The sequence below is a fragment of the Emys orbicularis genome, chromosome 1, assembly GCF_028017835.1.
Source record: "Emys orbicularis isolate rEmyOrb1 chromosome 1, rEmyOrb1.hap1, whole genome shotgun sequence".
Lineage (NCBI taxonomy): Eukaryota > Metazoa > Chordata > Testudines > Emydidae > Emys > Emys orbicularis.
The window spans coordinates 333,097,021-333,218,916 of NC_088683.1; the positions used below are offsets into that span (position 1 = coordinate 333,097,021).

The 121,896-nt window shown below is 44.7% G+C and overlaps 1 protein-coding gene across 1 annotated transcript; it reads left to right on the top strand.

Annotated features, from left to right (window-relative positions):
* The first annotated feature begins 34,955 nt into the window (after positions 1 to 34,955).
* ALKBH8 (alkB homolog 8, tRNA methyltransferase) lies at positions 34,956 to 116,362 on the top strand. Its single transcript, XM_065421847.1, has 11 exons — positions 34,956 to 35,099; positions 44,275 to 44,515; positions 45,950 to 46,081; positions 47,051 to 47,146; positions 49,653 to 49,757; positions 56,883 to 56,953; positions 89,700 to 89,806; positions 98,169 to 98,320; positions 100,989 to 101,254; positions 112,968 to 113,117; positions 115,793 to 116,362. The coding sequence occupies exons 1-11, from the start codon at positions 34,971 to 34,973 to the stop codon at positions 116,360 to 116,362; spliced, it is 2,019 nt and encodes a 672-aa protein (XP_065277919.1). The 5' UTR covers positions 34,956 to 34,970.
* Positions 116,363 to 121,896: the final 5,534 nt, after the last annotated feature.

The window sequence follows — 121,896 nt, forward strand, 5'->3', positions numbered from 1 at the left end:
CTGGGGACTATCAAATCCCAAGAAATTAACAATGGGGGAAAATCTGCCCAAAGAAATAATGCTCTCAGTTATGTTCCAAAGAACCAGAACCTGTTTCATTGCACACATCCAGGTCACCAATGTTATCGATACCTGCAGGAAACAGGATAACTGAACAATGTCAGTTATCATCAGGGCTGTAGTTTTGTCAAGGTAAGTCTGGGGGAAAAGCTGACCTGTTTAGTATGATGATCGCCATGTCAGAGTCGTGGAAACTGAGAAGAACTTCCAAGAACTATAGGCACTGGTTTGTACCAAAAGTGTTTCCATTCTTAGCATGTGCCAGTCGTCCTTGTTGGCACTAATAACAGGAGTACTTGTGGCACCTTAGAGACTAACAAATTTATTAGAGCATAAGCTTTCGTGGGCTACAACCCACTTCTTCGGATCATAAAGGATAGTTGACATAGAAGTTGCCACACTACACATGGATGTACTCTCATGACCAGAAACACGGTGGAGGAGGGTGAGAAGCACAGATCCCATAATTTTTCTTTTTCCATCATATTTGCATGCTTTTGTTTATGCAGGTAATGGATACCAAGTCCACTGAAGTCAATGCAAAGACTTCCATTAATGTCTTTGTATTTTGGAAATGGCCCATAAAGCAACCTGTTCCTAGGTAACTGTAATTATTATTATCCGTCAGCTATAGCTGGTGAGACTGAGGTGCAGAGATTAAATGACTTGCCCAAGGCTGCAGAGCAAATCCTGAGTTCTAATCCTGCTTCTTGCATGGAACTCCTGGCTCATAGCCCAGACCACAATCCCTTGGATGGTGCTGGCTCTTCATTAATTCATTGTTCATTCACAATTAATGCTTTTAGGAAGGAAGACATCAACTGGGGAAAACATAGCATGCCTGTGAAATTTAAACCTAAATAAAAAGGAACTGCACTAGTGATACCATTTACCTCTTACATAATACACGTAAACAAGTCTCTAATTACAGCCAACAGTATGTGTCTGTGTCTGAAGTCATTCAGTTTAGAGAAGGAAAAGAACACGTATAGGATCCAGGTCATTCTATGTTCATGATGCTGCTCTGCTGTTCCTGGTTCATGCACCAGCAGAGCAGCCTCATGAACATAGAATGACCTGGATCCTATATGTGTTAGGTTTAAATTTCACAGGCATGCTATGTTTTCCCCAGTTGACGTCTTCCTTCCCCAATCACCTCCATAAAAGCATTAATTGTGAATGAACAATGAATTAATGAAGAGCCAGCACCATCCAAGGGATTGTGGTCTGGGCTATGAGCCAGGAGTTCCATGCAAGAAGCAGGATTAGAATTCAGGATTTGCTCTGCAGCCTTGGGCAAGTCATTTAATCTCTGCACCTCAGTCTCACCAGCTATAGCTGATGGATAATAATAATTACAATTACCTACCTTACAGGGCTGTTGTGAGGATCAGCCAATAACAGTAAAGCACTTTAAGTACTGTAGCACTTGGAGGAAGGGAGATCATAGCTATAAGACTACAAATGCAATTCATTTTGGGTGCAGAACCATGATTCCAGAACCCCTGTACCTGCTAGGCCCCCTTCAAGACAGTCCCACTCCTCCAAGCACCTCTAACAAGTCACAATTTCCCTCTCTTCATACAGCAAGTCTGCAAACCATCTTTTGAGCCTTTCAGCTCCTTCTCATCACCTCCCTACACTACAAACTTTCTTCTCAGACCCTCATCAACCTACAACTCTTAGTGTTACCCTCACCAGCATCAGTTAGCCCCACTCTCCATCCTATTTCACCTAAGTCCAATCATCCACCTTCATTTTATTCACTCCCCATTTTGGATCTCCCCAAATCACTTGGTTTCCTTCCCAGCACTCTAGCAAGCCCTTTCACCCCATCCGGATTAGGACTCTCCTTCCTTCCATAAACTCCTGAAAATGTTCTGCTCTCCCTGGGCTTGTGGTCTTATGATGATCTATACCATCAAGCAACAAAGACTATGGAGGAGCATCAGACAAACCGTTTTCTCAATGAGGCTTAGCAGACATTCATGAATGGTACAGAGACCAACTCTTCCAATGACCCAGTGGGCATTTAGAACCAGTAGGCCTTGCTCTCCAGCCAGCCCAGATTTTTCTTTTTGCAATTTTCTGCTAGTGCTGCAAGTGGCCCATGGAGCAAATAAAGCTCTCCTGGGTCTGGTTTTGTGCATCTTATACCTCCTCTATATAATAAAGCAGGATCAGTGCCAATAATGATTGCAGCGGGACCAGTGCTGATCACAGTTTAGCTTTGAGTACAAACCTATTCTGAGCAGGTTTAGAATACAAGATGCTTAATTTGCCAGCAGCCACCTGGAACCTTGTATACCTTAGTGCTCCCACTACACCTGCTAGCAACAATGGGAATCTTAAAAGAAAAGAAAAGCTATTGCAGCATAGCCTTGAAGTGCCATAGCTGAAGTATGGCTTAGCATTCTGGCTGTTAGCAGTACTAGTCTCATCAGGTTACGATTCTGTGGCAAGGACAATAGAAAAAGATCTTTTATCACTTAACAAAATTCTTTGCTACATAGAACTAAAGACGGTATCTATCTACTGAAATTTTGTAGAATACCTGTTCTGTGGGCTCTGACTCACAAAGGGTTAAGAGGCACTTTCTACATTGCTGACATGGTAACTTTATATACAGACCTATTCCCTGAAATGCAACAAAGCTAGCAGGAAAGTTAGCAGTGTTTTGGGGGAAATCTGTAGCATTCATTCATATTCAACGGTTTCCCGAAGTTTTTTCTACAAATGGGTATTTGTCTTAATGTGAAATACAACATCTCTGAAAAACAACTATCAGTTTCAGGCAAGAATCTAGATAGGCAATAAATAATCTATTCCAAAAGATGAAGTTGACAACCACACTTATCATTTCTAGCAACAGTTTTCACTGAAATATTACACCAACTCTAAAAACTAAGACATTAAATTAAAATATGTGGCATTGCATCTGGATTCTCCATGCTTGGGTTAGAAATGTGACTATCCCAAAGATTTTTTTAAAGGTAACCACAGAAAGATGCTATGGTCTACTGTTATCACTGCTCCTAAGATCTAATTTATTTATCACCATGTAACAGGATGAAAAGCATGCAATACATCCTCACAGAAGTTACTACAAGTAGGCATCAGTGCTCAATTAAGCAAGATGAGCAGCACATGTACATTGAACCATTTCAACTATTCATGGCTGGACAAGTACACAAAATAGTTCTTTCACTGTGTAACCAGACGTTTGAAACAGGAGATGACAATAAACCAGCAGCAGTGCATCTGGGAAATATATGCTGTAGAGAAAGGATATTTAACTTTATTTCCTCTATTTTATTTCTATGTTACTTCAGTTTTCTGCTCTCCAAAACAGTATCCCCAATTTAAAAGTGATCTCTGGGTTTACAACCACAAAAGCATGGAGATAAATAATTTCTCTCAAGCGTTTTCTAAAATGGCTCCTTTGTTTCAAATGCCTTTGTCACCAGAACTGTTTGTTATCTGAATGTTGAGCTGCTGGGACTCCACAGTAACAGTACTTCTCATCAATTATTGAATACACTGTGGCCTCTTTCCTCCAATACTTGTTTTAAAAAAGGCAGGAGGGGGCAAGGAAAAGGGTAGAGGTTGGTGGGGGATATAAACTTGAAGATTACAATTATCTTGATTCCAGAGCAAACTTTACAATGAATGGGGGTTTGCATGAGATAAGCACCCCAGGGGGCCGGATTCTGATCTCATAGCAGTATAATTCCATTGATTTCAGTGGAGTTATTCACAATGGTGCAATTGAGATCAAATCTGGCCTCAGGTGTTTCTCTCAGCTTTCCACCATATTGGCAACTCCACTTGTATTAGGATGGTTGTCAAACCATCTGCATGACACAAACACTGCAGAGCTGCAGAGCAAGGCACCTGGATATCTGCCCAGAATTTGCTATAGTCCCTCTCAGTGCTTTAGGATTTTTTGTTTGTGTGCTTAAGTGCAAGAAGCAACCTAATTTCTCTACCACATAAAATCCCACTGAAATCCAAAAGTCCAAAACGTAAAGGGACAAACTTTAACTCCAATGATTTTAATGACAGTTACTCAACTAAATTCCAAAAGAAAAGAAGACGTTCATGCCAGTTCTGGAGGATTACGAATGTGTGTCACTGGGCTAGACACGGTCACTATAAAAATGTAGAGCATTCTACCAAGGATAAAAATAAAAGCCTCTTTTCTCCAGCACTTACCTTCGCTGGCTACTCCCTCTCCTGACAGTGACCTAGGAAAGGCGATATGGGTAGCTGTCCTGGCACGAAGGCAGGCTGTAACTACAGTCACCAGAGTCATCGGATAATCATAAGCTCAAAGAAACTGCTCCACACACTAGTGTTTACAGCCCTGCCACAAGCCTACAGCGATCACCGCAGCATCCCCCCATTCCCGGCCCATGGAGCAGGCAGGGAAGCCGCTGCCCATCTGGCTGCGATGCGGATGGCACCGGGGTGCTGCCAGGCGAGACCCCGCACCCTCTGCGCCCCCGGAGCTCGCGACTCTCCAGGATCAGATACACCGTCGCTAGGCGACCTGCACGGAGCTTGTTGCTGAGAGCAAAGAGCGGGAGGCGGCTGCTACCAGGCTACAGGATACACAATGCACCACGCCCGGGAGGCTGCACAACCATAACCGGGACGAAATGTAAAATGCGCGGGTGGCGGAGGGGGTACACACTGTTGCTGGGTCTGTCTGGCAGGGCACCCTGCTGCCGGGCTCCGTCTAGGGCAGCGCGGCCGCGTGCAGGGGGGGGGGGGGCGATTTACAAGGCGCCCGTGCGGCTCCCTCACCTCTCTCCTGCCCGCAGCGGGTGCTACGGTCCCATAGCGCCGCAGAGCCTCCGCCGCTCGCCAGCCTCCCCCCCGGCAGCTGCCGCAATGAGCCGCTGGTTCGGCTGCACCGGGAACAGGCGGCGCTGCTAGAATGTGGGTCAGCAGTCGCCGGGGCGCGGGGAGGGGCCGCGGGCGGGGAACAGGGTGCGGCTGCCACCTACTGGCGAGGGCGGAGGCGGCGGGGCTGAGAAAGGGGGTCAAGCGGCTGCGGTCCCTGTGTGCCCTGGGCAGGCGGGACATTGGGGCATTGCCCGGGGCCCCTGTGTGTGATGGGGAATGGCTGCCCTAGCACCCCCCTGGCAAAAGAAAAGGTAAAACTGACATGCCTTGAGGGAGAGTTTTTGCCAGGCTGACATTAGCCCTTGACATGTCCCCAGCGCTCTACAGGCATTAAGGGATCAGGGTTGCAAGGTCAGACCACTCTGGCCCTCATCCAGCAAATCACTTAAGCAGCTGCTTAACCCTGAAATTAATGGGCCTACTTGCCTGCTTGAAGTTAATCAGGCGCTTTGCTAGATGGAGGGCAGGGTGCTCAGCACCTTAAAAGCTTGAGGCCTGAGCGAGGGTCTGATTTTGTGGGCACGGTTTTACACCAGGGATAAACTGCATTCGCTGTTCTGTGCCCACTGTCAGTTCATGCTTTTTTCCCTGGCAATGTGTTGCATACACAGTTTATTGTAGGCACTGAACTGCAAGCTCAGCAAAGATGAGATAAAAATGCTACATACAAAAATAATTCTTTGCATAGCAGACTACAGTCTTAATTGCATTAGTCATACTTACTGCATGCAGGCACTAGAAATGTGCTGGTGTACTTTGCACTGTATATAACCTTTTGGTTCCCTTTTCCCTGTGCTCCTACTGAATAGCACTTAGAGGGTTGCCTTGGCTAAGTATAACAGGTATCCCCAAGTGCCCTTCTCAGGAGGGGGTAGAAGGCTCTCTGCTCTTCAAGGACATAGCAAAGGGACTGAACCTTAAAAACAATCTAAAGTCACAGTTCTGCATTCTGATCTATGTAGGCATTCTGCTGCTCCCAGGCAGAGCCCCATTGATTTAAATGGGGCTTCAAGTGGGTGCAGCAGTTTGCTCGGTTAGGATCGATTTGCTCTAAATAGAAACGAGGATTGAGGAAAAATAGGATTAAAGCAAAAGAAATGGGCTGCATAGCATATTTAGTCCTACAGCTGGCAAAAAATAAACTGATGTTGGTACAATTCATGTCATTACTGTAGAGAAGCATTTATAAAGACCAAATAAATTCTAGCCAGCCTGTCCCTTTCTTCTACGTCCCCTTTCTTGGCTAACCTGCCACTGAGATGCCCCTGCCCTCTAGCTAAACTGTCATCTGCTGCTTTCCCCTGTCTCCCACCACCACACATATCAAGTGTCTTGGATCCCTCCCCCTCACCCCACCCTTATGTTGGCCTGTGATCCTTTTGATCTTCAAAGTGTAAACCTGTTCAACATAATCACAGGCATTCAAGCAAAGAAATTTACGTAGGTGTCCCCTTCAAGGGAAGATGACAATTGTTTCTTTCATGAAATGTCCACAGAATGCTTTAAAGTCTCTCTCTATTATGATAATTGCCATTGGGTAAACAGATTAGGTTCCAGCTTTTCCTCCAGTTACATAGATTTCTCTAGATGTTTCTCTGAAGCTGTATGCAGACTTTCAGCCCACATTGGCATCCATTCACTGTCCAATTGGTTGTCTGGTGTTGGAGGAAATCCCTGGGGATGCTAATTAACCTCTTTTCAAATGTTTCCCATCCCTGACCAAAGATGTTAACTTGAAAATAGCTCACTGCCTGCCTGTTAAAGAGACAAAGCTTATATTTCTTTTAATTTCTTTTTTACCAGTTATTTTTTCTCTATATCAAATATTACACATCCACAAATCTTTGCAAAAAATGTTGAGGTTGCAAAATCAGGCACTCATTAGTTAGGAAATGTCAGAATTAAGGCTGCATGTGCAACTTTAATTCAGCTCCCTTGTGCGTATGCATTATGACACAATCTTTAATTAAATGATCACATACACCTCTACCCCGATATAACGCGACCCGATATACCACAAATTCGAATATAACGCGGTAAAGCAGCGCTCCAGGGGGGCGGGGCTGCGCACTCCGGCAGATCAAAGCAAGTTCGATATAACGCGGTTTCACCTATAACACGGTAAGATTTTTTGGCTCCCGAGGACAGCGTTATATGGGGGTAGAGGTGTATTGGGTTTTTTCCACAGGAGTCCTGCTCTCAGTTCTGATACCTCATCCCCAGCAGCTGGGAGAAGCAATTGCAGGGAAAGTCCTGTTCAGCCTTGTGCAGGCCTAGGCTGGACTTTGGAGCATAATCAGTACAGATGAACACTTTAGCTGCCAAACTCTAACAAATTTTTACTGACCATATACAAACTGGGATATTTCAGAGGCCTATAACTTGGCCAAATTTGAACGAGTCTTCACAGAGAGAGAGCAAAAAGCATATCCCTGACACCAGAGCAACACTCAAGTATTGGGGTAGCCATGTTAGTCTGTATCCACAAAAACAACAAGGAGTCCGGTGGCACCTTAAAGACTAACAGATTTATTTGGGCATAAGCTTTGTGGGTAAAAAAACACTTCTTCAGATCACTCCCGACCCCTTCCTGAAATGTCAAGCCCTTGTTCCAAAGCATAGACGTGCTAGAGCTTCTCATGAAAATGATTGTAAGGTTTTTGGGTTGGTGTTTGTTTGTTTTTGTTTTTGTTTTTTGACATGGGCAAAACAGTGTAGTGTAACCCCTTTTGATCTGAGTGGCTAACCAAAAATTTGGGCGGTTGTAGGTGTTCCAGTTGGGAATAGAAATTTACAATGGAATCTGGTGTTTTCTTTGATGCAACCTTGTTTTTTGTAAGCAACATACAGTCCTTTTTCTGTGAACACACAGGGAATCAAGTAGCAGGATACAAACAGTTCCCTTGTTTGTGGTTCCAAGCCTGCCTTTCCAGTCAACAATCTATGCCCAAAAAGCATTTTCTGTTAGCTTTATCTCAGGGCTACATCACTGTGTTTCCATGCTGTATCTGCTTGGCTTTTTCTCTCTGCTGTTTTGCTTCTGTCTGACTCTGTTTGTGTAGTCTCTCTCTGTCCCACCCAGACACATTCACATATGCAAAGACTGTGGAGCTCTCTCCTCAAAGTCTAAATTATTGGATGGGCTTGCACTCCCCCTTGTTTTGGGTGGGGCTTTTTAGCTATTTCTCAGCTATCGTAAATAAGGGGTGGAGGTCAAAATAGTTTAGAAGAGGTTTAACCCAATCAATTTAACAGTATTTTCCCCTAGTGTTATTCTCAGAAACATTCCTTTGTTTTAACTGAAATTAAAATGAAAAACCTTAGCCTGAGCCAGACATCTGGCATGGAGAATTTCAGCCCAAATGGTTTAAGTTTGGCAAAGTGATAAGCAACTGAAAACAGATTCTTATCATAGAAAGTGTTGGCCACCTTAAAAATAGATGGTGCTTCCAGGCCCTTCTATAATGAATCATTCACAGATTAAAATCAATAGGCCTGACCTTCAATTACACTACTACACTCCCTTTATACACCCTTGAGAAGACCCTGCACATGGAACTGGATAAGGGTGCTATGCCAGCCTTGCTCCAAGCTCCTGCATGTAAGGGACATATCAGGAGCATGAGGAGGAGGGATGGGGAGCACACTGCACTACAGCTATTCTGTTCTTCTTGAAGCCTGTAGGAAGCTGTGGGAACCAGAATGCAAGTTAAACCAACCCAGTGCTGCTCTAATTTGCACTAGTCAACACTATGGCCCCTGAATGGTTCCATGAATCTACAGGGAGCATAAATGTGACTTAGAGCCACTTTCTCGCACAACCCAACCCCCCACCCCTTTTTCCAACTAATGGACCAAAATAACTGAGAATCAAGTCCAGTCAGTCAGATCGACCGCCTTCCAGCCCAAAGAACAGTCAAAATCTCCCAAGGCAGACTTGCCATTCTACAAAATCTGGTCCCTAACATAGCAGATGTTGATAGGTAAACAGGGCGACTAGGATGTTCATAAAACTCCCAATAAGAAACAGAACACCCCAGCCATCTGTATAAAATCTTGTGCCCAGGAAATTTGTGGCATGTCTGCCTACACCCATGCATTCAGAAATGGTAAAAACTGTAAAAATAAACAAAGACATTCAGCAGAAAAATACAAGCTCCCAGTAGTTGAGTAATGTCACACTCTCCCAGAAATGGCTCATGGAACCTGCTGGGAGTCATAAGGAAACAGCAAGGTCACCCGCAAGATTAATTTATTATTGGAAAGAAGGTGACAGGAGCAGCAACAAAAGCATATACCAGCACAACTAGCTCAGATGTTAATGTAAATCAAAAGCCAAAGCTACTTATTATTTTGGATGCGAAATTTTTGTTGTACATTTCACTGATGGAGACAAGGTTGATGCAAACTATGTGTAATATGCCCCTAAGAAGAACTTATCATGATTTTAACACCTACCAGCAATGTTCCTTCCTCATTGCCAGTGCCACTCAGCCACCGTTAAAGCACTGTTTGAAGTTGCTATTCAATTAGTTTTCATGGGAAGCCAGCGTTTATATAGCTTTTATTTCCTCTTTGTCAAGTATAAAGTAGCATTTTACATTTTGTAACAAACACAGCTTGTATTTGAAATATTTTAGTTGTATAATCTGTTTCTTCAGATATACTATGAGGAGAAAATATTTTGTCCAACTCTGAAGTACTCATAAGAACTGCAATAGGAGAAGAGGGAAAGGAAACAAGAGTGACGCTAGATGAGTGTAAATACTTTCCCTCTGGAGATACATTTTCTTTCTTTAGTTTTTTTAAACGCAGTCAATAGCCCTGATTCAAACCCCACCACCTTTGCACCTGCCCTTATTCTGGGGGCTGGGGGCGAATTGCCCATCAATTGGTATAAATTTGAGCAGCTTCAGGGCTGCTTTAATTTACGCTCAGCTGCCTATGGCTTCAAGGGGGCATTTTGTCGGCCGAGAATAGTCAGCGCACAGCTGGTCACACCCTCTTCCTCAGTCATTCCACTGACACATTCCCTGTGCCAAGAGCTGATTGCCATCCAGAAGTCCTTATTTCCTACTGACCAGATCCGCTGGCTTTATGTCATAAGTGACTTAATGGATCTTAATGCAACAGGCAATTGGGCCCAGTTTTATCATACATTTAATAGAAGTGTGCCGCCACATACAATGAAACAAACTGCTGATAGTGGAGAAGCAGCAGTGGAATAAATACAGCTGAACTGACAGCTTGTTTCTTTATTACTGCAGCAGTTCCCTAACTGTGAAAGACAGATTAAATTAAGGTGATGATCAGACTTCCCGGATTGAGGGAATATGCTGCTTTAGCAAGGCTGTCCTGGTATCCCAGCCTGTTGAAATATGTTTTGTCCCAGTTTCAATCTAAACAGACATATGACCTCGGCCCATCTGCCAATCCACAGCTCCTCTTTCCCTGCAGCCACCCAACCCAATCCCCACGTCAGGATAAACTAGGTGCAACTAGGTCCTGGCATGATGGGACCCTCTAGTCAACAGCGGAACGCTGATGTGTGATGAAATTAAGGCACCCCAAATCCAGGTGCCCACCAGATTGTAAAAGACCATGGTTTAGTGAATCTCACACCAGCGTGTGCACAATAGTTCACTTGACACTAGCACTCTGCACAGACACAACTGGGCCACAAGTTCATTGTTTGAAGAGGAAGAAAGGACACCAAGGGTCATTGCAGAGGAGAATGTATGGTCTCCAGGAGGCTGGTAGGATGAACAGGACCCCATAATAAGGACACTAACCATCCGAAGCTCTATAATGAAACATGTTCACAGCCAACTCAACTCCCAGCTGTCAAGCTTGGCCATATACCCTAGTGACTAGTACTTGTAATATAACCAGTCCCCTTACCCCACTCCACCAGTGAAAGACTTCTACATCCTCCCATAACAAGTCCTTTATATTAAGCTCTTTACTATTTGCATAGGCAGCTAGAGCTTTAGTTTATATTAGGGTAGATTGATTTAAATCAAAACAATTTAAAATCACTGATTTTAATAATGATTTAAATCAGCAATCAGGAAACCTTGATTTGATCATAAATTTTAATCTTGTTTTGCATTTATACTTTTTAGTTATTTTCCTAAAGAAAAAGATGGATTCTCATTCGTCGGTAACCATTAAAACATATTATCTGCAACAACTATAACTTTTCCACTAAATTTGGTGCTCTTTTTTGCTAACCAGGAGGACACATTATATCTGTACACATTTATTTAAGCAAATATATATCTTTACTTACATTTATTGAGATTCTTACTTTTACATGTTTTATTATGTTAGAAAATGGTGAATGCTTCATTTCTTATTTACTAGAGCATGATTTATATTTTACTTGTGATTTGTGTCAAGTCCTCTTTGGATGGAAATTCATATTCAATTAAAATGCACAAAAACAACATTTTCATTTTTTTTATTAAATAAAACTAGCTTGAAAGTGCTGATTACATAAGAGAAAGTTTATTAAAAGATGTTTTACATTAAAACTAACTGATTTGTTAAACAAAAGAAGCATTTTCTGTCATTAATGAATTGAACTGATTATTTCTGGTCACTATGTCCTTCAAGATTTTACAACTAGTAGATCTCATCCTCTCACATCTACTTTTTATTCATAGATTGGAAAAGGAAATCAAGCTTTCCTGCTTTTTCAACTCCCAGCTGGTTTCTTAACTTTGAATGAACTAGTCATTGAACTGAACTAGTAGGATAAATTGAAATGAAGAAAATGTTCTCTTTGCACCTGCAGGCTTGTTTAGCACTTCAGCAAACTCTGGTTCCAGATGCTTAGCCAGTGACTTGCAGCAGTTCAGTGGTCTGACTTTCTTTAAAACTTGGCAGCAAACATGTGCTTCTTAATCTTATTTTTTGTATTTAATTTAAATGATTTTATAGTTTATAAGAAATTTAGGCCTTGTGACAACATATGTTGTCAGTTTCCAATTTAATTTAAATGAAAAAAATCCTATTTCAATTTTTAAATCTGTTTGTTATTGTTGTTGTTATTAAATAATTGATTTTATCCACCTTGGTTTATCTATTTAAATAAATAAATAGAAACAGAGGCGCTGACTTCCTGAGTTTCCGGGGTGGGTGTGCTCCACCCCCACTCTGCCCTAGGCCCTTCTCCCACTCCACCCCTTCCCCCAAGCCTCCACCCCTGCCCTGCCTCTTCCTGCCCCTGCCCCACCCTGTTCTGCCCCTCCCCCACCTCTTCCTGCCCCTGCTCCTTCTCCTTTCCCCCTCAGCACCTCCTGCATGCTGCTGAACAGCTGATCGTGCCGGGTGGGAGGCACTGAGAGGATGGGGGAGGAGTTGATTGGAGGGGCCTGCCAGCGGGCAGGGGGAAGGGGAAGAAGCTGATCTGTAGGGCTGCCAGTGGTTGCTGGGCACCCATTTTTTTTTCCTGTGGGTGCTCCAGCACCCCACTGAGTCAGTGCCTATGAATAGAAACATCAGTAAAGGATGTGGAATCAGGCTCTTTTATGGATCTATGAAAGTCTAATTTTATTGCACCAAATTCCTGTGTGTATTATAGTTTGCACTTCTATTGAGACTTTCATCTAAGGATCTTCATTCACTTTTGTTGGGTTATTATCTCCATTTTATGTCTAACACTGCACTACATTCTGGAGATCCTGTATTCTTCACTGTATATAATAATGTGCCAGTTGTGTATGTAACTTATACTGGTATGTATGTGCTTAAAACGCAAGCAGATAAATAAAGGTACACTGGGGAACACACTAGAAAAATGTATTATAGGGAACAATTCTGCTTAGGCAGAAAGATGAACTAGATGACATAATATGGCTTTTCTATCTCTAATTTTATGATTGTGTTTGACTAAAATATCTGGTTGCTCTAATTAAAATCATATTGATACAAAAATGATCATTTTTTGACTATGGATGTGCCTTACTACCCTGCATTGGAACAGCTGTGGTTTCTTTGCACCTAGTTTACAACAAGCATCACACATAGCTATCTACAAAAGAGTGGATTCTAAGGGGCTTGAGGATACTGATATTGTGGTAACGAAAGTTATCTGAAGAAGGCCTTCACTATCAGATCTAAAGCCTCTTTCCTTATCACTTGGTTCATTTATGGCGTCACATTTTATTTCATTCATATTTGTTTGACTGAAGATGCTGTACAGTTTAATAAAGGAGTCAGTAACAACAACATGTAAGTAATGACAACGTCAGAGACAATGTGTGTCAAGCTTACTCACATAGCTTTCAGACAGATGACAGCTCAGTGAAGTGGCTAGTATGCTGATTTAGTTTACTCGACTCTTAATGTCAGTAATTCTTCTGGAAAGGATAATTTCTTCATATGAAGTAAAAAGTTTAATTTATTTAATGGAATGAATTGTTCCATTCATTCTTTCCAAGTAGAAAAAGCTCCATAGATAAGACCAGGGATGTGAATATGAATTCAAAACTCTTTCTGCTAAGAATGAATGTTTTTTTTAGCGAAGGTGATTATAAATAGAACCAACTTCAACATGCTAGTTAACATCAAAACCTACCTGTATCCTCCACCTTTGTGTATCTGTGAAGAAATATGTCCATGATATTTATTTACATATGAAAAAAAGGTATTTACAATAAAGAATGGTCCTTGAATCAGATTCTGAATGATGGGAAGAATGAAGAGGAAATTAAAATATGTATGAATCCTTGTTTTCACTATTCTTCCATAATTAATAATATGCACACTTTGCATTTATATACCATATTTAATCCAAGGATCCCAAAGCACTGCACAAGCATTGATGAATTTGGTAAATATTATTATACTCATTATACAAATTGGTAAACTGAGACATAGAGAAGCTAAGAACCACAATTTCAAAATATCCTACTAATTTTGGATGCCTCAGTTTTTGGGTATCCAAATTGAAACACCTGCATCCTGATTTTTAGAGGTGCTGAGCACCCACAACTCCAGCTGAAGTCAAAGGGGGCTGCAGGGTCACAGCACCTTAAATTAGGTATCTCAAATTGGGCACCCCAAATTAGTGTGCATTTCTGAAAATGTTGGCTTAACTGATGTGCCAAGCTTAAAAAGTGGGCCAATTGCAGAGCCAGGATAATAATACAGGGGCCTGGTTCTTCCTCCACAGAATATAAGTAAATCTCATGAGTAACAAATCAATGGAGATACTCATATAGTGCTGGTAAGTGGGGATTGAAAGGATAGGCCCCCCCAGATCCCAATCTTTATAAGACATTGCCTTAATTTCTCCTACCTCCTTATTCTACTCAGTGAGAAACTTGCCTGGTGGAGGAAGTCCAAAAGACCTCCAAAAACTAACATGTAAATCATACAGTTCTCCAGTGCATGTAAACAATATTGTCCCCTTTGTAAATTGAGATTGCAGACAGGATCTGGACTGCAAGTGCTGTATCTTTAAAAAAATGTATTATTTCAGTTGATGGACTGGACAAATTCATGGTGTTCCATGACTATTTTTATGATATGTGAATACCCTCAAGGATTACTCTGGGAAGCTATGGTTTACAAAGAGATGGAGGAAAACAGAATGCCTGCTTAGCAAATAGAGTAGTGAGGATCTTTGGGTAAGGTTGCATAGCTTTCCGACTGCCTACCAAATCCTAATTGTTTGTGACAGAACTGGGTTTTGTCAGGTTAGTGTAAGAATTTGACTGCAGGGATAGAAGAGAATAATATTATTGAAAATCAGCTATTTTGAAAATAATACTTCATGTCTCGCCTTCCATGTAGAATAATGAGCAAAAAGAGAATGTAAAGTAGCTGTGCTGTGCAAGCAGGCCTTTGAGGGCGAGAGAATCATTTTCAGTCTTTGGTCTTCCTAAGAAAACACTACTGTTTTCCAAATAAGTTGCTTGCAACTAAAATATTTGGCAATGGGTATAAGAATCTGGACAATCTATTCATGTTGAGGATAGTGATTTGGAGGGAAATCATTAGAATCATAGAATCATAGAATATCAGGGTTGGAAGGGACCTCAGGAGATGATCTAGTACAACCCCCTGCTCAAAGCAGGACCAATCTCCAACTAAATCATCCCGCCAGGGGTTTGTCAAGCCTGACCTTAAAAACTCTAAGGAAGGAGATACCACCACCTCCCTAGGTAACCCATTTCAGTGCTTCACCACACTCCTAGTGAAAAAGTTTTTCCTAATATCCAACCTAAACCTCCCCCACTGCAACTTGAGACCATTACTCCTTGTTCTGTCATCTGCTACCACTGAAAACAGTCTAGATCCATCCTCTTTGGAACCCCCTTTCAGGTAGTTGAATGCAGCTATCAAATCTCCCCTCATTCTTCTCTTCTGCAGAATAAATAATCACAGTTCCCTCAGCCTCTCCTCATAAGTCATGTGCTCCAGCCCCCTAATCATTTTTGTTGCCCTCCGCTGGACTCTTTCCAATTTTTCCACATCCTTCTTGTAGTGTGGGGCCCAAAACTGGACCCAGTACTCCAGATGACTCCTCACCAATGCCGAATAGAGGGGAACGATCACATCCCTTGATCTGCTGGCAATGCTCCTACTTATACAGCCCAAAATGCCATTAGCCTTCTTGGCAACAAGGGCACACTGTTGACTCATAACCAGCTTCTCGTCCACTGTAACCACTAGGTCCTTTTCTGCAGAACTGCTGCCTAGCCACTCGGTCCCTAGTCTGTAGCAGTGCATGGGATTCTTCTGTCCTAAGTGCAGGACTCTGCACTTGTCCTTGTTGAACCTCATCAGATTTCCTTTGTCCCAATCCTCTAATTTGTCTAGGTCCCTCTGTATCCTTACCCTACCCTCCAGCATATCTACCACTCCTCTCAGTTTAGTGTCATCTGCAAACTTACTGAGGGCGCAATCCATGCCATCCTCCAGATCATTAATGAAGATATTGAACAAAACCGGCCCCAGTACCGACCCTTGGTGCACTCCGCTTGATACTGACTGCCAACTAGACATGGAGCCATTGATCACTACCAGTTAAGCCCGATGATCTAGCCAGCTTTCTATCCACCTTATAGTCCATTCGTCCAGCCCATACTTCTTTAACTTGCTGGCAAGAATACTGTGGGAGACTGTATCAAAAGCTTTGTTAAAGTCAAGGAATAACACGTCCACTGCTTTTCCCTCACTAATCCTGTAAACATCTCCTGACCTTACTAAGAAGTGAACTAATATAAAGTAATAAACCTGCCAGCTGATTACTGGATGTCTTCCTCCAGCTCGGCTGAGTTGGAGAGAAAGGATCTTTCAGATAGTGGAAAGTCCTGTGTTTCCCAGTTCAGCTCCCAGTCAGTAGAGGACTCCATAACCCCTAGAGCAGAAGAAAAGGAAGTACTGTCCTGACACCATTGAGGACTAGGCTTAGGAGAGAGCTAGAGGTTGTGTGTGAACAGGAGCAGCTGCCTGGAGGTAGCTGCCTGGGAGTGAGGCTAGGGCAGAGGTTCTCAACTGGGGGTCAGGACCCCTCAGGGGGTCACGAGGTTCTTACATGGGGGATCGCAAGCTGTCAGGCTCTACCCCAGACCCCGCTTTGCCTCCAGCATTTATAATGGTGTTAAATATATAAACAAGTGTTTTTAATTTAAGGGGGGGTCACACTCAGAGGTTTGCTATGTGAAAGGGGTCACCAGTACAAAAGTTTGAGAACCACTGGGCTAGGGGTTGGGGGTTGAACCTCATTGTCACAATATTTTGAAGTAATTGTGCCTAGAGAATTTGCACCTTTTAGTTTCTAGCAGCCATAGGCAAGGAATCCTCTTGACTCAGAGTGTGTGTGTGTTTATGGGAACCCACCGAGGGCAAGAGCCTCGTGTTCGGAGCGCTGCCAACACTTGTGGCTAAACTTGTGGCACACAGAGCGAGCCACCAAACATCTAGAGGGGACCGCTATACCACAACACTCACAGTGCCCCCTGCAGTGGGGTGGGTGGTGTATGTTGGGCTAGATTGTGGGTTGGTTTTTGTGCATTTGTGAGGGGTGTAATGGGGAGTCAGATCCTCCTGTATGTCCCAGAGTGGGCTACCCAGACCCAAGATCTGGATGGACAGTGGTAAGTGAATGCTACACACCTATTATTCCCCCACTGCAACAGGTGGGTGGAGAGAAAAGTTGGAGGGGCTGGGAGTGGGCCCAACACCCCGTATGGCCAGCCATCAAGCAGTGCTAGGGTTTCTCTCCGCATCTAATCTTAGTTTTATGCAATAGTTAAACGTGTTTTGTTTGTTTGTTTTTGTTTTAAAATTAAGTTGTTTTTTAGATAAGCTTTCAAACTGGGAGAACCAGGGAATACATATGGTTGGCCAGCTATTCAGTAAAGAAACTTTTTTAACTTGTTTAGAGATCAAAACTAACTTCAGCTGGCCCATTCTTCCATGGCACCAGTACTTTCAAGTTAGGCATTATGTTTCTCAACTTTCTAGGAAAGTTGTTTTGTACACAAAGCTAACTTTAATAGAAGTGATAGTGTCAATTCAGAAAGAAAAAAATATATAAATAATTTATATCAATCTTTGCAAACAACTTCCCTAACAAAAAATGTCTCTATATGACATGCTGGGAAAAGGATCTGGATAGACAAATTATCTCAGAGGAATGGGATTTGATCTGGAAAAGAGGACCAGCAACCTCAGTCTGTAGCACAATAAAAGAATATTTCTTTAAGGTAGTGTTTCAATGGTACCACACACCAGTCAGCTTAAGTATATGGAATGGGGATAAGTGTTGGAGAAAATGTGGTGAGAGAGGGGATTTTATACATATATGATGGACTTTCCCAGTCATTAGAGAGTATTGGGATGCAATTCATAACCAAATATCACAAATTATTGGATATTTATTACCAAATTATTCTTTGGTAATTCTCCCAGGGCTTTCTAGCCAAAGTGGTCACGCAAAAGGAAATGAAGAATTAATCTCTCATCTGCTAATAGCTGATAGGCTACTGACGGTCTCTCATTGGAAAAAAAAATAGTTTCAACTCCAGAGGAATGATTCAAAAAATGTGGGAGATTGTTATGAAAAAATTAATGCACCAGTCACATACCCAGCAAAGTAGACCAAGGAGAAATAGATACTTAGATATTTGGTTACCATTTATTCAATACTCAGACAAAGTACATTCACCTGCACAAAAACCGACACACCTGCCACTTTTTTTTTAATATGAACATTTGATAGATATGCCTGGTTTGTGAAATCAGAGACTTCCCTCAATTTAATAAAATCATCAGAAAGAGCATGTCATGGATAGTGTAAGGATGTTCACACTGCAATATGGTAACACCCAATTAAACAGAGAGCTCTGATGACTACATTCCTGTACAATGGTTCTATAAACAAAAGTTCACTTTTGTAATGATTATTGTTTTGTGTTTATATAGCAAGGATTTGTAAACTTGTTAAAACTTCCTAAATAAATAAATTGTTAAAAAAAAAAGCCTTCAGTATGAAAGTCTAGTACTGAAGAGCACAAAAGCATAATCAACTTGACATGCAGCACAGATCTCCCTTGATATCTTCCTGAAGAATAAGAGCCTTTGGCGTTATAGCGATTTGTTATGGAGAGTTTTACTATCCTGACTGGCAGCTGTAACACATTTTGAATTTAGGTCAACAAACATTTGTCAAAGCTCCTAACTACTGTATGAACATTTTCCTGAAACAATCTGCCTCTGTTTCATCATTTATAATAATACTCTTCAACACTATTCTTCTTGGGTTGTTCTAAGCAAGTCTCAGGTCTCTTCTTGTTTCTGTTAATGGATTTCATTTCGGATGGCAAAAATGGTTGGCCTATATGCTACCTTCTTGTGTGTTTCTCTTGGACTGGGTTTGAAAATGACAGCAGGTATAGTGGGGTCACATTGGGCTGAATTATGGCTTGGCGTGCCCACCCAGGCAGGGAAGTTAGAACCCCTTTCCACCCTTGTGTGGACTACCTGTTGGGCCAAGAGCACAGATGTTAGTGGTGTTGCATGCTTCTTTACTCCCTTATGAAGTGGGCAGGGTGTGACAGGGAATGGACAAGGCCCCCTGCCAAGGCACCTGCTAATGCAGCAGAGCCAGGGTGAGAAGTGTCATAATTTTCTGCTGACACATCAACAGCAATTTACTTCCCACCCCTAGAGCAAGGAGGAAACAAGGAGGAAATTGTGCCTCAAGAAGGGAAATGTTTGCAGTTTTTCAATGAACTTCTAGAACAAAAAACAGAACATTTTTGGGTAGAATACCATTTTTGGTTAAAAAAAAATTACTGAAAAATGAACCAAAACCCAAAAATATTTACTGAAAACTGATTTTTTTTTACCAGAACATGTTCAGCTTTTGAAAAACTGGAAAATTTTGACAAAAATGAAGTTCTCTCTCTCTCTCTCTCTCTCTCTCACACACACACACACTTACACACGCAGACTGTTTTGGTTGAAAAGCCATTTTTTGTGGAAAATATCTTTAGATGAACTTTCGGCCAGCTGTAATCCCCAGTATTTTGAGAGATTTTGTGTGTTAGTCAATGATAATGTAGGTGGACATATGCAGTTGCCTGTTTGTGGGTGATCATTAGGAATCTGGTGTCTGAAGGAGGTGTCTGTTCATGGGTGTGGGTGTTATTCTACAAGAAGGGGCTATGTGGTACCTCAGGGCTTAACTCTGTATCTCCTGGGATATGTGGTTCTGAGTTGAGTACAATATGGCATTAGTAACTCTAAGTAGTTTTTTATATAGTTTTCATTCATGTGGAAAAATTTCTGTCAGTTTTTACCAATAGGTTCTTGATATGTTTGCAAAGAAGACACTGAGACACTTTATGCCAAATATGCAACATTTTCTGACCAATGCCAATCTTAAATAGACATTCCTAGGACAAACTATACAATACCTCTGTTGTCCTGTTGGCAAATTAACCACAGGAGGATGAAAAGGCATCTTCATCCAAAAGATGACAGAGAAACACCCAGAGCAACCAGCTGCTCCTCTGCAAGAATCTAGCTGTTTACATACTGCAGAAATCCCAATCATCCTGTTTCTCCCAGCAGTACCTACCAATCATGCATTTTAATGATCAGATCATGAATAAGAGTTTGCATCACACAGCAAAGCAGGAGAAATGTGCTCCTGTTAATTCTCTCTGATCCAAAATTCAGAGATGCAAAGCAGGTGGCTGGAACCATGAACCAGAAACAACCTCTGGACAGCAGGCATTTCCCACTTGCTGGCAGGGCTGGCTCTAGGCACCAGCAAAGCAAGCAGGTACTTGGGGCGGCAAATTTGCAGGGGCACAAGAATCCAGTGTGAGAGCTGAGAACCAACAGGGAGCCCTGGGAGCTGTAGTTCCTTGGTTAGCTCCCTGCCTATAGAGCCAGCCCTGGAGCAGGGAAAGAACTACATTTCCCAGCATTCCGTCGGCCACAATTAACAGGAAAGGAAGGGGGAAGGAGTGTAGAACTGAAACCTCATGCTACAGCTTGCTGTAAATGGTAGGAACAGAGCCAGCTCTAGGTTTTTTGCCACCCCCACCTCAGCCCTGGGCTCCCCCTGCACCCCTGTGTTGCCCCAGCCCTGGACTCTCCCCCGCCCACACCCCCTGCTGCCCCAGCCCTGGGTTCTCCCCCCCCCCACCCGCATCTCCTGCCACCCCAGCCCTGGGCTCTTCTGCCCCCCTCCTGCACCCGCACTCCCTGCTGCCCCAGCTCTGGCCCCCACCTGCACCTCCTGCCGCCCCAGCCTGGGCTCTTCCCCCCCCCCCCCCGCACCCCCTGCCGCCCCAGCCCTGGGCTCTCCCCCAAAGAAAGAATTGGGTGGACTAAATGGACATTGCACCTCTCTATCTGAAGCCTAGCAAGGCAGGTACATGGATCCCACTAGAATTTAAAATGAAAAGTAAGGGAGGGGAGGCTCTCCTAGACTGGGCAGCTTTAGATACAGTACCAGGCACTTAGGAGGATTTACACTTCTGAGCCATGGAAGCAGAAATTGACTTTTCTTTTCCAGATTTAGCTAATATTCAGAAAGGGAATCCAGCACCTGCCTTCCAGATTTGAACACCCTCAAAATTCAGGAGTGCTCAAGCTCAATTTGGGCAGCTGTTACTTCATTTCTCCCAAATCAAATATACTGATCCACTGTAACTTGCTGTAGGAAAAAGTAGAATAAATTGAGCAAGAAATGCTTCCCAGTGGTTATTAGGACTGGAATTGCTATTTTCAACAGCCATTGCATTTTTTTTTATTATTATTATTATTTTTAAGTTTTAGTTTTATTTGTTTAAAAGGAAGACAGTGATATTGCATTGGCAAATTCCCCATAGAAACAAAGAATGGAACAAAAGAATAATAAAGGCACCTCAACTTTTCCTCATTTATGTAGGACAGTCTTATAATATGCATCCAGATAGCCTTCAATCACACAAGCTGAAAATTGTTCCACTTTACTGCAGTTCTGTAACCATATGGGAACCAATCCTGTCTGTGTTCTGTGCACATCTAAAATTCCTGCTGAATGACCCGCCCTGGGAGCGAGTTACCAGTGACCCAGGGCTGGGGTGGCAGGAGGGTGCGGGGGGGGAGGGGAGGGGAGGGGAGGGCAGCCAAAATTTTTTTTGCTTGGGGCAGCAAAAAACCTAGAGCCAGCCCTGCTTGCTGGAGATTGGCAGTGAAATGCCAGCTGAAGTCATTAGAACCACCTTGTGAGTCCTTTTTCAGATTTCATCAATTCCATGCTGTGGCTCTCAGAGAAAATTCTATCCGAGAGAGCAGCTGTCAGCATTGCGTTTGGACGTTCTTCCCCCACTATTAACTTCAACTTACAAAAGCACCAGAAAAGGTTAACTAACCCTCACAACACCCTGTGAGGTAGGAGGTTATCATCATCCCACTTTTACATATGGGAAAACTGAAGCCGAGAGGTCAGTGCTGGAATTTACCAACGTTCACATGGGACGAGTGGCCTGCTTAGGTCCATGTGGGTGTTAAAGTTAAGGGGATTTTCAGAAAAGCTTGTTAGTCATGCACAAATCTTTGTGGTGCTCCCCAGGGTGAGTGCTCCCTGAGGTTGGATTTGGACATGGTTAAGGGGCTGGCTGTTCAACTAGGATTTTCCAAAGGGCTGCACACCACCTACCTAACTGATTAAATTAATACAGGATAGTGTGGATAGGGACTGAGTCTGTGATTTTCTGAGAGATAAGAAGGCAGGACACACACTTTTCCAGGAGCTAGGGCTGGGCCAGAACAGGGGACATTAGGCTAGGCAGGGATGAGAGGGTGATTCCAGGCCTTTAGCATTTCAGGGTGTGGGCTGCACCAGCCACAGATAGCAGCAAAAGCATAGCTAGTGTAACACAGACAGACCCCGGTCGTTGGCAGGCAGGATCGAACCTGGGACCTCTGGTGCTAAATGCATGAGCCTCTCCTGCATGAGCTAAAAGCCACATGGCCCTTAGCTAAGGCTCTAGCAGACTCATTAATCTTTAAGTGGTCTCGGTGCCACTAGAGGGGACAGAACACCACACCCAGGAGGTGTGTGGGTTACACTAGGATGGTATGTAAGACTGTAAGGAAGGAAGAGGAGGAGGAAGGCAAGCCTTGTGAAGGAGGTATCAGTTCCTTGCACACACAGTGTATGAGACAAGGAGAAACTTTCTCGACCTTGCTAAGATGCAGGTTATTTAGCAGTGCAGATTCACCCAGGTACTCTTCATGTGCTGTATGATGAGCTAAGAGGTGCCACATGGAGCCATGTCCTCTCAGCTTCCATTAGGTTCACCACTGCCCTTGCCATTAGGGTTACCATTCGTCCGGATTCTGCCGGACATGTCCGGCTTTTTTGAGTTAAAAATAGCGTCCGGGGGGAATTTGTAAATGTCCGGATTTTCCCCCAATGCAGAGAGCGCGTGGCTGACAGGGCAGCCGGCCGGATCGTGCCACTCGCACGGGGCTTTGACAGCCAGAGCCCCTTCTCCACTTCCCCCTCCTCTCCCTTGCAACTTGAGACCACTCCCCTCCTCTCTCTCCCTCCCTCCCCCCCCTGCATTCGCAGATCGCCGGCCGGCCGTTCGCCTCGGGCCTCCGGCATTCTGGAGCTCCTCCCCCTGCTGCCCCCTCCCCTGCTGCTGAGCGCGCTGCTCTGCAGCACTCTGTTCTGAGCGGCACGGTAAGGGGGCCAGGGGGTCGGAGAAGGGGCAGGGAGGTTCTGGAGGGGGCAGTCAAGAGACAGGGAGCAGGGTTGGATGGGTCGGGAGTTGGGGGGGGGCTGTCTGGGGGTTGGGGGGTGTAAGGTTTTGGGCAGTCAGGGTACAGGTAGGGGGTAGGGTCCTAGGGGGGCAGTTAGGGTGGGGGGATCTCAGGAGGGGGCAGTTAGGGGACAAGGAACAGGGAGGCTTAGGTAGGGGTTGGGGTTCTGGAGGGCAGTTAGGAGCAGGGGTCCCAGGAGGGGGCAGTCAGGGGACAGGGAGCAGAGGGGTTTAGATGGGTCGGGAGTTCTGGGTGGGGCTGTCAGGGGGTGGGGAGTGGTTGGATGGGGCGTGGGAGTCCCTGGTGTCTGTGTGGGGGTGTGGATAAGGGTTGGGGCAGTCAGGGGACAGGTAGGGGGTAGGGTCCTAGGGGGCCAGTTAGGATGGGGGGAAGGTCTCAGGAGGGGGCAGTCAGGGGACAAGGAGCAGGGAGGCTTAGGTAGGGGGTGGAGTCCTGGGGGGCAGTTAGGGGCAGGGGTCCCAGGAGGGGGCAGTCAGGGGAGAAGGAATGGGGGGGAGGGTTGGGTGTTCTGAGGAGGGCGGGAAGTGGGAGGGAGTGGAAGGGGTAGGGGCGGGGCTAGGGCAGGACGGGGGCAGGGCTAGGGCGGGGCTCCTCCTGTCCTCTTTTTTGATTGTTGAAATATGGTAACCCTACTTGCCATACTAGCGTATTGTATGTTGTTCTTCCTTACCCCTTCCCATAGTCTGTTTACTTTTCATTTGCTGCACCGCATCTCAGATTGGACTGTATGATCTCCATGGTAGGAACAAGGTCTCTCTTTATTTGTTCTGTAAGGCAATTTTTTTGGGTACTGTATAAATAATAATCAGTACAAGTATGAGTCAGGAAGCTTTTAGCTAATGTGTAATGGAGAAAGTGTTCTACTGGTTTGTGTATGCTATACTGCCCTCTGCTGGCATGTCAGTTCCCTGTGTAATGATCTGAGCTACTGAAGCAGATCTAGATGAAGTCTGATTTTTTGAAGGTGAAGATCCTGTGTGTGAATTCTATCTTTCAGCACTGCTCCCACAGCATAGATCCAGATTTACTCCCACATTTACTGTCCCCCACACACTTGGTGCTCTCTTACTTTTCTATACACGATTCCTGTCAGAAATATTGAAAATGTAAGATGATGTTACCAACCATGTAGTTTATGAATATAAATTAATCCTCTACAGTTTAAAGCATGTGTTACATTTTTATTGTGTCCCTCATTTTGGGTTGCATTCTCCATTGAACAGCATGCAGTTAGTGTTAGCAAGCAGAAGATCATATGAAATAGCAGGCCTGAGAGGATGAGCCTTTGAGCCCCTAAAGACCAACCTTCCTAGATCACAGCCATTGTCACCCCTTCTCTCCACATCCCCACTGGAGATACCTCTGCTGCAGCCAGCCTGTCTGCTGCAGTCCAGCTCCAGGAGTCAGGTTCTGCTGGAAAGAGTAGGAAACACTCAGCCCTGCTACCACATTGCACTTCTCCTCTCCTCTGGCACTGTCCTGGAGGGAAGAGCTGCATAAAGGAATCTGGGACCGGGTGTGGGGAGACAAAACAGGTGATTAATTTTTGGGGGGGAGGCGGAGAGAAAATGGGGACAACAGAGGATTCTGGGAAGAGGAAAGGTAGAAGGCAAAGGGAGGCTGAAGGGAGAACAGGAATCAGGAGGAAGTGGAGGGAGGAGTTTTTCTAAGAGGGATGGGAGTAGGGATGTAAAATATTTACTGGTTAACCGGTAAGCATTAGGCTTACCAGTTAACCAACCTTAGCCATTAACCCCATCCAGCCCAATGCTTACCGATTAACCAACCTCAACCGTTAACCCTGGCCACACCGGCTGGACCCCAGTCCCTCCGGCCGGACCCCGGCCCTGGCCACGCCGGACCCCAGCCCTGGCCCCAGCCATGCCCTCCGGCCAGACCCCGCCAGCTGGACCCTGGCCCCGGCCACACCGCTCCAGCTGGACCTCGGCTGCACCAGCTGGACCCCGGCTCTGGTTGCGCCATGCCGGATCCTGGCCCCACCCCGCCGGCTGGCCAGCCAACCCCAGCCCCACGGCTGGCCAACGAGCCCCAGCTTCGCTGGCCAGAGCAACCCCAGCCCCTCTATCTTTAATCAGTTAACTGTTTAGACGATATAATTTTAATCGTTTAATGGAAGAGAAAAGAAAAGGTGAAAGGAAAGCACCGATGATTACGAAGAACATAAAATCCAAGAGCAAGGGAAGGATATAGAGAGAAGGGGGCAGAATAAAGTCCCATTCAGACCAGGTGAGACTAAATATAAGGAGCCAGACTCTGACTCCTTCTATATCTTTTTATGCTGCTCCAAAGGGAGAAAGTGGGGTATCTCGTCAAGAAGGGGAGTGGAAGGAGTGGGAGATCTCACTCCCCTTTCCCTGCTTTCCCTCCGAACTCCTTCTGCTTTCACTTCCCTTACCCTGCCCCCACCACTCCAGGCATCCTCGCCACAGTCTTGCTTTTCACTATGAAAATGTGGTCCCCAAATACATATTAAAACAGACAATACTGTCAGGTTTCAGAGTAGCAGCCGTATTAGTTGGTATCCGCAAAAAGAACAGGAGTACTTGTGGCACCTTAGAGACTAACAAATTTATTAGAGCATAAGCTTTCGTGGGCTACAGCCCACTTCTTCGGATGCATATAGAATGGAACATATATTGAGGAGATATATATACACACATACAGAGAGCATGAACTCCCACCTGTTCATGCTCTCTGTATGTGTGTATATATATCTCCTCAATATATGTTCCATTCTATATGCATCCGAAGAAGTGGGCTGTAGCCCACGAAAGCTTATGCTCTAATAAATTTGTTAGTCTCTAAGACAATACTGTGTTTGGGGATTTATATAATTACCATCTCTAAGGCACCTACCACCTTGGTGTCTAGATGCCATAGACAATGAAGAGGAAAAAATCCTAGTTTCTGTGTGCAAAGATACAGAATTTTCTGTCCCTGCCTCTCTCTGTTTATGGATGCTATCCAAATCAGCGAGGAATGCATGCTCAAAATAAGAATTAATATTTGCAATCAGAGGAAGGAAAGTAAAACTACGATTCAGAACCTAGTAGGAAGTATATTTGGTTTTCTTTGGGGAAAAACAGAAGACTCTTCCCGTTAGAAATCCAACCTGCACTCTTAGGTGTTCAGCTTCTGAGCCATAGATCTAAAGGCTAAGGGGTAGGCCAGTGGTTTTTTCAACCTGTGGTCCGCAGATGCCTGGGGGTCCGCAGACTATGTCTAAAATTTCCAAAGGGGACTGCACCTCCATTTGAAATTTTTTAGGGTCCACAAATGAAAAAAGGTTGAAAACCACTTGTGTAGGCCAGTGGTTCTCAACCAGGGGTCCGAGGCCTCCTGGGGGGGGTCACAAGCAGGTTTCAAGGGGTCCGCCAAAATAAACCAGAGAGCAGAGCCAGCGTTAAGAGTCGCTGGGGCCCAGGAAAGAATGCCAGAGCCTGAGCCCCACCATGCGGGGCTGAAGCTTGAACCCTGCCGCATGGGGCTGAAGCCAAAGCCCGAGCAACTTAGCTTCGCAGGTGCCCCTGTGGCATGGGGCACTGGGCAATTGCCCTGCTTGCTACCCCCTAACTCCAGTTCTGGCTTTTAATCTATTGCTGAATGTATGCTAGGGTTACCATATTTAAAAAATAAAAAAAGAGGACACTCCACAGGCCCTGGCCCCGCCCCTTTCCCACCCCCGGCCCCGCCCCAACTCCGCCCTTTCCCCGCTCCTTCCCCAAAGTCCCCGCCCTAACTCCCCCTCCTCCCTCCCAGCCATGTGAAAAGGGCTGCCCGAGCGCTACCGGCTTTACGGTTTGCCGGGCAGCCTCCAGACCCTGCGCCCCTGGCTGGCGCTTCCCCAGCGCAGCTGGAGCCCGGGAGGGGAAGCGCCCAGCCGGGGGCGCAGGGTCTGGAGGCTGCTCGGCAAACCATGAAGCCGGTAGCGCTCGGGCTTCGGGCAGCCCCCATGCCTCCGGACCCTGCGCCCCCGGCCGGGCACTTCTCCTCCCCGGCTCCAGCTGCTCTGCTCCTCCCCGGACTCAGACTTTGGCTCTGTTTAAGAGCCAAGCTGCCCGAGCCAGCGCTACCGGCTTCGGGCAGCCCCCATGCCTCCGGACCCCAGCCGCCGGCCGGGCACTTCTCCTCCCTGGCTCCAGCTGCTCTGCTCCGGCGGCGCAGGGTCCGGAGGCAAGGGGGCTGCCCGAAGCCGGTAGCGCTGGCTCGGGCAGCTTGGCTCTTAAACAGAGCCGAAGTCTGAGTCCGGGGAGGAGCAGAGCAGCTGGAGCCGGGGAGGAGAAGTGCCCGGCCGGGGGCGCAGGGTCCGGAGGCAAGGGGGGCTGCCCGAAGCCGGTAGTGCTGGCTCGGGCAGCTTGGCTCTTAAACAGAGCCGAAGTCTGAGTCCGGGGAGGAGCAGAGCAGCCGCGGGAGAGGAAGTGCCCGGCCGGTATTTTTCCCGGACATGTTCGGCTTTTTGGCAATTCCCCCCGGACAGGGGTTTGATTGCCGAAAAGCCGGACATGTCCGGGAAAAACCGGACGTATGGTAACCCTAATGTATGCAGAAAAACAGCTGTTGTGGCACAGGCAGGCCGTGGAGGTTTTATAGCATGTTGGGGGGGCTGCAGAAAGAAAAAGGCTGAGAACCCCGGTGTAGGCAGGCAGTAAAACCTGCCTCACCCACGTCACTGCGGGAGGGTGAGACTGCACTGCCTCAGGGATCCTGCAGGGTGAGCACGCTCAGGAGATGATGAGACCACACAGCTACATGGGGACTAGAGGGTTAACAGGGAAGGGAAGCTGCTGCCACAGACATGATGGGAGCTGTAGGCAGTGAGGCTCATGGGAGTTGTAGTCCAGGGTTCCCCAGAATGGCGGCCTCCAGCAAGGTAATGTGCATTGTTTCCTCTGCCACTTCCAGCGGCTGAACGAGTCACAGCTGAGCTCCGGGGGCCACGCTCAAAGCTGGGCGGACGCGGCTGGCTTCAGTGGCATCGGGCCAGGGGTGAACGTGGCCCATGGTAGTCACTGTGTTAACATGATCAGGAGTAATGGCTTGTTGTCAAATCTAGTCCCGAGGATAGGCTGGGCTGGAGCTCAGGGTCTGTGCTGCAAGGAACTACTCCTTTGGGGAGGGGTCACTCTTTGTCTGAATTTGCTCTGACAGCAGCCGGTTCAGGGCCCGTCAGTGACATGGATAACGGGGGCTTTAGGAGACAATTCGTCTCTTAACCCCCTCGTGGCAGAGTGCAATTCTGATCAGCCTTGCCATGCTGCCACTGGGAATCCCTGTGTGTCAGGAGGACTCTCCCAGGGTTTTATGTTGCTCTGCCCCACTCCTGTGGTAAGTACTTGTTTACATAGGCTGATGTATAAGGCTACCCAGGTACATGCACATGGAAAATACCTAAACCCTTTCTATAATGTAAGCTTTCCTCAGCAAGGGGATTGTGTGCACACATGTACACCTGTGCTGTACAAGAAGGTCGCTGTTGGCAGCATGGGCCAGTGCATAGTGCACAGGACTGAGAGGGTGGAGACGTGTTCTAGTTCATTCTCTGCCACTGATCTCTGCATTATTTAGGGCAAGTCACTTCGTTTTTCTGTTTCACTTCCCACCAGTGTTTAATTTGTGCCACAGCTTGCCAGGGCTGCGCCCCAGCATCTCTGGGCTTGCTGCAGAAGTTATGAATGTAAAAAAATGGCTTGAGCCCCAGCACCTCTTGCATTACAAATTAAGCCCTGCTTCCCACCCTTTTCCTGTCTTCCTTTTCCAGTCACTTTATAACTGGGCATAGTGCTCCATCTGCTGGTAACTAGCACGCCAAACTACAATCTAAATTGATCTTGCTGTTCTGTTCAGAAATTGCTCCTAAAACATATGGGGCCAGTCCAGGTTCTCCATTGTTAAGCAAAACTCTCCATTAACTCTTTCCATTAATTTCAGTGTGGCATGATATGGATCATTATATTCACAACTAAAACTGCCAGTAGAGCATGATTGTGCCTGTGTTTTTGTTTTAATTTCGATGCATTTTGAGGGGTTGTTTTTCAATGCAAATGAGTTAAGGTCGGTAATAATGGGTCTGATTCTCCATTGCCTTGTACCTTTTATGGTAATTTTGATGTGTGCAAAGTGGGTAAAAAAAATGTTACAAAATAGGAATGATAGAGTTTTTCACTCACCATGCACATGTCTAAGGGCTTGATTTTGCACCATTAAAGTTAATGGGAGCTTTGTCATTGTTTTCAACAGACATAGAACTGAGCCTTAAATGGATATGTAATGTACAAGACAGTGGAGAATCAGTCCCAATATGTGCAGGCAGACAGTGTGCAAGCTTTCCTATAGAGTCCTCCATACCATTGTCCTTAAATCCCAGCCTGTGTTTGCCTTTGATATTCAAATCCTGAAGTGATTGATTAGTGAATCAGGCCAAAATCCTTGCTATAAATAGATGCCCATTTCAACAAAAGGGACTTTTTCATTTCTTGTGTGTGCGCTCATCTAACTTATCTTTGTCTCTTTTTGTCAGAGACTTTTTCCCCACTACACTTCTACCTCGATATAATGCTACCCGATATAACACGAATTTGGATATAACGCGGTAAAGCAGTGCACCGGGCCGGGGGGGGGGGGGGGGGGGGGCTGCGCACTCCGGTGGATCAAAGCAAGTTCAATATAACGCGCTTTCACCTATAACACGGTAAGATTTTTTGGCCCCCGAGGACAGCGTTATATCGAGGTAGAGGTGTATCTTGTTATAATGTTACCTGCCAGTTACAAGTAATAGCTCCAGCAGTAAAAGAGGTCTAGTTTCAAGACTTTAAGGAAAATTGTGTAACGGATATCTCAAAATGTCTTCTTACAAAGATAAACAGGAGTTTTAACTTTGCTCTTATATTTTTCTCTGTGTTCTCCTCTCCCAAGTGAAAACTAAATTCACTGCACTTTTTGTTTAAGCAGGTATGAGTTTCCCTGTTTTCTTGTATTCTGAAACACACATTACAGGCATTGCTATGCTCCAGTTGTTTCATTGTTTTGTTTTCAACTACAGTCTATTCAGATAAGAAAAGTATTCTGAACTTGCAGTCTTCATAGGCAAGTGTGATCGCCCTTCAAGGGACACTGCTGTGGACTGAGCCCACAACTTCCTGACACTACTTGGCAAAGAGGTCAAAGACTGAATGAGCATGGAAATTCTCCTATCCCCCTCAACCCTACTAGTAATCAGTTGAAACACATTTTCAGAACAGAGTTGTTGCTGCTGTCCCTGCTGGAACTTGTTCTATTGATAGAGGACATCACTTTCCAGTGCTGGCAATTCATTTCTTTTCACAAGCATTTTAATTCACCTTAAGGTTAAAGAAGGGGGGAGGAAAAGAGAGAAAATTATTTTTTTAAAGGAATTTCTTCAGCGCTGTTTCATTTCAGGGTTCAAATTTGTTATTTCCATTTTTTATTAATTATAGTTCCCCTTAAACATTTCCCTTTTGGGGCATAGTTGTGTGTATTTTATGACAGTAGCATTGCAGCAGCCACAAGAAATATATAATTATTATCCCTGTCTGCTTCTTTAGTGCTTTATAACAATTACATTAATATATTTGCATCTACTAAAAAAATCAAATAAACCATTTCAAGTATAATGTACAATGCAAAGTTGTATCAGTTACACAAATGATGTTTCATTTGACCATCATTTAATTTTTTTTTTATAATATGTTCTCAGATAGCAAATTTGAGTGGTTGCATCTATAGTCTTATATTTGGTGACTACCTGGGCACAGATTTGTATGCCAGGATGCTAATACTGCATCATTTGAGCAGTGCCTCTTGTCCTCAAGACATGCTCATGAGTACCACCTAAGAAATCTTGTTGTCTTTTCATAGGAGGTCTGCTGGTCCAATGATTTTATTGTGGGATTGAACCCTGGCCCTGTGGATTTACAAGGATGAGTCTTTAAGGCCTGAGCTACTGTATCAGGCCAATTAGCTTAGGCAGTAGTTAGTTTATAAACCTCTTTGTGTCAGCCACTAGAGCAGGGCAAAGACCCAGACTAGTTTTAATGGTTGTTACACTGGCGCTAGAGCAGCGGCTCTCAAACTGTGGGTCGGGACCCCAAGGTGGGTTGGGACCCCATTTTAATAGGGGTTGCCAGGGCCAGTATTAGACTTGCTGGGACTCAGGGCTGAAGCTGAAGCCCAAACTCCACCCACACCTGAAGCAGCGGGGCTCAGTCTTCGCCCCCCTCCTGGGGCGTGTAGTAACTTTGTTGTCAGAACGGGGTCGAGGTGCAATGAAGTTTGAGAACCCTGTGTGACGGGTTGGACTCTCTTGTCCCGGATGCCACCTGATGTGCTGGGGTCCCACTGGTTCTGCCCATTCCACCAGCTTGGGCTTCCTCACCCTGTCTTTGCTGTGCCAGGCCCTCAAGCCTTCTCTAGCACACACACAGGTAAGGCCACACCCAGCCGCAGACACAGACTGAAATCAGCTCTGTGTGGGAAGAATCAGCTCGGGGATTTACTCAGCACTCACGTGCACACCCCCTTTGGGGAGTAAACCCAAAATAATATTGTCCTGCGCTATACAGAAAAATCTGCACAGTGCAAGCTCATAAAAATCGCCCTCTCCCGCAATGTGGAGAGGGATATGCACAACTTCTTGCTCCCCCAGATATGAATTACAGAAACTGGGTTATGTTATAAACAAGAAATAAGTTTATTAACTACAAAAAGTAATTTTTAACTGATTATAAGGGATAGTAAATAAAACAAAGCAGATTACTGAGCAAATAAAACAAAACATGCAAACTAGGCTTAATACACTCAAAAAACAGGTTACAAAATGTAATTTCTGACCCTCAGTGTTGTTTTAGGCAAGTTGCAGAGTTTCTGTAGCTTCCAGTTAGTTCTCTTTACAGACTGGACCCATCTCAGCCTGCACTCAACCCTGCCTTTCCCTCCAGGTGTTTTTAGCAGTCTTCTTTCCTGGGCAGGCCATGGAGGAGAGTCAAGATTAACCCTTTCCCCAGCCTTAAAAAGGATTTACCTAAGGCGGGAATCCTTTGTTTCATCCCGATCTCCCTACAGTGGAAAAGTACCAACAAGACATTGTCCAGTAGCAGGTGACATGGTCACCTGACCCTGCTGTGTCAATGCAGCATCCCAGTAAACTTCTCAGGAAGGAGTGAGATTAGCATTTCCAAAGTTCTATCATTCTCCTTAATGGCTCATCCAGACTCTTTGCCGACTGTCTGGTGGGCATTTCCCAGGTGAAAACACAGTTGTAATTGTTACATAGTTAATATTCCTAGCTCTTGATACAGAAATGATACATGCATACAAATTGGATAAATACATTCAGCAAATCTTATCCTTTCCAATGATATCTCACATGACCCATCTTGCATAAAACGTATCTTAGTTATGCCATATTCATATTATAACACTATTTCTATGAAGAATATGGAGTGTAACGTCACACCCTGCTGTAGAGATTAGTACTGATTGCATTTTTACATATGGCGGTGAAGAGTTTGAAAAGATTTTTTGTATTTCATTGGTAGGTCTTGTTTTGCATTAAAACATTTTATTTTTTGAAAGTTCATTTTTAGTGATATAAAATGTCATTAACATCACAGAACGCACACACACTCGACCTTTCCTCTTCAAAGTCCTTTATGCACATGCACTCACAATCTGGAATGGGTGAGCTCCAGGGCAAAAGATCCACTTGCCTGTGTAATGTAGGAACCTTTCCTGTTTGTTTATCATTTATACCATGGTTGGCCCCTTAAGTTCCAATGAGGATTGGAGCCCCATTGTGCAGGGTGCTCTACAAACACAGGTTGGGAGACAGTTTTCCTCTGGAGAGTTTATAATCTAAGAGATACACAAACAGATGAAGCATTGAGGATGGGGTGAGACACAAATAACTAAATATAGTGGTGACTGACACAGATTTTCTACAGTTTGGGGCAGGGGGCTGACAGGTGGGAAAGGGTTAGCAGGAGTAAAGGAATGGGAGAAGGAGGAAAAGGGGAAGAGGGACAGTCATAGCTCATCTGTCTAGCCAGTGCTGTCAGAAAGAAGTGGGAGAAGATAGGAGAGACAGAAAATATAGGGCAGGAGGTAGAGAACACACTGTAGGGAAAGAGAGGGCAAAATCCTGGCCCTGCTGTAGTCAGCGAGAGTTGTGCATTGACTTCAGTGTGGCCAGGATTTCACCCTGAGAGTTTGAAAGAGGTGGAAGGAGACAGAAAGGAAAAGGAGGCAGAAACCAAGGACAGTGCCGGAAAAGATACAGCATGATCTGTGATAGGAAAGAAAATGTGATATGAAGCCAGGAAGGGTAAGAAGATACAACATAAACAGGGAAAGGGTCGGGAGTGAGTCAGCTTTTAAAAATGTATTAAGTAGAAAGTTGATTGACAAAATGTTACCATTATACGGATTGTTTCATTTTAATTGAAAATTTCCATGTTTCTTTTAACACAATATAAACATTTTCTCTGGAAAGCTGATGCTTTTTGTGAAAAGATTTGGTTAGGGCTAGTCAACACTGGCAACGCTAAAGTGCTGCCACGGCTGCGCTTTAATGCGGCTTGTGTGGTCACGGCTCTTAAAAAACCCACCTCCACGAGAGGCTAGCTCCCAGCGCTGGTGCACTGTCTACACTGGTGCTTTACAGCACTGAAACTTGCTGCGCTCAAGGGGGTGTTTTTTCGCCCTTCGTCGAAAGCCTTATTTTCTGTCGAAAAACAGTTTGAATGGAAGATTTTTGACACATTCTATTGAATGTCATATTGAATTTACAGTGCACAGCTGTTTCATTCCTTTAAGTGATGGGGCCTGGTTTCGGAGAGCTGTGTTGTATAGGTGTTTGATTTCAAACCCACTCAAACATTGCAAGGATGGAAGTTCAACTCAGATTTGGACATTTGTGGGTTCTTGTTCCACTCCGGAGATATTGGAGAAGGGGGTGAAACCAACTGAAATAACAGGATGAAAACCATAGTGGAGAAGCAGGTAGGGTGAAAAACTAATGCCATAAGCTTGTGAATAAAGGAACAGAATAGGGAAGAGATTAAACACAAATGGAAAAAAAATCTGGCATCATAGGACTCCCCTCATAGCAGCCTAGCTGGTTTGGAATGTTTTCTTCCCTAATATGTAGCATAGGTTGCCCTTTATTTTGCATGAATCACCCCACAGGAAAAAAATCCCATGGGGATGAATTGAAGGGGAAAAAACAGTTTTTGCATTCAAGTTAATTTTGTGATCCTCTCCCCCAAATTGTAAGATTTGTAAAATTGTGAACTAAATGAAGTTCCCCATTCCTACCTTAAAAAGGACTTGTGAGGGAGGTGAATAATCTCACCGGAGTAGTGTGAAGTAGGTGAGTTTTGTTCTCCATTTTTCAAATGGGGAAAAAAATGGGACACTCCCCCAAGATCTGTGAGGGATTTGTATTAGAGGTGGGATTAGAACAGAGGTGTTATTAGTAATAGAAATAATAGATTTTTTACATAGGAGTTTTATGTTGTCTGTGGCTCTTTAAAAAATATTTTAAAATGGCCTATGAATAAATGACATTCAGGATTTTTTTTTTTTAAAGGAATCTTGAACATTTTCTCCCTTCTGCTGTGGCCTTGTCTTTCCGAATCTCCAGTGCAGAAATGGACAGCACCGGTCAAAACAATCTGAAACGGAATAAATCTGAGAAGAAATTATTGAGGAAACAGATCAAGGCCAGAAACACTTTAATGAGGCATGAGGGCATCGAGTGTGTATCTCACACTACCCAGGTGACTTGAAGCTCTAATTGTTGTTATGTGAGCCTGAATGCACAGCTTACGCATATCCTAGCCTCACCTATATATTGGCTAAAGTGCAGTTCTGTTCTGAAAAGTGACTGTAAAAAAGGCAGTGAGACTCCATGTTGATTGTTTCACATTGATTCCAAAGTAGAACTGCACTTTGGGCTTTGGTCAAAGCTCTTTGTCCATGGAGAAACTCCCAGTGACTTTAATGGTCTTTGGACCAGGTCTTTTAGGCTGAGAGGATTGTTCATGTGGCTGGGAAAAGTTCTGATAGCTGTAATTATGTTACTAATAAAATTTGTTACCTTCATCAATTAATATACATGTCAGAGCCTCCCATTCCTTTTCCCATATTGCTTTCTTTGTCTCCTCTGCTTTCATTTTTGTGCCTTCATTATTCTTCCCTCCATGCTTCTCCACAAAGCCCAATCTCTCTCCTTCAAACTCCCTATTAAACCCCACTCCTAGAGATCTTTTCTAACACTAATCCAATATTCACTAGAAATCTCACTTCAGCTTCTCTTATATAAACTGTTGTCCCATGTCTTGCCTGGTCTGTCTCAGGACTCTTCCTCATTCTAGTCTTATGGTTGCCATTGCAACCTTGGCAGTTGTTTTAAGGCAAGTTGTTGGGCCTGGTTTACACTGAGATTTAAAACCATGTGAGGATGTAGGTAAATAATGATTTGAAAACCTAGTGCAGATGGCAAATTCTTTGGGGAAGGGACTATCTTTTTGTTCTGTGTTTTTACAGCACTAGCACAGAGGAATCCTGATCTGTGGCTGGGGCTTGTAGGTGTTACAGCAATCCAAATAAAAATAATACAGTAATAATAGTCAGAATTTGTAGCTGAATTTAACACAGAGACTTTGAAAATCCTCTGAACGTTGTGGTCCAGCGACAATACACAGATTAGGTAATGAAGAGACTTTCCTGAAATTCACTCTTCACTGAGATTTTGTTTGCTAGGTTTCAAGCCAGAACAATTTCTTTTATGATTGCATTGTAAATCTCTGGAAAATGTGATTTCTTATAGAAGTCCTGACACTGTCCTGAGACTTCATAATAGAAATATCTCTCAGTAGTTTCTCAGACATGTCACCTAGCACTCCTTGTTAAGATTTTAAGAGTACTGTCGTCCTTTTCCATTTATTAAATCTTTCCCTCCCATTTTCAAGCCAATTTTCTCTCATTTGGAAGAATTAGACACTATAATTTGAAACAACAAAACTTTTTAGGATCTGCTTTCAGAAAAGGTAATAGAGCATTTATAGAAATGCTTTTAGAAAAAGATTGGCTGCCTCATTCTGGGAAAGATGTTGAGAAGAAACAATGTGTGAAACACAGATATGCCATTTTAGGGCAATAACAGAATATGCTTGCTAATTATATGAAGGCACCGATATTGACTCCATACTTAAAGTTGCATTTAATTTGCCCTTAAAGTAGGACTAAAATCCCTCTGTTTCAAACTGAAATGATTGATTTACTATCCAAACGTGGCAAAATAACTATTCAGAAGACAATTGGACCTTGTCTGTAATTTTTGCAAAATATGTACTATCTTTTGCAGAGGAAATATTTATAAATGCCTCCCCCCCCCCTTTTGGGGGGGTGTCATATTTTGTTTAGTTCCACTAGCGAAACAACCACACTCCCCCAACACACACACATTCTGATAACTCTTTGGACATCAGCCAGTTTTAGAGACAAGGTGGGTGAGGTAATATCTTTTATTGGACCAACTTCTGTTGGTGAGAGAGACAAGCTTTCAAGCTACACAGGATGGGGACTGATAGATAAGATATAGAGTGATCGCTTTGTGAAAAGTGTTCACCCACAGGTGATGTGGTGTTTTTGTCTTTTATCATTTTCCTGAGAGAGGGCATGTCTACGCTACAAAATTATGTCGACCTATCAGTCCTCATCCTCAAAGGGAACCTGCCCAACACTTTCAAAAGATGAATCTGGGAGTTTAAATTCATAACCTTGCTAGACACTAAAAATCATGGTCTTAATAAAGACATTGGATTTATGTCTTGTTATGACAATCTGTAACCCACTAACCCTCCCTTTTTGGCCTATTACTATAGGGATGTTAATGGGCCACTTCACCTTGAATGGTCCCTTAGAATATGTACTAATTGCTTATGCCAAACTGTCTGTTCCACCTTGTGTTTAGCTGCCATGCTCAGAGTACCTTTCCCAGACCTGATGAAGAGCTCTGTGTAGCTCAAAAGCTTGTCTCTCTCACCAACAAAATAAAAGATATTTCCTCATCTAGTCTCTCTAATATCCTGGAGCCGACACAGCTACAACACTGCATATCAGCCACTTTTGAAATTCTAAAATTAAACACTCAAAAGGTGATTCCCCCTTACTTGAGTGAACCTAAATAAACAGCGGGGATGGCCCTCTCTCTTCCACCCCAGAAAGAGAGAGAGAGAAATTGGCATATGAAGGAGTCTCAGAAGCTCAGCTATCAGCTCCATTTTGGCAGTGACCATGAGATGGTTGAGTTCAGGATCCTGACACAAGGAAGAAAGGAGAGCAGCAGAATATGGACCCTGGACTTCAGAAAAGCAGACTTTGACTCCCTCAGGGAACAGATGAGCAGGATCCCCTGGGAGAATAACATGAAGGGCAAAGGGGTCCAGGAGAGCTGGCTGTATTTTAAAGAATCCTTATTGTGGTTGCAGGAACAAACCATCCCAACGTGTAGAAAGAATAGTAAATATGGCAGGCGACCAGCTTGGCTTAACAGTGAAATCCTTGCTGACCTTAAACGCAAAAAAGAAGCTTACAAGAAGTGGAAGATTGGACAAATGACCAGGGAGGAGTATAAAAATATTGCTCGGGCATGCAAGAGTGAAATCAGGAAGGCCAAATCACACTTTGAGTTGCAGCTAGCAAGAGATGTTAAGAGCAACAAGAAGGGTTTCTTCAGGTATGTTAGCAACAAGAAGAAAGTCAAGGAAATTGTGGGCCCCTTACTGAATGAGGGAGGCAACCTAGTGACAGAGGATGTGGAAAAAGCTAATGTACTCAATGCTTTTTTTGCCTCTGTCTTCACAAACAAGGTCAGCTCCCAGACTGCTGGACTGGGCAGCACAGTATGGGGAGGAGGTGACCAGCCCTCCGTGGAGAAAGAAGTGGTTCAGGACTATTTAGAAAAACTGGATGAGCACAAATCCATGGGGCCGGATGCGCTGCATCCGAGGGTGCTAAAGGAGTTGGCGGATGTGATTGCGGAGCCATTGGCCATCATCTTTGAAAACTCATGGCGATCGGGGGAGGTCCCGGATGACTGGAAAAAGGCTAATGTAGTGCCCATCTTCAAAAAAGGGAAGAAGGAGGATCCGGGGAACTACAGGCCAGTCAGCCTCACCTCAGTCCCTGGAAAAATCATGGAGCAGGTCCTCAAGGAATCAATTATGAAACACTTAGAGGAGAGGAAAGTGATCAGGAACAGTCAGCATGGATTCACCAAGGGGAAGTCGTGCCTGACTAACCTAATTGCCTTCTATGAGGAGATAACTGGCTTTGTGGATGAGGGGAAAGCAGTGGATGTGTTATTCCTTGACTTTAGCAAAGCTTTTGATACAGTCTCCCACAGTATTCTTGCCAGCAAGTTAAAGAAGTATGGGCTGGATGAATGGACTGTAAGGTGGATAGAAAGCTGGCTAGATCGTCGGGCTCAACGGGTAGTGATCAATGGCTCCATGTCTAGTTGGCAGCCGGTTTCAAGTGGAGTGCCCCAAGGGTCGGTCCTGGGGCCGGTTTTGTTCAATATCTTTATTAATGATCTGGAGGATGGTGTGGACTGCACTCTCAGCAAGTTTGCAGATGACACTAAACTGGGAGGAGTGGTAGATATGCTGGAGGGTAGGGATAGGATACAGAGGGACCTAGACAAATTAGAGGATTGGGACAAAAGCAATCTGATGAGGTTCAACAAGGACAAGTGCAGAGTCCTGCACTTAGGACGGAAGAATCCCATGCACTGCTACAGACTAGGGACCGAGTGGCTAGGCAGCAGTTCTGCAGAAAAGGACCTAGTGGTTACAGTGGACGAGAAGCTGGTTATGAGTCAACAGTGTGCCCTTGTTGCCAAGAAGGCTAACAGCATTTTGGGCTGTATAAGTAGGAGCATTGCCAGCAGGTCAAGGGACGTGATCATTCCCCTCTATTCAGGAAAGGTGGTCCGGAAGTAACTAGAGATGGGTCTGCCTGAACTATGAAAGAGTAAGATCTAGAATTAACTAGTAGGCAGCAGTCGGTAGCTGCTGATGGGTGAGGGTAGGAAAGGGAGTGAATTAATGGATGGGGGGGTGAAACATGGGTTAGAATGAGAAGGAGCTGAAAATAAAATGGAAAATATATAAGCAAGCATTTGGGACTAGGGACCGAATGGCTAGGTCGCAGTTCTGCAGAAAAGGACCTGGGGTCACAGTGGACGAGAAGCTGGATATGAGTCAACAGTGTGCTCTTGTTGCCAAGAAGGCTAATGGCATTTTGGGCTGTATAAGTAGGGGCATTGCCAGCAGATCGAGGGACGTGATCGTTCCCCTTTATGCGACATTGGTGAGGCCTCATCTGGAGTACTGTGTCCAGTTTTGGGCCCCACACTACAAGAAGGATGTGGAAATATTGGAAAGAGTCCAGCGGAGGGCAACAAAAATGATTAGGGGTCTGGAGCACATGACTTATGAGGAGAGGCTGAGGGAACTGGGATTGTTTAGTCTCCAGAAGAGAAGAATGAGGGGGGATTTGATAGCTGCTTTCAACTACCTGAGGGGGGGTTCCAAAGAGGATGGAGCTCGGCTGTTCTCAGTGGTGGCAGATGAGAGAACAAGGAGTAATGGTCTCAAGTTGCAGTGGGGGAGGTCTAGGTTGGATATTAGGAAACACTATTTCACTAGGAGGGTGGTGAAGCACTGGAATGGGTTACCTAGGGAGGTGGTGGAATCTCCTTCCTTGGAGGTTTTTACGGCCCGGCTTGACAAAGCCCTGGCTGGGATGATTTAGTTGGGAATTGGTCCTGCTTTGAGCAGGGGGTTGGACTAGATGACCTCCTGAGGTCCCTTCCAACCCTGATATTCTATGATTCTATGGGCCTCGTGGCACTCAGGGAGCAAATGAGTACATAAACCGCAAAGGGCACTACTCTGCTATTACGCTTGCCCTTGTGGACCACAGAAGCTGATTTATGGACACCAATGTGAGCTGCACTGGAAGGAGGGATCATGCCAGGGTTTTCTGCTGGGCAGGAGTCTACCTTCATGGACAGGCTGGGATTCTATTTCCACCAAAGGACATTGTCATAAATGGAGTTACTGTCCCCACGTAATCCCTTTTACCTTGGTTTATGAAACTGTATCCTGATCTCGGGGCCTGACAAAAGAAGGGTTAATCACACTCTGAGCGGGTTCAGAATGGTGGTTGAATGTGCGTTTGGCAGACTGAAATCCCACTGGCACTATCAACAGACCTGTTTGGATTCCAGTGTCATCAACAGACCTGTTTGGATTCCAGTGTCATCAATGCTGTCTGCATCACTGTGGCTTGCTGTGCTCTTCACAATCTGTGTGAAGCCAAAGGTGAGCTGTTTGCCCCTCAATGGAGCTATGGCAGTGATGGATTGCCGAACCAGTGCACTCAGCCAGAAAGTGCACCTGTGACAGCAGGATGCACCCAGGCAACACAAATCAGGGATGCTCTGTGCTCCCACATTATGGATTTGCATGGACCAATGGAAGAGAGAGAACAGCATGTTTAGGAATGTTTTTGTACATCAATATTTACAGTAAATGATGTATTGTCACAGCACACAATGAAATGTGTGTGGGGGGAGGATATTGTCACTGTACATAGTGAATGGGGCATATTAATAGAATCATAGAAGATTAGGGTTGGACGAGACCTCAGGAGATCATCTAATCCAACCCCCCTGCTCAAAGCAGGACCAACCCCAATTAAATCATCCCAGCCAGGGCTTTGTCAAGCCAGGCCTTAAAACCTCTAAGGATGGAGATTCCACCACCTCCCTAGGTAACCCATTCCAGTGCTTCACCACCCTCCTAGTGAAATAGTGTTTCCTAATATCCAACCTAGACCTCCCCTCACATATTTTTATTTTGGATGACCTGACTGTTAATGTAATGGACGGGGAACTGTGCATTTTCATTATTGATTGATTGTGCATAGATGTACTGAGAAATTATATATGGCTACAACTTGCCCATTGTTCCTTGCCCTATGTTTATTATTCAAAACACATATTATAAGACATGATGTAGTGATGGCAATAAACTCTCTGAATAAAATAAAAGTCTTTATTTGTGTTACAAAAATAACAATATTAAAGCATTTCCAGGCAGGCAAGCCAACTTTGTATGCCACCAAAGTATTCAAACGTATGGTGCCCGAATAGCACATCTGTGAGTGGAGTGTGTTGGTCAGTTACTGTGGTGGCCCTCGAAAATATGCCCTTCCCCAAAATGTGCCTAGCTATCTGGAGTTCCTGCTACGGGAAAAGTTTGCAGCTATCAGCCCCTGGAATTGGGTCAAAATTCATGGGGGGAATCAACAGGATGCTGCGCTAGCATCTGTATGGCTTCCTGTCTCCCCACAGCTTCCCATACAGCCTTTTATGACTGCATGCAAGCACACACCTTAATATGGACTCGTAGAGAACTCCACAGCCACCTCACCTCCTCCCAGACACATTTCCGGATGGCATAACTACCCTCCACCCCTATTTTGGACAAATGATTTTGTCACCTAGGGACTACATACATAAATGGGCCATATTTCAACCCCCACCTGCACCACCACCACCTGGACAGTTCACTGATTACAAGTGGCTCGTTACACTGTTGTATTAATACAGAGCAGCGTACTGACAGGGAAGGCAATATGAAAGTCTTATTTTTAACACCCCGGCGCCAAGGTGCTGTCCATGCAATCTGCCATGAGTGGATACCCGCTGCTGTCCACGGCGTGTAATAACGTTTGCATTTGTTCATAACCTGGAAATCCCTTCCATTCCTATATTAATCAAAACAAACATGGAGCCAGAAACTTACCATGCTCTTGGGTTAATTCTGTTTCTTCCAGTTCTGTGGCAGGCTGCTGCTCAAAGTGGGGCAACAAAAGGCTCCTCCGGACCCAGCATATGCTGCAGCTGCGCCAGTGACAAAGCCTCCTTGGGGACTGGTTCCAGCACCATAGTGACTTTGCTGGCCTGAGCCAGTGCCTGCTGGCCCCCCTCCATTCCTATGTTGGATTTAGGGATCAGAAGTTTGCCACCCTGGCTGACCAGGCACTCTGTGCTCAGTGCAGTACCCAGCACCCAGTCAGACTCCTCATAAAAGGTGCAGGTTGAAGGCGAGTTCTGAGAGGCGCAGTTCTCATCCCTGAATTGCCAGTAGTTGGTCTTGAGCTGCTTTATCCATTCTCTGATCCAGTGACTTCCCAGCACTGCCAGCTTCTTCTCTATCTCTTTTTACACATGGTCATTGTTAGTACTCCTACTAAAACTCCTCTTTTTGCCTGCCTCACATCAGAGATTCACCAAAATCTGGCTGTGCTCTTGGGACCAGGAAGCAGCACGCTTGGCAAAAGATGACTTCTGGTTGATGGCCGTACCTAACGCGGGAGAAGGTTTACTCTGTAGCTCAGTGGTCAGAATAAAGGGGAAGGTTTAAACGCTGCCTGGCTGTACAAGTGGGGTTGCTTCCATTTCCTGGGGGGGTCAGTTGGCTACTCTTGGGATAGAGAGGACAAAGAACAGTGTCCCATGGGTTTGTGGGGTAGTATTGGCTAACTCTCAGCCTGAGCTGCATCCACAAATGCAAAACGATGGAGTTTGGACCCGAGTGCCAGTGGGACCTAGGCTCAAATCGTCTCATCCTGCAAGGTCCTGGGGCCTGGGCCTGAGTACGACAGGATTGTGTGTAAATGGAAGAGGGGTTTGGGCTCAAGCCTGTGTCTGAGCCCAGGCTTGCATTGCAGTGTGGCCATACCCCGAGTGTAGCTGCACTGAGACATTGGCACATCGGTGATGGCGAATCGTCCCATTGAGACTACTCCCGTGCATAAGTGTTTGGAGGATGAACTGGGGCCCTAAAGCTGTATTTTGTATTGTGTAGCAGGCCCCCTGGGTGATTCCGTTCTTTCAGCAGGATGTCTAGTATATCTTTACTTGTAGCATTATGGGGCATCCCCAGCAAGCTAGCATCAACTCAGAGAAGTACCCTGAAGGGGATCTGAAGTTGGATTCTGAGCTGATCCTGCTCAGGGCTGATTCTGCTCAGCACTGGTTGCATGGTTGGTCCCTAAAATGGGGCATGAGGGATACCTCATATTGCTCTCAAGTGACCTTCCTCCCCTGGCCCAATGAAAGAATAGCACTAGTGGGCTATGCTAATGAATGCATCAGACTCTCCTCAGACAGAGGAAAGGGATACCCTTCGTTGCAGAAGAGAGTAAAGAGAAAAATATTGAGGATGATGTTAGAGGCCACTCCTTCAAAAAAAATTATTGGAGGTGTTTAGAAATGGGCTGCTAAGCTCAGTTTTCTCTGAGTTCATTTGTGGGAGCCATAACACTTGGCTGTCATGAAAAAAATCAGGCAGATACAGTTAATACAATGGGATTTATTTTTGTTCCACCCTTTCAAAGGTATTGCAGGACACTTACAGCCAACTGTTAGCTATGGAATCTGCAAATACAAATAAACTCTGTAGCTGAGGGACAAGAATGTTCAGGGCATGTGCAAAGCACATGTTATCCAGGTATTGTAAATGTGTAGACCCCCCACATCTCCCCTGCACAGATACCTGTTTGCAGGCACAGTTGTGGTGTCTGCACACACAAACATGGGCATGTTATTTCTCTCCGAGCTTGAATGCTCTTGTTCTGTAAAAGCCTTTCCCTTAAGTGTGTGCTGTACTAATGTGCTCTGGGCTTCAAATAGCCGCAGACTAATTGAAATATAAACATTTCCTTTGGTATATCAAACAGAATAACCACAGACCGATTTAGAGATAATAGCTTCATTTCTCTTTATGACACTTGTGTTTGTGAAATGCTATTTTCAGGTAAACAAATCAGCAGTGACGGCTAACATGTCTATTTTTAATTTTTTTAAATTAGAACTTGGTCGTTGCCAATGGAGGTCTGGGTAATGGTGTGAATAGACACCAGCTGCTCAGGCTAGTAGAGGAATGTGGATTGGTGGAAGCACTCTTAATGCCTCCAAATAAACCCTATTCAGTTGTGAAATATGGGTCGACAGAAGAAGCCAAGAAAGCCTATGACACTCTCAATGGGAAAGAGATAACACTGGAGGACTCCGACCAAAATGTTACTCTGTATGTTAACTTTGTGGAAAAAGGTATCAATATTCTGCTATCCCATAAAGCATCACTTTTCTTCCTTTGCTTTTCAGTTGCTTGTTATAGTGGAATTGTGGATAGAATTCTGGCCCCATGAGAGTCAATGGAAGTTTTGTCATGGACTTCAATGGGGTCAGAAATTCACCTTATATTTTTGAACTGTGTTTGGTGAATCATTCCTGGTTTTTGTCTTTTATTTTATTATATGGCACTTAGAGCTGTCTGTGGATGCTTGCAACAATACTTTATATGGCTAAATAAAATAGATGAATAAATACATGTATCAAATATAAGGGTCAGCTTTTCCAGGAACCTGAAAAGCAAAATTAATTGCCCAAAAGGATCAAACAATAATAGGAGCAATAATCTACTTTCCTCATGAACCAAAGTCTAGGGAAAAAAGAGGGGTCTTGCAGCATACCCTGAAATCTGGTCTCTTGTAGTCTGAGGCATGGAGTGAATGTCAGAACTAAAGACCCTTCACAGAAAATGTCCTGCTAGCAGCTCCTTCTTGTTTAATGCTAGGAGGCTGCAGCTGGAACACCTCCATGAGCACATGTGGTCGTATAAGGTGGGGAGAGAGATGGTCTCTCTGGTAGCTTGGAGCCAAACCATTTGTTGCTGTAGAGAAAGGATGGTCTTTGTGGTGAAGACAATAGGTTGGGACTTAGGAGGTCTGAGGTCAGTTCCCATTCTATGGACTTCCTGTGTGACCTTGGCCAAGTCACTTGATCTCTCTGTGTCTTAGTTTCTCATCTGTAAAACAGGAACTATAACATTCGCCCATTTAGATTGTGAACTCCGTCTCTTTGTGTTTGTAGAGTACTTAGCACAATGAGGTCCTGATCTTGGCCCCTAAACTCTACCATAGTACAGATCATTTTCAATAATAATTCATAGGGCTGCAAGTTGGGAGCCTGTTACATAAGTCATTTTCTATCAAGATAAGTGTTGCAGTGAACATTTCATCACATCTGGTTGGAGAGCTACAAATGGCCATCTTCATTTTATATCATTTCTTACATTTAAGAAACAGCATATAGCATTCAGGTTTATAGCATTCAGACATACTTTCTTCACTGTACTCTATGCTTGTCAATCACGAGCAGTGACAAATCCTGAGTCCTGGCAAAACAAAATTGAATCCAACTAGAATCTCCCCTGAAATGCATGGGAAAGTTTTGACCTTTATTTTAACAGACAAATCAGATATTTTTTGAGAGTGGAAAACACTAAGTCTCTCGGGTCCTACACAGTGAGATTTGAGAATTGGGTTGTATAGCACAGAACTTGGATTCTGATCCTGTTTTATGCTACCAAGGAGGATAATTAGTTCAGATGATGATCAATCTGGGGTTTATCATTATTGATAAAAGAACACAAGTGGATCATTTTCCATAAGCAGTAGCACTGTTTTATTTTTATACCCATAGTGCATTGGGAGGACATTATACCTATTAGCCTGCCTCCAGGCCTGATGATGGTTGAAGAGCTCGTGTCTCCTGAAGAAGAACAAAAGATGTTGGAAAGTATTGATTGGACAGAAAATGAAGTCATTCAAAATGGTTAGTAGAACCACAGAAAGTGAGACCTTCAAAAATACCTGCAAATTGTTCTTTTGTTGAATTTAATTTCTGCAAGAAGTCTGCATCTTGGATAATTTATTCCTTAAAATCATTCTGTATATTTAGTCCTTTTAAAATTGAGTTTTATATCATACAGTTACAATTAACCAGAGGCATGTGGTGTAAGGTGATTCCCATGAATGGGTTAATTTGAATTATGCTTCTGCTTCCAGAAGCAGCTAGTGTAGAGTCATTTCCTGACAGCATGGTCAGTCAGTGAGTTTGTTCTCAGAATGCAGCACCTGTAATTTGATAGCCTTCCTGGGAGCTGGAGCTTTTGGAGCACCAGAGAGAAGTCAAAGCTCCCTTCCCAGTTGCTCATGTAGTTTCAAATGAGCTCTGTGGAATTAAATTTCTTAACAAAGCCAGTTACTTTTTCCAGTTAGCTTCCATATTACAAAGTAGCTTTTACTCCTTGACACAGCACAAAGCATTATATTGACTTTAGTTAGTGTGCAGTGTAATGATGCAAGGAAGTGAAAGTTCCTATTATGTCCATATCATGAGCTTGTCCAAAGTGTCAGCCATGGCTCAAGAAAATTGGTACTGTTGTCCGAGAGAGACAAACACAAGGTCCAGGTACCTACAGTCCTTGCTCCCATGTGTAAGCATTGACGTCTGTGGGATTGCTACAATGTGTAAAAGCATCGGGGTTTTGACTTCAAAGAGAAATGGTACTAAAGCTCTGTGTTGTTTAGTCACTCTTAGTACATGGGAAAGTTGAGTTGTATATTGAGAGTGAGGTTCATAAATAATAGTATTTTCAACTATTGAATAGTTGTTGAGATGCACAGAGATTATATGGAATAGGCATTAGGCAAATACCCTGCAAGCATAGCAAATTGTGTAAATAAATATATTGTACATATTTTAATATTTTTACATTGTTTAATTTTTTCTGCTTCACAGCCCAGAAGTCTTTAAAACACAGAAGGGTAAAGCATTTTGGATATGAGTTTCGATATGATAACAACAATGTAGATAAAGATAAACCATTGCCTGGAGGTGAGAACTTTCCTATGAAAAGGCATTTTAAAATGGCATTTGTTTTAAATCTGTTTTCCAACAGATACACACAGAACCTAACTTCAGTACAGTGTAGTGTCCCAGGAAGTTGTGTAACTAAAGCCCTGATTAAGGAAGGCACTTAAACAGGTGTGTAAATCCAATTAACTTCAATGGAATTTAAGGACTTGCTTCAACACCCTTCTTGAATAGGGATACTTTCCTGATCAGTGCCTTAGTAATCATATTTTAGTGTACATGAATGGAACCCATTTTTAATCACTTATAACTTTGTATGTTTAAAGAAGTTTGAAAAAAAATCATGGCTGCCATTCTTCATTGAGGTCTAGCCAAATGTGGATTCTGAACTTCTAAATTTCGGTCGTTTTTTGAAGAAACGCTATATGAGGAACATTTCAAATTCATTTTTATACTGGAAAAAGGGTGTGTGTAAAAAATGTTCAAGTTTTTCAAGATGGTAAAAATATAATACTTTTAAAAATATTTTTTAACAGATTGAATAACTTGAAAATGGCTGAATGCATTTTCCTTATACTTTCCAAAACAACTCCCCTTTGTGCAGAACTCAATCATGGAAACTTTCTGAAAAATTGTCCTTTGAGTCTGAGAGCTATGAGTCAGAGAAAATAAAGTGAGCCATCCTACAACCTAGCTATATAAATAATAAAATATGGAATTCAGTTATATTGAAAGTTAAACACAAGTGTTTAAGGTGACATGTATACAGTTTCCCCGTACAGATGCAAGTTACATTGTATTTTGTCTGAAATTGTGCTTAATCATAAAAGTGTTGATATTTGTCTTGGCTGTTTTGTGGCCTCCAGCTAGATGTTAAATGGTCTGTGTGTGAGACAAACATAAACGGAGGGAACAAGTTTTGGAGAGAAAAAGCAGTAATAACCGTCAATATTGACAGATTGCTGAAAGGAATATTTCTTAGCATAACATTCAAGTGTGCTGTACTTCATTGAATTTTACAGTTAAGTTTTCGTCCTGTATAGTAGCAAACTGCAAACTCTCTGAAGGTTTCATTTTTGCATATTACTGATAAACTACTTTAAATTCAATAGATTTATTAGGAGGCCTTATTTAATTCAACATTTGAATCAGTAGCAGGCTTTAAGGGTTAAATGTTAAGGGTCAAATTTTCAAAGGGGTCTGTCACAGGTTGGCCGGCCCCAGTAAATGAAGTAGCTCCCCTGTGCCAGTGCAGATGCTCCCATTTGTGCAGCGCTGGCAGCTACAAAAAATCAGGAAGAGACCCAGTGAGGGAGAGAGTCCTCGTGAGAGTCAGTCAGGAGACTGGAGGAGGTTTGCGGGAAAAGCTGCAGGGAGCAGAAAGCTCTCTGCAAGATCATCCCTGGGAAGAGGGAGGAATTGGAGACTGTATGTTTGGGACCAGAAAGTAGGAGAGCAGCAAGTGGGGTTTGCTGGCTTGCAGTCCCAAGCCAGAGAGCCAGGGCCAAAAGGCTGGAGAAGGCTGAAGGCAGGAGGAACAGCAGAGGGAGTTGCCTGCTGGAGCTAAGGGTGGAGAGGGCTGACAGCAGGGGAACAGCAGAGGGGCTTACCCATTGACATTCCAGGGCCAGAGAGTGAGACTGAGAGGAACCAGGAGAGGGCTGGGAGGTGTGAGGGATGCTCCCAGCAGAGAGGCAGTCGGGGTTCCAGCTGGGAAGAGCGGGATTGCACTTTGGTTGGAAGGGCCCGGTGGCTGTCCTGATACAAGGACAGGAGAGGGCTGCATTGGAGAGCTGGGGTGTGGTGAGAGATGTCAGGGGTGTGTCTTGCATGTGCTGTTTGGACTATGCTGGGGGAAAACTGGACTATGATAGTGGGACTTTTGTTGTGATTTATGTGGACTGTACTTTCTTTAATAAGATAACCCTACAAGGGCTATATTTGTCCTCAGAAAGATTCTGTGGACTATTTTGGGGGAGTCTGCAGGAGGGAAACTGAGGCAGGCATGTCTGTCATTCAGCAGCCTGCATAGGAGGGTGCTCCAGGCAGGGACTGCCCTAAGACAGGGTCTTAACTCAGCCTTTAATTTTGTTCAAAGCACTTGTGCACCTGGGTGAAATTCTGCACCCATTGGGGTGAATGGGGATTTTGCCATTGATTTCAGTGACACTGAATTTGGCACCCAGTTATTTATGTTCACAGACAATAGAAATTCCTCATGCAAACAGTGGGCCCAGTGCTGCCAGTCCTTTGTGTGTGGAGGGCTTCTAAAAACTCATCATAGTCTGTGCAAGTTACACACGTAGAGGGTTTGCAGGATTAGACCCGCTATTTCCATGCATACATCATAGTGAGTACAAAATTGCCTGTGTAATTGATGAGGTGCACAGACTTACAAGCCCCATTTTGGCTATTGTATTTTATCATATTTCTGTGTATTTTGTCCAGTTGTTAGATTTCTCCTTCACCAAAAGCAGGAAAAAAGAGTAGGAAAACATCTGGTTTATACTTCTGTTTGTACTAACAGGGCTCCCGGAAATTTGCAGCATGCTTCTGGAGAAGTGCTTGAAGCAGGGATATATCAAACATAAACCTGATCAGTTGACAATAAACCAGTATGAACCTGGACAAGGTAAGTGCATTTGCCCTTTAAAAAAAAATCAAACTCAATATTTTATCTAGGATTGAAAACAGAAAACCAGCTACAATGGCTATGATTCAGAGACAGCACTTCTGCATCTGCCAAGTTCCACAGGGATGCTTTCATGAATTGAGGGCAGTGTCTGGATGCAGTCTTCCTAACTTGGGAGATTTAAAGATACCCTGGTATTGAAAAATCTGGCCCAAGCGTCTTAGGCCAGGTCATGGAAGCTGATCACGTAATAAAAGAGTTGGTAACCTGGAGAGGTAAACAGTCCATGTATGACAGGATCAACCAAACACATTTTTCACTCACTTCCTGAGACAAAGGCCTGGTCTACACTACGAGTTTAGGTCGACTTTAGCAGCGTTAAATCGAATTAAGCCTGGACACGTTCACACGACGAAGCCCTTTCTTTCGACTTAAAGGGCCCTTTAAACCGGTTTCTTTACTCCACCTCCGACGAGGGGATTAGCGATAAAATTGGCCTTAGCGGGTCGGAATTGGGGTAGTGTGGACGGAATTCGACGTTATTGGCCTCCGGGAGCTATCCCACAGTGCTTCATTGTGACCGCTCTGGACAGCACTCTCAACTCAGATGCACTGACCAGGTAGACAGGAAAAGCCCCGCGAACTTTTGAATTTCATTTCCTGTTTGCTCAGCGTGGAGAGCACAGGTGACCACGCAGAGCTCATCAGCACAGGTAACCGTGATGGAGTCCCAGGATCGCAAAAGAGCTCCATCATGGACCGAACAGGAGGTACGGGATCTGCTCGCCATATGGGGAGATGAATCAGTGCTAGCTGAACTCCGTAGCAGTAAACGAAATGGCAAAATATTAGAAAAGGTCTCCAAGGCCATGAAGGACAGAGGCCATAACAGGGATGCACAGCAGTGCCGCGTGAAAATTAAGGAGCTAAGGCAAGCCTACCACAAAGCCAGAGAGGCAAACGGAAGGTCCGGGGCAGAGCCGCAAACATGCCGCTTCTACGCGGAGCTGCATGCCATGCTAGGGGGTGCAGCCACCACTACCCCAACCGTGTGCTATGAGTCCCTCACTGGAGAAACACACAGGGAAGCGGGTTCGGGGTACGAGGAAGATGAGGATGAAGATAATGTAGATAGCTCACAGCAGCAAGGAAGCGAAGAAACCGGTTTCCCCAACAGCCAGGATATGTTTATCACCCTGGACCTGGAACCAGTAACCCCCGAACTCACCCAAGGCGTGCTCCCAGACCCTGAGGGCACACAGGGGACCTCTGGTGAGTGTACCTTTGTCAATATTACACATGGTTTAAAAGCAAGCGTGTTTAATGATTAATCATTAATTTGCCCTGGCAATCGCGGCCAGTACAGCTACTGGAAAAGTCTGTTCACGTGTATGGGGATGGAGCAGAAATCCTCCAGGGACATCTCCAGAAAGCTCTCCTTCATGTACTTCCAAAGCCTTTGCAAAAGGTTTCTGGGGAGGGCTGCCTTATCCCGTCTGCCATGGTAGGACACTTTACCACGCCAGGCCAGTAGCACGTAGTCTGGAATCATTGCATAACAAAGCATGGCAGCGTATGGTCCCGGTGTTTGCTGGCATGCAGACAACATCCATTCCTTATCGCTCTTTGTTATCCTCAGGAGAGTGATATCATTCACGGTCACCTGGTTGAAATGGGGCGATTTTATTAAGGGGACATTTTATTCAGAGGTGCCCCTTCCTGCTCTGCTGAACAGAAATGTTCCCCGCTGTTAGCCACGCGGTGGGGGGGAGGGGTGAAGTGATCATCCCCGAGAATTGGGTGTGTGTGTGGGGGGGGGGGTTAGTTGGGTTTGTGCTGCATGTTAACCCGGAAACCACAGCCCCTCCTTTTACATTGCAAACCCATTTTAAATGGCCAACCCAACGGGTGCTTGATATGGGAAATGAGGGCGCTGCTGTTTGAAACCATTCCCACATGTTAAGAAGGTTAAAAAAGCCAAAAGACTGTGGCTTACCATGGCTGCCTGCAAGCCGAAATCTGTTGCCTGGCACTGCGTGAGTGATCTCTCACACCAAACCGGCAGGCCCTCAATATAAGAGGAAAAAATGTGACCTTGTAACGAAAGCACATGTGCTGTGTAATGTGAACAGCAAAATTTAACGTGAAAGAGTGTACCCATTGTTCTCTAAAATGTGTCTTTTTTAACCACCTCTCCCTTCTCCTCCACCAGCTGCAAATGTTTCTCCTTCACAGAGGCTAGTGAAGATTAGAAGGAGAAAACGGCGGACGCGGGATGATATGTTCACGGAGCTCCAGATGTCCTCCCACGCTGACAGAGCACAGCAGAATGCGTGGAGGCAGTCAATGTCAGACTACAGAAAAGCACAGTATGAACGAGAGGAGAGGTGGCGGGCTGAATCGCGGGATGAACAGAGCAAGTGGCGGGCTGAAGAGGATAGGTGGCGTCAGCTTGCAGACAGAAGGCAAGAGTCGATGCTCCGGCTGCTGGAGCATCAAACTGATATGCTCCAGCGTATGGTTGAGCTGCAGGAAAGGCAGCAGGAGCAGAGACCGCCGCTACAGCCCCTGTGTAACCAACAGCCCTCCTCCCCAAGTTCCATAGCCTCCTCACCCAGACGCCCAAGAACACGGTGGGGGGGCCTCCGGCCACCCAGCCACTCCACCCCAGATGATTGCCCGAGCATCAGAAGGCTGGCCTTCAATAAGAGTTAAAGTTTTAAACTGCAGTGTGTCCTTTTCCTTCCCTCCTCCCCCACCCATCCCGGGCTACCTTGGCAATTATCCCCCTAGTTGTGTGATGAATTAATAAAGAATGCATGAATGTGAAGTAACAATGACTTTATTGCCTCTGCAAGCGGTGCTCGAAGGGGGGAGGGGAGGGTGGGGTGGTTGGTTTACAGGGAAGTAGAGTGAACCGGGGGGGCGGGGGGGGCGGAGGGTTCATCAGGGAGAAACAAACAGAAGTTTCACACCGTGCCCTGGCCAGTCACAAAACTCGTTTTCAAAGCTTCTCTGATGCGCACCGCGCCCTGCTGTGCTCTTCTAACCGCCCTGGCGTCTGGCTGCGCGTAATCAGCGGCCAGGCGATTTGCCTCAACCTCCCACCCCGCCATAAATGTCTCCCCCTTACTCTCACAGATATTGTGGAGCGCACAGCAAGCAGCAATAACAATGGGGATATTCTTTTCGCTGGAGGTCCGAGCGAGTCAGTAAGCTGCGCCAGCGCGCTTTTAAACGTCCAAATGCACATTCCACCACCATTCGGCACTTGCTCAGCCTGTAGTTGAACAGGTCCTGACTACTGTCCAGGCTGCCTGTGTACGGCTTCATGAGCCATGGCATTAAGGGGTAGGCTGGGTCCCCAAGGATCACGATAGGCATTTCAACATCCCCAATGGTTATTTTCTGGTCCGGGAAGAAAGTCCCTTCCTCCAGCTTTCGAAACAGACCAGAGTGCCTGAAGACGCGAGCATCATGTACCTTTCCCGGCCATCCCACGTTGATGTTGGTGAAATGTCCCTTGTGATCCACCAGGGCTTGCAGCAGCATTGAAAAGTACCCCTTGCGGTTTATGTACTCGGTGGCTTGGTGCTCCGGTGACAAGATAGGGATATGGGTTCCGTCTATCGCCCCACCACAGTTTGGGAATCCCATTGCAGCAAAGCCATCCACTATGGCCTGCACGTTTCCCAGAGTCACTACCCTTGATATCACCAGGTCTTTCATTGCCCTGGCAACTTGGATCACAGCAGCCCCCACAGTAGATTTGCCCACTCCAAATTGATTCCCGACTGACCGGTAGCTGTCTGGCGTTGCAAGCTTCCACAGGGCTATCGCCACTCGCTTCTCAACTGTGAGGGCTGCTCTCATCCTGGTATTCTGGCGCTTCAGGGCAGGGGAAAGCAAGTCACAAAGTTCCATGAAAGTGCCCTTACGCATGCGAAAGTTTCGCAGCCACTGGGAATCGTCCCACACCTGCAGCACGATGCGGTCCCACCAGTCTGTGCTTGTTTCCCGGGCCCAGAATTGGCGTTCCACGGCATGAACCTGCCCCAGTAACACCATGATTTCCACATTGCTGGGGCCTGTGCCTTGTGAGAGGTCTATGTCCATGTCAATTTCCTCATCACTCTCGTCGCCGCACTGCAATCGCCTCCTCGGCTGGTCCTGGTTTTGCTCTGGCATGTCCTGGCTCTGCATATATTCCAGGACAATGCGCGTGGTGTTCATAGTGCTCATAATTGCCGCGGTGATCTGAGCGGGCTCCATGATCCCAGTGCTAGCTATGGCGTCTGGTCTGAAAAAAGGCGCGAAACTAGTATCTGATGGACCGGGGGAGGGAGGGAGGGAGGGAGGGAGGGGCGAGTGACGACATGGCGTACAGGTACAGGGAATTAAAATCAACAAAGGTGGCTGTGCATCAGGGAGAAACACAAACAACTGTCACACAGAATGCCCCCCCCCAAAGATTGAACTCAAAACCCTCGGTTTAGCAGGCCGTTGATTTCACGGAGGGAGGGGGAAGCAAATGAATACAGAACAAATCTATTTTTTACATCTTAAGCTGGCAGACGACGGTGCAGCATGACTGATAGCCCTCGGCATCTTCTGGGTGCTTGGCAGAAAATACTGGGCGCTTGGCAGAAAATAGCATACTACGACTGATAGCCATCATCATCAAGACAGTTTGATAGGACTGAGCATGTCTGCCCAGGTGCCCATGATTGACAGCCACTGCAGTATGATGACGACGGATACCAGTCGTAATATACCATCTTCTACCAAAAGACAAGGGGCTGCTGCTGTGTGCAATGCAGCCCCACGTCTGCCAGCCCCATGTCTGCCAGCACCCAGATCGCCGATGAAGGCTACCAGTCATACTGCACCGTCTACTGCCAAAAGGCAATTAGCTGCTGCTGTGTAGCAATGCAGTACCACGTCTGCCGGCACCCAGAGGACATATGGTGACGCTGAGCTGAGCTGAGCGGGCTCCATGCTTGGCGTGGTATGTTGTCTGCACAGGTAACCCAGGTAAAAAGGCGCGAATCGATTGTCTGCCGTTGCTCTGACGGAGGGGGAGGTGCCTGACGACATGTACCCAGAAGCCCCCGCGACACTGTTTTGCATCATTCAGGCATTGGGATCTCAACCCAGAATTCCAATGGGCGGCAGAGACTGCGGGAACTGTGGGATAGCTACCCACAGTGCAACGCTCCGGAAGTCGACGCTAGCCTCGGTACTATGGACGCGGTCCGCCGACTTAATGCACTTAGAGCATTTTATGTGGGGACACACACAATCGGCTGTATACAACCGATTTCTATAAAACCGGCTTCTATAAATTCGATCTAATTTCATAGTGTAGGCATACTCAAAGATTCAGGAAAATCACCTGGTCCAAGTATAACTGCAGGAGTTTCAACGGGCTGGCCAAACTCCAACCTTTCCTGCCATGTTCTGCCAGCAACAAGAAGCCCCCTTCTATAAGTACATGTGAGAGCATCTTCAGGATGATGCAAACTGTATCCCCATACTGGAGGAGGGGAGTGCTGCTCCAACAATCTCTTCCAGACTCAGTAGGACAGAAGAGGTAGTTACTTCCACTCAGGCATCCACAGGGTAAAGCGTATGCTGTGCTTTTTGCGGAGTTCAGTCATCAAGGCAAGTTACCTGGCTTTGGCTTTCCCTTCTCTGGAACATATCTGGTTTGTCCTTATGAATGAAGGACAAATACTTCCCTTCCAGAATTAATCTCTGACAGTGTACATAGTATCTGCCATCTTAGGGTCTAGACATCTGACCCTGTTTGTTCACATATCTGACAGCCAGTTAAATTGGTATGGTTATGTGCTGCTGGCTGGGTTATCTGAATTAATTAGTATGAATTGTAACTTTCTTCCACAAATACAGGATATGTATAAAACCTTTCTTAAGCACTAATCATTTAGGACATTAATTAGCATACAGTATGTGCAATCCAGTGCATTCATATAAATACTATCCAGTATCTGTACTGAGTCAAATTCTATCCCTACCTTCTAAGCTTTTCAAGGCAGGGACCCTGACTTCAGTTTTCAAAAATGATTAGTGATTTGGGGAACCTCAGTTTTTGGGTGGCTACCTTTAAATGGGCTTGATTTTTCTGAGGTCACTTTGAGAAAATCAGGCCTCTATACAGTATTTCAAGTTGAAGATCCAAAAATTCAGGCATCTGAAATCTCTATTCACTTTCAAAAATGTAGGCCATTGTCTCTTAGTATGTGTCTGTGCAGTTCCTGGCACAATGAGATCCTGATTGGAGTGTTTGGATGCTGCTACAAAGAAATAATAGATGCACATGTCTTTTATCAGGCTGACCTCAATATATTTCTGAGGGCAGAATTTCTACACTTCATATTGTAACCATGTTGTAACATAGCGAACTTGTTGTAAGAAGCTTAACCTATGTAGTTCTGTATGTGATTAAGTACATTGCTCCTCTTGAAACTAATGGAAGTCAAATACATTTGCATCTGGGGGTAAAATCTGGTTTCTGATATTGGCACTGTATATAGGACTGGCCAAAACAATTAGAACAAAATATTTTCCTGTTGGAAAATGGGACATCGTAAAAATCAAAACTTTCTGCAGGAAGAGGTCAATTTTGACAGAAGTTTTGATCAGGAGAATCTAAACGAAATGTTTAATTTGGGGTCAGGTCGACGTTAATCTGTGTGTCTGCCAGAGCAGCTGCAGTGCCTCATTGAAGTTGTATTTCCAAGTCCTTCATGTCCCCATTTTCCCCATGGGCCCAGCTCTCTGACCAGACTATGTCTCCCATGATGCACTGGAGTCTCCCTGTGGCTGAGCTACTGCAGCGCGTTTTGAAAACAAATGTTGATTTGGGATGAAAACAATTGTTGAAATATCAGAATTTCCCATGGGAGGGGAAGGAAATTCCATTTTTTGATCTGCTGTAGTACTGCACTACACATAGTAGGCATAAAAATGCACGAGGTTACTGTGTTGTGGTTTACATGTGGACAGCTGTGAAAATGGGACTTGGGAGATTTTATTAAAAGTGATGGAATTTCATTATAATTGCAGTGACTATTTATTTATTCTCTGTTTTTTGTGTTATAGGAATTCCTCCTCATATTGATACTCATTCTGCTTTTGAGGATGAAATAATCTCTCTCAGTTTAGGCGCTGAGGTATGCTTAATATTTCTTTTTATATTTTGATGATACTCAATGGACATAAAAGTAAAGATCTGAGTAGATCTTAATAAAAGGTTCAATGTTTTACATGACATTTTTTCTCACTCTTTTGCATCAGATGTCTAGCATGTTAACCTGTAACAATGGTGCGATACCTAAAGGGGTGAAATTCTGGCCCTATTGAAGTCATTGCCATTGACTTCAGTGGGGCTAGGACTTCACCATAGAATAAAATCTTCCATGAAACTGACTGTTTGAAACTACTAGGACTCAATTCTCCATTGCCCTTCCTCAGTTTTATTAGCACCTTCAAAACTCTCATATCATTGCTCCTGTGTATTTCTCTACCTCAATTCTTCCTGTACCATTCCCTCTTCTCTCTGGTCTGTCCAAGCCTCTCTCCTATTATTACTGTGTTTGTTACAGTAGCTCGTAGAGGCCCTATTGGGGTAGACACTGTACAGACACATAGCTAGAGACAGTCCCTGCTCTAAAGAGCTTACATCCGAAACAGACAAGACAGACAAAGGGTGGGAAGAGAAACGGAGGCACAGAGAGGTGAAGGGACTAGCCAGGGTCACACAGCAGGTCATTGGCAAGGCTGGGAATAGAATCCATGTTTTCCTGCTCCTAGTTCAGTTCCCTCTCCACACCCTTTTTTCTGTTCTGCTTTGTAATTCAGTTCTTGTACTGCACTTATCACCGTGGTATGAGAGCATCCGTACCCACTCTCTACTTTGTGCCTTCTGTGCTTCGAACAGCATCACAACAAACATTGGCTAAGTGCCAACCCCATCTTCCTTCCTATCATTCCTAAATACCTACGTGTTCTGCAGTACTTACATGCACGAACACCCGCACACAACTCCATTGTGCACTACTCCCATTGCTATATTGTATTCTTTGGGGGAGGGACATTGCATGTATTCTAGCCATTGTTAGTTGCCACATACATCTGCGGTGCTATGTAAATAGCAGCAACAATCCCAATGAGACCACTAAATTTATATAGCAGTGGAAAATAAAGGTCTAATTTTCAGTGGGGCCTTGTTCCTGTACAGGCACATTTTATGAACTAATGACTACACACGTGGGTGATGTATGCTGTCACTTGCTCGTTCAGGTACTAGTACACAAAGAATGCAAGTGTGTGCACCTGCAAAGATGCACCTGCCCAAGTGGAGATTGAATTAGGATAATCAGGCCCTGGAGGTATGAAACTGTAACCTGATTGTTAGCCTGTGATTGTGTTGGTGAGGATAGACAGAGGGAGAGAGGCATAGTCATGCAATCTGAGCACAGAACTGGGAGCCAGGAATTCCTGGGAGTTCTAATCGAAGCTCTGACACTGACTTCCTCTTTGGCTTTGGGCAGGTCGCTTAGGCCAATGTTTTCCAAAGTGTCCGCTAACAGTGGATGCCTCACATGTCTCTAGGACCAGCTGTGAGTATAACATGAGTAGGATCAGTGCATGCTCCCCCATTTTGCCCAGCCCTGTTTTGGAGATCCCCCCCTTTCCTCTAGCCATGGTTTATCTTCATGCCCATTCAGTTTTTGGCCTTGCTTTTGAGGCAGTAGTTTCTATTTTATTCTAATCTAAAATGTTTTTAGGAATGTGGGCATCTGTCCATTAGAAAATGGGCTGAGGCCTTCAGTATATTTTATGTTAAGTCCCTGCAATGGAAATGGCTAGAGGAGAGAGGCTCTGTATCCCCTTATCAGTCCCGTGACCAATCCAGTCCTACCCAATTTATTTTTTTTAATAGACGCTGAACATTTAGATGTAGGCATTGGGAACAGCCTGTCAGAAAGTTCTGTTCCTGTACAGCCCAAAATTGTAATGCCTTTTCATGATAGACCATTGACACTCTTCTCTGATGAAGGTAGCCAAAGTGTATATTTAAGGGCTAGTAAAACAATCACAATGGCCCATAAATTACAGCATTATTTGACAGCCTTTCCTTCTGCTGCCTAACTGTTTAAACTTCAGTAATACACATTGTTTGCATATTGAGACCCTCATCTGCATTTAATATATTAATCATGGCTGCAGTAGTATGCACTTAGCTATTTTAGCATTTCTTTGTCTGAGCCCAACAGTTTTCCCCCTGCTATTTCCCACGTACAAAAATTATGCCCATCTCTGATGGTGCACTACATTAAAGCATGCTTTTTGTACTCATCTTTTGTTCTCCTTATCCTTTCACGTTTATCTAGCACATTCACTGGGATATGCAGTGCAGTTTTAGCTGTATTAGTCCCAGGATATTAGAGAGACAAGGTGGGTGAGTTAATATCTTTTATTGGACCCATTTCTGTTGGTGAGAGAGACAAGCTTTCAAGCCCCACACAGCTCTTCTTCAAGTCTGGGAAAGGTACTCCCAGCGTCCCAGCAAAATGCAAGGTGGAGCAGATTTCTTAGACCTGAAGAAGAGCTCTGTATGGCTTGAAAAGTTGTCTTTCTCACCAACAGACATTGGTCCAATAAAAGCTATTACCTCACTCACCTTGTCTCTCTAACATTCACTGGCATGTCCATTTACATCTTTTAATACATTTGCTCCACCTGAATATTGTATGATTGAACAGGATTTATTCCTGATTTCAGCCTGAGTGTCATTCCCTGTTCTTCTTGGTTCTGACTTGTTATTCCAGTTTGCTTTGCATCCATAATGAAAAAAATTATATAATCATTGTACTGTTAATCTTTCCTTTATTCTTCTCCAAAGGAGAAACATCATACTTTTAAAAAGAATTGCCCTAAAGCTTAGGCACTACCGTAATAAACATGTTAAATACAAAGAAACAGACTAGCAGTCTCTGGTCCACTGTTCTGTCTCTGAGCTGGGCCACTACTACATGCTGTAAAAGAAGGAAAAACATCATACTGCATGTGCATAATTTATGTTTGTACTAAGCCATGGGGCGATATTTCATTCTGACCTCTACCTGATGAACAATTTATACACACATGAGGATTGAGCACCCTTCTAACTTTTATCTTAGCTAGCGCAACTGCAGAATGTTATTTCCATTCATATAAATGGCTAATCTTGTTTTTTGAAATCTGTCCATCTTAGGTTCTTATTGTGTCCCCTCCCCCCATCACCATAGTATCTGAGCACTTCACAATCTTCAATGCATTTATCCGCACAACACCCCTTTGAAGTAGGGAAATGCTATTATCTCCATTTTACAGATGGGGAACTGGCGCATGGAGACGCTATGTGATTTGCCTGAATCACACAGGAAATCTGTGGTGGAGCAAGGTTTCCCAAGTTCTTGTCTAGTGCCTTAACCAGTGGACCATCCTTCCTCTCAAATCTACAAAGTTATTTACCTCAATAATGTCTTGCAACGTAACACACACTGTTCAGTATCTTTCCTTTTCTTACTGATGAATGAGTCCGTCCAGTAGGAAAGTTCTTCAGACCATTCCTTTCTCAGATCAACCTGTGCAAGTCTAATTTGTTTTTGTGATAAACTTAGTAATGATTTCTGCCTCCCATTCTTTGTTTAGAAAGCACTGAAAACAGTTACCCATGCCAGAGGCAGAGTTGTGTTTGAGAGGACAGCATTTAGCAGCTCATAGATCATGCACCTAAACGTTTAAAAAGTAATTCCAAAAAAAGGAAATAGGGAGCCTGATTTTTCCTCTCTGTTGCGCTAGTTTTACATGGCGGCAACTCCACTGGAATCCAGGGTGTGATGCTGCTGCAAGACAGGTAGAATGGAGTAGGGAATCGAGCCCAAGGTGTTTTTCTCCCCTCCCTGTTATTGTGATTACACATGTCTGTATCATGCGGGGAGGAGCAATACAGAAAAGAGTACCTACCACTATTTAAGACAGCACATATTCTCTAGAGAGGTTACAGGGCAGGCTAAACCTGGCCTTGAAGTGGAGAGGCGGAAGCTCAAAGAAGGGAGAGGAGATAGGTTTACAGAACAGCAAAGGAGAGCTGGAGGGATTGAAAGAGAGAAAGACCGTGACGAATCCTGAGATGTGCATAGCACCTTCTGTCTCCCACTGAGCTTCCATGGGAGCTGAGGCCATTTGCACCTTGCAGGAAGTGCTCAGCACCTTGCAGCATCGGACTCAATGGGAGTGACCCACAGCTCTTGGGCAACTACGGGGTTGAGTGAGGCCACCAAAACGTCCTGTTGGGCTTCCATAGGGCATACCAATCACTATATTCCCCTTGCCTTTAGGAGCTACTGCAATATCAATAATAATAATAGGAAGAAGAAGACTGAGCACTGAGTTCAATTTTCCTTTCTTTGCTGAGAAAATGTCACAATAGAAAAAAAAGAGAAGCAGAGGGGATAAAACCAATCCTGAGGATTTAACTGTTCATCCTCCTCTTTCTGAAAGTGTCCATTGTTTGAACAAAATGCAGTGAAACAGGACACAGCAGCTCTTTTACAAATAACTTCCACTGTTTGGGGGAGGCTGTTATTTTCTCTGCCTCCAGATGGGGTCTCTAGAGATGCATAAGTTACAGCCTCTTATCGGAAGAGCGTGGCTTCTATTTGAGGCTAACTTTGCAATGATCTCAGAAGTCATGGTTTAAGCTTGTGAAAGGAGTTAGGGTTTCCTTTTGCAGACCTGCAGTGACTGTGAAAGGAGCTTAATAATAAGATTTTCCCCTCCTTGAGCTTCCTGATACTGGTTTAATTTGACATTTAACACAGTATCACGAATGAGTCCCAGTTAGCTTCTGATCCGTTGTTAAAAAGGTAGAAACATAGGAATTGCGATATCAGAACAGCCCAATGGTCCGTCTCATTTGATGTCTTGTCTTTGACATTGGTGTATTCTGGATGCTTTAGAAGAAGGCATGATAGTCCCATAAAGTACCTAAATGTACCATTGTATAGAACACAGACTATAACTTGGTATTGCGGGACAGCCTTGTTTCCTGACCTTGGATCTCCTACCCTCAATGGTGCAGTGCAGTCCCATTCCCCATCATCCCAAACAGTAAAGTGGAACAGTCTGTTTGCAACAGGCCTCATTTGTTTTGGACAAGGGAAGTTTCAGGATGTTCAGCTAATCAGTCAGATTCATGGGTCAGGTTTAAATAGTGGTGCAGAGAGCTTGGGGTGTCCCTAAACTCAGCCAAAGTCCCACACATCTTAGAATTTCTTCTGGATAGTCTAACTATGGCTATTAAGGCTCTCAATCTAAAAGAACAATTTGTGGCTTTATCCAGCATCTTGGAAGCAGGGAACACCAGAAAAAGACAGGCCACAGAATCATTAAAGGTATTCATGAGCAGCTCTGGTTCAACACTGATCCTGTGGGGCATCCTGCTATTAACCTCTTTCTGTGCTGAGAACTGGGGCTATTTATTTCTACACTTTGTTTCCTATCTTTTAATCTGTTTCTAATCCATATGGTGTTAAGACATAGAAGTCGGGAGGACTTTACCCCTCACCCTGTAGTAAAACCAAGATTTCTTAACAGCCTCTTGAGAGGGATCTTATTAGAAGCCTTTTGAAATTCTAGATTATATCTAGTGGTTCTCATTGACCTGCTGCCTTGTTAACTCTTTCTAAGAATTCAGACAAGTTAGACAGACACTACACCTCTACCCCGATATAACGCGACCCGATATAACACGAATTCGGATATAACGCGGTAAAGCAGTGCTCCGGGGGGCGGGGCTGCGCACTCTGGCGGATCAAAGCAAGTTCGATATAACGCGGTTTCACCTATAATGCGGTAAGATTTTTTGGCTCCCGAGGACAGCATTATATCGAGGTAGAGGTGTATTTACCTTCACGTAAGCCATGCTGTCCCAATTGTATTTTGCTTATCTTCTTTAGACGCCTGCTCAGTTTAATGTTCGCCTGCCTTTTTGTTTCCTTTATTTGTCTTTCACAACAGGCATACAGTATCTTATGGGATTGATTAATTATGAGAGTTTGAACAAAGTTATTCCCTCTTTACACTAACAGCATAACTGTACTAAGTGAAATTGTTAAATAAAAGCAAACATTCTTTTAAAAAGTGCGTTAGAGCCTTTGCACCTCCCTGTAAAAATATCAGACTTAATATTTTAATCACTGCAGTTTAACCTTGAATAAGACCTAGGAGTTAGTTCAAGCTATTGTGCTTGAAATAAGAAGGGTCTGTCTTTACTGCATGTAAAGTCACCTCATCAAACCATTGTATGGATTCCCTTGAGCTTGCAATGAGAATAGCATGCCTTGCATCTGCATAGAACTGCCATCCCAGGCCTTTTACAAGCATTGATTGGATGCTTGAACTGGTGCAGTCTCCAGTCATTTCTTTGCACTAGAGGGGGAAGCCACAAGGGTTGCAGGTGCACTTGTACATCCAATCCCCCTGAATGTATGCCACAACATAGTAGCTCATGGTTGGAAGTAACGAAAAAGCTCCTGCTCCCATCAGCAGTTTTGGGCATCATAAGTGGGGCCCTAACAAATTCACAGTCTATTTTGGTCAATTTCACGGTCATAGGATTTTAAAAATAGTAAATTTCATGATTTCAGCTATTTAAATATAAAATTTCATGGTGTTGTAATTGTAGGGGTCCTGACCCAAAAAGGAGTTGGGGGGAGGAGGGTTGCAAGGTTATTGTAGGGAGGGTTGCGGTACTGCTACCCTTACTTCTGCGCTGCTGCTGGCGACAGCGCTGCCTTCAGAGCTGCCTTCAGAGCTGGGCAGCTGCAGAGCAGTGGCTGGTAGCGGTTATGGTATTGCCACCCTTACTTCAGAGCTGGGCCCTCAGTCAGCAGCCGCCACTGTCTGGCTTCCCAGTTCTGAAGGCAGCAGTGCAGAAGTAAGGGTGGCATGGTATGATATTGCCACCCTTATTCTGCACTGTTGTTGGCGGGGTGTTGCCTTCAGAGCTGGGCACCCGGCCAACAGCCGCTGCTCTCCAGCCACCCAGCTCTGAAGTCAGCGCAGAAGTAAAGGTGGCAATACTGCGTCCTCCCTAAAATAATCTTGTGACCCCCCTGCAACTCCCTTTTGGGTCAGGATCCCCAATTTGAGAAATGCTGGTCTCCCTGTGAAATCTGTATAGTATAGGGTAAAAGCACACAGACGACCAGATTTCATGGTCTGTGATGCGTTTTTCATGGCAGTGAATTTGGTAGGGCCCTAATCATGGGATAGATGCTTTAAGAATCCCAGAATGCATTGGTGTAATCACAGTTGTAAGGCATGCTGGGTGGATGTGCCAAACAGTGTTGTTTTGTGAACATGCCAAATTGTTGTAGAGTCAAGTAAGGCAACCATTTAATGCAGCCTACGTTCATGTGACGTTTCCCTTGAATATGTGTGTCCTATATGTCTATTACCAAAGCAATGTCCACTCCACACTGACCTGGGGCCTGATATAAAGCCTGTCTGAGGACAGACTCCTATTCACTTCAATGGGTGTTGAATTTGGCCCTCAGAGAAAGGGAACAAAAACCTATTCCTCAGCTCTGCCTGGGAACATTTGCCGTATATTCACTATTTTTAGGCAAGAAAGAAATATTCTATTCAGAAAACATACTCTTTCCAGTTTTTTTGTGTCTGACCGTCTCTTTTTTCCCATTTTTATTAAAGATTCCTCCCTTCACCATCATGTCCTACCGTTGCTTCCACTTGATGAGTTATTATTTTCATCTTTGCAGGGTTCCTGGAAGCTCAGGTTCCTCTTTCATATAAATTGTTCAAATGGGACTCCATGCCATAAATTCCTAATCCCCACCTCCCCATTCTCCCTCCCACAACGACATCTGCTTCTGGGCTAACTTCTCACTTAGCCAAAAGATAACTGCAGACACCCAATGTGAGTGACGACATGGCCAAGCATCTATTTTCATGAAAGCCGCTGCAATCTACTTACAGATCTTGCTTCACAGTGAGATGCCATCAAGACAAGCGTTCATACAGAATTGCCCCAAGAATTATGATGCTCTCATCATTTCTCTGGGAACTGTTTGACAGTAATTTGCTGTGAAGCAAGACAGAAGCATCTGATTCTTACCTCACCCCCATCCCACCAGCTATTGTATAAGGTACAAAGCCAGACTTAAGCTACCAAAACAGCTGAATTTTTAAAGGATGTTTTTAAAAAATATTCTGTTTCCTCTCCCCCCCCCCCCCCCCACCGTTTTGGCGAATCTCTCTGAGTCCCTGTTGCCTCTTTACACTTGCTGTGGTATAGTGAACCTTAGAACCTTTCTAAGGTGCCACAAGGACTCCTCGTTGTCTGTGCTGATACAGACTAACACGGCTACCACTCTGAAACTTAGAACCTTTGTTTTCACTGCCAAGGGCCTCACCCGAGAGAGCAGCTGAGGAAATTTGGCTCTCACCTCTCTCCTCTGCAGGAGCTGGTGACATACCCAGGGTACAATCAGCACTGCTGAATAGCGCTGTGTCTCCTCAGTTCTCCAACCTGGGATGCCTTTTACACTGCTTGACTGGTGAACAGCCACTCCTAACCTGTTAATACACAGCCTCCAGCATGTAACGTGCTCTCAGCTATATTGTATTGAGTACTACTAGCTAGCCACTCATGAATTACACTGCAGAAGAACACCAGCAGATTCTCTAGTCCCAGACTTCCCCCAGATATGTGCCTCTTGTATGGCCCAGCACACTACTGGACAAAACGAGCTCATATGAAGTCCTCATTTCATCAATGGAAAATGATATGCACCAGCTTTGTTATCCCAAATGGAGTTTCCCACACTCTTTAATCCATACACATTGGTTAGCTAAAACAGTGCAACAAGTTTATTAACTTCAGAAAGAAAAGAAAGATTTTAAGTGACTACAAGTAATAAGGCATGAAGGTCAGGATTGGTTACAAAGAAAATAAACTGAATAAGCTAAGTGAACTTAAAAGCAAAAAGGTTTCTCTCAGCATAAGCTTTGCAGTCGGCTGGCAGCCCCCATCCCCAGTTTAGTTTCTTAAGAGTCATTGATGTCATGAGCAGAGATGAAGGAGGAGAGTGAGGTCAAGCATTTTTCTTCCCTCTTTATAATGCAATTCCCTGTGCTAAAAACATCCTTGCTGAATCATGGTGACAAACAGTTTCTTGTGGACTTGAGGTTTGAATTGTCCTTCAGATGAAATGCAAATTTTTTGTTCACGCCTTCTCTGCCAGAGAATGGCCGCTTAAGCAGGTGATAGTCCATTAACATCTTGCTGGGTTACCAATGTGTCTTTGTCTCTGAAAACTGTGGAAAACTGTGTTTGGGCCTGCTTTTCTAACTTGGAATATGTTACAGGAATGTTATAGAGTAAAATCGTATAACTTCACATACGATGTTGGTACACACACTTTATCAGGACATTAATGTTCAGCAGATTATGAGCTTTCAAATGATACCTCACAAGGCATACTTTGTACAGAATTTGTCATAATGCTGTAAAGTGATGAACATAATGGTATAAACTGTCACAGAGCCCCTTTTCCTAACTTTCTCTTACTGCTCTCACCAACAAACAGCATTGGTGGGCTCATTCCTCTTACTTGCCCATGAATTGTGTTCATAGAATCATAGAGGATGAGGGTTGGAAGAGACCTCAGGAGGTCATCTAATCCAACCCCCTGCTCAAAGCAGGACCAACCCCAACTAAATCATCCCAGACAGGGCTTTGTCAAGCCAGACCTTAAAAACCTCTAAGCATGGAGATTCCACCACCTTCCTAGGTAACCGATTCCAGTGCTTCACTACCCTCCTAGTGAAATAGTTTTTCCTAATATCCAACCTAGACCTCCCCCACTGCAACTTGAGACCATTGCTTCTTGTTCTGTCATCTGCCACCACTGAGAACAGCCTAGCTCCATCCTCTTTGGAACCCCCCTTTAGGTAGTTGAAGGCTGCTATCAAATCCCCCCTCACTCTTCTCTTCTGCAGACTAAATAAGCCCAGTTCCCTCAGTCTCTCCTCATAAGTCATGTGCCCCAGACCTCTAATCATTTTCGTTGCCCTCCGCTGGATTCTCTACAATTTGTCCACATCGTTTCTGTAGTGGGGGGCCCAAAACTAGACGCAGTACTCCAGATGTGGCCTCACCAGTGCCGAATAGAGGGGAATAGTCACTTCCCTCGATCTTCTGGCAATGCTCCTACTAATGCAGCCCAATATGCTGTTAGCCTTCTTGGCAACAAGGGCACACTGTTGACTCGTATCCAGCTTCTCGGTAATGTTACAGTCTGCCCTGAGTAAGGGGAAGGCTGTAGCTTCACCACTCCAGGAGCAGACCAGAGAATGAATCGTGACTTGATGAGTCACAATCCCTCTCCTGCTCCCTGCTCGGGGAGGGGAGTAAGTTAATTCACCACTTTTTCTGGAGTAGCTTACTTCTTCCCCATGCACCTGGGCTGGTGTTTGGAGGAGGCAGAGCCAGTGCTCCTCCCATTCCCTGCTCCTCTCCTAACCCATTTGTTCATCAGGGATAATATCAAGCAAATACCCCCTGCTCTCCTCCATGCATCCAGAGTTGACTAAGGGGTGGAGGGAGACTTAGTGTTGTTCACTACAACCCCACGGAGCTGCTTCACCAGCCCCCAACCCAAGACTTTGGAAAGTGAGACAGTGAAATTGTAATTGGGAAGATTAGGCTAAAAAAGATCCCATCTGATATTGAGTGCAAAGGTATAAGGGGTTTTGAAAAATACACAGTACAGGTGAAATAGTCAGGAACCACACCAAAAATCTACCTAAGAGAAAGTGGACTTTTTTTTTTAAACGCATTGGAAATCTGCTGAGGGTTTTCTGGTCTTCTGAGAAACAATTCCAGCTTCTTACCAAACAAGCAAAACTTCCACAAAATTGCTTTATCAATCTGATATTGAGTTAACAGAGCATTGTTGATTCTTGCCCATTGCCTCCAAGCCTATTTGCTGTTTCTATAGAGTGTCATTCCTATTTTGCATGCTGAGGCAGCATCATTTCATTTCCACTTTGTGGCTGCCTGGCTGTTCAGGTTTTAGTGTGATATACAAATGCATAGATGGAATTTTCCGGTGGAATCACCCCACTTACTAAAGTGTCTTGTTATTCCATAGCTTGTCTTAGAGAATTCTAACTGTCTTCCATGTAATGGGGAGTATGACTATAGCTAGGTATCCTAAAATGTTCAATACCTTTGGAGGAAGATAAAGTATCATGGAGCCTTTCCACGGGCTTCAGTGGAAGATGGATTGGATCCAGTTTGTGTTTGTTTCAAATGAGATTGAAATAGTACATCTGTATACTTTACAAATAAATGAAACTAGATCCTCTCTCTCACACTCTCCCCCTCCCCCCCCCATGCTTATCACTGATTATATTTTTAGTAATGGGTGTGACGGGTTCGGTCACAGAGACCCCCTTGGGACTGTTACCTGATGTGCTGAGACTACCTCTGAGCCCGTTTTCTCTGCCAGACCCAGGGTCTGAACCACGCCCCCAAAGCTGCAGACTTAACTGAAAACAGCTTAGCAAGTCTCCAGCACCCAGACACCCAGCTCCCAATCGGATCCAAACCCCAAATAAATCTGTTCTACTCTGTATAAAGCTTATACAGGGTAAACTCATAAATTGTCTGCCCACTATAACACAGCTGTTTGCTCCCTCAGGTATTAATCACTTACTCTGGGTTAATAAATAAACAAAAGTGATTTTATTAAGTATAAAAAATAGGATTTAAGTAGTTTCAAGTAATAATAGACAGAACAAGGTAAGTTACTAAATAAAATAAATCAAAATACGCAAGGCTAACTTAATACACAAAGGCCTGGTCTACACTAGGAGTTTATGTTGAATTTAGCACCATTACATCGAATTAACTCTGCACCCGTCCACACCACGAAGCTATTTAGTTCGACATAAAGGTCTCTTAAATTCGACTTCTGTACTCCTCCCCAACGAGGGGAGTAGCGCTAAATTCGACATGGCCATGTCGAATTAGGCTAGGTGTGGATGGAAATCGACGGTAATAGCTCCGGGAACTATCCCACAGTGCACCACTCTGTTGACGCTCTGGACAGCAGTCCAAGCTCGGATGCTCTGACCAGCCACACAGGAAAAGCCCTGGGAAAATTTGAATTCCTTTTCCTGTCTGGGCAGTTTGAATCTCATTTCCTGTTTGGACATTGTGGCGAGCTCAGCAGCACTGGCAACGATGCAGAGCTCTCCAGCAGAGATGGCCGTGCAATCTCAGAATAGAAAGAGCGCCCCAGCATGGACTGATCGGGAAGTCTTGGATCTGATCGCTGTGTGGGGCGATGAGTCCGTGCTTTCCGAGCTGCGCTCCAAAAGACGGAATGCAAAGATCTATGAGAAGATCTCTAAAGCCATGGCAGAGAGAGAATACAGCCGGGATGCAACGCAGTGCCGCGTGAAAATCAAGGAGCTGAGACAAGGCTACCAGAAGACCAAAGAGGCAAACGGATGCTCCGGATCCCAGCCCCAGACATCCCGTTTCTACGAGGCACTGCATTCCATCCTAGGTGCGGCCGCCACCACTACCCCACCACTGACCGTGGACTCTGAGGATGGGATATTGTCGACGGCCGCTTCCTTGGACATGTTAGCGGACGGGGAAGATGAGGAAGGAGATGAGGAGGACGAGGCAGTCGACAGCGCTTACAACGCTGATTTCCCCGACAGCCAGGATCTCTTCATCACCCTTACAGAGATCCCCTACCAACCGTCCCCAGGCGTTAACCCGGACACAGAATCAGGGGAAGGATCAGTCAGTAAGTGTTTTAAACATGTAAACATTTATTTTTAACAGAACAGGAATATTAACAATATTAACAATGGGTTTTTCATGATTACTTTGCCCTAGGCACTTCACGTTTCAGTCCTTGGCAGTGCAACTACTGAAAAAAAATCTAACAATGTCCGGTTTAGCATGATTGTTTTGCCCTAGGCGCTCTACTGTTTAGTCCCTGCCAGTGCAGCTACAGTAAAATCCGGTCTATATGTCCGGGGATAGAGCAGAAATCCTCCTGGGACATCTCCACGAAGCTCTCCTGGAGGTAGTTGGAAAGCCTTTGCATCAGGTTCCTGGGGAGAGCGGCCTTATTGGGTCCTCCGTGGTAGGAAACGTTTCCGCGCCAGGAGACAAGCAAGTACTCGGGGATCATAGCCTTGCAGAGCATGGCAGCATACGGCCCTGGTCTTTGCAGGCTTTCCTGAAGCATCCGTTCTTTCTCCGTCTCTGAAATCCTCATCAGAGTGATGTCGCTCATGGTGACCTGCTTTGAATTAGGTAGGGGAATGTTAGTATTGGGACTGCTTGCCTGTTCCTTTACAGAACTGTAACCGGCGGTTTAGAGCCACGCGGTGGAGGCGGGAGAGGAGCAGCATACAGGGATCTTTCCCTGGGACAGCCGCGAGGGGGTGGGACAGGGGCAGAGTTCATGCTTGCCGGATTGCTGGCAGCAGGGACTGGCATTGCTTTGAACGTGAAAGGAGGCCAGTGCTATTATTAAAGTTTTAAGCAGCCACAAGTCTACGGCTTACCATGTCAGCCTGTTACCCAAATTCCGCTGTCCTGTCCCGCTTGTCTGATCTGCACTGCAAGACCCCAGGCACTGAATGCGAAGGCCGAAAATTCGACCTTGTCCTGAGTGCGCATGTGATAGGTGCTGTGCATGGTCTTGTTCACAGAGAAAGACTATGTTCTTTGTTCAACCAAAAATTTATCTTTCTGAGGAATTCACTCCCTTTTTCCCATCCCACAGCTGCGACTGTCTCCCGAAATACCCTGGCATCACAGTCCCAGAGGCTAGCGCAGATTAGGCGTAGGAAGAAGAGGACACGGGAGGACATGTTCTCGGAACTTATGGGCTGCTCCCGAGCCCAGGCAGCCCAGCAGACCCAGTGGAGGGAGAACTTGTCCCAAATGCACCGATCACACATGGAACGGGAGGAGAGGTGGCGGCAGGAAGACCAGCAGGCGACTCAAACGCTGCTTGGACTAATGAGGGAGCAAACGGACGCGCTCCGGCGCCTTGTGGATGTTCTGCAGGACCGGAGGCAGGAGGACAGAGCCCCGCTGCAGTCTATCTGTAATCGCCCTCCCCCGCCACCAAGTCCCATACCCCCCTCACCCAAAGTCCCAAGAAGGAGGGGCGGCAGAGTCCGTGAAAACTCTCACTCCACCCCTGCAGACTGCTCAAGTACCAGAAGGCTCTCATTCCCCAAAATTTGATAAGTCCTTTCCTTCCCGCCTCACCCAAGCCCCCGTCCAAGTTTCATCCCCCAGTTTCATGTGTAGTTGCTAATAAAAAATACGTTTCTGTTAATTACTGTTTCCATCATGTTCTTTTAGAGGAGAGTCTGTCTGAAGGGGGGGAAGAGGGTTGGTAATTGGACAGGACAGTCACCTTTACCAGGGTACAGAGGCGGGGGCAGGTTCAGCAGCAGGGCACACACACATTGCAGTCACTAGTTACCCTGGTCAGTCTGGGAGGTGGTTTTCATGTTCTGTGTGTGGGGGGGCTATGTGACTTTGTGGCGGGGGAGGGCGGTTAGAGATCTTATGCAGCGATCCTTATCCTGGATCACAGAGCCACGCAGCAGGGGATCTGTAACCGTCCTCCCCCTGCCACAAAGTCACATAGCACCCACACATACAGAGTCCCGAACAGGAGGGGTGGCAGGCTCCGTTGAAACAACCAGTCCACCACTGCGGAGCCTGTCATTCCTGGAGTTTAGAAGCGTCCTTTGCATCACTACACTACATCCGCTCCCCACCACAGTCTGCGTCCCAGGTTCAACACTTTCCTGCGAAAACAGTAATAAAGAAAACGGTGTTCATTAACAAATTTCAAGTGATTTTATTTTTAAACGTGTGTTGGAAGGGGGGGAACGGGGTGAACGGGGTATGTAACTGGAGAGGATAGTGAACATTTACTGGGTAAAGAAACGGGGGCAGGTTCAGCTTCTCTGTAAACAAACTTAATAGTCACAGGTTACCCTGCTCACTCAGGAACCTAGCTTTCAAAGCCTCCCGGATGCACAGCGCGTCCCGCTGGGCTCTTCTAATCGCCCGGCTGTCTGGCTGGGCGTAATCAGCAGCCAGGCTATTTGCCTCAACCTCCCACCCCGCCATAAAGGTCTCCCCCTTGCTCTCACACAGATTGTGGAGCACACAGCAAGCTGCAATAACAATGGGGATATTGGTTTCGCTGAGATCAGAGCAAGTCAGTAAGGTTCTCCATCTCCCCTTGAGACGTCCAAAAGCACACTCCACCACCATTCTGCACTTGCTCAGCCGGTAGTTGAACAGTTCTTTTTCAGTGTCCAGGGCGCCTGTATAGGGCTTCATGAGCCAGGGCATTAGAGGGTAGGCTGGGTCCCCGAGGATGACTATAGGCATCTCCACATCCCCAAGAGTTATTTTGTGGTCCGGGAAGTAAATACCTTCCTGCAGCCGTCTAAACAGACCTGAGTTCCTGAAAACACGAGCGTCATGAACCTTGCCCGGCCATCCGACGTTGATGTTTGTAAAACGTCCCCTATGGTCCACCAGTGCTTGCAGCACCATTGAAAAGTAGCCCTTTCGGTTAATGTACTGGCTGGCCTGGTGGTCCGGTCCCAGGATAGGGATGTGAGTTCCATCTATAGCCCCACTGCGGTTTGGGAATCCCATCGCGGCGAAGCCATCTATGATGACCTCCACGTTTCCCAGGGTCACTACCTCTGAGAGCAGTAGCTCAATGATTGCGTTGGCTACTTGCATCACAACAACCCCCATGGTAGATTTGCCCACGCCAAAGTGGTTCGCGACTGACCGGTAGCTGTCCGGCGTTGCAAGCTTCCAGAGGGCTATGGCCACTCGCTTGTGGACAGTCAGGGCTGCTCGCATCCGGGTGTCCTTGCGCTTCAGGGCAGGGGACAGCAACTCACAAAGTTCAAGGAAAGTTCCCTTACGCATGCGAAAGTTTCGCAGCCACTGTGATTCATCCCAGACCTGCAGCACTATGCGGTCCCACCAGTCCGTGCTTGTTTTCCGGGCCCAGAATCGCCGTTCCACAACATCAACATGACCCATTGCCACCATGATGTCCTCGGCGCGGGGTCCCGTGCTTTGTGACAGGTCTGTGCCACTCTCAGACTTCAGGTCCTCACCGCGCTGCCGTAGCCTCCTCACCCGATTTCTCAGCATCTGCCTCTGGGAAAGGTGGATGATAAGCTGCGAGGTGTTGACAACGGCCATAACTGCAGCGATGGTCGCAGTGGGCTCCATGCTCGCAGTGCTGTGGCGTCCGCGCTGTCACTGACCAGAAAAGTGCGCGAACTGATTTCCCGCCGGCGCTTTCAGGGAGGGAGGGCGGTGGTGACGGTTGGATGACGACAGTTACCCAAAACCACCCTTGACACATTTTTTTCCCCAGAAGGCATTGGGGGCTCGACCCAGAATTCCAATGGGCAGCGGGGACTGTGGGAACTGTGGGATAGCTGCCCACAGTGCACCGCTTCCAATGTCGACGCTTGCCTCGTTAGTGTGGACTCACAAAGTCGAATTACTGTCCTTAGTGTGGACACACACGTTCGACTTTGTAATATCGATTCCACATATTCGATTTAAGTAAAATCAAACTACTCTCGTAGTGTAGACATACCCTAAGGATCTAGTTACAAATACCAACTTCTCACCCTAAATATTATCTCAGGTACAATCTTTTTCAGACCAACGTTGTAGTTTATGGCCTGGGTCCAGCAGTCACTCACACCCTGGTAGTTCCAGTCCTTTGTTCCAGTTTCTTTTAGGCATCTCTTTGGGGTGGAGAGACCATCTCTTGAGCCAGCTGAAGACCAAAATGGAGAGGCTTCCAGGGCCTTCTATATTCTCTCTCTTGTGGGTGGAAACCCCTTTGTTCTTCTGTGCAAAATCACAGCAACAAGATGGAGTTTGTAGCCACCTGGGCAAGTCACATGTCCATGAATGATCCAGCTTTTTGCTGGCCAACGCCATTGTTTACATGTTAGTTTGAACGTTCCCAGGAAAGCTCAGATGTGGATTGGTGTCTCCCAAAGTCCATTGTTCGTTAAGTACTCCCAATTACTTGAATAGTCCCTTCACAGTATATTAGCCAAACCTCCCTTCTGTGTTTCCTACAGCAAACACTTCAAATACAAGCATAGAGCCAACGCTCGTAACTTCAGATATAAAAATGATACATGCATACATATAGGATAAATATATTCAGTAGATCATAACCTTTGCAAAGATATGTTACATGGCATATAAAGCATATTTCAGTTATGTTATATTTACACTTATAAGCATATTTCCATAAACATATAGAATGCTACGTCACAATGGGATCGCCTGTTTTAGGGAAAAATATGAAATCCTAGTTGTGATCCCATAAAAGTTGTGGTAATGGACCAAAACTCAAACAGCTTGCAATTTAAACTGCAGTAAATTTTATACAGCTGTGTATGTAGCTTTTCTCTCTGAAGCCCTAGAATCCAAAACCTTTCTTGGAATGTGGCAGTGCTACATCTGATCTTAGAAATATCCATTTTATCATCTGTTTGTGGACATGTAGTGGATTTTTTAAAAAGAAATCTTAATTTCTGGAAGAGCCTTATTATTAGAAATTATTTTCATTCTCCTTGCTATTTTTGGAAGATCAGTACATGGTGCATGAAATGAAACAGTGAACAAGCTGAACTTTAGGGCATTAGAAGTCATTATCTTTAGCTGTTGCATTTCAGTAATATTTCAGTTCTGGAATTCAATAAAGAAAGCTAATTTCATCTCCTCAGTGATGTCATTCTCTATTGTTATAGGAGTCTATTTTAGAACTGTGATGAATTTCATTTAAAAGTTCACGCATACAAATGAACCCATCATATGATAAAATAAGAACCAGTCACAATTAGTCTTTAAGCAAAGAAACAAGCTTAATTTGTTAAGCTCATAGCGTGGCATATTATTTCTCATGGATTTAAATTGGTCTTTGATACTAGCTCAACACATTGTAGCAAATGGAGTATAAAATCGATCTGCCTTTGCACTGTCTCTTCAAAGCTGAGCAGTTTGCATGCTACAGTATCTTCTGTGTCCGTTTTCGTAATCAGGGTCTGTTTCAGCAGTGTTTAGACTTTTACGGGTATATCGTCAGCTGGTTTAAAATATCAGAGCTCCATTGACTTTGATGAAGCTCTGACTGTGTGTGTGTGTGTGTGTGTGTGTGTGTGTGTGTGTTATATGCCAGTTCCTTTCTGAAGTGCACTCCAGCTGGAGCTATTAAATCCGTGTTCGGAGTCACAGGACGGGAAGGGGTTCTGAGCCAAGGGACAGGTGGGGGGAGTTAGGTGTGTATTCTAAGCAACAAGGGAGGTTGATGAGCCTATGGAAGGCCATTGCTCCAGCATGTGGGGAATTTGACTAGAGCTCTTGTCCTTTTGATGAAGGAAGAGGAATTGTTGGAAGGAGCCAGGGGTTGATTGTGAGGCTGAGAAAATGGGTGGTAGGGGAGAGAAGAATGAGCACCCTTCCTTCCCTGTTCCTTGTCCACTTTCACAATTTTATCTCCGCCCCCACTACCAGTGCCCTCCCAAGGCATCCGCTCCTCATCTTCCCCTTGATACCCCAGTTTTTACTTAGAAAATCTGGTCATACCACAGCAGTGGGTAGGGTTCCCTGCTGCTTACAACTTCACACACACACACCCTTTTTTTTTGGTAGACCAGCCACTAATGCTGGTATGGATACAGCTTATCTATTCATCCAATCTTTCCCTGCAGGGCTGGGGATTTTAGAGTGGGTATGTCAGGAGAGCTCTGTGGAGAGCATTGATTCTGTTGGAGATGAACATGGTTTTGTAAATTGTTAAGTGTGTCTTTGTTATAGGTAACTGTCTCTTTTACTTTGATTTTTTTGGTGATTTTTCTTATTGATTGTCACAAGGAAATAGACAATGAAAAGTACAAAAAGGTAAATGACGTACAGCTTATATGTATTTCCAGATGCTTCCCACGATTTCCGATAGAATCATGCAATTTTACAGCTCATCAAAACTGCGAGACCAGACAATACTACACAGACATAACACATTAGAGTGGGGATTTCGGTAATAAAATAGAAGATAATACATGAATAAGGAGAGGAGGGAAGGAGGGAGGCTAGGTGAAATGGACATCTGCCATTCTTTGAGCATCTCAACTTTTTTATCCAAATGTATATAGAAATGGGGTTCAAATTTCTTTGAATTCATATAATTGAACTCTGCAGTGATAAGCTGTTCTTTCTTTGGCTGTCAACACTTTTATTTTGATTTCTAGATAAATATATAGGATAAAATCCTCTCCCCATTGAAGTCAGAGGGAGTTTTTGACTTCAGTGGGGCTAAGATTTCACCCATGGAATATAGGATGATTTATTACTGTTTGTATTATGATATAGCCTAGCGGCCAGGGCCCCATTGTGCTAGGCACTGTGCAAACGTATAACAAAGGCACTGTAGCGGGGTGGTTACCCGCTCCTGCCCTTTGGGGCTTAAAACAGCCTAGGAGGACTGTGGCTGGGGCAAGAAGCCTGGGCTGATTAGGGAAGGTAGACTCCGCTGTGGCCAAGCCCCAATCAGGCCCAGTTGGCCCCTATAAGAGGCAGTGAGCCAGGAGCTCAGCAATCTCTCTCTGCGTTCAGAGAGCGAAGGGCCTGGCTGCAGGGAGCTTTTCTCTCTGCGTTCAGAGAGAGAAGGGCCTGGCTGCAGGGAGCTTAACTAAGTGCCTAGAGTGGAGCAGGGCTGGGGAAAGGCCAAGGGAGCCGGGGAGCTCCGGCCTAGGAAAGCCCCAGGCTGCAGGCCTGGTAAGGCCTATTAGGTACTGGGTTGCAGGGGGCAGCCCATGGGTAGGCAGAGGCAGCAGGTCCGAACCCCTTTGCCTGTGATGGGTGGCTGATACTGCAGTCTGCCCCAGTGAACGGGGGCTAGATGGAGACGGGGCAGTAGCCAAGACTGAGGTGAAGTGGGGATAGTGGGTGGGGGTTCCCCTGGGAGGGGGAGACCCAGAACTGTGGTGGTACTGCCAGGGGGCAGCACCCATAGAAAGGGGCACCGGGGTCCTGGGAGGGACACGGGGCCAGTGGCAAGGCAGATCACTGGCCTGCAGAGGGTGCTCCAAGGCTGGCAGAGCTAATTCCCGAATCGACCAGCAGGAGGCGTCGCAGGGGTGAGTCCACACCCTTATAGGCACAATCCCTGCCCCAAAGAGCTTGCAATCTACGTGTAACAATATAGACAACAGGCGGATAAAGCAAAGTATAAGGCAGAAGAAAATAGAGAGATACAGATAGACTGATGGGAATAGTTCAAAGAAGCAATGAGACAGTACTGGTCAGCATGATATCCAGTGGTCTCAGCATACCAGCTGCCTAGCTGTTGTTATGGGCTTTTTTTTTTTTTAACCTATTTAAAATGTTACATTTCACAACTTTTCATGCATCTATGGTACTTTTTGAGACGTGGAGAAGAACACAGCTACGGCATGAAGTGGATAAAGCAATCTTCCCAAATGAGTTTAAAGAAATCTATTTCAAAGAAAGTCATGCTGTGTTTGAATTATACTTCACTGCCCTGTGAGACAACATTGGCCAAGAAGATGGCTTTCATTATTTTTATGGTCTCTGTAGGGAGTACAATTTTGGTTGCTAAGGAATGACTTTACTTTTGTGTGGCTTAACTGGTTTTGTATATGTAGGGCCAGATTCTGGGCCCCCAATATGTCCCCTCTGCGCAACGCTGCAGCACAAAGAGGACATAAGGCTGCCCTACCAGGCCACTTGGTGATTCCTGTTGCCTAGGGGTATCTGTAGATGCTATGCCACGCACTCCTGGAAGGGGTGCGCAAGGGTTGGTGTGTGTGTATGTGTGTGTCTTGTGCGCTGGTAATACACACCATTTGAAACAGCTCCTGCGGGGCCATTACAAGCTGGAGTCAGAGATGTGTTAATCTCTTTACAACCATTGGTTCCAGGCTAGGTCAGTTTAGCCTTTCATCCGGCTGCGGTATGGACATTGAGTACTATGCAGTTTGCCGGGTGGGAGTTTCAGATGCAGCATGCTGGGGACATGGTGGTGTGGCTAGAACAGTGCCAGGGGATGGGGTTGTGGTTAAGACAGGGCAGGTGGAACAAATCTGGGGTCTCCTGGGAATCAATCCAACTGGACCCCTTGTTTATGAGGCCCAAAATTCATACCTTCTCCCCAGCTACCTCAGATTCCTATGCTAATCTGTGGAGGGGCAGGAGATTCAGACTCACAGAGGTGGGGAAGTTAGGGAATGTTTCCAGAGCTGCTATATGTCTTTGTGGAGAGAGGGGACTCATTTTTCCGACTAACCGGGAGGAGGATGAATCTGCAGTCTGCTCTAGCCAGGGCCATAAAGCACAGGGAATGTCCTCACTCTCATGCTGTTATAACATATACTGCATGGCAGTGGTGCCGGAGCAGTAAACATCAAATTAGTATTTCATCCTGTCCCTGGTGCGGAGGTGGTTCTTCACATGCCATGGGCCACCTATTGCTTCAGCTTTGGGAGCATTTTCTGAACCCACCAAGGCCCATTCATCACATTCTTTGTCCAGTATTGTTGTCAGTTTAATTATTATTCCTTAAATCGCCTGGAGGACCTAGTCAGGGGCCCAGTGTGCTGGTGCTGTACAAATTAGTAAAAACAAAAAGACAGTCCCTGCCCAGAGAACTCTCAAATTAGAATTATAACAAGGCTCAGTAGGTGGACAACCAGATAGCTGGGGTGCGGTGGGGACAAGGTTACAGCAAAGATGGGTATATTTGCATACATTTTATAGACTCAGTTAGATGGCAGCTACCAGGTGTTGGGCATGTTTTTACTTACACACACACACACACACACACACACACAGTGGCGTTATCATTTTGTAAACTCTGAAGTTCTATTATTCGGACACTAAAGACCCCTGGGCAGGCAGTAATTTTTGCAAGGAGAAAAAGCTTGTCCAAGTGTCCTTAGACAAAGCTTTCCCTAACCCCACAGTTGTATACATGTTTCTACTCTGGTTGGCTGCCACCTTTTGTCTCAGAGTTGGCACGAGGTGAGTGTATGTAAATTACACTATGCCAATATAAGTACGTAAACTCATGTGCACACCAAGTCATTTTACATATGAATATAGTAGCAAGGGTTAGTGATATCTATTGTGTAATAAAAGCACAGTAGTTTGTAAGTAAACTGTGAGAGTACTGATGATGTAATAAGTAAATTATTATTATTTATTATGTGTATTACTGTATTGCCTAGGAACCCTAGTCACGGACCAGGACTCCATGGTGCTAGGTGTTGTACAAACACAAAACAAAAAGATAGTCCCCGCTCTAGAGAGTTTTACAGTCTAAGCATAAAACAAGAGACAATATATGGATACAGACAGACTGACAGGTAGTAAGGAAACAAGAAGACAATACTGATTAGCATGCTAGGAAGTGGTCTTAGCACACCAGCGGCCTATCATTTAAGTTTTTTGTAGACATCACAAGAAAGGAGAATTTGAAGGAGGATAGTGAGATACTTTGGTGGATATTTGTGGGGAGTTCCTCCCAAGAATAAGAGGCAGCATGGGAGAACATAAGAATGGCCCTACTGGGTCAGACCAAAGGTCCATCTAGCCCAGTATCCTGTCTTCTGACAGTGGCCAGTGCCAGGTGCCCCAGAGGGAATGAACAGAACAGGTAATCATCAAGTGATCCATACCATGTTGCTCATTCCCAGCTACTGGCAACTGAAAAAGCACAAAGGTGCTAGTTTGAAAATTTAATAAATGGGTGATGCAAGCTAACATCACAGGCCCATTAGAGGTGGGAGCTGACCTCTCAATACTAAATAAGAGATGACAGAAATGGTGGGGATAGATCCTGAAGGGCCTTGGAAGTAAAGGCAAGCAGTGTACATTTGATGCACTAGAGAAGAGGGAGCCAGTGGAAGGATGCAAAGAGAGGGGTGACATGGCCAAAGCAATGGGCTAGGAAAATGATATTTGCAGAAGCATTCTGAGTGGATACGAGTGGTGCAAGACTGCATTTGTTGAGGCCAGAGAAAAGGATGTTACAGTAATCGAGCCACAAAATGATGAGAGCCTGGATGGGAGTTTTAGCTGGATGGATGGATAGGAAAAGTCGTATCTTAGAGATGTTATGTGGAAAGAATTGGCATGATTTAGACATAGCCTGAATGTAAGGACCTAGAAAAAGGTCTGAGTCAAAGATGTAGGCCTGAATGACAGGCAGAGTGGTGTGATGTCCACAGTGATTGAGAAAGGAGGTAGTGGGGAGGAAAGATTAAGAGCTTTGTTTTAGTCATGTTAAGTTTGAACTGATGACTGACCTCCATGAGGCACAGGCGCCAACTTGCCTGCTTTCCCCTGGGAGCTCGACCCCCACTCTGCCCCCGGCCCTGCCCCCACTTCACCCTTTCCATGCGGCCCCACTCCAGCCCCGCCTCTTCCCACCCCTTCCCCAAAGTCCCCGCCCCAACTCCGCCCCCACTCCAACCCCTTCCACAAATCCCCGGCCCCACCTCCTCCCCTGAGCGCGCCATGTTCCCGCTCCTCCCCCGCCCTCCCAGCACGCCGCCAAACAGCTGTTTGGCGCCGACCGGGGGGAAGCGCGGGGGAGGAGGAGGAGGAGGTGGGGCGAGGGGTGAGGGGAGCTTGGGTGCCAGTGGGTGTAGAGCACCCACTGATTTTCCCCCATAGGTGCTCCAGCCCTGGAGCACCCATGGAGTCAGCGCCTATGCCATGAGGAGATGTTGGAGCGACAGGCCAAGATTTTAAGGAGGCAGGTCTGGAGTAGCGAGGTAGGTCTGTGAGTCATCAGCATAAAGATGGTCATTGAATTTATGTTTGTGAATGAAATTACCCAAGATAAGCTATAGAAGAAGAGGACCAAGCACTGAACTCTGTGGAACCCCCCACAGAAAGTGGGAGAGCAGGCGAGGAAGATCCTCTGAAGAACATGCTGAAGTAGCGATTAGAGAGATAGGAAGGGAGCCAGTAGAGAACAGAGTAACAGAGGCCAAACGAGGACAGTAGTTCAAGAAGACAGGCATGGTTTACTGTGTCAAAGGTGGCTGACAGGTCAAGGAGGATGAGAATGGAGTACTGGTTCTGACCGTCAGTGGAATGCAAGGAGTGGAAGATGGATTGGAGAGAGTCTAGGATGGAATTGGAGGAGGGGAACTCCAAACTGTAATTGTAAAAGTGTGTTCAGTGATCTTAGAGATGGAAGGGAGAGGGGCAGTAAGTGGAGAGGCATGAGAGTGGGCACAAAGGAGATCAGGTCACTGTGATGCAGTGAGGTCACTGGGGCAAGTGGAGGGGTTACAGCAAACAAGAAACGAATGTGTCTATAACAGGGGAGAAAGGGGAGAGAGCTGTAGGATGGGGTCAGGAAGGATATACATGTCAGTGACGTATATTTCCTTCCAGGACATAGAGGTTTAGACTGGAGTAAATGTAATGCAAATCTGAGGAGATGGACACATTGAAATCAATGCCATGATTTCTCTTTACTTCACTGAGGTCATTGCGTGTCCTGCATGACAGAATTGTGGTCTAGTGCTCTCACCGCTGAACTTCACCTCATTGGAAAGCATAGGAAGCCTAAATTATCAAGAAAGAAAGCTGATGGAATGGATATTTTGAAAGGCTCACATACATTCAGCCTTGTCATAAGAAGATGTAGTTCCACTGATGTCAGCAGAATAGCACACACCTTCATGAGGGCAGAAATCCCCCCTAAAGCAGTGGTGCCCAAACTTTTCCTGTCGCGATCCCCCCTTACTAGTAATGGAATCCGTCCGTGCCCTCCTCCATTACTGCATAGTAGGCTCCGCAGAGGCGCTTAGGCTGAAGGTGGAGCTGGAGGGAGAACTGGAGATGGGGAAAGAGCTGGGGCTAGAGGTGGAGTTGGCCTGGGGGCGGAGAGGGAATGAGGGCAGAGCTGGGCTGGGGGCAGAGCAGGGGGCAGAGTGGAGCTAGGGCTGGGGCCGGAGCTGGGCTGGATGGAGCTCTGCACCCCCCCGTGGGGGCTGATCCAGGCCCTGCTGCATCCCATCCCCTGAATGTTCCTCCACATCACCCGCAGGGGGGGCGCCCCACCGTTTGGGGACCACTGCCCTCAAGTGGTAAAATATTGCTAAGAAAAGCTAGGTCAGTAGAAGAAATAAATTGAAGACTAAACCATTAAACTCTTTTAGTACACAGAAAGCAAGTGGCTGAGCGCAGAGTTAGAGAGGCCCTTTATTAAAGGATGAGAGTGGGAAGTTAGTGAAATGAAATAAACTAGATACTGCTGAGAACCTGACTGTGTCTTTGTTTCAGCAATCACAGAAGGAGCTGAAGGTCACATTCTGGGGCTGGATCACACTTTCCAGAGGGGATTAGGTGGCAGAGGAGAGAGTGAGCCAATTAAATGATTTACCTCTCCACTACGGGAATGTGGGTTCTCTCGTGCAAAATTCTAACATCAGATGCTTTGAGGCTTAGCACAGGGAGCCGCTTATGTAATTGGGAAGCTGGGAAAGCAGGAGGGCCTGACGAATTACATTCCAGCATGCTGAAGAAATAAGAGCCTTTGGAAGGAGAGATAGTGAGAGTCTTTAGCATGGCAGAGGTTGCAGGCGATTGGTTGGTTGGTTTGTTTTTTAGTAGCCTACTGATGATGTGGAAGTTTGGAGAGGATGAATGATTGGTGAATGGGAAACAAACACATTACGAATCATAGAATCATAGAATATTAGAGTTGGAAGGGACCTCAGGAGGTCATGTAGTCCAACCCCCTGCTCAGAGCAGGACCAATCCCCAACTAAATAATCCCAGCCAAGGCTTTGTCAAGCCGGACTTTAAAAACTCTAAGGAAGGAGATTCCACCACCTCCTAGGTAACCCATTCCAGTGCTTCACCGCCCTCCTAGTGAAAAAGTTTTTCCTAATATCCAACCTAAACTTCCCGCACTGCAACTTGAGACAATTACTCCTTGTTCTGTCAGGACTGCAGAAAGATGGGCTATTGCAATGGCAGACCATTTGGTGGAAGTGTGACTTTAGAGATTAGGAACTTCTACCTCACCTTCCAGCCAAACATCTCAAAGCGCATTATCAACATGAGTGAGTTCAGTCATGCAATATGCCTCTGAAGAAGGGAAGGAGTGTTTATCCTCATGCTACAGATGAGGAATACTGAGACCCTGCAAAATAAAGTGACTAGCCCAAGGCCAATGGCCAATATTCACTGCTGCAGTCGGATACCATGGAGCGCAGCAGAGTGGGGGCCGTGAGGGAGATGGTAGGCCTCCTCTGGTCAGTTCTGCACTAGTCCCAGCTGCACCAGCTGGTAACCACTCCCAAGGAGCCATCTGCTAGCTGTGCACAGAGGGAGCATTCAAGGGGAACCCCCCACGGGGAAATTGCAGCTGCCTTCTATTTCCCTGGCACCACCCGAATCTTGCAAAGGGAACAGAGCAGACAGAGAATCTGGCTCACTGAGTCATTTGCTTGGCACAGAGTCCAGGATCATAGTATCCTGCTCTAACCATTACCTATGCTGCCGTTCTTATGGTTATCAAGCAAAAACTAGCTGTGTAAGTTCCTGAAAAGAAATGAATGAAATGATGCCAATAATGTATTTTAGATGATAATTAATGGTTTGAAAATCAGTATAATGGACTACACTTAAGAAGAGGTTAACAAAACAGGGTGGTATAAGCAACACATGGTGACTGATATATGAAACGAAGTATCAAAAGAATATTATGCATCATTTTGAGGGAAAACTGAACACACTTTTTGGTGAAAGAAAATCTATTCAGTACTTATCTGACTCCCATCAGCATAGTATCTATGCACCTAAGTAGTTAGTCATTGTTAATATGTTTTGGCATAAATCAGATAAAATGTTAGCCTGATTTTTGTGTGTGTGTGTGTACTGAGATTTTGAGGGTGAGAAGTGATGAGGCATATCAACTTCATCATAGTTTCATATTCCAGAGCATGTTCAGATTCTGTGGCCATGTGTGCAGCATAAATACCTGGATAGATTAGATAACACGTTTTTCTAGATCTGATACAATTTAAATGAGTAGATTATTTTGGTGAAATGTCACCTCCCCCCCGCCCCATATTCTAGTGCTGCTCAGAATTCTGGTGCTGAGAACTTGTGTAAGCTGACATTTAATATACTCTTTGCATTTAATCACAAAGCACGGTACCAACAGTAATATATTAGGCATCAATCTTTTGAGTGACTCTGTGAAGACAGACTCCAGCACTCACATGGAACCCCACTGTTTCGCTGGGGCGTGGTGTGGGCACAGGGGGTCTGTTCATGCAGACTTATTTGCACAATTGTGCCATTTAGTTTCACAGCAGCCTTATGAGGTAGGCATTATTTTACATTTTGAGAAACAGAGGCACAGAGAGGTTATGTGGCTTACCCTATGTCACTCAGCAAATCAGTGACAGAGCCTGGAATAATATTCCATATTGTCTGACTCCCAGCCCAGTGCTTTAGCCATTAAACCATGCTTGCCATAAAGTTTTAGATTAATATTGAATATAAATTACACCAGAGTCAAATCCCAGAAAACTTATTGCCATTATATATGTCCAGTTGCATCATTCCTTATCCACCTTTGGACAACTACTCCCTTTCTAGAGTCCTGAACGATTATTCACTTCTGTCCTCCTTGCCTTTCATGAAATATGATGTCAGCTCAGTGGCAGAGGCAGCACAGAATTCTCGTACTCTTTTTTATTTTATCTCTTTTTCTCTTTTCTTTTTCTTTCTTTGCATTTTGCTATATTTTAGGTAATAGGAAAAGTGTTCAGGATGTAGGCGTCTGCTTTGCTTTGATGTTTAACCATCTTTGAAAGCTGTTTACTGATTCATATACTCCATCATCATGAACATTATCCCTTAAATAACCCGGCATCATGACGTTGTATTTACCTCTATAAGGGGATATTATTAGCTCCTTAACGTATCTTTCAGGTTTTTGGTGTGTGTAGAGGCATGTATGTTTTCCCCACAGAAACAAAGAAAGATTGTAAAGGGTGTATAAGATCAAAGCATCCAGCATTTTTATCATCAGCTGCCATCCCCAGTGAGGCACCGTGGGCTAGCTGGAAATTTGATCTTTATTGACTTTGCCACCTCAGAGAATAAAGAAAATGGGTAAAAAACAAAAATAGTAATTGTAAATAGCTCCGGTGTAGCAGAGCTGTCATGAAGCAGATTGATTCAGTGGTGGCAGAGTAGCTTTATTGATTGTGAGTCCTTAGTGAATTAAAAAGAGGACCAAATGACTTAATCTTTCCTTTTTGTGTGTCTGACTGTAACAACTGAATGTTCTGATAGGATAGACACACACAGAAGTTTGGGAATGTTATCTACTTCAGTCAGCAATAGTTCTTTCAGAGATGAGAAGAGAGGTCTTCAAAAACTCAGCAGGGTTAAATGTTCTTTACTGTACTACAGTCTAAGAGTGGCAGAAATTATGTTGTTTAGGTTTTTAAGTCTTCAGGTCTGATGATTCTAGGCGGAAACAAGAAACACTAGCATAGGAATTACAGTCCCTTCCTTCAGATGTTCATAGCGTGGTTCCTAAATTTTGGCTCTTAGTCTGACCCTCAGATTTGTTGCTGAGACAAAAAAAGTCAAATTATTGTTTGCTCTAGGTGCATCAATACTAAGTTTTTATTGTTAATAAATACACTTTGAGAGGGGTTTTCATCTGAGGATCTCCAATTACTTTCACAAACAATAATTGACTGTGCCTCCCAACATGCGTGTGGAGTATGTGAATATTCTACCCATTGTACAGATGAGTAAACGGAGGCAAGGAGGGCCAGATTCCCATTTATCCTAAGGCCACTTTACAATGCTGTGGCAGTGAGGATCAGGCCCAGTGAGATTAAATAACATGCCCAGTCTCCCAAAGAAAGCCAGTGTCCTGACTTCCAGTCCCCCATTCTCAGCTGGAAACAACTCCTGCCCTTACTATCGGTATGTACATTTACTACAATTGTTCTTTGCCAAGTAAATTAATCTTTTATCAGTAACTCCTGAAACGTAACTGGTTAATCCATTCTGGAATGGGCACTGGCTATGCAATAAGGGTGAAATTCAGTCAGATGGGGAGAGCCCCACAAGGCTTCTATGCTATAAAATAGTCCCACGTTTTCCCACCACAGAGAAGGGAGTGAGCAGAAATAGAGCAGCCATGCAGGGGCCTCAGTGCCAGACCTGAATAAGCTGATGAGCAAGGAGTACAGGGAGGGGAGCTACTGGATCCACATGTATGATGATCCCATGACCCAGTATCCTCACATGAGAGGCACGAGGGACCAAAGCCACTGTTCCAGTCCATAGGCTGAAATAGCAGCAATAGCAGGGCTGTGCTGAAGCTCTATGTCCTGCCTGTAGTTTTGGAGGTGGATTCTGACCCATCCGTGTTGAGTTCCCTGCACAGGGCCTGATGACTTGAGCTTTGAGCAAGAGCAAATTTCATCTCAGCCCATCTCTCTGTCATCTCCTCCTGGGTGACTCTGTCATCTTATACTTAACGTGGCCCAATGGAACTCTTGATCTTCTGTCAAAATCCTGCCCCTTTCCTTCTGTCAGCCTTGAACATTGCCATCCTCTTTGTCACCGAGGCCTGCAAACTGGGCCCTATCCTTTGCTTTGTCCAGGCCTTGTCCAGTTTCTGCTGTTTCTTCCTCCACAGCCTCTCAGAGGGCTGGACTACACACAGACTTGCACTGAAATGACTGAATTGGTTTCAATTCACACCTTTTGTTATTTTGGTGCATACCTTACTCCAGATTGAAAGGGTCCTGTTTCGATTTTGCTTCAGTCGAAAAAAAACAATAACAAAGGAGTGGTATACCTAGACTTTAGTAAGGCATTTGATACGGTCTCGCATGATATTCTTATCGACAAACTAGGCAAATACAATTTAGATGGGGCTACTATAAGGTGGGTGCATAACTGGCTGGATAACCGTACTCAGAGAGTTGTTATTAATGGTTCCCAATCCTGCTGGAAAGGCATAACGAGTGGGGTTCCGCAGGGGTCTGTTTTGGGACCGGCTCTGTTCAATATCTTCATTAACGACTTAGATATTGGCATAGAAAGTACGCTTATTAAGTTTGCAGATGATACCAAACTGGGAGGGATTGCAACTGCTTTGGAGGACAGGGTCATAATTCAAAATGATCTGGACAAATTGGAGAAATGGTCTGAGTTAAACAGGATGAAGTTTAACAAAGACAAATGCAAAGTGCTCCACTTAGGAAGAAAAAATCAGTTTCACACATACAGAATGGGAAGAGACTGTCTAGGAAGGAGTACGGCAGAAAGGGATCTAGGGGTTATAGTGGACCACAAGCTAAATATGAGTCAACAGTGTGATGCTGTTGCAAAAAAAGCAAACATGATTCTGGGATGTATTAACAGGTGTGTTGTGAGCAAGACACGAGAAGTCATTCTTCCGCTCTACTCTGCTCTGGTTAGGCCTCAGCTGGAGTATTGTGTCCAGTTCTGGGCACCGCATTTCAAGAAAGATGTGGAGAAATTGGAAAGGGTCCAGAGAAGAGCAACAAGAATGATTAAAGGTCTTGAGAACATGACCTATGAAGGAAGGCTGAAAGAATTGGGTTTGTTTAGTTTGGAAAGAGAAGACTGAGAGGGGACATGATAGCAGTTTTCAGGTATCTAAAAGGGTGTCATAAGGAGGAGGGAGAAAACTTGTTCACCTTAGCCTCTGAGGATAGAACAAGAAGCAATGGGCTTAAATTGCAGCAAGGGAGGTCTAGGTTGGACATTAGGAAAAAGTTCCTAACTATCAGGGTGGTTAAACACTGGAATAAATTGTCTGTCATTCTCAGTGTGTCATCTCAGGTGTTTTATCCTGCCCTGCCTTTTTCAGCTATTTAAAGCTCCTTATTGCCCCCCCCCAAGGCCTTTCACAACTCTGCCCCTCCCTGCTTCTCTGCTTTTATCCTTTAGCTAGTCCTCCCCTGCCCCTCTTTGCTCTGCCAGTGAGAGCAGCCTTCACACTCCATGTGTCCACTTCATGCCCCCATTTATCCCTGGAATTACCTCCCCATACAAAGCCAATGGCCTCTTCCTCCTCACGACACACTTCTCCCATGATGCTTACAGGAAACTGCCAACTGATAAGTGTGAGGGTGGGGGTTGCTATTTAGTTATGCTTCAGAACTGTCAAACAGTGCAACACGGGTGACCTGTAGCCATGTAAACTCATTCCTATTACCCTCCTCCTCCCTTCCCTTTCAATACTATGGTTTGTTAAACTCATCATTTCTTGTCTCAGCTTAGATTGTAAATTCTTCAGGGGAGGGACCCTGTCATTGTATGTGTTCCTACAATCCTTGGCACAGTGGTGCCTTGATTGTGGGTGCTACCAGAACATGAACAACAATGAGCTCTTCCTATGTATTTAAATGCCATTATAGATTTTCCCAGTGTGCACTGGTGACAGTGTATTTTAAAGAAAACTATTTCAATTGTTAATTTGCAGCGTTTGAAGAAGAGTATACATATGACAGTTTCTGCCTCACCTTTCTTTCTTAAATGACTGATCACTGCATCATTTCATCTTTGCTAAACTTCTGTACATCCATAGGCTGGACACGGCTCAATTTGTTTGGATTCAACATACTATAGAAATTTCTTTTTTTTTAATCGCACACTTGATAGGTAACAAATCAGGTGGCAGCACTGTCCAGTACATGACACTCGGTCTCCAGCATAATTGGAGACATTGCCTCTCATATGCTTTTGTCCTCCTTTCTTTCAGGGTAAGTCTTCTCTTACCTAGCTTGTTTAAGTGCCATCTGTCTGCCCTGCTCTGTATCTTCCTCATCAGGGCCTTCCCCAATTTGGAAAATGTGTACCAATAAATCCAGGGAGTAGGCAGCCAGGAACAATAGTGTTGCCAAATCTCATTATTTTTTTCCAAGTTTCATGATATTTGGTGCTTTCCTTAAAGCCCCAGTTCCTGGAGTTGCTTGATTTTGTGGAATCTCAGCTTTTGGTGGGGAAAAAAAAGTCTCTTCTCCACAACCTTAAGGGCTAAACTTGAAAATCTGACCCAAGTACACCTTAATTGTTCAGAAACCTGAAGGTAAACTACAAGAGGAAGGGATGTCCCAGTGGTTAGGGCTTTAGTCTGGGACTTGGGAGATGTGGGTTCAATTCCCTACTCTGCCATAGACTTCTTGTATGTGCCCTTTGGCAAGTCACTTTGTCTCTTTGCCTCAGTTTCCCATCTGTAAAATGGGGATAATAGTGCTTCCCTATCTCATAGGGATGTTGTGAGAATAAAGACAGTGAGATGCTCAGATGCTGCAGTGAAGGGGGCCATATAAGTACCTTAGATAGAAATAATTTATTTTTTTTAAGTCTGGAGACTTAAAAAACCAAAAACAAATCTCATGTTTTTTGAACCCTGCCTTAGACTTTTGAATGCTTGAAGTTAGCAGTAGTGAAGGGTGGAGGTGTTAAGGGCTGTGGGGAGACCTTGAGGCCCTTGCTTCTCAAAGAAAGAAGTGGCTATTCCATGGATCTACACCAATTGACACTGGCTGAAGATCTGGCCCAGCACACTTTGTTTGTCTGCACAGTGCCATGCCCTTACATGGGGCTGCATAAGTACTAATCATTCTGAAGGGTTTTGTCTTTGTTTTCAGATTGTAATGGATTTTAAGCACCCAGATGGGCGTACCGTGGCGGTTATGCTGCCTGAACGGAGTTTGCTGGTGATGACTGGAGAATCCAGATATCTGTGGACTCATGGGTATGTGCTGAAACTCTTATGTTAACTGCATGACTTACATAAAATGGGAGATGGATAGAACTCCCCCCCCCCCCCCCACTTAATGTACTATATTTAAATCTGTTCTGAAGGAAATTTACTTGAATGATATAATTAAATATACAGGCCATGATTCTCCCATCTTTTCAAGGTGTGCTCAGACCAAGTGAAAAAGCAGGGGGCTATAGGAAATCATTTGCAGCTCCCTGATTCAGAGCTGGAAAGGGGTAGTCCTGACTTTCACCACTGGCATAAGATTGCTCAGGGACCTTATGCTGGTGAAGGATTGGGTATAATAGAACTCCAGTTTACACCTCACCTCGTCCAACCCATGCCTGACCCCTGACACATCCCCCTCCCCTTCCCTATGCCTGGGTTTGGATGGGAGAGGGGTTTGGTTCAGAAGGCTGTGGACCCACCTCTGTCAGCACAGGGATTGGGTCCTTCTACCAGCTATCTCCAACTGGGTTAAGACCACTTTTGACTGCTTATACAGCACAAAGTGGCCTTAACAAAGTGGGGTTTCTGCAGTAGGGATTTCCTGATGAATGCACCTTGAGGTGTTATTTATTATAGAGATTAAAGATATGCTGTTAAAATCATGCACAACTGGGAAACACATATGGCAGGAACTTGGGAACATAGAAATCAGCATATGGGATCAGATCATTTGTCTCCCTAGTCCATCATACTGAATGCTCTGGGCAGTAAAGCCCTTTGTTGACAGAATAGATCCAACATGCTCATCAGCAATATGAGCTTCTTGTGCTGTCCTCTGTCAACCTTCCTCTGCAGGGATTGTCTCTAGCCAGGGTTAAGAATATGATTCACTTGCCATGTCAGCAGAATCCCTCTCCTCACTGCTGAGACTTCCAAGAAGGGTGCCAGTTGTGGTGAATTTTGTGCTGTGGACACATGTCAACTAAGAACCAGACTCAGATCACCAGTTCATTTCACACGTCTTCAGATGATCAGTCTTCTGGGTCCATGGACTTGGGCCAGATTCAAACCAGGGATCCCAGGACTTTCTCCCTTGAGGCAGTAATTCCTGGCCAGGCTTTTGGTGTACTTTGTCCACCTTTCCTAAAAATGCTTTGTCCGACATTTTCAAAGGGATCCACATATATTTTTTGAAAAGGCATTTGTGGGCCAGATCCTCAGCTTATGCAAATTGGCATAGCTTCATTGATTTCAGCATATGCTTAGGAGGCAAAACACCCACCTCATATATCTTTCTAGTTGTCTCTGCTCCCCTTAGTTTCTTTGCTCTCAAATGCCACTTGATGCAATCAATAGAGCAATGTCCATTTGCACCAGATGAGGATCTGGCCCTTTGTGTCTAAAATGGACACTTTCAACAGTTGGCGCTTCATAGTAAAGAAACTAAGGAGAGTAGACACAACTAGACAGACATTTGGTGTGGTGTGTAGCCTTCCAGTGAAGCATGCAGTTGCAGTCTCCCCAAAATTAGATAATTGCCATGGAAGCAAATGTAGTCACTTCATTTGCAAATATAACTAATCATGATGTATTTAAGATCATCTGTATTGCTTTTTATCTACTTCTTACAAATCAAATTACTGAGAGCAAGAGGTTCAATTTTGAAATCATTCTGGAAATGTTTTCATCGCATGTACTTGGAGGCCAGGGAAATTAGAGACTTCATTTAATCCTATTAACATTGTACATAGAGAAAAGTGTTATTTTTTCCCTGTTTCAAAAGGAGCTCTTGTTTCTGAGAGCAGCATAGGGTTAAGAAACAAATTAGACAATATCAGAAAGGAGATATGGAGGACAAAGTACACATTTTGCCTTGTCAGTACAATTAGCCTTGCACTTCCTTATGGGTTTTTCATTTTGGTTCCAATGGGTATTTTTTTTTGTTGAGTACAAATGCGTAAGTTGGTTCAATGGGCCACCACATGACCCCACAACAGCAGTGACTTCAATGGAGCTAGGCTGACGTACACAAGCTGGCCATGCAGTTGGAGCTGTGCATTCTCAGGGGCTCCTCCCTTCTGGCTCACAGGTAGCTGCTTCTCTGTAGATTCCAGGCTCCCCTGGACTCCCTTATTAAGCCTTCCATTCCCAGCTCTGCCTCATTAGTCCTCTCTGGATCTGTGGAAGATCCAGACAGGGAGTTAATTTGCTGCATTCTGGTTTTCAGGCAGGGGACCCCAGTTTTCTCTGTGTGGCAGGGTACAAGAGGCCACTTCATTGAACATACCAATTGGGGAGACTGTGTACATTAATGAGCAAGAGGTACTCCTGGCGGAATTCTGCGCATCTGCGGATGAGCAGAATTCGTCTGTCCCGCATAATTTTGTATTTTCTTGCATAAAATATATTTTGCCTAAGAAGTGCTGCAGTTCTGTCTTTTGCCCACCAGAGGCCACTGTGGTGCCAGAACAGTCAGCTGCATGAAGGCAACTGGCTGTTCTGGCACCACAGCGGCCTCCGATGGGCAAAAGGCAGAACTGCAGCATTTCTTAAGCAAAATGTACACCTCTACCCCAATATAACGCGACCTGATATAATACGAATTCTGATATAACGCGGTAAAGCAGTGCTCCGGGGGGGCGGGGCTGCGCGGTTTCATCTATAACGCGGTAAGATTTTTTGGCTCCCAAGGACAGCGTTATATCGAGGTAGAGGTGTATTTTATGCAAGGGAAAAAAATTTCTATGCCCAGTGCTACAGAATTCCCCCAGGAGTTTAAGTTCATCACAGCACCCTGCCCGTGGACCCAGGTTAGGCCAGAGTGGGGCACACAGGGCAACTGGGGAGGTCACAGACTGGGGTTCAGAATGGCTAGTGTGGAGGACAGACTGGGGCATGGGCTCAGGAGCTGTGGCGGTGACAGCTTTGCCTGAGGACGGGGTGCTGCAGAGACCCATGGGGATGAGGGGTGCAGGGACAGGGGCAGATGTGCCTGACTGCATGGGAGAGCCTTGGGGTCAGCGAGGGTCTGCATGGGGGAGGCTTCCCAATTCCCTAACAATCCCACCCCCGCAAAGAAAAAACCTTCTCTCACCTACACCCAACACCCTCCAGGTTCACTCCTAGGCTCCTTTCCTCTTCCTCAGCTCCTCCATTACTCCTGTTTCTGACAGGTGCAGGAAATACAGCTCTGTATTGTCATTTAAATGAATTACTCAACGTTCTGTATTAATATGCCTAGTAAAGAATCTATTTGTCCACAAAAAAAAAGACTAGAATCTTTTTTTATTTTTTGGTCTGTCTTGCTACAGACATTCTTGCTGACAGATATTTTGAAATAAATTACCAAAATAATTGAAACTGGCATGATGATATTGTATTATTTTGACAATAATGCAGAATATGGAGAATTTTGCAGAATCTTCCAATATTTTGTGCAGAATTTTTAATTTTTTGGTGCATAATTCCCCCAGGAGTAAAGAGGGTGCTGCTCAGGATGTAAGCACCAGTGCAAAAACACTTTCCTTGTTTTAAAAAAAAATCTGATCATTTGCATGTGGCCTTGAGCAAGTTTCAGAGGTCCATGGTGCACCTGGCCTCTCAGATTGGTATATATACAGACTGGATGGTGCGGGTGTTACTTGGAAAAAGTTACAATAGAAATTAGAGATGATGAAGAGATGGGATTGATTGTTGTGCTTTGCAGAAAGATATGAATAAACTATCTTCTCGTCTGAATCCCAGCAGGGTTAAATTCAGCTTGCCAGCATGGAAGTCAGTATTACATCGAACTCCTCTCCTGCTGAGAATCAAGTACTCACTTTGAAGTGAGAGTTCTGAAGGGGCTTCAGTACGAGGCCAGTTCCTCAGAGACTAATTCTTTTTATTGAGGAAATTTCTGTATTAATCTCCTTGATGACGGAGTTCAGGAAATGCCTCAGTGTAACAATAACCACTTTGAAGTGCCAAGCTATTTCCCTGAAAGTTCTCAACTTTGTTCCAAAGTTTCCCGCTTTATTCTGCGTGAAAGCCATGAGAAAGCACATGTGGGTGCAGCTATGTCCCTCTTATGTCCCACATCCTCTGCTTTGCTTCCTCATGCTTTTCCCATGATTCTGTGCTTCCTGTCACCCTACAGCCAGGTCTAGCTTGAATAGGGCTGTGCAAAATTCCCATTTTGGAACCTCTTCATTATGAAAGCCAGAACTTTTCACAGAGTTGTATGAAATGTTTGTTGACATTACCCCAAAACAAACTGAAAAACAAAAATAATTTCATTACCGAAATCTCGCTTTGCTGAAATGCCTCTGCCTCTCCATTCTTCCTCACAAGACCTGGGTCAAAGCCAAAAGAAAATGAAATCATGCAGGGGCTTCATTGCCAGCCCTCCTGGCTCCTATCTCGCCTGTTTGATATGTCCCTTTCTTTCTGGTGGGCTAGTGAGGTTTACTACTGTGTCCTTCAAACCAGTGGTCTGCAGAATTACATCCTCGTTAGACGTGTTTTACAGAACGGTCCCGTTACTTGGCTCATCTACGGTAGAGGGCTGGAAAAGCAGGGTTGTTGCAGAACAAGACTGAATGAATTGGCAGGTTTGTGTCAGGAAGCTTGCAATCGACCAGGGTAGAGCCGTTATTTCCACAAGCACCAATTACACTCAAATAAATAATACTGATTATCTTTCAAAAATGTTCTTCTCGAGACATCTTTCATCTTCTCTGGCTCATAGGATAGGGATCTGGGAGGAAAATAAACAACAACCAAAAATAGACCCTGTGTATGGGGCGGGAAATTGTAAAAAAAAAATTAAATTTCTCAGTAAGTAGCGAAATCCGCTGACTCCTGTTGTACCACTCGCTTTCCCTTTGGAGTCTAATTCTTTCTGGGTTGCAGTGGAATAGGTTGAAAACCCTTATGGCACAGTCCTAGAGGGCTGGATTGGTACCTTGCAGTCCAGCCTGAGTAAGGGGCTGCACACAACTGTGCAGGCTCAGGAAGAGGCAGGGCTTCTGAGGGTCACAATTCTGTCCCTGCTTCCCCCTTTGCTCCATGGAGGAGCTAAACTTGTGCCAGTCTTTTCCTTAGTGAAACTCACTTCTCCCTGTGTGCCAGTTCCGTGCTGGCCAGCATGTTGGTGGGGTGGAGTTAAGGTTTTATCTTTCCCAGAACACTTGTATAAGGCTAGGTCTACACTACCCGCCTGAATCGGCGGGTAGAAATCGACCTCTCGGGGATCGATTTATCGCGTCCCGTCGGGACACGACAATCGATCCCCGAATCGACGCTCTTACTCCACCAGTGAAGGTGGGAGTAAGCGCCATCGACGGGAAGCCGCAGAGGTCGATTTTGCCACCGTCCCTACAGCGGGATAAGTCGGCTGCGATACGTCGAATTCAGCTACGCTATCCGCGTAGCTGAATTTGCGTATCTTAAATCGACCCCCCCCCGTAGTGAAGATGTAGCCTAAGAGAGGGAGTAGCAGCCTCCTGCTCTCCTACCACAGGTCTGGTGATGTGGGAGCCTGCACATGGGAATAAGGGGCCTCCATAATCCCCTTAATCCTATGCAATGTCAGGTTCACTAGTGAGCCCATAGAACTTCATAGAAAAAAATATTCTACCATAGACTTCTCTAGCATGGTTCAAAAAATACTATATAAATGATCTAATTTTCAATTACAATGTATAGATTGAGTCATTTCGCAGTTAAATGTCTATAGAATCCTATTTATTTTGTCCCTATTCAATACTAGTCAAGTCTTGCTTATTTCATACATAGGGCCCTTCATTTTTGGTGTTTATTTTATTTATTCTTTCCTGGGAATTTATCGGTGTTTATTACTACTACAACAAAAACAGGTGAAAATCGGTGGAAAAAACCAATTAATAATTTTTCTGGGTAAATATCGGGGTTTATTCAGTAAATTAATGCTTTGATTAATGGAATTCAATGGGGTTTGCTGCAGAACTAAAACAAATTCAAAACACAATGCCACCTGTGAGTTTAAGAAAACAATACATCTCTAATCCCCCAAATAAAACTTTTCATTTGAATAAACAGTTTACCGTTGTAGACTTAGAACTATTAGCCTATAAATATTTACATATAATAATTGGGCCACACCATTTGTAGCACATACACTCAACTTCATCCTTTTTTCCTGCTTTTTTTTTTTTTTTTTTTAACTTTCAAACACTTCCTTGTATTCTGAAAGTATTCGGATACAGATTTTCATTTTCTTTCTATTTTAGTGCATCAGATCTTTATCTCTAACAGCTTGAAATGTGTACGTAGTGGGTGTGAGATTCATCAGTACATTCAGATGCTCACGCACTTCAGAGCTGGCATGTGTGCCTGTTTGTTTATTGTGTGTATCTTCTAGATTCATACATAACCTTACTTCAACAGGCAGTTTTGCATATACACACAGACTAATGTATTATTGTAATACATATAGCTCATGCAATGTATTGTATTTTCCTAATAAAACAAGTTATTTTTATATATTTGAATTATACAGAAGTAGGTGGAAATTGGAAAAAAAGAAGAATACTTTTTGTAAAACCTGGGATTTTTTCAGTAAAAATCAGTTAAAACTGAAAACGAAGGGGCTTATTCACACTGAAGGAGGAAAGACTTGCTAACAGCTGCCACCCAGTAGTATTGGAGATACTCAAGTATGAAGGTAGCTGCGGTAACTCAGATACCGCTGTGTGGTAACTGTTGGAAACCCTGCCTCCTTAATGGAGACCACTCTATACACCGTGTGTAATGTTGATGGATTGCATGTTGCATATTTGCAATTAGAGAAGCAACAGCATGTTAAATAGCATGTTGGAATAAAATTTGTAGGAGGATCTGTTTAAGAATTGCCCTCTAAAAATATAATTAGTTATGAGTAAGGCTACATTTTAGTCACGGGTATTTTTAGTAAAAGTCATGGACTGGTCACGGGCACTAAACAAAAATCCATGGCCCGTGACCTGTCCATGACTTGTACTATATAACCCTAACTAAAACTTGGGCCGGGGGGTCATGGGTGCTCTGTGGGGGCAGTCTGGGGTCGCTGTGGGTGCTGGGGAGGTGACCTGGGACCCTCGCTGGTGCTGGGGGGGAGGGGACCGGGCGGCAGCGCGTGGCCCGGAACCCTTGCTGGTGCTAGCAGGGAGGGTTGGCGGGGCTGGCAGGCTTCCTACCCAGCTCTGTGCAGCTCCCCAGAAGCGGCTGGAATGTCCCTGCAGCTCCTACGGGGAAGGAAGGCCAGGGGGGCTCCGCACGCTGCCTCCACCACGAGCTCCAGCTCCGCAGCTCCCATTGGCGAGGAATCGTAGCCAATGGGAGCTGCGGGAGCGGTGCCCCCGGCAGGGGCAGCTGCAGGGACATACTGTCCGCTTCCGGGGATCCCCCCCCCCCCCGAGGTAAGCACCGCCCCACAGTCCAACCCCTTGCCCCAGCCCTGAGCCCCCTCCCACAACCAAATTGCTACAGCAGCGGCCAGTGCGGCTGGCCCAGGGGCTGCACTGGCCGCTGCAGAAGTCACGGAGGTCACGGAGTCCATTATTTCAATGACAGACACGTAGCCTTAGTAATGAGTGTTACAGTTCAAGGCCACTGCACCACGGTCCCTCACAGACACCCACTCTAGGCTCCCAGCTCCTAAGCTGTCACCTCTCTTGGGCAGAGACCCATGTCTCTCTCCCTCCTGACCAGGGTTCTTCCAGGCTGCACAGTTCCCTGCCTACCCTTTTTGGTAGTCTCAGCAAGCCATATTGCCTACACAGGTCCAGTGTCTGCACATTGCTTTCTCTTTGAAGGCTATAAACAGTGTAATTGCCACAGTTAAGTTACCAGTCAGTTCTTTATAAGCAAGCACATTTATTCTGAAGGTGAACGCATGACAGAAAAACATTAAAAACAATAAAAGAACATACATGCATGCTAATAAGCTTACCAGAGGTCACCCCAACTCTAACAAGAGCTCTGGTAGGAGTCAGTCCTTCAAACCCCACAAAGGGGTTTTCCTGTACATATCAAGTTCATATCAGCCTTAGCTGAGAACTAGCACATCTGTGAATAGTGCAGTCTTTCCTTTGTACAGCTTGGGCCTTTGAGCTTCAGATGCCAAGAGAAAGAAATCAGACAGTGGACTCCTCAGGGCATAGCTTCAAAAGGCTGGGTTTTTGCATAGCTGGAGGCAGGGAATTTGCATTCACCTCCCCCTCGAGAGGTTACATACAAGCCTAGCTCACAATAATCATAAACCATTCATTTAGTACAATGGACCCCAAAGCTACTTAAACTAAATTCAATGAGGTCTCTCAAGGATATGACTGGAAATTGCTCCATCTGTCACAATGAGCAGTTTGCCCAGTACCGATTAAATAATCACTTTATTTTGTATTAGGATCACACCTCGAAAGTTTGATATCGTTCATGCATCTGAGCGACAGAAAGTTGGATCAGTCACTCCTGATGTTGGAGATTTGACATTAAACAGGAGGGGAACAAGGACATCGTTTACTTTTAGGAAAGTGAGGAGAAGCCCTTGCAATTGCAGTAAGTGTCTTGGGTTGATCATTGAATCCTGTGTGTTGTCCTTTTATCAGACCCTGAAGCACAGTTATTTGAAATCGTATGTAATGAATGTTTGGTATTTCTATGAACAGCCCTCACATTCAAAGCTTGCATTTTCCTTGTGTAGCCAAAGAACAAAGCTTATTGGGCACTGTTTCCTTTTAAAAGCAATATGATACAGTATCAGTGAATGGATACTTTCCCCCACCTACATCTCCTCAGCAGGAGAACTTTGTGTAACATAAGAATGGCCATACTGGTTCGGACCAAAGGTCCATCTAGCCCAGTATCCTGTCTTCCGACAGTGGCCAGTGCCAGGTACCCCAGAGGGAATGACCAGAACAGGTAATCATCAATTGATCCATCTCTTGTCATCCATTCCTAGCTTCAAGTAGACAAAGGCTAGGGACACTTCAGAGCATGATTTTGTATCCCTGCCCATCCTGGCTAATAACCATTGATGGACCTATCCTCCATGAACTTATCTAGTTCTTTTTTGAACCCTGTTATAGTCTTGGCCTTTACAACATTCTCTGGCAAATAGATCCACAGGTTGACTGTGTGTTGTGTGAAGAAATACTTCCTTTTTTTTATTTTAAACCTGCTGCCTATGAATTTCATTTGGTGACCCCTGGTTCTTGTGTTGTGAGAAGGAGTAAATAACATTTTCTTATTTACTTTCTCCAAACCAGTTATGATTTTATAGACTTCTATCATATCCCCCCTTCATCATCTCTTTTCCAAGCTGAAAAGTCCCAGTCTTATTATCTCTTCTCATATGAAAGCTGTTCCATATCCATAATCATTTTTGTTGACCTTTTCCATTTCCAATATATTTTTTGAGATGGGACGATCAGATCTGCATACAATATTCAAGATGTGAGCATACCATGGATTTATATAGAGGCAATGTGATATTTTCTGTCTTATCATCTACCCCTTTCCTAATGATTCCCAACATTCTGTTAGCTTTTTTAACTGCCGCTACGCATTGAGTGGATGTTTTCAGAGAACTGTCCACAATGACTCCAAGACCTCTTTCTTGAGTGGTAACAACTAATTTAGACCCCATCATTTTATATGTATAGTTGGGATTATGTTTTCTAATGTGCATTACTTTGCATTTATCAACATTGAATTTCATCTGCCATTTTGTTGCCCAGTAACCCAGTTTTGTGAGATCCCTTTGTAACTCTTTGGAGTCTGCTTTGGACATACTGATCCATGAGAGGACCTTCCCTCTTATCCCATGACAGCTTACTTTGCTTAAGAGCCTTTGGTGAGGGACCTTGTCAAAGGCTTTCTGAAAATCTAATTACTCTATATCCACTGGATCTCCCTTGTCCACATGTTTGTTGACTGCTTCAAATAATTCTAGTAGATCGGTAAGGCATGATTTCCCTTTACAAAAACCATGTTGACTCTACCCCAACAAATTGTGTTCATCTATGTGTCCGATAATTCTATTATTTAATGCAGTTTCAACGAATTTGCCTGGTACTGAAGTTAGGCTTACTGGCCTCTGGAGCCTTTTTAAAAAATTGGCATCATATTAGCTATCCTCCAGTCATCTGGTACAGAAGCTGAATTAAATCATAGGTTACATACCACAGTTAGTAGTTCTGCAATTTCATATTTGAGTTCCTTCAAAACTTTGTCCTAGTGACTTATTACTGTTTAATTTATCAGTTTGTTCCAAAATCTTCTCTAATGACACCTCCATCTGGCACAGTTCCTAAAAAAAGAACATGATTGCTTCTAATCAGCTTGACTCTAGTCAGGTTCTATTTTGGGGCTGATCTGGCCAGACATGAAAAGTAAGATAAATGAATGTCGGAAGAGCCAGATGGGAGGCTGCCATCTAAAAATACCAAATTGATGTTTTCTAGAGGCTTGAAGCCCATACTCCTTATTGGGTGAAATTAAGGCAAAGGCCAAGACATGGTCCAACGGGGAGGGCACTCTCCTGGGACTTGAGAGACCTGGATTAAATTCTCTCCTTCACCACAGACTTGCCTATGACCTTGGGCTAGTCAAGTAATTTAGTCTCTCTCTACCTCAGTTGCCCATCTGTGTAAAAAAAAAAAAAAAAAAAAAAGGTGGGGGACAATTATACTTCCTTATCTCACAGGGGTGTTGTTAGGATAAATACATTAAAGACTGGAGGTGCTCAGATACTATGGTGATGGGGACCGTATAAGTACCTTAGATAGACAGACATCACAAGACACATGCACCACTTAAGCCCTCAAAATAGGGATTTACGTAGTGTTTAGCCCTTGTGAACAGTGGTGAATTTCACCTTTAAACACTTACACACTGTAGCAGAGGCTCTATTACAGCAAGCACATGATCTTTGACAGTAGTGGTAATGTATCATTTTTGGAATCAAAGGCTGGTGGGAACCTTGGATAACGTGACAGTACGTTGACTAATATACAGGCTGTTTGTTTTAAAGTTTTTCAGACTTTTACAATTTGATCTGCAGTTCAGCTATATTGACAGATGTCTTTTACAAAGTCTTCATTATATTCTATGGTTTTAATGGATTTTCTCTTTTTCTTTTGTTTGTTTGTTTGTTTTCCTATTAAGTAAATGTAATCAACAAGTTAAAAGTTTCCAATCTGGATTTCTTATTCCTACACCCTAGCTTACCCTTCTGTATGTGACAGTCAGCAAGGCCGTCAAAGAGAGGAAGCACCCTCATTCTATGACAGTGAGACAGAGGCCTCAAAGCTGGAACAAGAGTATGTACACAAGGTGTATGAAGAGATCGCAACACACTTCAGCAGCACCAGGCATAGTCCATGGCCCAAAATTGTTGAGTTTCTTAGGACTTTACCAAAAGGCTCTATAGTGGCTGACGTAGGTTGTGGAAATGGGAAATATCTTGGAATCAACAAGGACTTGTACATGGTAAGTCACTGATGTTATTTGTCTTCTCTTATTGTTGTTATTATTTGTGTTATTGTGATGCCTAGGACCTCCAGTCATGGACTGGGACCCCATTGTGCTAGGCACTGTACAAAAACAGAATTAAAAGATGCTCCCAGCCCCAAAGAGCAATTACCGATTGTCCTAAGTTTGCACCAGGGGCGGCTCCAGGCACCAGCGCAGCAAGCGCGGGGGGGGGCGTGCCGGTCGCCGTGAGGGCAGCAGTCAGGCTGCCTTCGGCGGCATGCCTGCGGGAGGTCCGCCGGTCCCGCGGCTTTGGCGGCAATTTGGCGGCAGGTACGCCGAAGGCACAGGACCGGCAGATCACCCGCAGAAACGCCACCGAATCCGCGTGAGCAGTGGACCACCCGCAGGCATGCCGCCAAAGGCCGCCTGACTGCCGTGCTTGGGGCGGCAAAAAACATAGAGCTGCCCCTGGTTTGCACATTCCATTTGTCACCTTTTCTTTTTTTCTTTTTGGTTTACAAATCAAAGTATGTCGTAGTGGAAAATTGTAGTGAATAATTACAATGGTCTGTATTCACCACTGCCATGAAAAACCTGCTAAAGGGGCAAATGGTCAGACAATTTCAGGTGTCCCGGTAGATTTTCCACTTGGAAGGTGGGTGGAAGGGATGTGGGGATGTCTCTGAAACAGCAGTACCAATAAGATCTCCAAGGTGTATCTGCAAGGTGTGCCTTCTGTATACTGCACCACGGTCCTCTTTCTCTGGCAGCGTGGCTTACTTGGGAACTGGGCTTCCATTGGCTGTCCTCGTCATGACTGCACGACAGCCCTCACCCCTACACAAACACATCTTGAGTGTGTACAGAAGTGAAGAGAAGAAAGTGGAATTTTCAAGGAGCATCAAGTTCAACACAGACTTTCAATTAGAACTCTACCAAGTTTTGAGGGGAGCCTGTAAAGTAAAGTGACTGCTCCCCAGTCCTCCTCTTCCCTCCAAACCCTAGCCATGCAGCACACTCAAAGAGGGCTTCTGTGAGTTCTCAGGGATGAAGGGAACTGCCACTAAGCCACCATTCTCCCCCACTTTGTTTTTTATGACATTTCACCCCTTCTTTATGCTCTTTTGTTTCCTTCTACATTACACAATGACGGGGAGCATTTGACCCTATGCAAGTGATACGTCTTTATCTGACAAATATCAAAAAGCAGAAGTGTTAAAAACAATACCAGAGAGATGCGTCTGTATAAAAATATCTAGTTCCCGTGTATGCTAGTAGATAGCAGTAGAGTGCCTCTTGCTGATGGAACAGGGTATGACATCAGATCCCCGTAGTGTGTAACGTCCACTAAATCTCTCCACAGATGCACTTTGCTAGAGACAGAAGCTAACACACTGGCATAATTTATAGTCAGTAGGTGCCACACCTTCTGTGGATTTTACTATCTGTGGTATTTATTTCTAATGTGCCATAGTACTCATGGAAGAAGCAAAGACAAGACCCCCGTGAAGAGTTTGTAGTTTAAGGGTATGTCTCCACTGGAAACTTCAAAGCACTGTCGCGGGAACTCTCCCGCAGCAGCGCTTTGAAGTGCGAGTGTGGTCACGCGCGAGCGCCGGGAGAGAGCTCTTTCAGCACTCCTGGTAATCCACCTCCACGAGGGGATTAGCTCCGAGCGCTGGGAGCTTGTCTACACTAGCAAATTTGTGTGAGAGTTGGGCTCAGCCCATCCGAAAATATAGCCCTCAAAGGGATTTTGTACCTGTTTCCCTGAAGTATTGCTGCATAGTCCCACAGGAAGTAGTTTAGAACATGGGGCAACATGTAAGCTTCATCTTTAGTGGCAGGTACCTTTGGGGTTCATTATCGACTGGTGCTTCATTATAGAATTATTGTGCTGGATTAGTCAGCATGCTCTTCCCTTTTTACGCCAGGGACAGGATGCAGCTGTCCCTTGTGTCCCTGCTGGTGCTTACTGGGCTTTCGCAGTGAGTATGTCTGAGCCTGATCACATTTCATACATTGTTTTAGCCCCATTGACTTTGGTCGGATATTAGTGTGAACTGAGGGGGGGAGTGGAATTTGCAGAGTACGCTCGTTTTGGCAGGTGAAGTATCAGGATAACAGTGTTGCTCTGTAGATACTATTACTCCTGGGGGAATTCTGTGCCACTACATAGTGCAGAATTTTGCAGAAATTAATGGGGTTTTTTTTACATAATTTTCTTTCCCCCATAGAAACGGGCTGCAGTGCTTCTGGCTACCACCCGGGGCCACTGGACCTGGCAGAGCCCAGCTCGCACATAGAAGACACTGCAGAGAAACAGGAACTGGGTTGTCATAGGGGTTTCTTTAACTCTCAACTCCAGGGGGAATTTTTGTGTGTGTCTGTATTGTTTCAGACATACTTGCTGATGGGTATTTTGAAATAAATTACCAAAATAATTTAAACCGGTGTGATTATGTAGTGTTATTTTGAGAAATAAACTTTGCAGAATTTTAAAATATTGTGTGCAGAATTTTTAATTTTTTGGTGCAGAATTCCCCCAGGAGTAAGATACAGAGAATCAAATCTTTCCTCCATTTTCCCCCCCTTGACTGATGGAGGTATTTGACCCAGCATTTTTCTCAGTAACTGTGGTCTGCCCTTACGTGACAATACTTATTAGTTCCTTTTAAGAGGTCTCTCTGTATTCATAACACCTATTCAGAACTCTCAGCCCAGATACTCTAGGACAGGAGGCAGTGACACATTGCTGAGAAATTGAGTTATTTTATTAAGGCACAAATATATCGATGCTGCTATGCAGCCTGAAGTATTTTGACCTGCAGATGTTGGAAAGTAAAGAGAAGGAACTGAGACAAGTAGTTTCTGTGTGTAGGCAGTGTGCTGTAGAGGTTACAGTCCATTTTTAGAAAGGGTACTTTAAATAGCAGCTCTAACAGCAATTCAAAGTTAAGGTACATCTCATGGTGTTTTAATCTTTAGGCACTGTCTGAAAATGTCCCCACAGCTGTCTGTGCTATTGTGTTTGCTTGACTTTCTTTAGATGATTACACAGAGCCTTGTCTAGTCAGGTATTATTGTGTGACAATGGAACTAGCATGAATTCAGGCACACTCAACAAAACCAGCTATGCTGTAATGGCTGTATTATTCTGTTACAATAGAGAACAGCAATTGCATGACAATCAGAAACTCAGGTGAAGAATTTTGAGTGAGAGATGGAATCAGAGCCTCATTTAGTTAGGACAGAAACTGACAGAAGATTGTGCATCTGATAAAATATGAGATCCCAGTGGTTTTTTGGCTCCCACAGGTATTTCATTGTTGTAATGTATGCAAAGGAGCCAGAGAAACTGATTTTCACCAAACAATTCCCTGGGTTTTTTAGCTGGTTTTTGTTACATTTATGTCATTGTTTTTAAGCACGACTTTGATATCTACGTCCAGGGCTTTTGTTTTCTTATAATGCCATATTTCAGCCTAGGCCACTACAATGACCTAAGTTCAAAGCCCACTGAAGTCAATGCAAAGACTCCTATTGAATTCAATGGGCTTTGGATCTGACTCCAGGTTTCCAGCATGCCGAAGCAGGGGTGGTCTTGTGTGAATGCACATTGGAAGGTTCAGCATCCCCAAAGACCTACAGCATAAGCTTGAAGGGCATTGTAGCCTTGCATTTTCAGAGTTTCCATTTTTAATTGGGATGGCACTTTAATGGAAAATGCAAACAAACAGTTACTGTGTGAAAGTGTATCAAGTAGACCTTGGCAAGAATATTGACATTAGTGAGAAATGTAATAAATAAGATGTAAAATGGTGGGTTTTATTGTAGCAAATTTGCACTTTTATAGCACCCCTTGTCCAAGGATCGCAAAGTATTTTACAAACTTTAATTAATGATTGACTTAATTTAAGTATTAAGTTATTCTGATATAGCATTTTACCTTTTCTGCAGTGAGACATGGGTCTATTTCTCCCCACTCTGTTTCCCCTCCCAGTCTAGGATCAGCCAGGATTTGGAGTATCACATAAAATGTACCTTTTTTCAGGAAGGGGAGTAAAAGGTTTGGTGCATTATTAGTGCAAGTTGGTGGAAGTATCAGGGCTGCATTCAGTATGCTGTCCTCCCAGAGGAGATGGCATTTCAGTGAGCCTGGTGGCATGTGAAAGCAGATAGGAAGAACTGACTTACAAAGTATCCCTGGAGCCAGTTCTTTGTGTTGGGTAGTGGTCAGACTGCACTGACTAAAGACTGGGCAGGCAGTCTGTTCTGGGGAGCCTCCATTGTCCTGCTCTCTCAATAAAGAGTAACTGAAGGGGTGAAAGATCTTGTGGTGGGGTGGCTGGGGGATGAAGGGAGAGCTCCAAAAGAACAGGTGAGCAAGGAGCACAAAACAAGTGAACATACTGATGTATATGAGTTGATTCTGATATTATGCCAGTGAGAGATGAACCTCCCATTTTAGACACAGCATATTATTTCCAAAGGCATCTTGGTTCTGTGCGGTAGAAAACAAAACACTACGTGAAGGAAATGCTAAAGGTCTGACTCAGACCAGCTAAAGCAAGGGAATTTTTCTCTCTCGCTGTGGCTGTAGTCGTCTTTCTTGCTCTGTGTGTGTGTGCGTGCGTGTGCGCACGCTTGCTAGAATGTAATTTGGTTCCTCGAGACTCTCATGCTATTAGTTATAGCTGAAACGTTTCTCTGGGGAGCCATATAATTTCATTTGGTGGTTGGATTTCAGAATTAGATGTCGTTCTCTCTATCGGCATCAGATGAGTTGAATCAATCAGGTTCCAAGAGACTTAAATGAACTAATTCCACCAGGTGGAGTTAGTTATAATGAGGTAAAGTACAAAGAATATACATAATGATGGAATACTGTGACATACTGGGGCACAATCCAGACTAATGAGCAGCTGTGTCACCCCGGCTCTGTAACCTGGGGTGCCCTTTACAATGCCTTGCTGCTACAGCCTCCTACCTGGACTGCTCACAAACAGCCTCTGGCATGTGTGTCACTGCCAGCTATGTCTGTGGGTGCTGCAGCCAGCCAGCCTCACTGTGGCTCTTACTAGCCTGGGCTATGTGGCAGGGTGACCCCAACACCCCCCCCCCCCCAGACCCAGATCTTCCCCCAGAAATGTCTGTCCTGTACTGTCCAGCCCTCTCCTAGCCAGTACAAATATATTAAATCTGGTATTCCTTTAAAGGAATAATATGCCATTTTATTATTTTAAATAGCTATCCAGACACTTCAATTTAAACACATTGGCTTAGAGAAAGCAATAAAACAAGTTTGTTAACTACAAAGAGAGAGAGATTTTAAATGAGTACAAGTAATGAGGCATAAAAGTCAGAATGGTTACAAGAAAAATAAAGATAACACGTTTACTAGTATGTACTTAAGAAACTAACTTAGTTGCAAAGCAGACTTTCTCACCACATGCTCCAGCAGATTACTGCCCAAACTCTCAGGTCTAGACCCCTCCAGAGTCCAATGGCTGTTTCCTTTTGTCTTCTCAGGTGTGAAGAATGAGGTGGCAGGGAGAAAGAGAGAGGGGTATTTTGGGGTGTCTGCCCCTTCTTTTTATAGTCCTGTCCCCCCTCTCAGAAGCATTTCCAGCTGGGAGCAAGGCTACAGGCAGTCTGGTGGAGAAAGGAAACTCCATGCTGTTTCTTTGCTAAGATGTAGATTTTTGTCCCTGCTGGCCCCCTTCCTTGCCAAAGAATGGCCACTTAGCAGGGAATGGTCCATTAGCCTTGTTGACACCTGGCTGAGGCGTCAGCTTGCCCTTTGTCTCTGAGGAATTGGTTTAGCCACTTCCCAGACTTATCTGGGAAACATACTTCAGTCATGATTTCAGCTTATGTTCATAACTTTATATACTACACTGCTATGTGCATGTTGCCATATTATTGATCAGCAAATTATGAGTTTTTAAAGGATACCTCACAAGGCATACCTTGTACAGACATTATTACAACAACATGTAGGGTGTGAACACAGGGGTGTATTCTGTCACAGCAACATAATAGTGTTTTTATCTATCTCTACCTAATCTTAGCTGAGGACTTAGCCTCTCCCAGGTTGTGATGCCATTAATAATATCTTTATTTAGCATCTTTTGTCCCCAGGTTCCATTCCATATGACTTTACTAACTATATGTTATTAGAATCCTTTTACTCACCACTGAAATGCAGCCACCTCTGGATGAAACTATGACTGTTGGGCTGCTAGAAGCCCAGTAGTGACAGTAGGTCTGCTTCATGCTCCTCCCCATCCCACCCCCAAAGAATCTGCCTGTGGGGCTGCTGGAAGTGCTTACAAATCACCACTCTGCCCATTTTTCTCAATCCCCACCTTCCTTCCCTATAACTTCCCTTTTATTCTTCCATTTCTCTCTTCAGTCTAATGGGTTACATGGACTGCTCCTTAGCAGCGCTGCTCTTCCACAGCCCACATGTGGCAATTTAAGTGACTAAGAACTTGTTTACAATGGGGTTTCACCTGCTCAGCTGCAAACCCCAGTTCAGATATGCTTTTTGCCAGTGCAGCTTACTCTGGTGTAAAACAGAGTTGGATACGCTAGTGTAAACCATGTCTACATTAAGTGGCTTGCCCTGGTGGATCTACATCAGTGACTGAAATCGCAGTGTAGCTGAGGCCTTAGAAAATCAAGAAGACCCTGAAACTGCAACTAACAAGTGTCTAAAGATTGCAACCCCGGAAGGATGTACAGAAATGCAATGCTTACATTAAGTGCTTTTTTTGCAAGCAACCAGAGAGAAGCAGCAGCATCCATTGTGGAACTCCCTGTGGGCCAGTGTTCTATTCACAAAGAATAATGGAGAAAGATAAGAATGTGTGTGCCACAAAGACAGCCATTAGGGGATTGCTGTCTAAAATAAAACCAGTTAAACCTGAGATGCAAGCCTCCTTCAAGGAAATAATAAAAGGTGTAAAACTCCTGGCTGCTAGAATGATTAGACTTGAGGCCATGCTCAACTGAACATTCAGCTACAGTACCTGATGCAGATAAGAGACTTCAGGTGGTTCAAAGCAGGGAGCTTGATTTGCTGAAATAAGAGAAAATTGAAAGGATTCCCAAAACGGATAAGAAAAGGGGGAACCCTTAAAAATATACAACTTACCTAGGGATGTGATGGATTCTCCATCACTTGAAACATCTAAATCAAGATTTAATGAATTTCCAAAAGAGATGCCTTTGCTCAACCAGAAGTGCTGGGTTTGATGCAGGAATCACTGGGTGAAATTCTATGATCTGTGTTTTGCAGATCATTCTAGGTGATCATATTGCCCCCCCGCTCCCCCGCCCTTAAGATGTATAACTATATATGGAAATGCTGCAGAGAACTCCTGGGGAAAGAGGAAGAAGCTCCTATGCATTTAGACTGAGCATGTCATGTCCTGTTTACACAGTCAGCTGCACTGTCTTTTCATAGGGATATGGTTATCTTGCTGCATGAGAACCAGGGTCACGTAAGGTACGTCTATCAGCCAGCAGCAAAGAGCCTCTGAGCCCAGGCTCATGGGAAGCGACAGACTCAGGCTCATGGGGTTCATGCTATCGTGATAAAAATAGCTGTGTAGATAGCGCTCTTAAGTTATGGCTCAGGCTCTAAAGTCCATCCCCTGCCCCAGGTTTCAGAGCCTGAGCTCCAGCTCAAGCTGCAGCATCTTCACAGTTATTTTCAGTGCAATAGCGTGAGACCCAAGAGTCTGAGTCTCTCGACCAGGGCTTGGAGGCTCAGAGAGCAATGTAAGGGAGAGGGTCTGCTAGATGATAATATGGGGGCACTTCTCTGTCCCCAAAATGCTTTGTGAACATGAAACTTCACCATATCACTCTGATGGTGAAGTGATATTTTTCCCTAGCTCACCCCAGCAAGTCAGTGACGGAGCCCAGAGTTCTGATTCCCTGTCTCTGGCTGTAAATGCCAGACAACATCTCACAGGACAAAACCGCCTCCCCACTGTGAAAAAAAAATACTCATAAAAAATAATGGGCCACTCCATTGAACTCACCCAGTTTACACTAGCTGAGGATCTGGCTCATTGTTTTTAAAAGACCTGAGCCAATGTGTATTCATTTTGAAGTGATACAAGGTATAGTTCTCACACTGTAAACTATAAAATGATGGAATATGGGAATTATAATTCTTTGATAACTATATATAAAAAAGTCATATTGTGCTTATCCTAGTAAGGATCTTAAACTCGCTTAATTCCTGTAAGAGACAGATTTATGGTGATTCTCTGTGTTCAGTCCTTATGCATATACACAGAGGTTCTATCATAATTACATTAAATACAATGTTATATTAAGCCTAGTGAACCTTTTGTAGATCCGCTATGCATTGTAACCAACATGTTTCAAGGTCTCCTTGTTCATCACAAGATACAATCTTTTTGTTTTGGGCAGTGGATTCATTTTAATAAGTATGACATTATAAGTAAGCCTGACTTCACAATTATTTCATATAATTTAGATGCAAATTAGGACCTCACATTCTGGCTGTCATGTGATTTGTTCTTCTCAGTTAGTTTCAGTTTACTGGATTTGGTTAGTGTACATTGTGGTCTCTTTCAAGGCCATTTTTGTGGTTTTTATTTAATTCACACTACCAAGCCCATTTCTACTGTACAAGTATAGGGCCAAATTGTCCCGGACAGTCGGCACCTGTGATCCAAGCCCAGTGCAGGGTGGCACTCAGAGGAAAGCTGGAACCACCCAGTGTAGGTAACTGGGCATGGTCAGGTTCTGCCAGCCCCTGTAGGAGGAACTGCAGGGGATTCTGTGACAGACTGGTAACGAGCTGTCGAGCCTATCACATGAAGGTCATCAGTTTGAATTCAGCTCAGGGCGAGAGTGATCAGAAGATACTACCATTGGTTTCCAATGTGAAACGAGTTGGGATCTCTGCCTAGTTCTTCATGGACAAGTGTCCTCCTCCTATCAAGCACCAGCCAAATTAGGCACCATTTGGCTCAGGTTTTGGTAAGCTCCATGGAGAGGCCAAAGATTAAATAGAAATTGAACAACATTAAATTGATCCCTTCAGGGCTGTACTGAGGCACTTGGGCAGGGCAGTGTGTGCAAATTTGCAGTGCCACTGTCCATGCTGTACCTGGCTTTCATTGTGTAAAAGGATTCCATTTTCCTGAGCTGTCAATTCAGCAGTTTTCGCAACAGCTACATTTACTTTGGGCCAAATCTTGCAGTTTCTTCACTTGGGCAAAACTCTGACTGAGGTCAATACGAATTTTGCCTGAGTCAGATCACAAAATTTGGCTGGAAATTTGCAAACAAGCCTTAATTGTATGCTCAAAAGCTAAGCTAGATTGAACCTAGAAAATGTGATGGTATTATGGATAACTCAGCTCTTTCTTACACTCTCTCTCCATATAGTAATTTTTACAAATTAATGCAGCAGAGATTTTTTTAATTTAAACTATGCTGTCACCTTTAGTAAATTGATTAGTCAGAACACGTTGTTTGCTATTCTTCTCCCATTCAGGCTGACTTGGAATTCTTTTTGTTTCAAATAAAACAAACACTGCCAGCAAATATTATTTAGGAATCTTGTTTTCCATTATCTGCCTATTGATGATTGTTTAAAACAAAAATAAATTTAATATTTCCAGCCAACATGCATTTGAAATATATTTTGGTAGCTTGATTATTAAATTCAATACAAGTGGCAGACCTGGAAATCAAAGAGATGCGTGCATCACTGCAGGGTTGTTTTACAGAAGTCGCTTGCTCATCGCTGATTTATTCTTTTGATGTAAGGCATGTAAAAGGATGTTTGTAGATGCTGTTTCTCTTCACTCTTGACTTGAATGCAGAGGAAAGTACAAACTAAGGAAATATCATATTATGAAATCTGCCCTAAGACTGACCCTGTGGCCCATCTCCCTTGGTATATACTGTGGCTCTGTTAAAGTTACACAAGAGCTGAACATTCAATTCTAACAGTTGTATTTGTGATGATATTTTGGGGCTGGGAAGTCTATACCGACACATTTCACATTCCCATACTCAAACAGAAACTAGGAAGTGTTGATGTGTATTGAATCTTTATAGCAATTACTACAGCGACACGAGTAGCAGCACCACCAGAGTTAGAGCTCAATTGCTTTATTCCATTGGAAAATCCAACTCTGGGGAGTTCAGTATTTTAGCGGTTTAAAATTTTATCAGACAAAAATTTGGCATCTGGGGGCCAAATCCTGGCTCCAATGAAGTCAATGAATGAGAGTTTTACCATTGTTACAGGAGTTTAGCTGTTGGATATTACCCAAGTTTTTAAATACCTAAGGGGTTACCAGTCAGACACATTGCACTGCTCACACGGTGCAGAGTGGTTGGATAATAAGTAGCCAATGAACAGTTCCTGACACCTAATACACCACTTTCATGGTATTTATCCATACAGGATAGCATGTAAGATCTCTACTGAAAGCTTGTAATTTATTAATACTCATAATCATTACAAGATGCATGTACAGGTAATATTTAAGGAATAATGTAACTATATTGAAATGATGCCTTATAGATTTGGAGTAAAAGTTAGTCACCAGGGAATCAGATGACTCGGTGATGACCCATTTAAGCCGGAGGGAGTTGTCACCTCTCCCTGGTTAGTCCGTGATTGTCTAGCTTTGCCCCATTTCCGAACAGTCGATGGAAAACCACGAAAGACAACTGCAAACAATTGAAACCACTTGGAGGTAAAAAGGGAACATTATACCAGACCAGAAATCACCCTGGCTGTGAGTAAAGACAACAGACTGATTCAGTACATCACAGGGTGGAGAAAGACACTTTGCGTCCGTTCACTGAGGAGATATCTTGGGGGGGGGGGGTGTCATGGTTCCTGGGAAGCCAGCCAGCTCTGCAACAGACTGAACTTTTCGGGTGGGGGAAACCTATTTATTAAATAGGAAGGTCATTAATAAGCACAGGCCCTAATTCGCGTTGTATGATTTTGTTTTCTGTTGTCACCATTTGTTTCCATCTCTCTTGTCTAGTGGAATCCCTATTCTTTCTTAATTAAAGTTTCTTTTGTTTTATTATAAGTTTAGTTTTATTATAAGTGCTCACAAGTACTGTGCATTATACAGGAGTGGTGATATAAGGGTGGTAAACTGGGGTGCCCTGTTCCTTTTAGAACAGGGGATGTGGGATTTCTGTGAGTAGCCAGTGTCGGGATGGATATCACAGGGGAATATTTCAAGGGGCCCATCGATTGTTAATCTGCAAGATAAAGACAGGATTGGCATAGCCCAGAGGAGAGTGTTTGAGTGTGTGGCAGGCTAGTGGTGTTAAGGAGCAAATCCCCAGCTAGCACAGGCAAGGCTCCCTCATGCTGGAGGCAGGAAGTAACAAGGTGGTTCATAGCCTGGGTACCTTGAGAACTATCCCAAGCAGTCCCAAGGCTATTCTAACTCACGCTTTTCAGAACCAAGGATCCATAATCAACAGCCTTAGAGTCCAGTACCCCACAAGCTAATTTTAAATGAGCAGCAACAAAAAAATAATTTGGACTATTTTTTTTCTCCCTTTAACTAAAACTTATTTTTTTACTAAAATGTATCCAGTGTAGTGTCTGAACAGAAGAGACTGATGGAGCCATTCCTGTAACTATCTTCCTGTGAAAACCAGCAGTTTAACAATACCCTTTCTGTTACAGATTGGCTGTGATCATAGCCAAAACTTGGTGGACATCTGTGGAGAAAAGAAATTCCAGGCGTTTGTCTGTGACGCGTTGTCTGTGCCAGTTCGAAATAGTTCTTGTGATGCCTGCATCTCCATTGCTGTAATCCACCATTTTTCAACAGCAGTAAGTCCACTCTCACATCTGTAGATCTCACAAGAGGTCACCAGCTTGTCCCATTGGAAAGTGAACGGCAAAAGAGGATCTCAAAAGAGGAGAGAAAGTGGGAGCGTAAGGAAATGGGAGGGAAAGAAAAGAGGAGAAGATATGGACAGGGGGGATGAAGGCCTGAGGGGATGGATATAGCCACGTCATCCCTTCTGATTCCTTTCTCTTCTTGTCTCCTGCAACTCCTTCCTCCTCAAAAACTTTCAACACTTTCCCTGCTCCCTGGCATTAAAAGGATCATAAGGTGAAGAGATGTCACACGTGGGGTGGTTGATAAGATCAGCCTGTGCTGCATCTTGATGTTGTTATTATTATGTAGATTTAATATTTGTTTAGATTACTTAGACTGTAAGCTCTTTGGGGCAGGTGTCATCTCTTTGCTATGTGTCTATACAGTGCCTAGCACAATGGGGCTGATGCCTCTAGACACTACTATGATACAAATATAAATAATAGTAATAATTTGTATTGCAGTAGCTCCTAGAATAATCCTTCAGAAATTAGGGCCCCAAAGTGCTAGGTTCTGGACGCACTGCACACATCAGTTATATAATCATAGAATATCAGGGTTGGAAGGGACCTCAGGAGGTCATCTAGTCCAACCCCCTGCTCAAAGCAGGACCAATCCCCAACTAAATCATCCCAGACAAGGCTTTGTCAAGCCTGACCTTAAAAACCTCTAAGGAAGGAGATTCCACCACCTGCCTAGGTAACCCATTCCAGTGCTTCACCACCCTCCTAGTGAAAAAGTTTTTCCTAATATCCAACCTAAACCTCCCCCACTGCAACTTGAGACCATTACTCCTTGTTCTGTCATCTGCTACCACTGAGAACAGTCTAAATCCATCCTCTTTGGAACCCCCTTTCAGGTAGTTGAAAGCAGCTATCAAATCCCCCCTCATTCTTCTCTTCTGCAGACTAAACAATCCCAATCCCCTCAGCCTCTCCTAATAAGCCATGTGCTCCAGACCCCTAATCATTTTTGTTGCCCTCCGCTGGACTCTTTCCAATTTTTCCATATCCTTCTTGTAGTGTGGGGCCCAAAACTGGACACAGTTCTCCAGATGAGGCCTCACCAATGTCGAATAGAGGGGAATGATCACGTCCCTCGATCTGCTGGCAATGCCCCTACTTAGACAGCCCAAAATACCGTTAGCCGCCTTGGCAAAAAGAGCACACTATTGACTCACATCCAGCTTCTCGTCCACTGTAACCCCTAGGTCCTTTTCTGCAGAACTGCTGCCTAGCCATTCGGTCCCTAGTCTGTAACAGTGCATGGGATTCTTCCGTCCTAAGTGCAGGACTCTGCACCTGTCCTTGTTGAACCTCATCAGATTTCTTTTGGTCCAATCCTCTAATTTGTCTAGGTCCCTCTGTATCCTATCCCTACCCTCCAGCGAATCTATCACTCCTCACAGTTTAGTGTCATCTCCAAACTTGCTGAGGGTGCAGTCCACGCCATCCTCCAGATCATTAATGAAGATATTGAACAAAACCGGCCCCAGGACCGACCCTTGGGGCACTCCACTTCATACCAGCTGCCAACTAGACATGGAGCCATTGATCACTACCCAACGATCTAGCCAGCTTTCTATCTACCTTATAGTCAAGTAGAGTCCCTGCCTCTAAGAGTTTACAATCTAAGCAGATGATGAGAAACACGTGAAGAAGACAGACAAAATGGAAGAAGGACATGATAGACAGAGAAATGACTGAGTTTAGTATGATGATCAGCAGGCAGAGCACACCAGCTAACCTGGTTCACTTCTGCTCCTCCCCACAAATTGTCTTCATGTGCTTCCCCCTCCTTATCAGCTGCTTTTGCATCTCCAGTCACTTCCCATTGCTTGCTGGGTGCTGTCCTAGGTGATAAGATTGCAATATATCTGTATTACAACTCAAAGACTTCCTTAGACATCAGAATCTGCAGTGGTATCACTGTCCCTGTCATTTTCCCACTCTGTGCAGACCCCCATGGTATTGTTCCACTTTCTCTTAAGAATTTGGTTTGATTGTGTAGACATCTATGTTTCATTTGGTCTAGTTACAATTAATGACATTTGAGAGGAAGACTCGGCATTAGGATGCAGGAGACATTGATTAAATTCCTGGCTCAGTCTGAGACTTTGTGCCTCAATTCTCCATCTATAAAGTGGGGATCACAACACTTTGTCTGTCTTGTCTATTTAGATGGTAAGATTTTTGTGGCAGGGACTGTGTGTTTGTACAGCACCTAGCACAGTGGGGCCTGTATCTCAGTTGGCACCTCTCAGTGCTACTTGTAATAAAAATAAATAAAATCACTACAGCTGATGTTACCACATACTGTAGACAAAAAGTAGTTCCCATGCAGCTTTGGCCTAGCCCGTGTGCATAGTGGTTGACTACATTATGAATGAATTACTCATCATCACCCACTAGTAGGGAGTATGCTCACTTTTGTCAGGCTAAGATCACATAACCAAAAAGTAGGATGGAAAAAAAATATCTCCAGTCTGTTTCGTACCTGGGGGTAGAGCAGGGAGGAATCATTTCTGTTCATTGCAGCAGTGGTGTTGCTGTCAGTTCCATTTCATTGTGTTCCTGCTTATGTACTAACTTCATATGTACTCATTGAGTCTTTTCATTACTAGGAGAGAAGACTGGCTGCTGTCCGTGAATTAGCCCGGCTCCTAAGGCCTGGCGGAAAGGCACTCATTTACGTCTGGGCAATGGAACAAGAATACAACAAACAGAAGTCAAAGTACCTTAAGGAAAAGAGAGCTAGTAAAGGGAAAGAGGAGGAAATCAATACAGATGTGGCCTGGGGATTGTTCTGTGATCAAATGCATGACAACGGTAGCCAAGACTCAGCATGTTCTGACCGAGTCCTTAATGACTCTAAGGACAAAGGCGGCAATGCAAAGCAGGTAATTAACTCCAAGCTGCCTGTTCATACTAACAGAACATCCTTTCATTCTCAAGATCTGCTGGTTCCCTGGCACCTGAAAGGGGGCACTAACAAGAAAGGGGAATGTGTCAAAGCCCTTCAGCTTCCAGCTGGTTCTAAGGAATTGCAAGAATTCAGTCCTGTTTTCCACCGCTATTATCATGTGTTCTGTGAAGGAGAACTGGAAGCAGCCTGCAAAACCCTGGATTGCATAAGAATTCAAAAGAGTTACTATGATCAGGGAAACTGGTGTGTGGTTCTTGAAAAACAGTAACCCGCTGCACTTCCTCCTGTGAATCTGAAAGAGATGCTATTTTCAGCCTAAAACTTTGCCTGTGATAGTACTGTGCAGAGGCATTTTAAAACCCATCCTGCAGTTGTTACTGCCTTTAAAATTGTACAATAAACACAGTTATTTTAAGACATTAGCCAAGGTTAGATGCTGGTAGTTGTCTCCTTGTGTTACTAAAATTATGATAAAATTTGATATTAACAGAGAAATTTATTTTATTTTTCACAGTAGTAAAGAGAAAGAGAGAAGGGGTGAAATTCCGACCATGTGAAAGTCAATGGCAAAACTCACATTGACTTTAGGGGGCCAGGATTTCATCCAGGGCATATAGTTTTAAAGACACAGGGCCTGATTCTCCACTCTCTTACGCTAGTTTTATGCCAGTGTAACTGAACTTGCCTTGGTAAGGGTAGAACACTGCACTGCACCGGGGTAGTATTGGAGCAGCGAACCAAGGCCATTATCAGGAAATTTACTTCGGTGTAACGTTATTGGTCGGTGAAGTAGAAAAAATGTGCAGTTAGGCACTTTGGCAGAAGATGTTGATGGGACACCGCACTGCTAAGTTCTCATTTTCTCAGGCTTTGTTTTTAGTAATGTTTCTCTTTAAATTATCCACTATTGACTGTTCCTTGGTGCAGCTTTAGTGGTGGGAGCCTGAATATAGACTGACTGCAGGCATTTTAACCACTGTCATCTCTAGACCTAACGATCTATTCTAGCGCTGCTACTATTAGTGGATCTGCAATGGTGGAAACTGTAGGCAGACCCTTGGAAACCTTTCACTCAGCATCCAAATGCTAGAACTCAGTATTTCCCTAAGACTAAGAGAAACTAGCAATGGATCCCAAAGACACTGTTAAAGGTAGAGGTGAGGAGACCTGATGGTGTCAGTCCCTAATGCTAGGATGCTGGTAGTAGTAATATTTATGTTATGGTAATAACTAGAGGACCCAAGTGGGCTTAGGGCCCCATTGTGTGCATTACTGTACCTCCTGAAAGAGTTTTCACTCTACATACACAAGACAGACTGAGGGTGGAGCAGAAACAGAGTCATAGAGAAGTGAAGTGAGTCACCCAAGGAGACATAGTGGCGGAGGTGGGAGTAGAACTGAGGTCTCCTGAGTCCCACTCCAGTGCCCTAACACTGGAGCACGCTGCCTTTGTAACAGTAATATTTGTGCTATAGGGTAGCATGGGCTGTATCCTGTCTCCAGAATACACCATTAACTCCTTTCTTTCCTGGTCCAGTTTGGGGTTTGTCTACCTCATCACAATGAGTAATAGTTGTAAACTGTGAAATTCCTAGCTGTTTCAGGATAGTCTAAAGGTGTTTATACATTCTAGGCTGCTGCCATTGGCAGCTAGTATTATGATCCCTCACAGTACAGCAATACTGGTCATTGGGGTTAATATTTAGCCACTAGGGCAACTAGCTGGGAGGGCGACATGATGACACTTGAACAGGTCTGACATCCACCCCACAGAGGCCAGTGCAACACGTGTCTGATGTGGGATCACAGACACCTCGTTACTCAACCTGGCAACACTCTGCCGGCCCAGGGTGAGCTGGGTTTTTGTTTTGTTTTTTGACTGGTAAGTAAAACCATGTAATTTGTTTTCCTTCTCCCTCTCGTGGTAAAAGTTTAGGTGAGCAGATTTTCTGTCTTGGCTGGTAAATTTTTCTTGACAACTTTTGCAAGCTGATGCAGGTGAGAAATTCACAGCGTAGTAGGATTATGACAACATAGGTAGCTGCCTCTTCTCCTTCATTTTTCCTCTTCTTTCCCATTCTCCCCTTATTGCTGCCTTCATCTGTTCTTTTCCCTTGCTCTTTTCTCCCCTTCCTCCATTCTCTCTCTCTCTGTTCCTTCTTTCTCACCTTTTCATCTTTCTCCTATCCCGTTTCCCAACCCTTTGTTTAGGCCAAGATGTAGGTCTCTAGAGGGCAGCCTGCTCATATATGCATTTGAACAGAGCTGCTAATGACATTCCAGCCAGCAGAGGGCAGTGTTTGGAAGACAGTCGAAGTATGCATAGCTGATTATTATTTAAATAGCTGTGCACAAGATAAGACTCATTGATATATTTGCAAACTAAGAACATTTAGGGTGATGATCGTGGTGCATCGACAAAGAAAATGTGATCATTTAACTTGACAGTTCATTATATGCACTATATTTGCTGCTGTGGAATAGCACTGTTCAGCTGTGCATAACAATTCATTAATAATCCAGCATGTTTTGTAGAAGTAAATACCCACTGGCATACTTTAATCCCTTTGGGTTAGATTTTCAAATGCTCAGCTCCTTCTGTGACACAGGGCAGGGATCATCTCTTTGTTTTATGTTTATACAGGTTTCTAGCAAAATGAGGGCCTACCCTGCAAGTGCTATCCTAATACAAATAATAAATAATTATTATAGAAACTGAGATCTTTTGAAAATCTAACCCCAATTATGAAGGCTGAGTCCTCTTGAAAAATCTGGCTTATATCACTCCAGTGCTCTATTCTGTGCTATGGCTCCATTGATACATATAATTAAAAAAAAAAAAAAAAAAAAAAGTCTCCACACTGACGTGGCCAAAATGAGGGAATTGGGACTTATTCTCTATTCCCAGGCATTCTGTGACTTCCTTATTACTTTTTTTGCTATTGATATTGCAAATAGGTTGTGGTCTTTATTTGTGGAGGTGTTTTTCTTTAGATGAGCAGCTCAGTCATCCCATGTGCCTAGTACTCCTACTTATTCAGAATCTTCTGACTGTATGTGCTTGTTCTAATGTTCTCCAAGCTAGGGTACGCTGCATCTCTTTCATTTTCTAATGCCATACAGACTGCTTGGCCATTTGTATAGCAATGCCCAGGCTGCTGCTGACACATAACAGCTCCTGCATTTGCTTGCAGGTGCATTTTCATACCGATGTGTAATTTATTGACAGGAACGGCAAGCACTGTTCAGAAAGCTGCCTGACATGCTGCTGTAAACCTTGATTCTCACTTTGTGAAATAGTGAGTCTGGCAAGGGAGTGCTTCATCCTGCAAAATGCTGGGGCCCAATTTAGCAAAGCACTTAAACACGTGCTCCACTTTAAGCATGTGAGTAGTCCCTCTGGCTTGAATTTAAGCGTGTGCTTAAGTGCTTTGCTAAATTGGTGCTAAAGTGCTCAGCCCATCACAGAATGGAGCCCTTAGGAGTCTAACATGGACCTAGCTCTAAAAAGAAAATACATTTTCTCAGGGGCTTTTACAGCACCCCTGGAACGTTGCTGCTCCCTCTGACCTCATAGCAGAGAGTACGGCTTCTTGGGGAGACAGGAGTTGGCAGCTCCTCACTTCTGATTCTGTGTTAGCTATTCTGTTAGGCCTTGAGACACTGGACCCGTCAATGAGGCCAGAGTCCCTCTCACACTGCTTTTACCCTGGTGAAACGCCATGGACGTTCTCTTGCATGAGAAGAGAATTGGGCCCAGATTTTATTATTAATGATGTGATTACCATGCTAAGAAACCTTGAATTTTACCCCCACAAAAAAAGGCCAAATATCTGTTCAGGGTATTCCTTTTATACGAATGCACTTACAAGATAACTGGCCATGATGGGATTCATCAAACAAACAAACCAACCCTGGGAAGATGCCAACAGTTACCCTGTCTGGAATATAGAGTGTTGTTAATCACCAGAGTGTACAGGTCAAAGGTCTGACTCCACAAGGTGCTGAGTACTCTCCACTCTCATTTACCTTAATGGGAGTGGAGGGTACCCTGGAGCTGTGAGGATCTGAGGAATTTGTACAACTTATGGATTCTAGTTGACATTATGAGACTATTGAAAATTGCTGTATTGTGGAATTCACCAGGGCCAGTAGCATGTAACCTCACTGCACTGGGGACAATGGAGCGCAGTTGACCGCAATATCTGTACTCTGACCTAACAATGGGTAGGCTGTGAAGGTTGGCTGAAGCCTGAAGAACCAGTTTTCTCCCTCACCTTAACAGGGGGCTGGTGTTTACAGTAGTGGAAAATCCCCAGAAGGAGAATAAATAAATCAGATGGTGGTGGTGGGATATATAAACACACATGGTCACAGCAAGCTTTGGGCCGGCACTGGAGGGGAAGAGCTAGGCATGCTGCCTTAGTGGGAGGGCTGGTTTAGCTGTGGAACCAACCAAGGTCAGAGAGAGCAAGCTGACCTGGTGGGGGAGGCTCCATGACTGAGAAAACAAGCCATGCACTGATGTAGAAGAACCCTGGATGGCCCCACAGGACTCTGACCCCTGCCCAAAGAATACTATGGAATGGTGAGGAAACTGAGGCAGGGAAAGGCGTGTAGGGTTTATTATTTGTCTAGATCTGTGTACAGCTTGTGCAATTAAGTACTGAGCAATGATGTCTTAGAATCCTGTGCAAAGTCTGTGTGTTGTGTTCCACCTACAACATATAGGGTGACCATACGTCCCATTTTGGCCAGTACTGTCCCGGGCATACCAATTTTTTTTCCAAAAACAAGAGCAAACAGGACAAATACCCAGCTTTGACAAAAAGTGGGACGTGCCCCACTAGTGACGTGCAGAGGAATGTTGGGGGGGAGGGCGAATGGCAATGCCAGCCCCAGGTGGTGGGGCTTAGGTAAGCAGTGACGCCAGGCGGCTCGGGCCTGTGGGGGAGACCTAAGAGACCTAAGGCCAACCCTGTGCCTGGGAGGGAGCTCCCGGGCGAGCAGCTTGGGCCAGCTCTGCACGTGGGGGGGAGAAGGGTGCTTCAGGCAAGCACTGTGTGGTGTCCTGTTTTCCCTTTAGAAAATATGATCACCCTAACAACACATCCCTGAAGACGCAGGACACCCACCTGGCTGGAGTTCTGGGAAAGGGTGTGTTAAGCTATGGAGGAAGTCTGAGGCGTCAGTCTAGTCCCAGGGTCTAGGCAGTTGGACTGTGAAGACTCAGCTCTCGGAGGGGGGTGATAGACAGAGGATCTGCACCCTGAGAGTGTGTCTAGAAGCCTCAAGACAGGGGCAATACCCAGACTCCGTTTACAATCCAGAGGCTTAAAGCACAAATTATCCAGCAGTTTGTTCCCTCACAGCAGTCTGGTGAGTATCCAAGAAGAGGTATTCAACTCCCACATTGGCCTTACTGGGAGCTGAGGGCACTCAGAACCTCTTGCAGTTGTCACTCAGCACCTCACAGGATTGGATCTTTCCGGAAAGATTTCTTCAGTAAAGGTGAGGCAATCTCCTGTAATGCTCCAGAGAATAAACGGGCACTGGAGGAGAAAATGACAAGGCAGAATGACGGTGAAGTGGTGACAGATTTATTACAGAGAGGTGGTGCGAAGGGCTCTCGTTTGGGAGGATTAACTTGAAACTCTTATTACAGAAGAGAGTGATTTGCCACCCACAAGCACTCTTTATAACACTCATAGACTCATAGACTCATAGACTTTAAGGTCAGAAGGGACCAATATGGTCATCTAGTCTGACCTCCCGCATGATGCAGGCCACAAAATCTGACCC

Bases quoted from the DNA above. Each gene is read 5' to 3' on its own strand.
- ALKBH8 (XM_065421847.1), top strand. From the start codon at position 34,971: ATGGACAGCACCGGTCAAAACAATCTGAAACGGAATAAATCTGAGAAG. The intron at 56,954-89,699 runs GTATGCTTAATA...CTTTGTTTTCAG, and splicing joins CTCTCAGTTTAGGCGCTGAG to ATTGTAATGGATTTTAAGCA. The intron at 101,255-112,967 runs GTAAGTCACTGA...TTTCTGTTACAG, and splicing joins TCAACAAGGACTTGTACATG to ATTGGCTGTGATCATAGCCA.